Here is a 144179-nt window from a genome sequence, read left to right on the forward strand (position 1 = left end):
ATTATCTAGGATTAACTAAATATACTATTATATCTGTAAAGAGTGCCTACTCTAATTCTTTCTATTGCTTTTTCTTTCTTTTTTTTTATGGCTAGAGCCAACATTTAAACTACAATACTGCATAGTTGTGGTGATAATGGGCATCCTTTTTTCACCCTGATTTTGCTTCTTCCTATTACATATAATATTTGCTGATGATTTTAGATATTGCCTCTCAATTTAAGGAAAATTCTATTTATTCCTATGTTTTCTAATGATCCAATATTTTCTTAAAATTGACCCAAACATTGTAAATCTAAATGTGACTGTCAAGCATGGCTGAATGGCCTTGTGTTTTTCATTGTGCATAGAGGTAGGATGCTCTAGCAAAAAACATCTCAAGATCAAATTGAAATGTCTACATTGAAACATGTGAGGAAGAGTGACCTGATTCATATTGGATGCCATCTGAAAACCTATAAAGTATGTTCTATGCTTAACCCAAGTTTATAAAGCATTACTTTTGAACCTACTACTCTATAAAACATCCAGAAGTAATCAACAGATTTTTGCATAAAATGTTTCTAGATTGCCAACGACCCAACTTTTAGGTCTCCAATTAGAGACCTAATTTTAATAAAATGTTTTGCTCATGTCCCCAAAGTACAAAATTTCCATTTTTTATGTTTGTGCTGACTTTGCAGTGTAATAGAATAGCAAAATGACAAATATTTGTTTCATTTGTATGCATTTATCTACCATCATCATATATTCATAATCTTGTCTATATTTAAAATATGCATAGTTAGGATGTCTATAAAAGCGTGGAAGAGGGAAAAAGAGGTCAGAGATAATGGGAAGGAAAAGAGGACAAATAGAATAGAAATATATTGTTTTAAACCATTTAGAGTAATATATTAGATGCTTCATCAAAATCACTAAGTAGTTTGTGTTAAAATAAAATTATGTATGTTTATGTTTTTATATAACTTTACATTTTTAAATTTGGAGTGTTGAGTTGAACAATCACAGGATACTGTAAAGTGGGAATGTGCCCAGAGGATGATGATAGGAATGGAAACTAAGTCATTTGAAGACTAATTGAAGAAACTGAGAATATTAAGCCTAAAGAAGAGATAATTTACCATGCTATAAATATTCAAATAATTGAAAGATTGTCATAAAAGAGATTAAATTTGTTATACCTTTCCCAAGAGGAGAAAACTAGAATCAGTTAATGGAAGTTGCAAAGGGATTTCAGTTTGACAATAATAAATTACCTAAAAATCAAAATTATACAAAAGTGGAAGGAGCTGCCCTGACTACAGACATATCAAGTACCCATCACTGAAAGCTTTCTAATGTGGGTTTCGAAGAGGATTTTAAGATTAGGGTTGGAATTCATGGCCTCTAAAGTCTTTTCCAAATCTGAAGCTTTATGATTTGATTCTTTCATTCAGCCATTCACTCCACCATCTATTGAGTATTTAGAGAAAAGGTCCTGTCCTCAATGCTGCAGGAACTACAGTAATGAAAAAGAGATATTTTCTGCCCTTAGGATGCTTATGCTTTCTAAGAGAATTTTTACATTTTGCATTGAAGAGAATGTTATAGGCCTATACTGCCTATTATGAGTTAATTCTAGCAGGTCCCTTACAAAATTGGTTATTTTATTCCCAAACAATTCTACCGTGTTGTACTCATACAATTGGCCTGTGAATGTGCCTGATATATCAAGCATAAATTTGAGTTTAAAAGTCTCACATGGTTGAGTTTTACAGGTGTCCATATTGTTCCATCTCTAATAAAAGGTGACATTCGTGTCATTGTGGATGAGCTTGGGCTGTAATTTAGAAGTTCTCACAATTTCCCTTTGTTCCAATTCATGACTGGTTTATTTTCACCTTTGAATCCACAACCTTACATTTGGCATCTCAGCCAGCACAATAGAGTATATTACAGGCTGAGCTTCCAATGGATGAATTTCACATAAAATTTTTTAATCTTGCCTAGCTTTTCTTAGCACCAGAATGTCCAGCTTAGTTTTCTGTGAATTTTATGAATCAGATGAGAAATTATTATTAAAAAGTCAAATGGGGACTTTAACATTATACAAGGCATTATATTAGCCATTAGGAAAACAAAGTTTTAAAAAGGCTGTTCCTTCCCTGAAGGAGCTTACATTCTACTGGGGAAAGTGAATGTGTATGTATACATAATTATATGTCTGTGTATATACATTTGTATATACATGCATGTTTGTAAAGTTTGTGTATAAATACTATTTATATGCACATATAGATATGAATGCATCTACATTTGAGAAGAGAGAGAGAGAGAGAGAGAGAGAGAGAGAGAGAGAGAGAAAGAGAGAGAGAGAGAGAGAGAAATTTATGTTGAAGAAGAAATGGAAGGATCCAGCCAAAATACTGAAGAAAATTATCAAGACAGAAAGCAAGTTTTCAGTTAGAGCCAGAGGTGAAGATGGGAGTTGTTTCATGGAGAAGCCAGCACCTGAGTTTTTATTGGTCTCTTAAGAAATTCAGGCAGCATGTAGTCTAATGGGAGAATCAAGAGAAATGTATATGGTAAGGAGCTGTTCCAATATATTACAAGCTAGTGGTTGTATCAATATCAAAAGTCTCTTCAACTACCTAAGATGTAACATATTTGTGGCCCAGAGAAATTAAGCAGCTTGCTTATTGTCGCACAGCTAAAGGGTTTCAATGGAAGAACATTGACCCAAAATTTGGGGATATCTGTTGTCCCTATTAAATTTGATTGTGATCTGCAACCATAAAAGAGAAATTTGTGGACTAATCATGGAGCTACCATTTTAAGTAACCTATCCACTATACCTCATGAATATAGAATAAATGATGAATGCATTGCAATGCATATATTATCCTGATTTAAAGATTATATATACATATATATAAAGATAGGAATAAGATCATTTTAAGAGTTCATAAAGGAGGGAGATGAGTTAGTAATATTTCAGCTGGATTTAAGAATGTTTGACTTTATCTGAGAAAAAAATCATTTAAAGTTGAATATAATTTGACTTGCTACTCCATGGCACCATAGAATAATGGGAATATAATGGGGATCATCAATATTTACTGTATTTATTACTATTAACTAATCATCACAAATAATATAATCATAGACAAAGGTAGTTATCAGCCCAGGGTGATATACAAAATCTATTTAGCTACAAAGGGTCCCCTGAGTTCATTGTAGATTTACTATCTGTCTGTGGTAAAAGTAAATAGTTAAAAAAAAAAAAAAGTAAAAGTAAAAGTAAATAGTAAAGCTATTATACATTTCCTTCAAATAAATACACTACAACAATAATATGGTAATCATCAGATCTAGCACCAATGAAGAGAAGCATTTCTAGGCCATGCTATATAAACTATTACCAGGATTATTTAGTATTGCTCTCTAATTTTTTTATATTATAAAATTGTAGCATTGGATGGGATTTGGAGATCATCTCATTTAATTTATGGTCAAAGGTCCATACTACACTCCATATCTGACCAGATGCTACAACACCTCCAATGAGTGAGTGTTTTTGCTTTAACTCCTCCAGAGACAGTATTGACTGAGCACCAACCATAAGGAGGTTTTTTCTTTATACCAAGTTCAAATCGGCTTCATTTCAACTCCTAAACATTGTGCCTCATTCTACCTTCTGGGACTGAGTTTCTTCTCCTTATGACAGCTCTTCTATTATTCAAATTGGTCAATTAGTAAGCATTGTTAAGTAACTCACGTTCATATTTATATTTTTAAGTCCTTTACACAATGCTGGTCACACATGTTGATTCAATCATAGATTTTTGAACCTGGATGTCTAGAATAATGGTCATATATACAAAAGAAATAAGATAATTAAGAAATCAACAAACAGGTATATACAACCAGCAGTCAGTGATTAGAACTCAAATATATATATATATATATATAAACATTAGCTGATACAGGCACTGTAGTAAGGTCTTCATAATTATTACCTCATTCAATTCTTTCAACATTCCTGAAAGGTAAGTACTATTATTATCCTATTTTTACAGAAGAGGAAACTGAGGCAAATGAGTTTCAGTGACGTTTCCATGGTAGTACTGCTAGTAAAAATAATAAATTTATTTGTTTAATAAGTTCAGAATTAGATTCAGGTTCTTGACCCCAAACCTGACATTCTAATGGGGTCATAGCCTTGCTTGATATGTCTACTACTTCTGTTAATGGGGCCTAATTTTAATCTGCTTTTCTGATTCCTTTCTTTAGTATAAGTCAAATGTTGGAGACTTCATAGTAGACTACATCGTAGATCCGAACCAAGAGGTGCCAACAGTGAAAGGAGTTCATGGCACAGAGAGACAAATGAGTGCTCATGTTACCCAAGAAGCAATTGTTGAATAATTTTCCTCTTGCCAGAGAAGAGAGATTTCTTAGAAAATGCTAATCTTGGAAACTATATCATAGGTAATCCCAAGGACCAGAATTTGAAGATCAGACCTTTAAGTCAGAGAACAGATTTGTTTACAAAGACCCTGAACTTGGAAGAGAATGCCTTTAAAGGCATTTAGAAGAAATATTGTCAGACCAATTTTTAAGTTATAGAACTGGCCTTAACATAAGCATAGGAGTTTGGGAGACTAGAAGGAAATCAAGAAAATTAATTCTTGCTTGACCTACCATCAGAGCCCAAAGCCTCAATCTAATTTATAAGCATATCACACTTACCAGGACGTAGGCTCTTCTGACAATAAAATTACTACTACTCAGGTCCATTTATAGTAATAAGGCATCAATTATGACATAGAGCTGACATATATGTCCAATTGAAATTCCTACAGAAACATCAGGAATAACTAGGTGGTGAACACATGGGCAGAATAGAAGATCCAAAAGATTCTAGACTATAAGAGGAAGAAGCAGAAGTATAATTACTGTCACTGAATGAAAGGGATATTGAAATTAAATATGGGAATGAACTGATAATGTCTTTCTCTCTGATCAACTCCATCAAAAATAAAAAGAGAGGCCTTATCAGTCTATAGAAAGAGACAGAATCAGTATTCCTAACAGGAGGATAACTATTAGTATTACAAAAGGAAGAATATTAATAAAACTCCAGGACTTTATGGATACAGGAAGAAATCATGAATAGCAATGACTCTAGAAAGTATAACTGGCAATCATATTCCTGCAACACAATAATTTATCCCAAGGAGATTAAAGATGGACTTGCGGGCCACTAAGAAATCTGTGTTATCAGGGTCAATTTCATTTTTTTTAGTAACAAAGTAGAGTATTGTTCAAACATAAAGGAGACTTGGGAGGACTCTCCAAAGCAGATGAATCAATGCAGCCACAATAGGCCTTGGGAGCTCTCAGTCCCATCCTTTGTGGGATTCATGCCTGAACTTGAGAGGATACTCATGGGGCCACACCATGCTGTGTATGTATTCCAAGGGGAGTGGCTGTGGAAGTACCATTTTTCTTTTCTTTCTGGGGCTGTGGAGGCAAGCAGCATGGAAATCAGGGCATGGAGACACAATGGGAATTGGCCAATGATAAGATGAGTCCCCTCAGATTCACCTGAATGCAACATGCCCATCACTCCCAGCAGAGGCCTCTCTCTTCACCCTGAGGACATGCTGGCAGTGAAAAGTTACCAGTGGGTGGTATGTCAAAGCTCTGAGCCCATTTCATCAAAACTCAGCACCTTAATAATGTCAGAGCTACCAAGCATGTGGGTGGGGAAATGGATGAGAAAGCGGTTGTGTCATCAGTCCATCTTCTTTAGTGATCATGGATTGCTGTATCTTTAGTTTACAAAAGTTCAAGTGGTTAAATAAATGGCTAGTTAAATGGGCATTTAGGTTCAGCAATGGCAAGAACTAAATTTAAAGTTTCTTAGATTTCCACACTTGTTTTATATCCTGATGATAGTCATTTTAAAAGAATCACTAAAATTAAGCAAAATGACAAAAACATATGACTCTGCCCTGGAGGCAGTAGGGCTGAGGACTCAGAGATTAAACTTTGAACCAGGGCAAATCAAGAAGAGAAGGAAAGTGTCAGGTGTTACCAAATTTTTTTTTAGGTGTGAACAAGTGTTGATAATCAACAGCCACATTCTTTTCATTGCTGGTGATTCAATGAACAAAAATTTGTTATTTATATTTTATTACATACTTACTAATATATTGTGATGATAAATCCTTCGTATTAGTGATCAGCTGAAATTGTAGATTTCTCCTCTTTCTAACTCAACTTTAACATGTTTCCACATTACTTTGTCAATTTGACAAATATCACTGTGTTTCTGACTTGCTTCCTGCTTACTATCCCATGATCCTAGACTCAGTGTCTCTGAAAGAGGCCTGGTGATCTGATGCTACCTCATGGCTGCACTCTTTGGTTCTATAGCGTGCTATTCTTGACCCTAGACTGTACCTTTTCATTGATTGAGGGCTCAGAGTCCTTGCCTAGGCAGGAAAAGATCTGAAGGGATACACATTGTAGGTACACATGCATAAACACATACACTCTTCCCATTCATGAGGTTGATTGATGTATGCAACAGAACTCACTTAAAGGAAGTGATAATATGTTTATTTAATCAATCAATTACAGGCTTTAGAATAAATATGCAAAAGCTCTTCAGACTTTCTAATGACTTTGCCCTCAGTTCCTATTCTAGATAAACCTGGTCAGAGAGTATCTATCCATACCAAGCTATAGGCCTATGGTAATTCAAGAGATTAGAACAAGATAGGCCTTCTAGTAATCCCCCAAAAAAACTATCGGGGAAGGAGAGGGGCAGAAAGGCCTTTTTGGCCTTGCTCAGGCTTTGCCCTTCTTGTCAGAAAGGAAGCTTTGGAACTTGAAAGGTCTGAGCCCTGTTATTATCTTTCTTGAGAAGCAAGGGTGGCTGCAATAAATTTCATCATGCTTGAGAAGGACTTCTTGAGCTCCTCATGGAAGAGAAAAATAGACATCTAGCGATCAGGAACTATAAATTATCCCTTTTCATTACGTGTTCTCTTAGCTTATAAGACTTTACCCTTGATTCTGTAGGTCCTTGTAAGAAAATAAGTTGTAGACTCTGGGGAAGAGAAAGTAATATTTTATAACAACTATTTTTACTGTATTGTTAGTAATAGCTCTTTCTAAAAACTATTCTAGGTTGAATGACTAGAGGATTTTCAACTGATAATCTTTAGGGATATATACTGGAGGGTATTATTTCAATGATATTAGAGAATCACTCTTGACTCCAGAAGAACACTCCAGAATTCTGAGAGGGATATTTATCCAAATTCTAAGGGCCTTATCATTAGTGGGAATTTGGATAAAGATCCTCAAAGCCTATATATCCTATGTAGCCAGGCAGGTTAGGAATAAGGCAAAGATGAGGAAGGAGAGTCCAAGCATGGAGAGAAAAAATATGTGTATATATGTGTGTACATAAATATATATATATATATATATATATATATATGTGTGTGTGTGTGTGTGTGCACATATGCACATGTATCTCTAAATATATATATTAAATGCACATATACACATGCATATATGTGTTATACACATATATAATATATGATTGTAAATACTTATGTGTATTTGTCTATATATATATCTGATAAGTAATGCAAGTATTATTATATTCATTTTCACATGAGGAAATTGAAGGTCTTAAGAGATTATCATTTACCCAAATTCACAGAAAATTTAGCCTTGTCGGAAAATCTTACAAAAAGCATTAAAATTTAGTGATTATAATTAAAAATTAATTTTTAAAGATGAATGTGGATAATTATGAAAATTTTCACTTCATTCGGGGGAGGAAAATTTAATTTTAAAAAAGCTTGATGAGATCTAACTAAGCAAATTATCAAAAGAATTTTAGATGTAAATAGAATGACAACAAAAAGAAGAAAAATGGAGAAGATCTGCAGAATAAGTATATATAAGAGAATAACAAATTGGGTTTTCCCCCTTGTTATCTTTTCCCCATCAAAGAAAATGTATTCCACCAGATTTGAATTCAATTTCTAATCACAGGTGTGCTTATTGTATTGGACCAACTGTATACAGAGATTTGTTGAAGAGAAGAGATGATATCAGGAGACTGAAGGGATGGAAAAGCAAAATACATGAAGTTAGAAAAGACAAGGAAAAAAACAAAAACTTAGACCTTCTTGATTTAGGGGAAAATGGACCAAAAGAGCACTGACAACTACTGACCTATATCATCTACACAAAAATGTTATGAGAGTTACATGAATGCACAACATATCTTTTGGGAAGGGAAGAAACAAACTTTTATAAGCAATATTTACTGGTGGATTACATCTTTGCAATTTCACAGTGGACTGAAAAATGTAAATATGAGACTTGTGTTTATTATTTGCTGATTATGAAAAAGCATTTGATTTAGTAGTGCAAAACTACCTCAAGGATTCATTTCCAATAACATGCATTCTGTGTGTATGTTAAAAATCATTCAAAGTTTTTTGAATGATATGAAATAAAAATAGCCTCATTCAATGACCCTTTGATCATAAATATCAGGCAAACTATGAAAGAGAGAAAAATATTTGCTAAGTGTTTACCACTCCAAATACCAAAATTTGTTGATGACACTATGCTGATATTTAACCATGCAATAATGAAGAGTGTTGGATCTCCTAGAAGAGATCCATAATCACTCAAAAAACTTTCAAGTTTTACCATTCACATGGACAAAAAATGTTCCCCAGATGATGACTTGAATTTGTATGGACAATCTACAGAGCTTATTTTTTGTTTTCTTAGTGTGCGTGTGTGTGTGTGTGTGTGTGTGTGTGTGTAATATATATCAACATAGGATATGCATCTTGATATTCTGACCTTAAAAAATACTTATGTGTGCATATATACATGTATATATTACCTAGTACTTCTAACATTATGTCCACTCATTGGTCTATGGACAACTATCACATATGTAATGATATACATGTGTATATATATATATATATATATATATATATATACATATATGTATGTACATATATGTATATACACATACATGTGACATACATATACATATTTAATGATATTCATATGATATACATGCGTGTGTGTATATATATATATATATATCATATATCATAGACAACACAGATGGAAAATGAGAATAGGAGGAAAAGAATGGACTGAATAATTTTGGGAAATAACAATTTTTGTAATGATTTCAAACTTCTTCCTCCTACAAAAAAAGAGGTAATTTTTTTTCATATATTCTGCCATCATTCTTATATGGCAGTGAGAAATAGAATGACAGTCTCCAAAGAATTAAAAGTGAATCTCACATGGAGGACAATAGAGAACCACATAGTGTATATGAATAGTCTTCAATGAGGAAGAGCAGGAACAAAAGATGCTATTAGGTGTGGTGTTCTTCTTTTTCTCAAATATATGATTGTTTTCTGTGAGCAGGTTTCTTGGGGAGGTTTTCTGGAGGCAGTCTTAGTTTCAGTTCAGAGTAATAATCACCCCAAAATGCAGCCAGCTGATAAAATCCAAACGTTTATTTTCTCCTTCTAAGTCTTTCTCTTTCCTTGGGCCTGGTTAGCTTTCTTAGAGGCCTCTCTCCCTCCTTGGTTCCAAGAGCTCTTGCAGCTTGTCTTTTGGCTCTTCCAGCTTCTGCCTCTAGCTCAACTCCGAATCAATCTCCTCCACTGACTGACTGACTGACTGATTGAAGCTCTAAGAGCTTCTTATATATGATCTATTAAAGGTATGAACCCTAAGGTTGAGAATGGGATTATGGGAGGTGTGAATTCACAAAGTTACAAAGTTTTCAATTCCATTGAGTTAACACTAGGATTCTAACAATTAGGGAAATAGATGATATGGAGAGAGAAGATGGATTCATCATGTAAAAATAGTAAGGGGTTCAAACTAGTCATCTGGAGTACTTTTTTGATGTTCCTTTGATCTCAGGAAAAAACAGGGAGGGCATCCAGCATGTTGAGTGGATCTCTTCTGGTAGACTTATAAGAGTATATGGACAAAAGTTGCACAAGATAGATGAGCATAGTTGGATAACAATACACATCGTTAAATGTAATATCCAAATCAATGAGATGTTAAATTCATTTGAATATGACAGACTCTGAAGATTCAAAGTCAAAATAAAAATAGTCCCTGGACTAAAGCATCTTACGGTCTAGTGATTATGACATCCTGTGATGTCATATTATGTGTGACATAATGTGGCATTATGACATCTAGTGATATGACATTATGATGATTAAGAAAAACATATCCATGAAAAGGAAAAGGAGCAGAACCAAGAGAACATTGTATATAGTAAAAGCAATATTGTTTTCAAATCAACTAAATTAAAACTAAAGTCACTTGAGTGACTATCATTTTGACTATCATAAGTACCCAAACTCACTGCAAAGGACAGTTAAAGAAAGATGCGGGGGGCGGAGCCAAGATGGCGGAGAAGTCACACGCGACTTTCTAAGCTCTTCTCTTACCCTCTTTATCAATATTATATCGAGCCTCAAAAATAGTCTTGACTGCTACAATTGGTAAAGATAAGAAGTATAACAACTCACGAGCAGAAGAAAATCTTCAGTCTCGCCAAAAGGTTGGTTCGGGGCCAGGGGAGATCGGCGCAGACGGGAGAGAAATTAGGTTCCGAGGAGAGTCTCAAACCGAGGGTGAAGGCACAGATCTCAGCACAAGTGCCAAGCCCCAACCCGCAGTCACGGGCTTGTCCTTGGGGCAGTTGTGATCCTGCACAGCAGGAGGATGCAGCCCGGTTAGCCTCCAATCTGTGCAGTGGGGAGCTCGGCTTGGGGCCATAGAGCTTTTCCAGGGCCGATTTGCAACAGGCAGAGCGCTAGGCAGAGTTTGTGGCGGTTCATGCTTCTGCAGTCAGCTGCTAATACTCACAGTCCCAAAAGAGGCTCCGGCCTGGGCGGTGACACTTTCACCACTTAGTCTCTAGCCAAGGGCAATCGATAATCCACTCAGCCCTACTAAGCAGTTTAATAGCTCGGCCAGTGCTGAATCCACTTCCTGTTGGGGGAAGGGAAAACTCTCACTCAGAGCACTCCCATACCTCGGAGCCAGAAATCGGTTTACATCTTTCCCTGCTCTGCAGAGGAAGCTGGTAACCCCCTTGCCTAGGAGACCTACCCTAAAGGCTTTAAAACATGAATAAAAAGATGAAAAGAACAATCGACAGCTTCTATGCAGAAAAAGAGCAGGTCAGCAAACCTGAAGAGACCTCAAACAGCAAAAATGCATCAGACTGTCCTCCTTTACATAATGCTCTCATAGAAGAGACCATTAAAAGTCTCAAAAGAGAGTTAGAAGATAAATGGGGAAAGGAAAGAGAAGCCTTACAAGAGAGCAACAACTTCCTGAAATACGAATTGGAAAAGTTAAAAAATTCCCAGGAAGTGCAGGGAAACAAAATTGGTGAATTGGAAAAAATAAAAAAATCTCAGGAAAGTAAGAATTGTGAATTGGAAAAAATAAAGAATTCACTAGAAAGTAGGATTTGTGAATTGGAAAAGACAAAGAACTCGCAAGAAAGTAGGATCCGTGAATTGGAAAAGACAAAGAACACGCAAGAAAGTAGGATCTGTGAATTGGAAAAAGAAAATAATTCACTAAAAAAAAAATTAGTGAAATGGAAAAAAATTCCACAGACCAAAACAATACATTCAAAAACTCAATTGGACATATACAGAAAGAAGTAAAAAAAGCTAATGAAGAAAATAATTCTTTAAAAATTAGAACTGAACAAATTGAAACTAATGATTCATTGAGACAGCAAGAATCAGTCAAGCAAAAACAAAAAAATGACAAACTGGAAAAAACCATGAATTATCTACTTGCAAAAACGACAGACTTGGAAAATAGATCTAGGAGAGATAATCTGAGGATTATTGGACTTTCTGAAAACTATGATGAAAAAAAGAGCCTAGATACTATTTTACAAGAAATCATCAAAGAGAACTGCCCAGATGTAATAGAATCAGAAGGTAAAATAGGCATTGAAAGAATTCATCGAACACCTTCTGAAAGAAACCCTAAAATAAAAACCCCAAGGAATATTGTGGCAAAATTTCAGAACTATCAGATTAAGGAAAAAATTTTACAAGCAGCCAAAAAAAAACCATTTAAATACCGAGGTGCCACAATAAGGATCACCCAAGATCTGGCTGCCTCTACATTAAAGGAAAGAAGGGCCTGGAATATGATATTCCGAAAGGCACAAGAACTTGAGATGCAGCCAAGAATAAACTACCCAGCTAAGCTGAGCATTTTCTTCCAGGAAGAAGATGGACATTTAATGAAACAAATGAATTCCATTTGTTTCTGAAGAAAAAACAAGAACTAAACAAAAATTTGATCTCAAGAATAGAACTCAAGAGATGCAGAAAAGGTAAAAATAACTCTTGAGAATTGTATTTCTGTTGTGGATATACAAAATAATACATGTATAATTTGATTGTACTGATATAACATAAAAAGGGAAGTAGATATGGAAAAGGGATGATGGCAGAATAAGGTGGGAAGGAGGGATAAAAGAGGAAACCACATCCCACAAAGAGGCTAAGGAAACTTATCATATCTGAGGGAATTTAGAGGGGGAGGAACATTGTGTGAATCTTACTCTCATCAGAGTTGGCTCAAAGAAAAAATAATTGACATTTGTTTTAGAAAAATTCTCTCTCGCCTCATTAAAACGGGGAGAGGAAAAGGGAAAAGAAAAAGAGTAATAAGGGAAGGAAGGGGAAAGACTCAAAGGGGAGGAGGGATTATAAAGAGGATAAGTATCGTTATACAAGAGGGGTATATAAGTTTAAAAGGGGAAAGAGGGTTGGGGAGGGAAGAATAAGTAAAGCACAATCTGGGGTTATTAGGATGGCAGGAAATACAGATTTAGTAATTCTAACTGTAAATGTAAATGGGATGAACTCCCCATAAAGAGGAGGCAGATAGCAGACTGGATCAAAAGTCAGAACCCTACAATATGTTGTTTACAAGAAACACATCTAAAGCAGGGGATGCATATAGAGTAAAAGTAAAAGGCTGGAGCAAAATCTATTATGCTTCAGGTGAAGTCAAAAAGAGGGTAGCCATCCTTATCTCAGATCAAGCAAAAAGTAAAAATTGATCTAATTAAAAGAGATAAGGAAGGAAACTCACATCCTGCTAAAGGGTACATAAACAACGAAGCAATATCAATATTAAACATATATGCACCAAGTGGTATGGCACTCAACTTCCTAAAGGAGAAGTTAAGAGAGTTGCAAGAAGAAATAGACAACAAAACTGTAATAGTAGGAGATCTCAACCTTGCACTCTCAGAATTAGACAAATCAAACCAGAAAACAAATAAGAAAGAAATTAAAGAAGTAAATAGAATATTAGAAAATTTAGGTATATTGGACCTTTGAGAAAATTGAATGGAGATAGAAGGGAATATACTTTCTTCTCAGCAGTTCATGGAACCTATTCAAAATTGACCATATATTAGGACATAAAGACCTCAAATTAAATGCAAGAAAGCAGAAATAGTAAATGCTTTCTTTTCAGATCATGATGCAATAAAAACTACATTCAACAAAAAGTTAGGGGAAATAGACCAAAAAGTAATTGGAAACTAAACAATCTCATCTTAAAAAAATGATTGGGTGAAGCAGCAAATTATAGATACAATTAATAATTTCACTCAAGATAATGACAATGATGAGACATCATACCAAAATTTGTGGGATGCAGCCAAAGCGGTAATAAGAGGGAATTTTATATCCTTAGAGGCTTACTTGAATAAAACAGAGAAAGAAAAGATTAATGAATTGGGCTTGCAACTAAAAAACTAAAAAGACCAAATTAAAACCCCCAATCAAATACTAAATTGGAAATTCTAAAATTAAAAGGAGAAATTAAAAATATTGAAAGTAAAAAAACTATTGAACTAATTAATAAAACTAAGAGTTGGTTCTATGAAAAAGCCAATAAAATAGATAAGCCTTTGGTAAATCTGATTAGAAAAAGGAGGGAGGAAATGAAATTAGTAGTCTTAAAAATGAAAAGGAGAACTTTCCACCAATGAAGAGGAAATTAGAGAAATAATAAGAGTTATTTTGCTCAACTTTATGCCAATAAATTTGATAACCTAAGTGAAATGGATGACTACCTCCAAAAATACAGACTTCCCAGACTAACAGAGGAAGAAGTAAATTGCTTGAATAGTCCCATTTCAGAAAAAGAAATAGAACAGGCAATTAAACAACTCCCTAAGAAAAATCCCCAGGACCAGATGGATTTACATGTGAATTTTACCAAACATTTAAAGAACAATTGGCCCCAATGCTATATAAATTATTTGATAAAATAGGGAATGAAGGAGTCCTACCAAATTCCTTCTATGACACAGACATGGTACTTGATACCTAAACCAGGTAGGCTGAAAAACGAGAAAGAAAATTATAGACCAATCTCCCTAATGAATATTGATGCTAAAATCTTAAATAAGATATTAGCAAAAAAGACTACAGAAAATCATCTCCAAGATAATCACACTATGATCAAGTAGGATTTATACCAGGAATGCAGGGCTGGTTCAATATTAGGAAAACTATCAATATAATTGGACCATGTTAATAACCAAATTAACAAAACCATATGATCATCTCAATAGATGCAGAAAAAGCATTTGATAAAATCCAACATCCATTCCTATTAAAAACACTTGAGAGTATAGGAATAAATGGACTTTTCACTTAAAATAATCAGCAGCATCTATTTAAAACCATCAGTAAGCATCATATGTAATGGAGACAAACTGCAACCATTCCCAATAAGATCTGGGTGAAACAAAGGTTCTTACATCACCATTACTATTTAATATGTATTAGAAACGCTAGCTATAGCAATAAGAGCTGAGAAAGAGGATTAAAGGAATAAGAATAGGCAATGAGGAAGCCAAATTATCACTCTTTGCCGATGATCATGATGGATATTAGAGAACCCCAGAGATTCTAGCTAAAAAGTTATTAGAAATAATCCACAACTTTAGCAAAGTTGCTGGTTATATAAATAAATCCAATAAGTCATCAGCATTCTTATATATCAGTAATCAAAATCCAACAGTCAGAGTTACAAAGAGAAATCCATTTAAAGTAACTACTGATATATATAAAATATTTAGGAATCTATCTGCCAAGGGAAATTCAGAACTTTTATGAGCAAAATTACAGACCACTTTTCACACAAATTAAGTCTGATCTAACCAATTGGAAAAATATTAAATGCTTTGGATAGGGCGAGCAAAATAATAAAGATGACAATATTACCTAAACTAATCTATTTATTTAGCTATACCAATCAGACTCCAAAAACTATTTTAATGACCTAGAAAAAATAACAACAAAGTTCATATGGAAAACAAAAGGTCAAGAATTTCAAGGGAATTAATGAAAAAAAATCAAATGATGGTGGTTAGCTGTACCAGATCTAAAATTATATTATAGAGAGCAGTTACCAAAACTATTTGGTATTGGCTAAGGAATAGATTAGTTGATCAGTGGAATAGATTAGGTTCAAGGGATAAAACAGTCAACAAATATAGCAACCTAGTCTTTGAAACAAACCCAAAGATCCCAGCTTTTGGGATAAGAACTTACTGTTTGATAAAAATTGCTGGGAAAATTGGAAACTAATATGGCAGAAACTAGGCATTGATCCATACTTAACACCGTACACCAAGATAAGGTCAAAATGGGTCCATGACCTAGGCATAAAGAATGAAATTATTAATAAATTAGAGGAACATAGGATAGTTTACCTCTCAGACCTGTGGAAGGGGAAGGTCTTTATGACCAAAGCAGAACTAGAGATCATTACTGATCACAAAATAGAAAATTTGATTATACCAAACTGAAAAGTTTTTGTACAAACAAAACTAATGCAGACAAGATTAGAAGGAAGCAATAAACTGGGAAAATATTTTTACAGTCAAAGGTTCTGATAAAGGCCTCATTTCCAAAATATATAGAGAATTAACTCTAATTTATAAAAATCAAGCTCATTCTCCAATTGAAAAATGGTCAAAGGATATGAACAGACAATTCTCAGATGAAGAAATTGAAACTATTTCTAGTCATATGAAAAGATGCTCAAAGTCATTATTAATCAGAGAAAATGCAAATTAAGACAACTCTAAGATATCACTCACACACCTGTCAGATTGGCTAAGATGACAGGAAAAATAATGATGATTGTTGGAGGGGATGTGGGAAAACTGGGACATTGATTCATTGTTGGTGGAGTTGTGAACGAATCCAACCATTTTGGAGAGTAGTTTGGATCTATGCTCAAAAAGTTATCAAACTGTGCATACCCTTTGGTCCAGCAGTGTTACTACTGGGATTATATCCCAAAGAGATTGTGAAGAGGGGAAGGGGACCTGTGTGTGCGCGAATGTTTGTGGCAGCCCTTTTTGTGGTGGCTGGAAACTGGAAGCTGGGTGGATGTCCATCAGTTGGAGAATGGCTGAATAAATTGTGGTATATGGAAATTATGGAATATTGCTGTTCTGTAGGAAATGACCGGCAGGATGATTTCAGAAAGGCCTGGAGAGACTTACACGAACTGATGCTGAGTGAAATGGGCAGGACCAGGAGATCATTATATACTTCTACAACAATACTAGATGATGACCAGTTCTGATGGATCAGGCCATCCTCATGCTGATAGATCAACCAAATCATTTCTAATGGAGCAGTGATGAACTGAATTAGCTATACCCAGAAAAAGAACTCTGGGAGATGACTAAAAACCATTACATTGAATTCCCAATCCCTATAGTTATGCACACCTGCATTTTTGATTTCCTTCACGGGCTAATTGTGCAATAATTCAGAGTCTGATTCTTTTTGTACAGCAAAGTAATGTTTTGGTCATGTATACTTGTTGTGTATCTAGGTTATATTTTAATATATTTTAACATCTACTGGTCATCCTGACATTTGGGGGAGGGGGGGGGGGGTAGGAGGTGAAGAATTGGAGCAAGAGGTTTGGCAATTGTTGATGCTGTGAGGTTACCTATGTATATGTCCTGTGGATAAAAGGCTATTAAATAAAAAAAAAAAAAAAAAGAAAGATGCTATCAACATCCAGAGAAATAACTGACAAATATAAATATGTATAGGATGATTTTACATATATGAGTGTATATACTACATATATGAGTGTATACATATTTGTGTCTAATGGGAGCTACCTCTAGAGGTAGAGGGGATAAGGAAGAAAAAAACTGGAAAAAGTTACTTCATAACACTATTACATATTTAAAAGTAATGGTAAATTGTACATTATAGATTTGCAGTTTTATATACAATCATCTTTTCTTTATTCTACTATATTATAGAAAATGACTTTGTTATCTTATAAATTAAAAATGTTATTTTAAAAATCCTAAAATAAATATATTGATTTTCAAAAAATAAAAAAGCATATAATAAAAGGGAGTTTTAGTCAAACTATATGTATAATACTATATCCAGTTTATGACAGGACATTTCAAAGAGAGGCAGTGAGACAATGAAGTATATTGACAGGTATGTGACCAGGAGGGTAAAATGTCTAGAACTCATGCAATACCAGAAATATTTATCCCAGAGAATATATCTGGGGGAGGAAGAAGGGAAGAAGGGAGAGAGACAGATAGAGAGAAACAGATAGACAAAGAGACAGAGTTAGAGACAGACTAAAATACAGAAACAAAGAGAGAGAGAGATTATAACTGCTGCATTTATTTGTTACACAAATTAAGTCAGCATGGCCCAATACTTTGCTGCACTCTATACCTAAGATCTCAAACAGCTTATAGTACAGTCTAATTTTCACAAATGCCTAAGAGACACATAAAACACACATTGAAGATGAACACACAGGGAAAGCCACTCAACTAACCAGATTGCTCAGATCTGTATTGATCTGTGACAACAAAACCTAGGTAGTGCAGTGTAGGGTAGAGCACTAGGATCAAAACCAGAAAGACTCATCTTCTTGAGTTATAATCAGGGCTCAGACACTTAGTATCTGTGTGATCCTGGGCAAGTCACCTAACCCTGTTTGCCTCAGTTCCTCATTTGTAAAATGAGTTGGAGAAGGAAATGGCAAATCATCTTTATCAAGAAAATGCCAAAGTGAGTCATGAAGAGTTGGACATACTAATCAAAAACAATGACAAAAACTCTAATAGTAAGAAGGACTTGAGGTTTAGGATTACATTACACATATTTTGGGATTAAAACTTGATTATAATAATAAGCTGCTAAAAACAAAATAAGATAAAATGAGTAAGCAAAGGAAAAGAACCTGACCATAGACAGCTTCTAAGATGAAAAAGAAGATCTGGGTTTATATTCAGAGGAAAACAGTGAGGTAAAAAAAATCCACTCCTACCCAAAGATTAATGCCATATTATATACTTCTTCCCACTTTCAACATAATCAGCTTATGAGCTGATATGAATCAATAAGCCACTTTGGTTAATGCCAGTTCAGAGATCTAAGCTTTCTCTGATTTTATATGCTACCTAGGAGCCACAAATTTAGGGACAGGCTGGTGCCTTATAAGAGTTATTGACAACATCTGATATCTTCTTGTCTCCTTGACTGTGGTAACACACTAATACTGACCCACTACTGTATCATCAACATGGTCAGTTACTCTTTAAGTGCATTTAGAAGGAAAAGAGCATAAGGACACCCTGTTCCTAAGAGACTCAAAAAACCAGGCAGGTGCGGACTGTACCTAACCTATTCATATGGTTGATAGCATTTGAACTCCTTCAGTGATTATGCAGTAGGTATCAGCAGGAACATGTTTTTCAATTTTCCTTTTCCAAAGCAAAACTGACTTTTACTCCCTTTCTCCATGATCTTCCTCTCTCCTCACAAGCTATTGGTGTGCCTTCTTCCCTCATATGCAACTACTTCCAAAAATTTAAATGGAGAAAAATGCTGATTAAGAAGCAGGCTGCATCTAACCCTTTTCCCAGGTGTCTCTAGGGCAGCACAGATGAAGCTGGCAACTGGATACCATCCAGTATCAATGATGAAACAAACACTGTATACATTCCTCTATATTCTGAGAGACTTCTCAGGCACCACTGAGGAGACGTGAGAAGAAGCTGAACTTGCCCTTCATCTGTCAGCAAGAATATGTATACCTGTTTTCTTAGAGTGAAATAAACAATAGATGAAGAAAATGCCTAATAAGGAAAGCACCCTAGAAATAAAGGGTCATACTGTTCTGAAAGGGAGGAAAGTTGAAAAAAAGCATCTCTGTCTCTTTTCTCCTCTCTTTTTGCTCATCTCTTTTTATTGGTCTCTCTCCCTCCTTCTCCCCTCCTTTCTTCTTCCCTCCTTCTCCCACCCTCTCTCTTCCTTCCTGCCTCTTCCCCCCTCCCTCTCTCTCTCCCTCTCACTCTCCTTCTCTTTCCCTTTCCCTCTCCTCTCCCTCACCTTCTCTCCCCCTTCATCTCCCCCTTCTTCCCCTTCCTCTCCCTCTTCTTCTTCCCCACTCACTCTCCCTTTTCCTCATTCTCTCCCTATCCTCCCTCTCCCTCACTCCCTCCCTCTCCTCTTCTTTCTCCTTTCCCTCTCCCTTTCCCTTCCTCCCTCCTTCTCCTCTTCCTCTCTCTCTCCTCTCCCTCTCTCCATCTCTTTCTGTCTCTGTGTGTCTCTCTCTATTTTTATGTCTCTCTCTCTCTCTCTCTCTCTCTCTCTCTCTCTCTCTCTCTCTCTCTCTTTCTCTCTTTCTCTCTTCATTTCCCCTGTTTCTCTCCCTCTAGTCCTCCATCTTTCACCTTTGCTTTTTTTCTCCCTTTCCCCACACCCTCTCACCAAATATAAGGATAAGTTAATTCAAGTGTTAAGACTGTATGGACAGATAAAATGCAATATCTTGCATAGAAAGGTTGACACCCCATTGAACGGATCTCATTGCAAAACACATCAGATTTTGCTGAGCTTTATGGCTTTCAGGCCTGCAAAGTCAGTCCTACCCACCTTAAAAAGGAGGGGAAAAAAGAAAAAAATTTGATTTCTGTCCAACAAGTCCAGGAAGAGTGATATTTGTTCATGCTTATAGGTTATAAGCTCAATCATTTTTCCAGTTGGTCATACTGTAGGGAAATCATTTTTCTCAGGCTAAGATTGTGATTGGTAATTTTTTTTAAATTCAGCACCTAGAAAAATACTTCTCTCTACTGAAGAAACTGCATCACCTGAGCAACTAACAAAGTACATTTTAAAAACATTTTATCATAACTATGCATCATCTTAGATTTCCCAGGATTCTCAACTATTGTTTATCAAAAAGTTATTCTTATAATTGCATATGTATAACCTATATTGGATTACTTGCTATCTAGAGGAGGAGAGAGGTGAGAAAGGAGAAAAATTTGAAACATAAGGCTTTGCAAGGATGTTGAAAACTATCTTTACATGTATTTTGAAAAATAAAAAGCTATTATAATTTTAAAAAGTTATTTTTACTTCTACCCACTTTCAAAAGACCAGAAGACTTTAAATCTCCTGTTATTCTACACGGAACTATGTATTTCCATAGAAAGGGTACTTAACCTGGAAATCTCTTGCATGGGTGTGAGTGAGTTCCCTAACACTATCATTTGTAAAAGTTATGTGATGTTGCTAAACTCATTTTCCTCATCTATAAAATAGGTGCGAGAATGATTTTATTACCTAAGTCCAAGGCTTATTCTAAAGAAAGTTGTCTGTAAGGCTCAAAGTTCCATCTAAATGTGAACAATTATTACCAAATTATGTGTTCATTGCTGGTTCAACATAAAAAGCCTTTCCCACTCCAGACTAGAAACCAAAAAAAAAGAGGGAATGGTGGAAATTTTCAGGAGGACACTTAGGCTCAAGAGTCCTTCAATACTCATGAGTCCTAACATCTGTCTGTTCTCCCCTCCCACTTGTATTTCTCCTCCCCATTGCTCAGAAACAGTGACAAGCCCAATATGAAACAGTTGCTACAGTTCTCATAGTGATATTACCTTATGTTGCCATTACTGAACAGTTTAGGGCTTTGTGGCTAGCTACCATGACAATAGAGGCACAGCCTGGAACCAGTTTTAGTTAATTAGAGTCAATCAATCCAAACTTTGCTAACTTACTCATGTGAAACAATAGTATAATGAACTAAAGTCTGTGAGATGATGGGGAAACACAAATTATTGCACCCTGATAAATTAAATGTGACTATTACAAAGCCTGCCTATTAAATGAATACTCAGAGATGGGAGGTAAGGGTAAATAAGTGTAATTTAGAGAAGGGAGAAACTAAAAGAAGCTGTGAGGAACTCCATCTTGTTTTCATCATTGTTTCTTAAAGGAGGAAAAGAATCAGAGGATGTTTAATGCCAAATGCATGGGGGAAGAGGCAGTTTCAGTAACATTTTAAGTGTTTATTTTGTGGATAAGTATTTGAGTCTAATTTCTTTTTGGTTAACCTCCTCAAGAGTATAGGCCATAGAACACTGCTTTTGGAATGAAAACAGTGGAGAGCTAGAAAAATAGAAGCAAAAATCATCCAACACTTAAACACTGTATCTGGCACATGGTATGTACTTTATAAATGTTTATTATTGATTGATACATTTCTCTAGCACTTTCTTCATAACAGTTTCATGAGTTGAAGTAGGAAATTTAGGTTTATTTCTTTGCATGTAAGACAGATGGTTCTGGTCAATTGATTTACCATCTCTTTTCCTCTGTTCCCCTTCCAAATTATATAATCATAGAAAGCAAGTATCACATAAAGTTTTGTTGAACAACTTACAGAAATGTTCCTTTATTCAGTTAGCCCATTTCAAAGGATAGATAAGTTTTTATTGTTTAAACTGGAAAAGGCAACACTATTGTCCAGGAAATAGTTGGATATATCATTATGGTACCTAGGAAATTCAGAATTGTAGTAATTTTGTGGACTGTGGATCCCTGGGTCTCTAACACTTGGCAGTTGGGGTTAGGTTGAAAGGGTGGGAAGGAAAGGGAGTTAAGTTTCTCTCTCCCATCCACATACGGTGACACTAGTTATCTTCAAGTTGTTACTTCTGTCATATGTCAGATCCTATAACAGCAGGCTGTGCAGCCACTTCATTTTCCCTAGAAGAATTCCCTGGATGATTTATGATGATATCATATATCCATTTAATCTGAACTTCCCATTAGTCATTCATACAGAAATTCAGAGGTTAATTCACAGCACCAAATTGTGCCTTCTTATCTCTGATCCAATATCCAAAATTCTTCTGCTAGGAGAGCAAAGAGCTAAGAAAGATTTTGATTGGAAGATCCTGTTCCCTTCAAACATGTTAAAACATTAGTTGGTCAGTCAATCCGTCAACAAGCATTTATTAAACACTTACTATGTGCCTGGTATTATGATCTCTTTTAGGGGTAAAGAATTTTGTGTTTCTAGGTCATTCTCCCTGATTTTTTACAAAGGTACCTGACAAAATGATTCTTCTACAAAAGTTAAAATTAGAAATGCATTGAGTACATGGAGAGCAGATTCTGTCTTAGATTAGTTCATATCCCCCATAGCACTATTCCCCGATATAATTTATGCTCTATCAATATCTAAAGCTTTGAGGTCAGAAGCCCTCAAGTTCAAGTATTGCACTGACACCTATAGGTTGTATGACCCTGTATAAATCATTTTAACTTTTCAGACAACTTTTAATTTGCAGAACAAATGCTGGGTTACATTGTAAGAGGCATTTTCTACTTATATTGGGGAAGGAAGAGAGAGAAAAGTAAAAGGGGATAATTATGTTATTTCAATCATGGCATGCAGGGGTCCTCAAACTTTTTAAATAGGGGACCAGTTCACTGTCCCTCAGACTGTTGGAGAGCCAGACTATAGTAAAAACAAAAAGTTTGTTTTGTGGGCCTTTAACTAAAGAAACTTCATAACCTTGGATGAGGGGGATAATCGTCCTCAGCTGCTGCATCTGGCCCGCAGGCCGTAGTTTGAGGACCCCTGGAAGGGATATATCCCCATATACCACTGAAGCTGGAGATTCTTTTCTCTTTCCCTATCACTCTATACTAGTTTCATGAATAAATGAATGAGCAATGTGGAAACATCATTAATAATGGCTATCAAAAAATGATGCCTATCCTTAAGCATTTAATAGTAACTATTTTTTTAAATAGTCATGCTAAACATTAAGAAAAAATTACTCTCAATATAACTTTGATAATTTGAAAAGTTTAGATCAACAAGAATGGAGACCCTTTTCCATGGTGCAAATTATGACCCACTCATATTGACCCCATCTGGAAGAGCTTATTTACATTTGCCCATAAATTCAGCCAACATAATGGTGGTCTTCTCTCATTTTTGTGACATTTATTAGTAGATATCAATTACTCACATAACAGTCCTTTAGGTATCCTTTACCCTATCTATATGACTGATTCTTCCTTTTGATTTCTCAGTAATAGCCTCCCTCTGACTCACCTGTAATATGGATCCCAAATTATAGGAACCAAAGCAACATCAATAAAATGAAGAATTTTTAAATTTTAAAAATGTTTTAGTTTTCTTTTATTTTTGGTTAATGTAATCCTACTTTCCATAAGCAAGATTTAAATTTTCTTCTCCTCAAGAAGCAAATAGTGATTAGCTAGATGGTTCTCAAGTATGATTTGGATAGAATTAAAATCTAAAAGTCTCCTAAACCAACCATCTCTCCTCAGAAGACGCAAAAGTCACTTGTATTATACCGGTCCTGACACCAGCAATTGGCAATGAGGAATCTGCTTATACTCTTGACATTTTTGTATAAAACACCAGCTGCTATTTTCACTACTGGGGATTCTTATCCCCAGTGGAAGTAGATGGGTACCTTGCTGGCAATGTACCATAAGAACAGAAGATCTTTAGTAGTCTAGCTGACAGTTAAAATGAATGCAAATTCTGGGAGGAATTAAATTCTCTGATGAAAATGCTTTAGACCTGTTTCCCTTTGGGAATTGGATAAGGGGTCTCTATGACTCTATTTGTTTCCTACTGAGTTAAGTAAAGTGCTCACAATTATGTAGACTAGTCTGAAAAGCACAAATCTTATATTGAGATGCCATCCTAAAACTCAGAAGAAAATTCCTACATTATAGCATAATTATGATGATGATATCATTAATAACAATAATGAGAATAATAAAATAATATTTGTCATTTATATTCACTTTAAGGAATGCAAAGCACCTTTCAAATATCTCATTTGATCCTCACAACCATTCTGAGAGGGAGGTCTTATTTTTATCTCCAAATTAAAGATGAAGAAACTGAAGCACTAAGAGGCTGCGTGATTTGTCCAGGACCATACAGTTAGGGAGTATCTAAGGGAAGATTTGAACTCTAGTTCTGACTATCATTTCTATTTTTGGTGCCATCTAGTTGCAATATGTTATGAACAGAGGATTAAGCCAATAGTTGATCATGTAAATAAGGTCATAGATTTCAAATTGGAAGAGATTTTAGAGGTTATCAAGTCTTACATACAGGTGATTGTTATTTTTGTCCTTTATTCTCAAAGAGGACCATGATGTCAGGAAGGAAATGCCATGACATGCAAGTGAATTGAATTTAAGTGAGGGAGGGCTGTGCAGGTCATCTGCTTCACTTTTTTTTTTTTTTCAGAGCCATTTGAGTCCAGTGGCCAGATATAGATCAGGACAACTGGAGATGGCCCTGGATGAAATGGGAGACCTTGGCCTTTTTAAACTAAGGTCTTCAACAGGTCTCAGTCTGACTGAGGCTGCACACATTCAATGATTAAGACTAGGTAGCAATTCAGGCAAAGAACATACACATACATACACACACACACAAACACACACACACACACACACACACACAAACCATTGTATGGATGAGGAAACTAAAAGAGAAGTTCTGTTACTTACCTGAAGTTACATGTATATTAAATGGAACAATACAGAATTAAAACTTAATCCTTTTGACTCCAAATTCATTATCCTTTCCATTATATTATGCTGGTTGCTATCTTCTTCCTTCTCTCATCTTTACTAATATCCTGCTATCTTCTTTCTTTCCCTACCTTCCACATGTTTAACCTTTTTGTTCACATTTTCACTTCCCTCTCCCTCTTCCTATTGAGGAGTCTGCCAAGTGAGGCAGAGATGAGAGAACTTATATCATATATATATTCTCTTTCTCTAGTACATGGTAGAGATTTAAATTCTTTTTCTCTTTCTCCTCTTTCTTTCCTCTCTTCTTTCTCTTGTCCCCCCTCTTTTTCTATTTCCTTCCTTTTATATTTTTTCTTCATCTTTCTCCTTCCTCTTTCTCTCTTCTCTGCCTCTCTCTTGCTCTCTTTTTTCCTTTCTTTTTTTCTATTCTCATACCTTCACCTCAATTTTGAAACCCAATGTATATGAACTTCGTCCATTCTTTGTGTTGCCAATCCTTGAAGGCACCTGGAAAAATACTTGTGATGATCTTCTGGTAGATCCCAGACAATAAAAGGGAGAGGAAGGATCATGTTTATGTTCAAATTTGCTCCCAGAAGGAGGATGGGGCATGGACACTGGTGAGAAAATAGCAAAAGCATTTTGTAACTGATTGATAGACTGTATTCCCACCATCAGAAGCAACTTATTTACTAATGTTTTGGAGAAATAACTCCTTTTGGGGTTTCATATGGTAAGTAACTACTGCCAAAATTGATCTATCAAAGTGCAGAAATTATAGAGGTAAAAACCTAGGTTTTATTGTGTTTAAGTTATATAGTTTCAGGTCTCAAAAACAAATCTGAATGAAGATCAGAATTATAACAGGGACTGTGATAAATAAAATTACCTCAGTGTGTGACAGATAAATAATTATTTACATATTTCAATCTCATACATTCCTTTGGGGCCAGGAAAATTTAAAAAATACAGTTATAATTCTATGTTACCTTCAATGTCATAAAATTTATTTAGATAGTTTCCAAATGGTTGACTCGGAACTTATGGCAACAAAGATGGTGGAGTAAATAGTAAATTGCTGTAACTCTCCCATATTCACTTCCAAACAACCATAAAAATAGCCCCAAACAAATCATTGAAGAGCAGAACCAGCAAAAAACAGGAACAATCTTTTAGCCCAAGAAACTAGAAAGATTGGTAAGAACAGTCTGTCTCACTTGGGTAAAAGGGGAACACAGTCCAGGATGGAAAGTCTCCCAGCAATCCAATAGAAAACCCCACCTCGGCAAACCAGAAGAAAATTATAAGTCCTAGTGCAAAGAAGCAAACACCAACACTAGAACACCCTTCCACTCCCACCCTCTACATGCCTCACCATAGCCAGGAGAATGGGCAGACTCCATTTCTTAAGAATCACCATTGCTTCAGCATAGCCCTGGGCATACAGGTAAAGTTTAGCAGCCCAAACACCATGTGCTTCAAAATATAGCCCCAGGGAAATGGAGAAACACCCCACTGGTCTCAGCACACTCCAGACACCACCACTAAGACCCTTGCTCAGCACCTGGTAAGCTACCAGACCCCTAGAGCCTCCAGCAGTGTAAGCTACCCCCCACCCCACCTCCTCAGAGGAACACCAGATATAAGATCTCCAGTGAGCCTCAGGGCAACATTAGTGCAGCACTAGGTAAACAGACATGCAAGTGAGGGCCTACAGCCCCTGGCACAAAAAGCCTGAGATAATGCCTTTCCACCCTGGGAACAGAATTCAAATTTAAAAGAAAGGATAAAGGTCCAAAAACATGAGAAAAAAATAACAACAACAAAAAAGGAATCTGACCAAAGAAAGTTATTATTGGTGATAAGGAAGATTAACACAAACTCCGAAGAGGACAACAATGTCAAAACACCTGTGGGCAAAATCCCTCAGAAAAAATGAGAAGTGATCTCAAGCCTAGAAAGAACTAATGGAAGAACCCAAAAAGGAACTTAAAAACCATGTAAGAGAAATGGGGAAAATGGGGAAAGAAATGAGACTGATGCAAGAGAATTATATATTAAAAAGTCAAGAAAAAGTTCTGAAAAAGAAAACAACTGTTGGCATGGAAGAAAGAGGGCAAAGTGCAAGCAGACTGAGCACAGACTCCAGCTCAGACAGCACAAACTGGGGGCCATACAGATTCCACCATGTTGATACAGACTTTGCGTAGAAACTACAGGGAGGCATCTAAAGCTGTGTTGACTACTCTGCCCTGGTTGCAAGCTAATAGATCAGCAAAGAAGTTATAAAACATCCAACATAAACACAAAAGGTAAATAGTGAACCCCAAAATGCCAGTATCTCATGGGACCTGGCCATGGCCATCCTGCTTGGGGAGCACTAAACTCAGCACAGCCATTGGCACTTGTAGAGGAAGTCACTGCCACTTGTAGAAGAAACTTGGAAAACCTTCCCTGCCCTAAAAGTAGACCTTAACTTTTAAAAAAAAAAAAGAAATATGAGTACAAAAAGCAAAAAGAGCTCTGACCATAGATAGTTTTTGTGGTGAAAGAGAACAGATTTCAAAACCTGAGGAGACTAAAAGCAGATTGTCTCCTAATGAAGCCTCAAAAGATAATACAAGCTGGTTCCCATCAAACAAAAATTGTTTTAGAAAACAATAAGGATCTTAAAAGAGAGCTAGAAGAAAAACAAGGAAAGGAAATGAAAACTTTGCAAGAGAGTCTGGGAAAGGCATACAACTTTGGGAGTTGAAAACAACTCCCAGAAAAACAGAATTTGCAAAATGGAAAAAGAAAATAAGTCCTTAAAAAACAGAATTTGTGAAATGGAAAAAATTCCATAGAACAAAACAACTCATTTGAAAATTGAATTGGACAAATACAAAAAGACATAAAACAAGTAAATGAAGAAAATAATTCACTAAAATTCAGAACTGAACAAACAGAAATGAATGATTCAATAAAACAACAAGAATCAGTCAAGCAAAACCAAAAAAAAAGAAAAAAATGTAAAATACCTAACTGGGAAAAACAACTGACCTGGAAAATAGACCTAGAAGAAATAACCAAAAGATTCCCGGACTCCCTGAAAAGCATGATGAAAAAAAAGAGCCTAGACACTATTTTTTTTAGGAAACCATCAAAGACAACTGCCCAGATGTCATAGAATCACAAGGTAAAATAGCCATTGAAAGAATACACTGAAGACCTCCTGAAAATTTTAGACTCCAAAATTAAAACTCCAAAGAATATCGTGGCTAAATGTTGGAACTATTGGAACAAGGAAAAAATATTACAAGCAGCCAGAAAAAAACAAGTCAAATACTGAGGAGCCACAATAAGGATTGCCCAGGACCTATCAGCTTCCACCTTAAAGGATCAAAGGGAATCTGATATTCTGAAAGGCAAAGGAAGTTAGAATGGAGTGGAGAATAAATTACCCTGCTAAACTGAGCATTTTCTTTCAGGGAAGAAAACGGACAGTCAATGAAACAGGTGAATTCCATATATTTCTGGTGAAAAGACTAGAGCTAACCAAAAACCTCAAAATATAGAACTCAAGAGAAGAATAAAAAGGTAAAAAGAACTCTTGAGAATTGTATTTCTGTTATGGATATACATAAAGAGTGCATTATAATCTGATTTTACTATTATAATATAAAAAAAGAAACTAGAGGTGGAAAGGGGATTGTACTGGGAAAAGGGTAAAGTGGAGGTAAAATGAGGGAAATTACATCTCAGGAAGGGGCAAAGAAAACCTACTATAATTGACGGAAAGAAGGGAGTGGGGTCAACATTGTGTGAATCTTACTCTCATCAGATTTGGCTCAAAGAAAGAATATTAGTCATATTTGGTTTCACCAAGAAACTTCTCTCACCATATAGAAACTTCTCTCCCACATATAGAAAAGTGGGAGGGGAAAGAGGAAAAGGGAAGAGGTAGGATAAATAGAAGGGAAAACAGAAATAATAGGAGAAAGGTATAAGAAAGGGGGAGGATCTCTAAAGGGGGAGAACTGCTTGAGGCAAGTAGTGCTCATAAGTAAAATACTGGGGAGGAGGGAAATGGGAAAAGGAAAGAGAAAAGTATAATTTGGGATTAATGAGATGGCAGAAAAATACAGAATTAGTAGGGTTTTTTTCAAGCTTAAATTTTGGTTGTATTTAACAGTACCCAAAATTGTATAGAAGAGAATGATTTATTATAAAAGACTGTACACAAAATTTAGACAACAGGTTATATACAAATTAAGAAAATTTTACAATTGATAACAGCAAAATGAAAGTTATTTGAACACTAATGATACTAAAAATCATGTTTACAATAAACAAAGGAATGAAGCAGTCCACATTGACCTAGGATGGAATAAAAAGTATTCATCTAATTTTCAGAAACAAAACTTTTATACTGATCTTTTTCATTCACTGTGGCAAAACCTGCAACACCTGATACAACTGACTATATTTTGAAATCTAAACAAGTCCTCAATACACAGAAACCCACATTAGAGTGTTCTACTTTAGATATTCTAAGTAATATAGATTTGGACAAGATAAGTACAGAAGTTGCCACCTCTGAAGATCTGACCAAAGCCCACCTAAAATCAAGAGGAAACACACAAAGTGGACGTGACACTTTTAATAATGAGAAATGAAGTTTCCAGTTTGGGAATGGTCCCTATTTTCACTGATCAATATAACTATTGTCTTCCTTACTTGATCTTGTTTTGGATTGCCACAGCCAGATAATGGATTTAATAGAGCCAGTACAAGTCTGCATGCACTTTTACAAAAATTATTTGTAAATGGTACTCTAATTTCCTTATACTGAACCATCATTTGATCAATAGTACCTGAAAAAGGCAGCCATAAAATTCATGGAATGGTAATATGGCAATAAATTGGACCCCTAAATAGACAAGCTTGTCTAAATTTTAATTATAATGATTTGATCTCTTTAAGATCCCCATCTTAGCTTTGAAAGAAAATTTTAGAAAAGGAATTTATATTCTAAAAGTTCAAAATAAATCACTTTCTTCTAAGTCAGGGCAAGTTAATATAAGACTTACACCATTTTTTTTTGTCCTTGGAGAATGTGCTGAGAAAATAGAAGCATTACAGAATTAGTAGTTTTAACCATAAATGTGAATGGGGTGAACTCTCCCATAAAGCAGAGGTGGATAGCAGACTGGATTAATATAAAAATCCTACAATATGTTGTTTACAAGAAACACATTTAAAGCAGAGTAAGCACAGTATATTTTGATTAATATTAATTTTAATATTATTTTATATTATTTAACCATTTATTATTTATATTATTTTAATATTAATATTTAATTAATATTTATTTATATTATTTTAATATTAATAATTAATTAATATTAACACATTACCAAAATTTGTGGAATGCAGCCAAAGCAGTAATAAGGGAAAACTTTATATCTTTAGATGCTTACTTGCATAAAATAAAGAAAGAGAAGAGAACAAATTAAAAATCCCCAATCAAGTACCAAATCTGAAATTCTAAAAATAAAAGGAGAGATTAATAAAATTGAAATTAAAAGAAAAACTATTGAATTAATAAATAAAACTAAGAGTTGGTTTTATGAAAAAAGCCCCAACAAAATAGATAAACCTTTAGTTAATTTGATTAGAAAAAGGAAAGAAGAAAATCAAATCTTCAAAAATGAAAAATGAGAACTTTCCACTAATGAAGAGGAAATTAGAGCATTAATGAAGAGTAATTTTGCACAACTTTATGCCAATAAATTTGACAACCTAACCAAAATGGAGGAATATCTACAAAAATATAGATTGCTCAAATTAACAGAAGAGGAAATAAATTACTGAAATAGTCCCACTTTAGAAAAAGAAATAGAACAAGCTATTAATCGACTTCCTAAGAAAAAATTGCCAGGACTAGATGGATTAATATATAAATTCTACAAAACATTTAAGAAACAATTAACTCTAATACTATATAAACTATTTGAAAAAAATAGGTAATGGACTTCTACCTAATTCCTTTTATGACACTTTTATGATACTGATACCTAAGCCAGGTAGGATGAAAACAGAGAAAGAAAATTACAGACCAATCTCCCTAATGAATATTGATGCAAAATTCTTAAATAAAATATTAGCAAAGAGATAACAGAAAATCATCACCAGGATAATACACCATGACCAAGTAGGATTTATACCAGGAATTCAGAAGTGGTTCAATATTAGGAAAACTATTAGCATAATTGACTACATCAATAACCAATTTAATAAAAACCATATGGTTATCTCAATAGATGCAGAAAAAGCATTTGATAAAATCCAACACCCATTCATATTAAAAACACTAGAAAGTATAGGAATAAGTGGATTTTTTCTTTAAAATAGTCAGTAGCATTTATTTAAAACCATCAGCAAACATCATATGTAATGGGGAATGGGGAACCATTTACATCTCAGGAAGGGGCAAATACATATTTACATCTCAGGAAGGGGCAAAGAAAACCTATTATAATTGACAGAAAGAAGGGGGGGGTCAACATTGTGTGAATCTTACTCTCATCAGATTTGGCTCAAAGAAAGAATATTAGTCATATTTGGTTTCACCAAAAAACTTCTCTCACCATATAGAAAACTGGGAGGGGAAAGGGGAAAAGGGAAGAGGTAGGATAAATAGAAGGGAAAACAGGTAGGATAAACAGAAGGGAAAATAAGATCAGAGGTGATACCTAGTTGCCCACTATCACCATTACTATACAATATTGCATTATAAATGCTAGCTTTGGCAATAAGAGAAGAAAGAGAGATTAAAGGAATTAGAGTAGGTAATGAGGAAACCAAATTATCACTCTTTGCAGATGATATGATGGTATCATATCATATCACAGGGTTAGAGAACTCTAAAGAATTGAATAAAAAACTATTAGAAATAATTCACAACTTTAGTAAAGTTGAAGGATACAAAATAAATCCACATAAATCATCATAAAATATTTGGGAATCTGTCCACCAAGGGAAAGTCAAGAGCTATATGAACAAAACTACAAAACACTTTCCACACAAAGTCAGATCTAAACAATTGGAAAAATATCAATTGCTCTTGAATAGGTTGAGTGAATATAATAAAGATGACAATACTACCCAAACTAATCTACTTATTTAGTGCTATAACAATCAAAATCCCAAGAAACTATTTTACTAACCTAGAAATAATAACAACAAAATTCATCTGGAAGAACAAAAAGTCAAGAATTTCAAGAGAATTAATGAAAAAAAGCAAATGAAGGTGGCCTAGCTGTACCAGATTTAAAGCAGCTGTCATCAAAACCATTTGGTACTGGCTAAGAAATAGAGCAGATGATCAATGGAATAGGTTAGGTTCACAGAACAAAATAGTCAATGACAATAGCAATCTAGTGTTTGACAAACCCAAAGTCCCCATCTTTTGGGATAAGAATTCACTATTTGACAAAAACTGCTGGGAAAATTGGAAACTAGTATGGCAGAAACTAGGCATTGACCCACACATAACACAGTATACCAAGATAAGGTCAAAATGGGTTCATGATCTAGACATAATGATATTATAAACAAATTAGAAGAACATAGGATAGTTTACCTCTCATCTGTGGAGGAGGAAGGAATTTGTGACCAAAGAAGATCTAGGGATCATTATTGATCACAAAATAGATAATTTTGATAACATTAAGTTAAAAAGGTTTTATACAAACAAAACTAATGCAGACAAGATTAGAAGGGAAGCAATAAACTGGGAAAACATTTTTACATTCAAAGATTCTGATAAAGACCTCATTTCTAAAATATATAGAGAATTAATTCAAATTTATAAGAATTCAAGCCATTCTCAAATTGATAAATGGTCAAAGGCTATGAACATACAATTTTCAGATGAAGAAATTGAAAGTATTTGTAGTCATATGAAAAAGTGCTCCAAATCACTGTTGATCAGAGAAATGCAAATTAAGATAACTCTGAGATACCACCACACACCTCTCCAATTTGCTAAGATGACAGGAAAAGATCATGATGAATGTTAGAGAAGATGTGGGAAAACTGGGACACCAATACATTGTTGGTGGTACTGTGAACGGATTCAATCATTCTAGAGAGCAATTTGGAACTATGCTCAAAAAATTATCAAACTGTGCATACCCTTTGATCCAGCAGTGTTACTACTGGGCTTATATCCCAAAGAGATCTTAAAGGAGGGAAAGGGACCCACATGTGCAAAAATATTTGTGGCAGCCCTTTTTATAGTGGCTAGAAACTGGAAACTGAGTGCATGCCCATCAGTTGGAGAATGGCTAAACAAATTATGGTATATGAAGGTTATGGAATATTATTATTCTGTAAGACATGACCAGCAGGATGATTTCAGAGAGACCTGAAGAGACTTATATGAATTGATGTTAAGTGAAATGAGAGGAACCAGGAAATCATTATACATGGCAACAGCAAGATTAAACAATGATCAATTCTGATGGATGTGGCTCTCTTCAACAATGAGACAATTCAAACAAATTCCAATTGTTCAGTGATGAAGAGAGTCATCTACATCCAGAGAGAGGACTGTGGGAGTTGAATGTGGACCACAATAAAGCATTCTCACTCTTTCTGTTGTTGTTTGCTTGCATTTTGTTTTCTTTCCCAGTTTTTTTTCTTGATCTGATTTTTTCTTGTTCAGTAAGATAACTGTATAAATATGTATTTAAATATTGGAACACACACACACACATACATATATATATATATATATATATATATATATATATATATATATATATATATATTGACTGGGGCAATTGGGGTTAAGTGACTTGCCCAGGATCACAGAGTGAGGAGGTGTTAAGTGTCTGAGGCCAGATTTGAATTCAGGTCCTTCTGACTTCAGGGCTGGTGCTCTATCCATTCTATCTAACTAGGTGTGCCATCTGGCTGCCCTGGATTTAGCTTATATTTTAACATATTTAAAATGTATTGATCTACCTGTCATCTAGGGGAGGAGGGGAGGGGAAAGAGGGGATGATTTGGAACAAAAGGCTTTGCAAGGGTCAATGTTGAAAAATTACCTATGCATATATTTTGTAAATAAAAAGCTTTAATTGTTTTTTTTAATTGTACTACTAATAGTATAATAGAAGATAGACATAGGATACTGGTAAATTTGAGGGAATGACAAAAATAATTAAGTGACAAGAAAAAGAGGTACACTGGGTGCAAAAGGAAGGAAGAGATAGAATAAGGTAAATTATTTCACATAAAGAAGTGAGAAAAATTTAGTACCTTGAAGGGAAAGATAGGAGAATGGGTGATGAGCATCACTTGGAACCTTTCTCTCATCAGTATTGGTTTAATGAGAGAATAATGTACACAATCAATTGAATGTAGAAATCTATCTTACCCAAAAGCAAAAGCGAAGGACATTAAATAAATATAAATAATAAAAATAAGGGTGGGACTGGCAGGAGAGAGGGCAGATTGGGGGAGGTGGTAAACAGAAGCAAAACGGTATCAAGGATTGAAACAGTGAAAGGAAAGAGAGAACAAATGGGAGGAAAAAACAGGATGGAGGGAAATAGATAAAAATCATAATGTGAATGAGATAATGTCTTCCATAAAACAGAAGCAGAAAGCAGAGGGTATCAAAAACCAGAATCATAAAATATATTATTTACAAGAAACCCACTTGAAGCAGAGAGATACACACAGAGTAAAGGTAAAGGGCTGGAACAGAATCTACTATGCTTTAGCTGAAATAATAAAACAAAAACAAAAACAGAGGTAGCAATCCTAATCTCAGCCAAAACAAAAGCTATTAAAAGAATAAGGAAGAAAACTACATCTTGCTAAAAGATACCATATTCAATGAAGCAATATTAATACTAAATATATATGCACTAAGTGATACAGCATCCAAATTCTTAAAGGAGAAGTTAAGTGACTTAGAAGTTCATGACCAAATAAGGCAGTTTTCAGATAAAGAAATCAAAGGTATTGATAGGCATATGGAAAAGTGCTCTAAATCAGTTTTGATTAAAGAAATGCAAATAGAAAAAACTCTGAGGTATAACCTTATACCCACAAAATTGACTAATATGACAAAAAAGGAAAATGATAAATATTGGAGAGTATGTGGGAAAAATGAGATGCTAATGCTTTGTTAATAGAATTATGAAGTGATCCATTCATTCTGGAAAGCAATTTCAAACTATGCCCAAAGGACAAACAAATTGTGTATATCATTTGATCCAGTATGTAATACCATTAATAGGTCTGGATCCCAAAGAGATCACTAAAAAGGTAGAAGGACCTACATGGGCAAATATATTTATAACTGCTTTATGGTGGCAAAATATTGCAAATTGAGGGGCTGCCCATCAATTGGAAAATGACTGAACATGCTCTAATTTATAAATATAACAGAATGCTATTGTGCCATGAGAAATGATCAACAAGCAGTTTTCAGAAAAACCTGGAAAGATTTGTATGAACTAATGTAAAGGGGAAATGAGTAGAACCAAGAAAATGTTGTATACAATATTAGCAATACTGTGTGATGATCAATTATGAATGACTCAGTTTATTTTTACCAACACACTTATCCAAGACAAGTATAAAGGAAAATGCTGTCCACAATCAGATAAATAACTGATGCACTCTGAATGCATTTCAAAGCATACTTTTTCATTGGCTTTATTCTTTTTCATGGTTTTTTTTTTTTGTTGTTTATTTTTGTTTATTTTTTTTTGGTTTGGGTTTGCCTTTTGGTCTGTTTCTTCTTTCACAAGTGTGACCAATATAGATATTGAATGAGACCAGATGAAGTTTTCTCAAAAAATCTCTGAGATGGAGTAGCTCAAACCTTAGGTCTAAGTCACATGATCCCTATTCCCAAAGCAGATCAGGCTTTCAGGCCCAGATTATAGGAAGTCCAGTTCTTTAGGGCTAGAAAGGTCAGAACCTAGGTCTAAGCTTCAGGAACTGACAAGAAATGAAGTGACCACAGGAAGTAGACAACACTGGTGACTATCGGTCAATAATGGCTATTTCCTTTCTAGTCCATCCAATGAAAAGATATGGGTCTTTTGCTATTTAGCCAACTTGACTATTTCTGGCTTGCCAAGTCAAGCACATGTTGGGAATGTGAAATGTCTCCCCAGTGTGTTTGGGCCTCTCTCTGCAGGGACTAAATAAATGCTTTCTCTTTGTATCTAAAGATGTCTCTGATTAATTAATTTGAATAAGGGTTCTAGCACACAATATGCTTTTCACAATAGCACACGTATAACATATCAAATTGCCTACCATTTTAGGAAGAAGGGAGCAGAGGAAAGGAAGAACAATTTTGAACTCAAAATCTTGTAAAAAATAAATGATAAAATTTATCTTGACATATAGTTCAAAAAAATTAAAACTATTAAAAAAAAAAGAAAAACAGAAATAGGCTGATTAAGGTTTGAAAAGAGATTTATATATTGCCAAGGAATCAAGGATAGTTAAGATTCTTTCTCTGTTTTCTTATCTAAAGAATTTTTTTTTGAGAGCTTTAGTTTGAGAGCTTAAGTAAATTTCACTTCCCATGAGATAGGGCCCAATCAGCTGAAATAGCCATGACTTCTTTAAATAATAAAAATTGATGAAAGTTAATGAAGAATCAAAAATTCCTATAATACTGACAAAATACAACCTACTGGCACCTTTAGAAGCACCAATCTTACCAGTATAGGAGCCATGATTTATTTCAATCAAGAACCAATCCATCATAGAACTTAGACAAGCAATAGAATTTGCTATTGACAGAGCTGGTGGAGTTAGTGATGGATTCCCGATCTTGTTTTTCTTCTGTCTTTTTGCTCCTAATTAAGAGAATGGACACTTTAAAAAAAAAAGCTAAAAGCTAGTAAGAGAAATGATGTTAGGTTAATCTTGCAAAATCAGGGAATTCTGTGGAATGATTAATAAAATACTTTTAAGTTACTTTGCTGATTTTTTTAATATCATTAAAATTGTGACAGAAAATTAAATCCACACTTCCTTCTTCCCTTGTGATTCCTTTTTCTGTCTGTTCAGCTCTTCCTGGAACCTCCATTTTAGAGAAAGTGCCCAGGCCAGCTATGTCTACCTTATTCTTTTCTGAGCTTCATTTCAGATATCTCCATATCTGCTTAGCATAGAACCTGGCACAAAGTAGGGACTATGTAAATTTTTCTTCTCTAAGCCTCTAAAACTTCTTCCTCCAATAAGCCCTTCCTTAGATAACTTTCCTCACCTTGCTTAGTTCCCTTTAGTGTCTTCTTTTTTCCCTTTAGAATGCAAGCTCCTTCAGGGCAGGGGCTGTCTTTTTTATTGCTCATGTTTCTCTTAGCACAGTTTCTGGTGTATAAAATACACTTACTAAATAGCTGTTGACTTTATTTTATGTGACATATAGTATTTTTAATCAAGTTGTAATATCAATTTGAATTATTATTTCCTACCGTGTTTATAGGAGAAACAAGACATGGTCATAATTAATTGTAAATGGAAATGGAAAGTGGTGGATACCTCACACTATCTAATTAATGTCATCACAGTAGTAATATGTTAATAAAGTTTTAAGATGTAGATAAGCCTTTCACATCTTTTTTAAAATATGAAGAAGTTCTCTGATTGAATTGAACATTTGTTGGGAAAAGTTGATCATACTCTTAAAAAAAAAAAAAAAAAAGCTAGCTGACCGGCACTTTGACCAGTCAAGAAAAAAAAAAAATTAGCTTTCAAATAAATATATAGCAGTGTATGAATGAATGAAACTAAAAGAATGGGTACTTTGATGGAGGCAGGGACCCTAAGAAGCAAACTTCCTATCTCCAAAAAGCAAGTCTGTGAGGACTTGCATGAGGAGTCAGTATAGATATTGTGTCTCTAAACAAACCCTGCACTATCAGCCTGCATTCTCCAAGATGTAGTTTGGTATTTCTTTTCTTCCTTTTGGCCTGTCACAGAGGCCTGGAACCATTTTTCTAAATATGGGCAAATATGAGGGTTTTTTCAGTTTGTTTCTCTTTTCTTTGTTTTAAATGTTTGCATTGTCTCTTAAACCAGCAATTATAACAAATGGTGTTAATCACAGATACTGATATAGTTATCAGAGATATAGTTTAAAGTAGGCATTTGAGGGAAGGATACTCAGAGAGGAGGGAAAAAAGAGATTTTAAAACTTGTCTTTTGCCAGAGTATTTTCTCCAGCTTGGAACTCAAAAAAAAAATTTAAATCAAGTCTTTTTTCTTTTTTACAGCTTTTCAAAACAGAGAAAATTTATTTTATCTGGAAACTCATGTTCACAACACATCAATAGTAAGGTAGAAGCAAATAAGAGTAGCTAGACAGTTCTGCTCACCAACCTACCATTAACTGATATATTCCCCAAGGTACCATAGAATCTCAGAGTAGGAAGGAACTTTAATGATCTGCTAGTTTAACTCATACCTAAATAAGAATCCCTTCTATATATGTTACAAGGTATCATTCAACTTTTGTCTGAAGAGATCAAATAAGGAGAAACTTTTACTTCCTGAGGTAGTCCCATGTTCTTGTTTTTATTTAGTATATGAGTTGCATCCAACTCTTTGTGACCCCATTTGGGGTTTTCTTGGCAAAAATACTGAAGTGGATTACCATTTCCTTTTCCAACCCATTTTATAGATGAGGAAACAAAAGCAAACAAGATTAAGTGATAGCTAGTTCATGTCTAAGACTGAATTTGAATTCAGGTCCTCCTGACTTCAAAGCCAGCACTCTATCCACACCTAATTACCCTGTCTGGTCCAAATAAGCATCTAATAAATGTTTGTTGACTAAATAATTGCCAAATCAAAAAAAAAATGAAGATTTTTGAACATGTGGATGACAGTTACTTTTGGGAGCAGGGTAGAACCAGTAGTGTTTAGTCTAGACTACAAGGAAGACAAAGAGGAGTCACAAATATCTGTTGGTGCTAGTAGCCTCAGTTGCTCTGTAATTACAATTTGGCCTCATATTAATGATATGTATGAAAAGTTGTCCACAAGAATGATGATGAGGGTCTGAATGAAGGTAATGGCAATGAAGAGCAGAGGAGGAAAAAATATTAAGGTTATTGTACAGGCATAAGTGATCAGGCTTAGAGACTAAGTTTAATGAATTCTATAGGGAAACAAGTGGTTCACTTTCACTGAAGGTGATTAGGAAGATGCTAGATGAGCCCTTATTGAGGATATTGTAGAATAATAACATTTCAAGTTTTATAGAACTTTTTCTATACATTATCTCAGTTGATCCTTATGTCAGACTTTGAGTTAGATGGTATAATTAGTATCTTCATTTTATAGATAAGGGAACTGAAGCCCTCTGGGTATTAATAAGCCCACGAGCAGACAAAGAGCTAATAAGTGGAAAAAGCAGGGTTTAATCCCAAGTCTTCTGACATTAAATTCAGTACTCTCTACATAACCAATATGTTGTACAACATGAAGCAAGGGGAGGGAAATCTTATCTATGTTCATTTTTACCAATAGTTTCTGTCTTTTCAGACTCCCTTACCCCTCAGGAAGAAATGACTATATTTTGATTATGCCATAGTCTTGCATCCTAAGGGAAGCAAATTAAATCTTTTGCTTTGGACATAAATTGGTTGCTTAATAATTTCAAAAAGGGATTCCTCTCTCAGATATATTACCACACAAAAGCACGTGGGAAGGTGTGTACTTTCTTCTAGGATACCAAGCAGCTTCTAAATATGAAACCTCAGTGATCACCAGTCTATCTAGACCAATCAAATCTTAAATCCCTATTTCTATACTCACCCTAGAGGCCTAATGCCATGTAAATCCTCATGAATTACAACTGTCTTCCTACTCTCTGTTAATGAACAGAGCTGCCTCTTTTATCAGACAGATCCACACACTCAGTTTTAGCCCAGTTCTTCTGAAGTGTAATGTCACTTTCATTTGTTCTTTACCTAGTTGATCTGAAGGGAATTCAGAGTTAATAGTAGGCCTCTGTTTCTGGACAGTTATCAATATGTACAACTTCCTAACAGCCAAGAAATATGAAGGACCCCCATTCTCTGGAGTTGAGCTTTAATGATTCATCAGTGGCTGTACTATAACTCATTCATAAAATCCCAAAGCATTAAAAGCTCCATCTTCATTATTACCAGATGTCTTACAGGCACCTAAGTCAACACTTCAAAATGATTCCCTGCAAGATTGCAAGAATAAGTGTATCTTCAAGGACATCCAGGGATAAATTGGCAACAAGGATTCTTCTGGGAGCCAGTTATCTCTGATATGAAAATGCTTTGGAATCCCAGGGACCCTCCCTGCACTGACCACATTTAGTGACACCTTCTCACTGTTTTTATCATTGCTTAAGAATTTTCAAACTACTGTAAATATAACCTGAGAGTCAGATCCTTAGATTCCAACACTGGATATAAGATTCCAACACTGGATATAAGATTCCATGGCCAAATAGGAGAATTAACAATAACTAATCTCCTTCCATGGAAGACAAATCAGCTGTAGGAATGCCAAGGTCTTTCTTTTTTAAGGGGGACATTCAATGGATAGGAAAATGTGACTTTCAAGCCTTCACAGGTTTAGGGATTCACTCAAGAAGCTCAAATTTCCAGTGTTGTATATAATGTAGAGAAATTTAGAAGAAAAAAGAGCAAAAATGTTCCCCTTAATAGAATGTAAATTCCTTTGAGACAGGAACTTTTTTTTTTAATTTTGTCTTTTTATCCCCAGCACAGTTCCTTGAATACAACTGGCACTTTAAAAAGATTTGTTGGATTACATTCCCATAGCTTCTGCTATGAAATGAAAGCACTTCAAACTGGGAGAATAGCATTTTCAGAACTTCTAGTGGCACTGAAACAGAGATTCTTAATTTGTTTTTTGGTAATCTGATACAATCTCGCAATTCTGGCACTCTGATGAAGCCTATAAATCCCTTCTAAGATGGGGGATTTAAAAAAAAAATCATAATTGAAGAAAATACTAAATTTTAGTTAGAAATTAATTAAAATAAAAATATATACATGTATTTTTATATATGTATGTATTTTTTCTCATCCAAATTCAGAGAATCCTTGAAATTTACCCTTGATTTCCACATAGTAAGATATCTTTTTGTGTGAAGTCCGGATTGGCTCCCTGGAGGCCTCAGAATCAGCTGGCGTCAGGATAAGCAAAAGTCCTTGGTCTTTAGGAGGAGAAGTGAAGGGGATCAACAAAACTGCCACATGCTCTCTACCAACCTACTGCCCTTCTCCTCCTCCTCCAAAGTGACTCTGGCTTGTCTTACTCTACCCCTAATGCCTCCTACGATTATCTGTATACACCAAAAGATTGAGCCAGCACAGAATAGTGGGAAGGGCCATTTTTCTAAGCATATGCTAATAGAGTTATTGTCCAATAGGTAATTAGCCTTAAGTGCTCAGTTGTCTGATTCTAGTGCACCTATTCAGAATTTCAGCCCTTTACATTTCTGAATGAAGATATATACATATGAAAGCAGAGGTGAGGAAGTAAAGGGAAAAGAGGTGTTCACAGCCACATTTTAAGAGCCCTTTTACTAAAAGCTGGTAGCACTTATAGATGCTTGTTATTCCTTCACTACCAAATCATGAAAGGCAGTCTAGACGGAAATGTCTCCTGATGTCCAGCTTCACTGGGAGCCTCAACATATCTATCCTTCTCATTTATTCTTCAATTATCTCCATTTCATTTCACCTAGTAATAATTTGTTCTTCTATAATCACTTAAAATGACATTTCCAAGTCTGTTGTAGTCATCCTTTTCTAAAAGGGCCTGGTGAAAAGTAAAAATGAAGAGCAAACTCTTTGGAAGACGAACAAGTTCTCTGCAGCTTGAGTGTACAACCCACATTCAGCATTAACTGCAGATCAGAAAATCCTTGACTCACAAAGAGGCCCCAAACTAGCACAACCCAAAATGATGTCCCATATTTATACACTGAAACACGAATTTCATTCTTTTCCTTATTTGAAACCATGCCAGGCTTGAGTTTTTTAGCTGAAGCATGGTATACCTTTAAAGCATTGTATTAGTAAACAGTTTATTTTTTTCATCAACTATAATCAGTTTTCAAATTCTGAAGTGTTTTTTTTGTTGTTGTTGTTGTTGTGTGTGTGTGTTTTTGTTTTTTTATCCAAGTATGGTTCTCATGGTGTAGTAAATGACATTAGGCTTTTGTAAATTCTTGCAGAATATAACAGATCATTGGTTTTATAACACAGTCGCTGCTTTTGCATTCTGATGAGATTATTAGTAGCAGCCTAGAATACAACGTCCCTGCATACTGTTAGTTAAAAAAAAATAAAAGTTTGCTAAATGGTCTCTTGTCAACTGTATCTGAAAATCATTATAGTTCCTCTGTTTCCTTTCCATGAAGGGGTTCTTCAGCAGGCTGGTGGGTTATATCAACATGAGGTTACAAAATTATCACAGCAACCCTATTTATTACACTAAAGCTAGGGTTATATATTCCCATTCATCTTAGAAGTCTTGAGGGGGAAAGCATCTGTCAGTCAGATACTAAGCATCCCCAAGTTTCAAAGCTGGACATTCCATAGCCATTTTGCCAGGGGTTCCTTGTGTTAGGATCAAGTATAGAGGGAAAATTTCTTAGGGCTTTTCTCTGAATCTAATTTACAATAAAAATCTCTTAGATGCTTTCTCTATTGTATGATCTCTTCCCCTTGCCTCTCTTCCACCTCAGAGATTGACCATTTGAGATATTTCCTGGCCTCCTATACCAAAATTCAAAGTCACCAGAATGGAAAGAATTAAACCTTGCTTATCCCACTTTACGTCCATAGTCCTTAATGGAAAATTAACACATTTGGCATTTAAGGGGCTTTTCTGCAATGCTGCCACTGCACCACAGACCTATTCAAAGTAAAGAAAGGAAGACAAGCAGGGAAGGCACAGGAAGAGCTGAAGAGCAGATTTGAGTACCAAACATTTCCCAAAGATCATGCATTATCTTTGAGGGCTGAGATGATGACATTTGAAAACTGTCTACTGCGTGAGTGACTTCCCTCTGTCTCTTTAACATTCCTGAAATGCCTATCTGAATTAAGATCATGACATTCTGGGCTCCAAATTGATACAGTGCCAAATAAAGAGATATACTGTGAGCCATAATGGTTCTCCAGGACTCCTGGCATTCAGCAGAATCAATAATATACATTTTTAAATGTATAAATGCATATTTAAGTGAGAGATCTGATCTGCTCCAACAGTTCTGGTATATCAGCAACATAATATGCATTTTTAAAGAGTGCTTGCATTTAGTTTACATTTTTACCTGAAAGATTTAATAATGAGAATTAATAATAAATATGATAAAGCCTTCCATGACTGATTTTGGATTTAATCATGCCCCTCTCTTAAAAAATATAATCCGCTTCTTACCCTTCTCCTGTTATTTTATGCCCATGTATTCGTTACTAAAATATGAAGAACATCATGTTGCATTACTCTGGTTTTGGTTTGTTATTGTTTTTGTTTTGTTTTTCTTTGAACAGCTTTCACTTTAATGAGTTGAAGGTGACTTTCATGATAATAATAGCTTACATTTATATTTATATTGCATTGTAAATTTTTCTTAACCTTTTTTCATAGCTTATCAGCTTCTATAGAAAGCTTTTCCCAACCTCTCAATTCTAGTGCCTTTCTTCTCTTAATTATTTCCTATTTATCCTGTATGAACCTTACTTATATATATTGTCATCTCCTTTTCCATTAGATTATGAGTTTCTTGACGGAAGGGACTGTTTTTACTGTTTTTTTAATCCCCAAGATTTAGTACAATGCCTAGAATATAGTACATGCTTAATAAATACTTATTGACTAACTGAATGACCTTACAAAGTAAATACTCCAGGTATTGTTTCTCCCATTTCAAATAAGAAACTATAGCTTATATAGGTTAAATGATTTGCCCAGGATCATATAGCTAGCCTCAGAGGTGAGACTTGATCATGTCTTTCTGTTTTCAAGACTACCATTCTATCCACTGATATGTTATAATATGGTAAGCATTCAACATATGTTGAATGAGTAGATTTTTTTCATGTAAAGTATAGAAATAGGTAGTGATTATCTTATGTCTTCAAAAAATTAGATGGGTCAAATTGCAAATATCATGGGTTATTCCTGTTTTTTAATCAGGATGCTGTGTATTTGAAAGATTGTATATAGGCAGAGTTAAAGTGCTTCCATTAGGAAAGGTGAAGAGGTGATTATGTCAACAAGTTCTTTGGTCAGAAGAATTAATGCTTTCATAATCACTTTTCAATAACAATAATGTGTTAAGGAACATATATTCTTATTTTTGGTACAGGAACTTCTAGGTGAGGAAGCTTCCTTTACCACTACAGAGGGGTACTCTTTCTTTCAATTTTAGCATTAAAGTTGCCTAGAAAATTGAGAATTTACATGATTTGCCAACAGTCATACAGTCAATTTATATTAGAGGCTAGATTCAAATCCATTTCATCTTGACTTCAATACTATTGAACTAGACTGCCTTTTTACCTATCTATCTGTCTGTCTGTCTATCTATCTATCTACCCACTTACCTATCTCTATCAATCTATCTTATCTTTTTGTCTACATTTATCTATCTATAAGGAACAAAATCACTTTACTTTTTTCAAACTTTTAAAAATGTCTTTAAATAAATCAATTCTAACATTTCTTGGTTTTTCATAACATTGGTCTTATTTTACTTCAATTGAAAAGAGGAAAAAGGTAAAAAAAAAATTTATAAATGATTAGCTTTCTTTTCTTCTCCCTCTCCCTCCCTTCTACCTTTTCTTCTTTTTTTCTCCTCCTTTTCTCTTTCAATATTCATCTGATAGTTTTGTGTAATAATTTATTATTGTCAAGAATATTTTAAAATTGAGTGGTAGAAAATTAAACAGGAAAGTCCCTTAATCAACTTGATTACAGGATGGAAAGACTGTCAATTTGTCTGCAGATGGAGATTTTATCTATGATCATTGACAAGCTCATTGAGAGGATTGGGGAACATAATTTTATTGGATGAGGTTAGTTGACAAGTCATTTCTTTCTGCAATTCTGCAAAAAAAGGATTCTTCATTGTGAACTCAATTTTTTTTCTCTTTTCAGTGGCACGAACCAGAATTTAACAGAACTAAAGAACAGAACTGAACCCGGAGAAAGGACCCAACCCATCTACTAGTAGTGTTTCCCTTGGGGTAAAGATTCATGAGAGTTTCATTTGTTCTCACCCACAAGGCCTCCCAAAAGTACTTCTAGGCCCTGGTCCCAGTCTTCAAGAAGCAGTGGCTTATTATCTCAGCCTGAGAATCAGAGCATCCTTGGAGAGGAGAATCACAACATCAAAGTACTGAGAGATCTTGAGCTCTAGCTTTCTGAATAGAAAAAGTAAGGTTTTCTGAAATCCAATTGTAGGAAAAGAAGGGGATTTCCTGGTCAGCAGCAACTTTGGGGACATAGTGATATTAACCCCAAGTTCAAGAATTGTAGAATCTATGTTCCCTCCCCGAGGGAGACAGAGGATTAATGGGCCATGCAATCTTGTAATTCAGAATTTTAGGGAGAGTTGGAGAATTCCTGGGCAATGCCTGCCTCATGTCTCTATAGCAATCTCAAGTTCAACTTCAGGGATTCAGTCTTCTGGAAAAAAGTGAGTTCCTGACTAACCTCCCAGAGAGAGATTAATATTTCTTATGTGGCCCCCAAGGTCAGAGGAGCAACAGAGAAAAACCTAAGCCATTCTACTACAAAGTGGAAAACCCTGAATTTTGACTTCCACTCTTATGTTTTGTTATTCAATCACTGCAAGTTGGAGAAAAAGTGCTTTGTTTGTTTAGCAATTCTATTTATATCTCACTCCCAGAAGAGATAAGGCCTCATGGAAGAACCATTAGACTGCTTGTCTTACAAGTTTTTTGGATAAAGTAGGATTCAGTGGGAAGTTAGGGACAATATGAGCAAAAGAGTAGATTATTTGTCTATGTTGTTCTCAGGATTATATTTTGTAACCGGGTTATAGGTTACATAATACTTCTAATTTTTTTCTAATACTGTCTTCTGAAGCTTCATTGATAGATGGAGATAATCATGGGTTCTTGAAGTCTGCTGTAACAGAGCTCAAGCTCAATATAGTCCTACTGAGCTAGATAAACTTTGAGCATGGATGGTCTCAGTGATAGACTACCATATGATGAAAATCCTAAAATAAATAAATAAATAAATGAAAAATTGGAAAGCCTTGTCACCAGTTTGATTGTATGTGATGAATTTTTCAACTATTAGTGACACTAAAGAGAAAAATCTATTGAGTCATAGAAGAGTCGCAATCTGCATCTGTGGAGGGCATATGTAGAGCCATACAACAGCAGTCAAATCGTATGTCCTTGAAATATTGAACTATTATGTATTGGTTTTTGTTCATGGCTTTAAATATGCTTTTTATATTTTTTAGAAGTAGTTTTTAACAGTTAAAAAGCAATTTCTGCCCAGTCTTTTTTTTTAAATATGATCTAATAGGTACATACATTTCATGTAACTCAATTATTTCATATCATGGATTAATAGCTAACATTTATACAGTACTTTAAGGTTTACAAAACACTTGTGAATATTATCTCATTGGAATTGAACAACAATCCTGGGAAGTAAAAGTTGTTACAATCCCCATTTTACAGATAAAGAAATTTAAATACTTAAGAGGAACTTCAGTTATTTAAATCACTTAAGTGACTTGTCCATTTCTGAAGTTGGATTTCAACCTAAGACTTCCTGACTCCAAGTCCAGCACTCCAGCCATTGCAATATCTAACTGCTGAGTAACTGAGTAAAAGACTCAACTATTCTCTACTAAAGCAACTTGCAGAAACAAAAATTTCAGGCACTGACTCTATAGCTGTACACATAGTTGCACACACATAAATGATTCATCTTTATGACTGCTCATTGGTCAGAGTACCTATTATGCCATTAGATACTTATCCATCTAATTGGGATGACTGAGCCTGCTGACAAGGAATGAATTTCATCCGAGACCTCTGTGCTGGGGTCCACATAGTTCTGTAGTGAGATCATAACCAGGATGGTAACTGCTTTTGTAGTTGGGAGATGTGCTTCCCCATCCCCTTTGACCTATTGTCCCCACAGAATTTTCCTGTGACTCTAGCCTGCCAAAGCCACCCTACTATATGCCTGACACTTACATATTCTTGAGTGACCCAGCCTGGTAAGCTTATTTCTTTTGCCAGGGGATAGAGGGGAGCATCAGGCTTCCTGCCCCATTGTCTTTTGGATTTAGGAAAAAGAGACACAGCTTATGATCACAGAGAATTGTTGGAATCAAAACAAATAATACTGCAAGGATTTATGTCACTTGCAATATTATCTACCAGGTCCCTTTTGTCATGATTCAGGACATGAAAAAAAACTCATGTGAATCCTAGTCAGAAAGTGGCTATTTTTTTTTTAACCTTGAAGATTGATCTCAGAAAGTGACTATTTCTGTTAACCCTGAAGATTGATCTAAATGGCCCCCAAAAGTTGTATATGAAATAGTAAACCAAAAAGAGTCATCATATTTTACAGTGGAAGAGGGGAGGATTCCTATAACCTTTCAATAAAACAAATCAAAAGTAACCCAAATGTACAAAAGGGCAGGTATAATTCTTTGAGTTATATCTATGGATTTACTAATCATTCTATCTGTAAACCTCTTCCCTAAACTCTACATATGGAGAAGGGACCCAATGCCCCCAGACTATGCAATGAACAGGGGCTCAAGGTCCAAGTAGCTACATAGAAATGTGTGCCTATGTGAATACACAAAACTATGTATTTCTAAGTTGTCCCCCTTATTATACTTGGTGTGGCCCCAGCTAAGTCATATTATTATGTTTCTGTGATCTGTGTACTATCTTGGCCTGGGGCTGTGATTCTTGCTCATACTTTATTCCTTTGAATGAGTACGTTCTGCCTATTTCCTTGGCGCCAATGGCTGCTTGATTTGTCCTCTGTAAGCTGCCAAGGTTCAGAAGATAAGCATTCCAGTAGGAGCAGTGACCCAGTCTCCTCTTCTCACACATCTGCTACTGCAATCCTTCTCAGGGGCTTTAACTTTTTTGAGTTCTCAATCTAAGCAAAAATCTATATTGTCTAGTATAGAAAAGGTGGTGATACCTTTCTAGTCAGGATACCTGGGTTCCATCTCAATCATTTGCTATGTGACCTCGGAAAAATCATTTGACTTTTGCTACCTCAGTTTCCTCATCTGTCAAATGAGGGTATCAGACTAGCTATCCTCTGAGGAACTTTCTAGTACTAAACTTAAAATCCACCTAGAGATCCCTCTCTAGCTTTAGCTCCCTCCTCTCTCCTTGCTCCAGTTTCCTTCTTTTAGTTGTTTTAAATCTTTCAGAAGCTTCATCATTTATAAGTTTTTCTGTACGAAAACACAAGTCCATGCATTTGCATGCATGCACACACACACACACACACACACTCACATACATACACACACATTGTATCCTCTTTCTCAAAATTCTCATTAAGCCACGAGCCAATACAAAACTTCATTTAATTCTTCATTGGCACAACAACGACCATGATGACAAATTTGTAAAAACAACTGTTAGTGTACAGATCCAGAATTCAACATTGATCCATTAATCAGGAGTCCAGGGTTTGCTATCTGTAGCAAATTGGTGGTGTCTTTGATACAACAAGTCATCATAAGGCATTAGTTCTACATATAATCATCTTTAATGCAGGGGAAGTTAGTTATAATAGCTCTTCACAATAAAGTTGATTTGGTATACAAAAGGTCTGCCATCACCTTGTCCTAAGGTAGTTTAATATATAAAAGTCTAATATATAAAAAGGTTATCTTCTGAACCTTGGCAGCTCACAGAGGAACAAATCAAGCAGCCATTGATGCCAAGGAAATAGGCAGAACATATTCATTCAAAGGAATAAATATAAGTGTATAGGTCACTGGATTTGAAGTCAAGAAGAGCTGAGTTCAAATTCTGAATCATTTTATAAGCTTCTTGGTATGGACTATAAAGACAGGGATCCAATCTCCCCAAAACTATATACCCCATGAAGGCAGTTATATTTTATTTTTCTCTATATCCTCCACAACACTTACAACAACAAAAATAACAAGAAACATTTATTAAACATTTATTTTAGGTACTGAAAACAATAGGACAAATACAAATCAGTCTTTTATTGAGACACATTCTGCTGTGAAGATAACTGTACACAGATAAATATAAAGTATATACAAAATAATCATAAGGTGACTATTTTAAACCATCTCAAAGGTTTTTTAATTTTTGAAAATTTTAATAGTTTTATTTTTCCCAAAAACATGCAAATACAGTGTTCAACGTTTACCTTTACAAAATCTTGTGTTCCAAATTTTTAATCCCTCTCCTATCTCTTCCCTCTACCCCAAGACAGCAAGCAAACTAAGTCAGTTTGACTGGGACCTTGAGTGCTTGAGGAGGATTAATATGAAATATCTAGGCAAGATTAGGATTGGAGTTTAACAGATATTTGTTGATTATAAATGAGTAGATATAACAAAGTCATCTTTGTAGTTGGCTCTTATGACATGTAGAATACATTCATAATTTCATTGAGCTCAGTTTCTGGAGGTGGCATATAGACATTTTCCAAGGAACATAGAAAGGAGTAATTAGTTTCCTTTACCTCAATGTTATCTAAAAAAATTTTCTGGGTGAGCAAAAACTAGGAATAGAAAGAGGATGTTTTTAACTAGTCATGATTTAGATTGTCATAGGAGAAGTGCATCAAAATATACAAACATTGTTGAAGAAAATTGTATGAAATGATTTAGAATAATTTCTGTCAAATGAGTATAAGATGCTAATAGGTAATGTATGTAGTCTCAGAGATGCTTGTCATGCAAAGAGTGAGTGAAGTACGACAAAGCATTTGTATAGACCATCTGGAGGTATACACTATACTCCTGCATTTATGAGAAAGAGGCATTAAGTATAAATTTTAGAAACCAAGACCTAAATATGCATCAATCTCTGTTTTGATTCTCACAGATTTTTGTGTTATTTTCCAGGTGAAAAGCCTAAGGATATCCCTCCCCTTCACATCCCACACTACCCCCCCCCCAAAAAAAAAACCCCACCTACAATCTAGAAATTGCTGCTGCCTGACAAGGGGCATCCATATCACTGGGCATAAGGATTGTAGTTTGTGAGACCCTAACCCTCTGGATACCTGCCAGATGACTGACCATGCAGATCATGTTTCCCAAATCCTTTACTTTAGAAATTTAGGATTTGCTGACAGCTTCCTTCCCAAACTTGAGATTTTTGTTTCCTATTTTATTGAAACCTATCAAAAGGTGTTCTTTTGTTTGTATTTTTGGTCCTATAATGTTTTCTCTGCCTAGTCATTGACCCACAGACAGACACAGACACACACACACAAACACATACAGGTACATACTCACAAACATCTGATCCAGAGCTCATCCAAACTAATATAATTATTAAAAAACCAAATATGTTAAACAAGACCATTTTCTCCACTTCCATTCTATTAGTATTTGAGGAAGGATTGGGAGGGGGAGAAAGAATCAATGTTTAGCAAATAGAAACATTTTTAAAATACATTATCATTTATTTAAGCATTCAAAGGGTCAGAGGACTTCAGGAATAACTAAAACTTAAAATGTAAGTTTAAGGAAATACTCAATTCTATACAAATGTCATCTGCTCCTATACAGAATCTTAGATGTGAGACACACCTATTGTTTTTGTTTTTGTTTTTATGTAAATACAATGTAAGAAACCAGGTCTGTTTAGTACATGTAGCACAATAGCCTGCCCCTAGAAGGGACCTATGCTAATATTTGACAATGAATTTTTAAATGATTTATCTCAGCATCCAGTGAAGAATAGCTGGGCAAATTATGGAAGCAGAATTTCCCAAGACTTCCTGTTGTAATCAGGCACAAGAGAGTCGGAGTAGGAAGCTGGTACACATGTACTTAAAAATGCATTTAATCCTTGAAAATTCTTGCTTTATTCAAGTACATTGAAATCCTTGTTTTTGTTCTGAAGGAAAGCTCAGAAATGTTCCTCACCCAGAACTGGTTAAAAGAAGAGTGAAACATAAATGAATACCTGCAAAATTGCTTCTCTAAGTTCAATCTACCTCTTCTTGAGCACATTTTGTTTGTTTGCCTATGTCTGAGCATTAGCCCTTAGGCAAGAATTGGGTCTCTTTAACATCCTGAGTAGCACAAAGAATTGGAAAAGCTGAAACAATATTAATAATCATAATCATAATAATGTCACTCAAAAGGAAATGCTAATTCAATAGGAGAGGATTGCATGAGGGAAGAGGAGGAAGCAGTTTGACCATGATGTCTAAAGAGTTGTTACTCAGAAAGAGTTATGGAACTAGATTCATAAAACTCCTATCACCACAACCTTAATTATTTTTGTTATTCTCCCCTTATTGTTTAATGCTTATTTCCATCTTGATCCAGTAAAAAAGTATGTGGGAAAAGTCTTATGATATACTATATGATAAAATGAGTGAGCACTGAATGGGTTAAGAAAAGCCGCAAGTAGGGATAATGTTTTTTAAAATGCATTCATTAAAACCATTGCCCCGGAGACCATCATGAAATGTACTCATTTGAAATGGATGGTCTATTCATAAGAACACATCTTCATGGGTCACCTCTTTGCAAAGAAATGGCAGGGCTGGCTCTTCATGTACGTTAGGATGTGGCTGATAAGATAGCATGACTTGAGGAGACCCAAAAGACCCACCTGCAGAAAGATGTCTATCAGACTGCCTGTCCTAAATCCTATGGAATCCACCTTTTCAGTTAAGGAGCAGTGGATTCTCAAGGTTCCTTTACTGTATACAAGCTGGCCACTAAAGCATGTCAGATGACAGGGAGTCTATGATCTTCAAACTATTTGGGCTTTGTTATTTTTCTTCCAAAACTTTTATGAAAGAATGCATACTGAAATCTTAGAAATAGGTTTTCAATTACTAAAGGAATACAGTGAATACAATAATATAAATAAAAACAATACAAAAAGACAACTGAATTCTAAATAAATACAATAATCACTATTATATCCAAAAGGCTAGTGATTATAGATGCTGAAATGGCAGTCACAGATGAACACTGTTGTTCTGTTGGTTAGTTTTATCTGACTTTTCTCCTTTGTTAAAGGTATTTGTGACTGGGGGGGGTGGGGAGGGGAGGGTATGTCAGGAAATAATTATGATGTAAACAACTTAGAGATTTTTGCTTTTTTTTTTAAGGGGGAAGCACTCATTTCTGGGACATACAGAATGAATCTGACTAAAATCATTCCTGAGAGGGCTCATATTAGCATAATACTCATTAGCACTCACCAACATATTAGCATCAATTTGCCTAATCAGATTAGTTAGCTCTTACTTCACAATAAATTTTTATAGAGAGGGGAGTATGGAACAGGAGTAGAACCTAACAATATTAATTGCCCACATTTAAATAGTTCTTCATGGCTTACAAAATGTTTTCCTAATGACAATTCTGTGACGTAAATAGTACCAATATTAGTATCCCTATTTTACAGATGAAAATACTGAAAATTGGTATGATAGGTGCTAGAACTACTAATTGAACTTGGGTCTTCTGAACCTAAGTTTAAAATTCTTTTCATTTTAGCATTGCATTAGAAAAGCAGAATGACATGGGGCCTCAGTGAACATGGGGCATCTATGGAATAGGTACAGAAAGGAGGAAAGATAAAAACACAAGGTTTATCTACTTAAAAGTAAACAATCGTTTAGGCTTAAGAAGTTTTTGTTTTGTTTTTGGAAAGGGGTACATAAAATATGTTATACAAATAAGGTAATTAATAAAAATATAAAGTACTGAAAGTGAATGCCATAAACTTAGCTAATTCTCTAAGATCTCATGTCCAAATGGAATGAAACTTAATTTGTCAAGAAACAAAGATTCTCCCTAACTGAAGCAAGATGAATGTTCTTTGATAGAAGAATAGATAAGGAAATTGGAGTATGTGAATAAAATATAATGGGATATCATTGTGCCCTAGTAAATGATGAGTATAAAGAATGTATAGAAGCGCACGCGCGCACACACACGCACACACACACACACACACACAAACTTGAATAAACTGATACAGATCAAAAAAATGGAAGAGAAAAAGATTTACTTAAGAAAAATAATATAAATGAAAACAGCATGAAAAGGCAACTGAATTCAACCAATTACAATGAATACTTGGTTTTAGGAAAAGGAAGATGAAACAGATCTTTCTTTTCCATAGTAATAATGGGAACTATTATCAGTTGTAGTTGTTCTTTTAATTGCTTGCTTAACTTTCATTTTCAAAAAAGGGGGAGCAGAACAAGAGAGAGAGAGAGAGAGAGAGAGAGAGAGAGAGACAGAGAGACAGAGAGACAGAGACAGAGACAGAGACAGAGACAGAAGGCTAGAATAGGAAATAAATTTGATACCAAACAGGGCAAAAAATATCTCAAAACTGTTTTGTTTTGGTTTTGTAAATAAAAAGGGAGCTAATGATCCTTTATAGTTCAAAATCCAAGAGAAATAAGAAAGATATGACTCAGGGGCAGAGCAAAGATGAGTAGAGACAACCATTGAGCTCTTTCTGATTTCCCTCAGAATCAAGACTAGATCAAGCATCTGAAGAGATTTAGGAGCAACAGAACCCCAAAACATTCAGAACATAATAATTTTACAATAGAGAGCTACTATAAAGACAAGGAAGACCAAAACACTAACTCAGAAGATGACAGAAAATGCAAAACGCTTGCAGATGAAGCCTCAAGGAGGGATATGAACTGGTCTCCAATTCAAAAGGCTCTCTTGGAAGAATTCAAAAAGTATCTAAAAAGAGAGAAGAAAGATAGGGGAGAGAAATGAGAGAAAATTGCAGGAGAGCTATGAAAGCTTTGGGGGGAAGGGAATCAACACCTTGGAAAAGGAAATACAGAAATTTAAGAAAACAAATACTTATAAAGTAAGTTTGATGAAGTGGGAGAAAATATACTGAAGAAAACAATTTATTAAAAATAGAATTGGCAAAATAGAAAAAAAAACTCATTGAACAAAACAACTCCTTTAAAAGTACAATTGGCCGAATGCAAAAGGAAGTAAAAAAGCTAATTGAAGAAAGTAATTCATTAAAAATGAGAATTGGACAAATGGAGGTGAATGACTTATTGAGAAAGCAAGAATCAGTCAAAATAAAAAAATAAAAAAAAAAGAAAACAAAATAGAAGAGAATGTAAAATACCCTAATGGAAAACAACTGACCTGGAAAACAGATCTGGAAAAAAAATCTAAGAATTATTGGACTACCTGAAAGCCATGGTGGAAAAAAAAAATCCTTAGACAACATCTTTCAAGAAATAATCAAGGACAACTGCCTCGATATCCTAGAATCAGAGGGTAAAATAATCATTGAAAGAATTCACCAATTGCCACCTGAAAGAAACCCCAAGATGAAAATTCCACAAGAATATTGCAGCTAAATTCCAGAATTATCAGATCATGCAAGCAGCTGGAAAGAAACAATTCAAATATTGAGGAACCGCAATCAGGATTGCCCAAGACTTAGCATTAAAGGATCAAAGAGTCTAGAATATGATATTCCAGAATGCAAAGGAGTTTGGACTATAATCAAGAATCAACTACCCAGAAAAATTAAACATTATCTTTCAGGGGAAAAATTGATATTCAATGAAATAGGGGATTTTCAATCATTTATGATAAAAAGATCAGGGCTGAACAAATTGATTTACAAATACAAAACTCAAGAGGAGCATAGAAAAGAAGAAAACTGTGTATTTTAAAGGTTAAAATGCTTATATCCCTATTTGGGAAGAAGATACATGTAACTTTTGAGAATTGTATCTTTGTCAGGATAATTAGAAGAAGTATATTTATATACTTTGTAGTTATAGTTTGATTGATATAATGTTATAAAAAAAGAAATTAGGGGTGGAAATGGACTTTACTAAGAGAAGAGAGGAAAGGAAGGTAAAATTGGTTAAGTTACAGTACATGATGAGATACAAGGGAGAGAGATGAGCATTGTTTGAACCTTAATCTCAACCGATTTGGCTCAAAGAAGGAATGATACACTTACTTAGTTTAGTATGGAAATTTGTCTTATCCTCTAGAGAAGTAGGAGAGGAAAGGGGAAAAGAACAGAGGGGATAAGAAAAAAGGGAGGACAGATTGATGGAGGTGGTAATCATTAGCGATACACTGGTGATGAGGGAAAGGGTGAAAGGAGAGAAAAAAGTATAGTTTTGTAGAAATATATAACTATGTTACTGGAAAATTTTTAAAATTTGAGCTTAGTCACTAACAGAGTAGCCTCATTTCTCATTAAGGAGATGGTACATTCCAATGGGGCCTTACGTATAGCTAAAAAAGACCTTCTTATAGAGTTCCACCAAAGATAGAGTCTTTGGCAGCACAACTACAGAAAAGAAAGATCCTCCCAGGGAGAGCTTCATTTATTTGACTATTGGATCAGTAAGTACACTGACCAAGAGTTATAATGATATTATAAACCCCCACCCACCTGCTTCCCCCCTCCAAAAAAAAAACCCCCAAATGATTGTTGTAACAATCGTTTCCTCTGTCTTCTCCCCCATAAAGAAGCAGGATCAGACAACGGAATTGAATGTGAGAAATTCCCCTATGTGAACAGTCTTAGAATGACATTGCTTTCTAGAATAAAACCCAGAATATTCTATACAATTGTCAAGACTTAAAAGCTGGCCCTCGTCTCTTCTCTTCTCTCTCTGTTTTTAGGAGGAGCTTGTAAGTTTTTTTTCCTAGTTCACTGGGGAAAAGGAAGCTTGATATACTGTCTATAATTACTGCCCATCCCTATCTTCATCACTTAAATCAAAATCACTAAGGAGTTCTGCTTGTTCTGTCAATAACACTCTTGAGATTTAGAATTTGTAGGAAAGATGGGTTTTAGCAAATCTTTTAGATTCAAACTGGTGTTTTAGTAGCTCTGAATCAGTGTCTCATAGAACCTGATGGATTCATTAGTTTACAGATAGAATGTAAATACAATTATGTGTAATTATAACCCTCTAAGCTTGAATGTTGCATCTCTCATGACAATTTCAACCATAGTAACTTCCTCATATCTCTTCCCTTGGAGAGTTTTTAATTTAATTTCTTTTGAAATGAGGGAACTAACTTAGAACTATTTGTCTGCTTTATCAATATTATTTGATGGAGATATATTCTTAAATGCTTCTGGACTCAAGGTAGGAGATATGATGGCCAGTCAGCTCTAGTTAAAAAGTATATTTGGAATTAGAAGACTTTGTTTTGAATATCAACACTACTATTTTAAATCTGCATGATCTTGTCAAGTCAATGAATAGTTTTGAGTTTCCTTGGATAAGATGATCTCTTAGGTCATACATCCAGGTCTGTGTCTTATGACCCAATAATCTCAACTCATTGTTATTAGGAGGATTGGGATAGGGATATGATGACTCTGACTGTAATGAAAAAGATGCAGTTTCATTTCTTCCCTCCCCCCAATTACATGAAATGAGTGGTAAAAGGACTCTTTGGATGTATATTAGTTGATCCACTGGTGATGAGGAAAAGGGTGAAAGGAAAGAGAAAAGTATAGTTTTGGGAAAAATGGAAAACAAAAAATAGAGGAAAAAAAAAAAAAAACAATGCTACATAGGCAGACAAAAGAGATATAGAGGGGGACACCAACCTGAAGGAACAAATCTCATTCACTCCAATGAGAGTCCTGTCCATGGCAGTCTTATAAATAAGCCTCTGACAAGGAAGAGAATTCTCTCTGACCAGAGTGAGGGATTATCATTATATTCTATGAACTTTGCTACAAGTTCCATCTGTTTTCTATTTCCTTGTAATACAGATCATGTTTGGCCTTGTGAGTCTATGTGCTTATAAGGAAAACTAGTGACCACTCCCTTGTTATCTCTCAAAAACTAAAATTCTAAGATCACTGGTTGAGAAACACAAGGGAAGGAAGTGGCAAATATTTCAAAGTGTATTCAGGTCTTTAGTATCAGAAAGGAGAAAAACTGATTTGTCTTCCTATAAGGGAAAAGGAAGGGAAAGGAAAGAGAAAGAGAAGGGAAAGAGAAAGGAAATGGTAATGGCAAAGAACAAGTTTACAGAGGCTTTGGTGATTACAAACTAAGTTATGTGCTCTCAGATTTTGGCAAATATTTCAAAGTGTATTCAGGTCTTTAGTATCAGAAAGGAGAAAAACTGATTTGTCTTCCTATAAGGGAAAAGGAAGGGAAAGGAAAGAGAAAGAGAAGGGAAAGAGAAAGGAAATGGTAATGGCAAAGAACAAGTTTACAGAGGCTTTGGTGATTACAAACTAAGTTATGTGCTCTCAGATTTTTAAAGATGAAATGTGAAGGACAATAACATGATGGAAGATGAAAATTTTCTGCAGAGATTTTTAAAATTTTATTGAAAATCATATAAAGTGGGACAACTTCACCTGATTTTAACATGACAGTCTACAATGATTCTGTAGAAGAATTGTAATTGTAGAGGAATGAAAAATATGAAGGATGAAAAAAGCTGAATTAGTTCAATCATATTCAGAAATTTTTAGTGCTTAAAAGTAGGTCCTTTTTATGATTTCAAGAAATTTATTCAAAAATTATTTGAAAGAGAGAAAAGCAACAGTTATGGGGGAAAAAATCTCAGCCCTTGTCTCTCTTTCTTACACACACACACACACACACACACACACATACACACACACACACAGTGTTTCTATAGAAACATGGAAAGCATGTTTGATGAAAGTATGAAAAAAATACAGAGAAACTTTTGTAGATGATATTCCGTAAAGTCATATGTGAACATCATGCAGTTCAAAAAGAATACAATATTCCATTGTGCTCACTGCTTGTTCACTCTTTTATGTTTTGTTTTCTTTACTAAATGTTTTATTTTTCTGGATATACATATACATATAAACATTTCTTAATCACGTTGGGAAATAAAAGAGCAAATGGGAAAACCATGGGAAAGAAAAAAACAGCAGAAAAAAGAAGTGAACGTAGGATGTGTTGATTTATATTCAATCATCATAGTTCTTTTTCTGGATACAGATGGTATTTTCTATCAAAAGTTTATTGGGATTATCTGGGATCACAGAACCACTGAGAAAAACCAAGTCTTTCATAGTTGATCACACAATCTTGTCATTACTATGTGCTATGTATTCCTGCTTCTGCTTGTTTCACTCAGTTTCAGTTCATGTAAATCTTTCCAGGCCTTTCTAAAATCACCTTATTCATCATTTTTTATAGAACCATAATATTCCATTACCTTCATATATCCCAAATTATTCAGCCTCTCCTCAAATAATGGGCATCTACTCATTTTCCAATTTTTTTGTAACCACAAAAAAAAAAAAAAAGAGCTGCAACAAACATTTTTATACATGTGGGTCTTTTCCCCTCCTTTATGATTTTCTTGGGACAGAGACCCAGTAGTGGCATTGCTGGATCAAAGGATATGCATATTTTGATAGCCCTTTGAGCATAATTCCAAATTGCTCTCCAGAATGGTTGGATCCATTCACAACTCCACTAACAATGCATCAGTGTCCCAGTTTTCCCACACCCCCTCCAACCTTTGTCATTACCTTTTTTCTGTCATCTTAGTCAAACTGAGAGGTATAAGGTAATATAATATCTGGGCTAGCTCTCTGGAGGACCTCAGGATCAGTTAGAGTCAGGATCAGTCAAAGTCCTTGGCCTTTAGGAGGAGAAGTAAAGGAGGTAGGCAAGCTGCCATGTGGCTCTTCAAAGATGGATCCTGGACTCTGGAGGTCTGAAGTCTTTCCTGTTGAGCATGCTGTAGTAGAGAGACTCTGAATCTCTCCCTCATCCCAAACCTTCCCTACTAATATCTCACAACACATTCAGCAGGTATCAATCTTGAGGAGCCAACACAGCACCATATCATCTAAGAATGTTTATAGAACCATTATATCACATTGAACAGGTACTTGGCCTTAAGTACTCTGCTGTTCTGGATTCAAGTACATCTTTTCAGAGTTCCAGCCCTCTACAAGGTAATATCTCAGATTTGTATTAATTTGCATTTCTCTAATCAACAGTAATTTATAGCATTTTTCATATGACTATAAATGGCTTTAATTTCAATATCTGAAAATTGTCTGTTCATATTATTTGCCTATCAATTGGAGAATCACTTTTAGTCTTATAAATTTGACACAGTTCTTTATATATTTTAAAAATGAGACCTTTATCAGAAGTAAAAAATTTTCCCAGATTTGTACTTTCCTTTTAATCTTATTTGTACTGGTTTTGTTTGGGCAAAAAACTTTTTAATTTATTTCAAAGTTGTTCATTTTGCATTTCATAAGTTCTCTAGTTCTTCTTTAGTCATAAATTTCTCCATTCTTCAAAGATCTGACAGTTACTTAATTTGCTTGTGGAATCACCCTTTATACCCAAATCATGTACTTATTTTGACTGTATTTTGGTAAATAGTGTGAAATATAGTTCTATGCCAAGCTTCTGACAAACATATTATTTTCCAGTTTTCCCAATGATTTTTGTGAAATAGTGAGTTCTTACCCAGAACCTGGAGTTGGGGGTTTATCAAATATCAGATTACTATAGTCATTCATTATTGTGTCATGCATATCTCATCTATTCCACTGATCCACCACTTGTTTCTTATCCAGTACCAAATTGTTTTGATGACTGCTACTTTAGAATATTGTTTTATATCTGGTACTGCTAGGCAACCATCCTTTGTATTTTTTTTTTCATTAATTTCCTTGATATTCTTAATCTTTTGTTCTTCCAGATGAATTTTGTTATTATTTTTTCTAGCTATATAAAATAAGTTTTGGCTGTTTGATTGGCATGACACTGAACATTTTTTTTACATATCATTTAGGCAGAATGTCATTTCTATTATATTAGCTTGGCCTACCCATGAGCAATTGATTTTTCCAATTGTTTAGATCTGAGTTTATTTATGTGAGGAGTGTTTTGTAATTGTATTCATATAGTTTCTGGGTTTGTCTTGGCACATAGATACCCAAATATTTTATTCTGTCTACAATTATTTTAAATGAAATTTTTTTTCTATCTCTTGCTTGTCTTTGTCAATAATATATAGAAATTCTGATGATTTGTATGAGTTTATTTTATATCCTGCAACTTTGCTAAAGCTGTTAATTATTTCAAGTAGGGTTTTGGATGATTTTCTAGGATTCTTAAGTACATCATATCATCTACAAAGAGTGATAATTTTATCTCCTCATTGCCTATTCTAATTCCTTTAATTTTTTTTTCTTTTCTTATTGCTAAAGCCAACATTTCTAGGACAATATTGAATAATAGTGGTGATAATGGAAGTTCTTGTATCACCCCTAATCTTATTGGGAATGCAAATAGGGCATTATATGCTTTTACCATTCCTTCTTGCAATGATCTCATTTCATTTCCCCATTTTTCTTCTAACTCTCTTTTAAGATCCTTTATGCAATCTTCAAAGAAAGCCTTATGAAATGGGGACCAGCTCAAGTCTGTCTTTGGGACTTCAGAATTGTTTTGCCTTTAGGAACTTCAGGATTTGAGGTTTGTTCTTCTCTCTCTCCATAAAAAGCTGTCTATGATGAGAGTTCTTTTTGGTTTTTTATTCATTTTTTTAAGGCTTCAGATCTGTTCAATGCAAAGGAGCCACAGCTGCTTTAATTTGCCCCGGAGCAGTTCTGCTGATTGATTTGTTAGTACTGGGCTAGGTCCAGTGTTCTTCTGGGGCTCAGTGCTTTACAATTTGCCTTTTACAAAATGCAAATCTGCCAAACCATCTGCTTGCAACCAGAACAAAGTGGCCTAAGAGACTCACAGAACATTCCCAGGTGCGTGAAAGTTACAACACTCTGACTCCTAGCCCCAGCTTCTTGCCTTGGTCAGCAGACTGTCCCCCTGCCCATTTGAAACAGGCCTGTTCTGAAGTCCTTCCAAGGTAACTTCTTCTAGAAATGTGTTGTACTCCAAATATTTGTGGATTCTTTGACTTCTAAACAATTTAGAGGCTTAATCTGCTGCTGATTTTAAACAGAGAGTTATGTCTGCTCTCTGCCATCTTGGTTCCATCCCCCTCTCCATTACAAATAACGTACCTGTTCACTCTTTTTTAAAAATGTGTTTTATTTGATGGAACAAAATGGATATCTTAAGGATATCCCACAAAATCTCTCCCATTCGTTTTTTCTTGCTATTTTTTTTTTCTGGAGGCAATCTGGATTAAATGACTTGTCCAGAATCACATAACTAATAAGTGTCTGAGGCAAAATTTGAACTCAGGTCCTCCTAACTTCAAAGCCAATGCTTTATGCAATTGCACTATCTAGCTGCCCCCAATTCATCATTCAAAAAGCAAAACAAATTCTTTGAAAAATGAACAAAGAGATAATTTTGTTTTTCAAACATCTAAGGCCCAGGCATATCAACTAATAGCATTTTGCTTAGATACTTGAAAACTCAAAAAATCTTAGTTACTTCCATTTCATACTTCCTAACCTTTTCTCTACCTTTGCTATCAATGCTCCTTAGAATTGTAAAGACTTTCAAAATGACAAAAGAAATTAAATATATGGTTCTGAGTATAAACACCAGATGTGTCAAATGATTCAACTTGGTTCTTCAAAGTATTTTTAAATTCTTATTCTTTTTAAATAAAACATAAAATGGAGAAACATATGCTTGCTAAAGATGTTTGAGGAGGTCTAGCACAGAATCTACATTGAAAAGGTAAGATTCTCCATATATTTTCATTTGCTCATAGAATCAAACTGATTGTATCAAACCCCTATCATGTCTGAACTTTCCAAATGAAATCCATTAACTACTTAAAAGTTTTCAGTCTAGCTATCCACTTAGGAAATGCCACACAAATGGGGATGCCTAATATCCAGATTATGAAATGCAGTTCAATGAATATATTCCATTGACTTGGACCATCAGTACATGAATCTCAAGCAAATATTGCAAATGTATAAACTGGGTACAAAATTGAATAAGAGGAAAAGACTGAACCAAATTGCCTCTGGGAGATTACTTTTTTTTATTGACTCCAAGCTCCTTCCTGAAACAAATATCTTACTTTTTAATATCAATATTCCTCCAGTGATAATGCATAGTTTCATTATGAAATACTACATTCTCTGAAGAATTGAAGTTAAGAATCACCTAAAGAACAATGGAGAAGTAAATCAGGGATGTGCAGATTGTGACACATTATATTTGAGGAATTATTCAAGGGAAACAGGGTAAATTATGTTCTCACTAATGTTGGGGAAGTGGGAGAGGGAAGACAAGATGATTACTTTATGAAGGGGAAAGATTACTGATAAATAGAGCAAGTGCTCTATTGACAAATACAGTATTAGAAAACTCAGGGAAATCCAATCACATTTTGGGGGTATCCTTATGGTGGATTTGTGGAAAGACATGGATAAGTCCATACTAGGCTACCTCCCTATTCCTTATCTGTTTTTCTAGCTTTATTATATGTATTACATTCATTATAATATAAGCTCCTTGGGAAAGGGACCCACATATGCAAAAATATTTGTGGCAACCCTTTTTGTAGTGGAAGAACCTGGAAATTGAATGGATGCCCATCAATTGGAGAATGGCTGAACAAGTTATGGTATATGAATGTTATGGAATATTATTGTTCTATAAGAAAAAATCAGCAGGATGATTTCAGAAAGGCCTAAAGAGACTTACATAAACTGATGCTAAGTGAAATGAACAGAGCCAGGAGATCATTGTATATGGCAACAACAAGATTGTATGATGATCAATTCTGATAGACGTGGTTCTCTTCAACAATGAGATGATTTAGACCAGTTTCAATAATCTTGTGATGAAGAGAGGCATCTATACCCAGAGAGAGGATTGTGGGAACTGAGAGTAGTTCACAACACGCATTTTCACTCTTTTTGTTCTTGTTTATTTGCATTTTATTTTCTTTCTCATTTTTTCCTATTTGGTTTGATTTTTTCTTGTGCAGCAAGATTATTGTATAAATATGTATGTATAAATTGGATTTAACATATATTTCTCCCATGTTTATCACATGTTGGATCGGGGGGGAGGGGTAAGAAGAGGAAAATTAAAGTTTGCAAGGGTTAATGTTGAAAAATTATCCATGCATATGTTTTGAAAATAAAAATCCTTAATTTAAAAAAAAGAATATAAGCTCCTTGAAAATAAACATTATTATACTTATTTGTATTTGTATTCCTACTACTTAATACAGTGCCTAGCCTATAGTAAGTAGTTAATGAAGGCTTTATTTCCCTAATATATATCAATCTGTTTATCTATCAGCTGGTTATACAAGCATAAACTACAATCTGCCTTATTGGAGGGAATTTCCATACCACCATTTACTACATTGTAGTAAAAATAATCAAAAATAAAATAATGCAAGTATATTCTATTTGTATGTCGCTTTTTATTTTGCCAAAATCCTTTAACATAGAGTATTCTATTTTTATCCTTATAATGTATATGTGAGGTAATAGGGCATTTTTATTGTTACTCCACATATAGAGGTCAGGAAACTAGACTCTAAAAAAGATCAAATGATTTGCCCAAATGTCACATGAAATTAGTGCCAGAAAAACTAAAACCCAAGATCTCCAAATGTAGAGGACAAGAAAATGATACAAATAGTTACCTGTGATGGGAAGTTACAGAGGACATAAGGTCATAGATTTAGAATTGGAAGAGATCTTCAAGATCTAGTCTTATGCCTCCACAATTTATAGATGAGAAAATTGATGCTCAGAAATGAAAAATGGCTTGAAAAGTAGTTGTCATTAAATATCATAAACATCTATTTTTCCAGATGTCATAGTGGATGGAAGCCATTTAGCTAAATATATAATTTTATTATCCAGGGAGCTGTTATATATTTTTGCATATACATGCATGTTTATAGAGAAGCAGTATAATATGATACCCAAGCTTACTACCCTATATGATCAAGTCACTTAAACTCCCTGAAACTCAATTACTTCATGTGTACATTGAAGAAAATCTCATAAGATTGCTATGAGGAAAAGCATTTTGCAAACTTTAAAGTACTATACAAATATGAATTCTTATCCTGTGCACATATTTAGAAAAGATTCCATACATTCTAATAAATTTGCAGGATATTTCAAAATTCTTACTGAAAATTTAAGCTAATTTGAGCTTTCATAGCTTATTTGTTTAATTTACTTAAGCTTTATTTAGTTTACTTATAAATTTATTAATTTAAACTTCAAGAGCTTGAAATTGCACTAAGACTTTTGGAACACCTTGCATTCCTACACATATTCTGATTAACTGAAAGTTTTTTTTTTATGATTTTATACTTCAAGGACCTATGATTTCATCAGTGTGGGTATTCCCTCCACTGGTTCATGTTGAAACCCCTCTGAACCTTAGAGAATCTTAATGAGTTGTTATGGTTGAAAAAAAATTCATTACCTGGTGGCCAACCCTCTACTGATGAGTTTCTCAAACTTAACTAGGTAGGTCCTCAGACAAGAGATACAGGAACTATTACCAAGCCTGGACTCAAAGCTTTTCCAGTTTAGTAGTCAGACAATAAAAATAAAATGTCTACTATGTGTTAAGTACTATGCTAAATTCTGGGAATACCAATGTGAAAAGAAAAAAAGATGATCTCTAACCTTAAGGAGTTTACAATCTATAGAAAAAGACAATATGAAAAAGGAAGATGGAAAGAGGAGGAGAAGGAAGGGTCTATTGTGGACACATAGGGGCCATGATGGAGAAATCCAAAGGAGCACAGCTGGATAGCACAGGATCTACAGGAACTTGTGACCCACTGACATAGCTTTGGGAAATCACTGTGACTTCTATACTATGAGGGGGTCTTGAAGGACAACTTTAATTGTGGAGATGATTTAGTTGCATGTGTATAAACTGCATATATAAGATTATAAATAAATAATGTATATAATAAAAATCTTAAATAATCATACATAAGAATTACATTTATATACATATATATGTATATATACATACACAGAAACCTATACATATACATATATATCAGTTTACCAGAATATACAATGTATACACTTATGTGTGTTATATAAGATCATCCATGTAGTACCAGAAGAAATTTCATCTAATAGACCACTCATTTTATAGATGAGGAAACTGAGGTCCAGAGAACTGAATGGTTTGTCCAAGGTCAGTTTGAATCAGAAGTAGAATATATATACACCAAACATAGACATTATATTTTATCAGGTCTGTTATTTCATTGATTTAAGGAACTCCCAGCAAGTTCCCATTCTTTTCCCATTGCAGATTGGTATTTCTTCCTTTGCAATTTATTGTGCTAGAGAATTCCCTGAAACCCTGAGAGATTAAATGACACGCCTGAAGACATGCCTGAAGTCATACTTCTGCCTCACAAAATTACTAGCTTCCTTTAAAGTTCAGCTCAAGTGCTATCTCCTATGCAAGATTTTTCTTTATTACCCTAGCTGTGATGCCTTGCCCCTACCATTCTCAATTACTTCCAATTTACTTTGAATATATTTTGTATATATTTAAATGTGTGGATGTTACCTCCCTCAGTAGAATATAATCTCTTTGAGGGCCAGGACTATTTCATTCTTGTTGTTATTTCAAATTACACCCTGATATCACCTTGTTTTTTGTCTTCTTTATAATAATAATTTGTTTCCTTATAGTAAAATAATCAGAAATGTTTTGAAGGAAATTAGATATTCTGGATGTCAGGAAGGAGTGTCATTCAGGCATGAAAAGTAGCCCATGAAAGGGCCATGAATGGAAAAAAACAATTTATATTGGCAAATTAGGTTAAGTTTTTGGGGTGTGTGGGGGGAGGGATAATTATGCATTTTCAGTGATTATTATGTAGAAAAACATGATTGTGAAATTGTAATCATCAGTATAATATCAGTGTTCTTTCTTCCATTTCCTATTTTTTAAATGTCAATAACTTATTTTAGGAGGTAAACTTGTAACTGTTTTAATTGCCTATCATATCTTTTTTTCCTCTTATATTTATCCCTCCTTGCTACTTAGCAATTATTTTGATTTTTTTTCTCCTAAAAAGACAGTGGTCTGGTTGTAGTGATTTGACAATAATTTCCAAAATAAGACATTTATGTAATCCCAGTACCCAAGGTTATTAATGTAGGATTCTTTCCTCATTGGCAGAAATTAACACCTTGACCTGTATGAGAAGAGGGACAAATTTGGTGAGAGCATAAGAGAAGAAAGTTCAATTCTCAAACTACATTCTCTTTAGTCTTCACTGAGTTTCCTTTAAATCGCTGAGTCTCTTTTAACTTCAAACTCTGCCAATCCCACTTCAAATTGCTAAAGAAAAAGATTCTGAGAAGATATGAGAGGAGAGAGTGCCCTATCAATAGATTTGGGGTTGAGATTGCTTATAGAAATATTTTCATTTTGTGTGTTCTCACTTGGTGCTCACCATGTGCAGATACTTTTTTCAAGCAAAGCCCTGTTCTCCACAAAGTTCTGTCTCCCATGCCACATTGAGAAATACAGGTCATTCTGAGTTATAGAGTATTATGTCATCAGGGTACCAGCATAAGAATCTCTACCAATATGAAAAAAAAACTTTGAGTATGATTCTAGGAAAAGATCATGTCTGTTTTCTGAGAATCTGCCTACCTATATATGAAGAGGCTCCTTACCAGTAGAAGAATCTCTTGTTGATAAATTCTTTAGCTATGATATCCCCTAAAATAATAATAAATAAAAAGCAAAATTCACAATGGCTTACAATACTCCCACTCTTCTTTTATTTCTTCAATCAAGTAACAAAGTGAAGAAAGGGGGATCAGAGGATAAGGGTTACACAGTTTTAAACCACTCAAATGTTAATTTAGAAGTTGGTTAGCCATACTTGTGATACTAGTCCAATGAGCAATGAGTGGAACACTAGAGGTACTGAATTATATCCATTTTGACATTCTTGATACAAACAAAACCAGAAGGCAAAAATTAAGTTTCAGTTAAATGATTAGAAGGCATATAAATTCTTCTCTAAGAAGCAAATGAAGGAATTGGTAAAATTGTTTTTATTACCATTTCATGGGAAATTTGGTCATCTCATTCACAGAATTCATGCTAAGTATTTGCAAAAAGTTCATCTTTGAAAATCATTGTAGCTTTATGTGCCAGCATCTGCTTAGAGGATGAAGAGACTGAGAAATTCTACAAAGAACTTATCAAGATTCTCTAAATTAAATCAATATCTACTTTGTGACTCTGGGATTCTTTCAGTGAAAAGGTGGGGAATAAGTTTGAATGATGAAGATTATGCTAGAAAAAATAGTTTAGGATTATGAAACAAAGGGGGCCAAAGGCTTGTAGCCTCATATCTAGGAATACTACAACATATTATTACTGTTTGATGAAGGTAACAACAACAAATTTACCAAAAACAAATGAGAAAATTCTTATTTTACTGCCTTAAGTAAAAACTTCAGTGAAAATATATTGCCTGTTAGACACGATATAAATGCCTTAACCTGAATTTTAAGAAATTATACAATGTGGCTTGAGCATATCTTTCCAAAGTACTTTTATTGTACTTCCCTTCAGGTACTCTGGTTGTAGGCAAATTGGACTACTAGTTTTCTCCCAGTTTCATTCTCTCTTCTACCATTTCCTTACAATCATGAAAATCTTTTTTCCATAATTAGAACATACTTCTTCCTCATCTCTGTTTGTTATAATTCTTCTCTGTCTTCCCTTGTAATAAAAGTTCCCCTAAACTTAAAGTGATTTCTCCCCCTTCAAATTTCCCTAGAAAACTTTGTTTCTCTCTTTTCCTGTTATTACATTCTACCCTATATCGTTTTTATTTGCATATTTGTAATCACTACAACTCTAAGTTCCTTGAGGACACAAACTGTATCATTTTTCTTCTTTGTAGCTAGCACTTAGTCAAGGGTAGGCATTTGAGAAATGTCAAATTGTATTAAACTAAATTAAATTGATTTAATAAAAAATGAAATATGAAAACCTATAAAATCATTAGTGAAGAAGGAATCAATCATATTCTTTGAGTATCTCTCATCTTTTCAGTCCTTCAGCACAATTTCTATTTTCCCCACAATCTCAAATTTTGGGTAACATCATAATAATTAGAGCAATATAAAAGTGGAATGAACTGCCCTTAAGATAGATGTTTCCCTGCAACAAATCCTTTTCTTTGCACCCTAAGATCTTTAAGCAAAGGACCACTTTAGGAATATGTGGGAGGAGGCAGGGATGATCTTATTCATATACAAGTTAAAATAGATGATTTCTGAGGGTTTCTCCAACACTTAGATTCTGTGATTCAGCTTTTACATTAACCCATAGGACATCAACCACCCTGTGCCTCCTCCTTTTCCCCCTTCCCTATCTATCTGTATTGTTTCCTTGTATCTGCCTCTTAGCATTCATCTATACCTCCTCTAGCCAGATCCCTATCCACTCCCTCTCTTGTAGTTACTAGTTCCTTCACTTCAGAAATTATTTTCTATAGATTTTGTCTTTAATTATCCATGTAATTTCCCCCCAATAGGATGTAAACTACCTAAGGGTAGAGATTGTTTCATTTGTGTCTTTGTCCCCAGCCTCTAATACAATGTCTGGTATGTAGTAGACATAAATATATGTGTGTTGCATGTGAATGGATTAATTCCTCCACTCCTAAAAATCAGGATATACAATACATTAGCTTATTAGCATGAAATATGCAAAAGTTTGTTCTTTATTTGAAGTGCAACATTTATTACTATTAATCCAGTGTACAAATTGGCAACTTTCAGGATCTACCTTCATGTTTGTGTTTGATTAAGATGCTGTTATATATTTAAAAGCTGGCAAGAGTGTTGTGTCAGACTGTGATTGCTGTGGTAATTACCCATTTTAACGCATATTAGTGTAAACAGCTGTGCAAAATCCATATAAATGGTAGAACATAAGTAATATAGTTTAATTAAAAAATTACAAGGTTGATTTCTGAAGGTGGCTAAATATGGGTTGATAATTTTTCTGACAGAATCTTTTTTCCATGGTGGCCTATAATAGTGAAGGTATGAGTCTGTAAACACTGAAGGCTAAAGGAGAAGTTGACAACTTGGGGCTCTGCATTGGATTTCCAATTACTGTGATGTTCTTTGCAATATGGAAATAAGCTTAACTCGTATATCTAGGTCCTTCCATGTATATTTTTGGGACATTATCCTTACCCTTCTATCAAAGTTGAAAACTCTCTATATTTAAAGAAAAAAATTCCCATGATAGCAAACCATAAACAAAATGTCCAAGTAAGTGGAACAATATTACCCCTGTCTTCTGCTCTATATAATAGCAGTAGTAGTATTTTAATTTCTCTTTGATATAAACAAAGCATTTTATTTTCCCTTAACATGTCTCAAATGCAAGTACTTATATAGATCATAATGAGCTAGAAGGGATCATAGAAGCTATTTAATTCAGTCTCATTTTATAGATTAAAAAAATTGATGTTCAGAAAAATTAGGTGATTTACCCAAGATCACACAAATGGTGACAGAGTTAGGATTTGAACTTCAATCCTAGACTCCAGAGCCAAGGTTCTTTCCATAGTGTCAGTATTATTATTCCCAAATTGAAAATGCAGAAATTGAGATCTAGAGAAGCTATATGATTTGATCAGAGTGACACAGTTAAGTGTCAGAACCAGGAGTTAAATTTATATTTCAAATCTCTTTTTGGCTATATTGTAATCAGGATTCCTTTAGCATGTGTACTGAATTAGATGAAGGTTACTGAAGTTCTTTATAATTCTCAAATTCTAGTCAAGACTCTTTCCACTTAACACTTTTCCTCTATACTATGTGACCTCAAGATGATGATAATGAGGATGAGGATGATCATTGATCAAGAAAACTATGTGCATTATTACCCTGGCAAGTTAGGGGTAGTAGTGGGGAGGAGGCCCATAATCTGAACCCAAACTCTTCATAGTACTATTCATATTTTTCTTTTTTTATTATTATAGCTTTTTATTTACAAGATATATGCATAGGTAATTTTTCAGCATTGAAACTTGCAAATCCTTTTGTTCCAACTTTTTCCCTCCTTCTCCCCATCCTTTCCCCCAGATGGCAGATTGACCAATACATGTTAAATATGTTAAAGAATAAGTTAAATGCAATATATGTATACATGTCCAAATGGCTAATTTGCTGTATAAAATGAGTCAGACTTTGAAATAATGTACAATTAGCCTGTGAAGGAAATCAAAAATGCAGGCAGACAAAAATAAAGGGATTGGGAATTTTATGTAGGGATTCATAGTCATCTCCCAGAGTTCTTTCCCTGGGTGTAGCTGGTTCAGTTCATTATTGCTCTATTGGAACTGATTTGGTTCATCTTATTGTTGAAGATGGCCAGGTCCATCAGAATTGATCCTCGTATAGTATTATTGTTGAAGTATATAATGATCTCCTGGTCCTGCTCATTTCACTCAGCATCAGTTCACGTAAGTCTCTCCAGGCCTTTCTGAAATCATCCTGCTGGTCATTTCTTACAGAACAATAATATTCCATAATATTCATGGACCACAATTTATTTAGCCATTCTCTAAATTGATGGACATCTGCTTAATTTCCAGTTTCTGGCCACTACAAAGAGGGCTTCCACAAACATTCTTGCACATGCAGGTCCCTTTCCCTTCTTTAAAATTCTTTGGGATATAAGCCCAGTAGTAACATTACTGGATGAAAAGGTATGCACAGTTTGTTAACTTTTTGAGCATAGATCCAAATTGCTCTCCAGAGTGGCTGGATGTATTCACAATTCCACCAACAATGTATCAGTGTCCTAGTTTTCCCACATCCTCTCCAGCATTCAGCATTATCTTTCCCTTCATTCTAGCCAATCTGACAGGTGTGTAGTGGTATCTCAGAGTTGTCTTAATTTGCATTTCTCTGATTAATAATAACTTGGAACATCTTTTCAGATGGCTAGAAATAGTTTCAATTTCACTACTCATATTTTTCAACAGAGGTAGTCTTCCAATCCTGGAACCTTTCAGGGTCAGTCATATTTATTATGTTTCTTTCAAAAATTTCTACTCAAAGAAATCACATATATAGATTTCTCCTTGATAAGAAAGATTTTTCAAAAACATTTTTCTCTCTTTCATCACTGCCATGTTCCTGAATACTTATCTGGCATATGAATTACATCTCAAGTCTCCTTTAGATGAATAAGATCTGCTGTCCTAGAATAAAAAAGATATCTTTTCATAAAGGCTGGAGAAAAAATATGCTTTCTAGATCTCACACCTTCTTTGTACTGCTATTATGTATTTAGGGGCTCTAACAAACTTTCTCATTTCTTTTGTTGCCTTCTTTTATGGCAGGGGAAAGGAAGAATGAGGAAAGGAATGGACTATTTGAAGTGTCATCTGGCTCTGATATACTTCATATGACACTTGTCTTTTGAAATGTGTGTAATTGTGGTGTCTTCACAATTTCTCTGGCATCCCTGATAGTCACAAGCTGAGTGTGCCAGTGGTTGAATTACAGACAATAGACTGGTTTCATCTGAAGTTTATTCCATAGAGAATGGATTTCTGGGCATCTTTTTTGGATACTAAACAGTTGTATTACCTCTTTTACAAAGTCTTTTCCCCCAGAAACAGAAGAAATGACCAAAGGGGGCATGTAATACTGCTATATATTGTATAGCAATATTCTATACTTATGTCACTTATGAGATAGCTGAAGAGAGGTCTGAAGCTTATAGTACATGCAGATGTGGCTATCTGTCCCCATATTCAGAATGAGATTGTTGCGGAAGGACAAATAGCTCATAGCAAAAAGGAAGAAAAAGGTACGCTGGGCAGTTTCTTCAAAGAGTGGAGAGCTAGGTATCCAAGTGTGAACCACCATCTCCATTGACAATGCCCATCTGAATGGGAAGCCTCCTTCTTTGCCCATGATAAATACACTGGAACAACTGGAGAAATGTGTGTATGTATGGGGCTGGGGGTAGGGGTGGGGAAGTGTATGTTTATCAATGCAAGACTGAAATATACTTTGTGTGTTTTACTCTGGGGAAATTTTAGCTCAAAACCAAATATGCCAATAACTTCTTTGCAGGGTGTATTTAGCACTAATACAGAAACTAAAAATCCATTTGCAAGCCAAGCATACAACAAAAGAGACTAAATTGAATTATTTTTTTTTTTCCAGAGCTCTGACTCATGGTCCAAAAAAACAGCTTCAACCAGCTAAGAAGCCAAAGAGAGTCTGAGGAGAGGAAGAAGACCACACCTTTACATGCCACTTTTAATCATATCTCTTTGTCACTGCTGTTTCAGCAGCCCTAGTTAATGAAATATCCTTCACATCTTCACTATCTTGCAACACCACTATAGGAAAATGAGAGCAAAACATGCCTATGGCTCTGCAGCCGGGACACAGGAATAACCTTTAGTTTCCTCCTTTCTTTTTATGTCCCCACTATTAGTCCTAGGTCAAGAAGAAGTTATACTCACTATCTCTCTTTTTATCTTGTGCCAGGTCCATGGTTTACATAAGATCGTGTTAGGGTGGGAGAGAGAAAAAGTCAACTGGAACCAGAGCACTGTGCAGACAGTTCTCTACAATGCATTCATACTGCCTTACTACCCCCACCTTTTATCATTACACTTTTAAGTTCCTTCACATCATTTCCCAATAAGCATCTGATACACAGCAAGGTCATTCAGGCTGGATACATGTATAGATATCATGCTATTGATACTATTCTTCTAAAAAATCAGGAACGGTCTGGACAATTCTCAAACTAGCATAAGAAATGGGTGGCTTCAAAGGGCACATTGATCAGAATGCAAAAAAAGTCAGTGGTTTAATCAGTATGGCTTGGGAATCTCTCCACTGAAACAAGTAAATCCTAGGGTGTATTTAAGATACATAAATAAATAAATTTAAATGTTACCTCTAGTTATACAAATCACAACCCATGCTGGTTGGTCCTGTGTAATTATTATTTATGCTCTACAGAAATTTATCACAGGTTGTTCATCTCCAACTTCATGGAAGTTCTTTTAATACCAGCTTTTGTTTTGGAAGAAAAGGAGCTCTACAATCTGATCCATTTTTTTTTCCTTTTGTTCAACTATGGACCCATTCCACCACTCATTTTTATTCCCTATCCCCGATAGATAAGTTCTATAGTTCCCCACTTGACTGTATGTCATAATTGGGAGAAAGGATATTACTGATTCATGAATTCTGTCCAATAAGGATAATCAGATTTGGGGAGAAAGAAGGAATTTGTGGCTAAAGATGAACTGGAATTCATTATTGAATACAAAATAAATAATTTTGATTATGTTAAATTAACAAGATTTTGTACAAACAAAACTAACGCAGACAAAATTAGAAGGGAAGCAATAAACTGGAAAACATTTTTACATTCAAAGGTTCTGATAAAAGCCTCATTTCTAAAATATATAGAATATTGATTCAAATTTATAAGAATTCAAGTCATTCTCCAACTGATAATGGTCAAAGGATATGAACAGACAATTTTTAATGAAAAATTAAAATAATTTCTAGTCATATGAAAAGATGCTCTAGATCACTACTGATCAGAGAAATGCAAATTAAGACAACTCTGAGGTACCACTATACACCTCTCAGATTGGCTAAGATGATATGAGGGAATGTGGGAAAACTGGGACACATGTGGAGTTGTGAAGTGATCCAGCCATTCTGGAGAGCAATTTGGAACTATGCCCAAAGGGCCATCAAAATATGCATACCCTTTGACCCAGTAGTGTTTCTACTGGGCTTATATCCCAAAGAGATCTTATAGGAGGGAAAGGGACCCACATGTGCAAGAATGTTTGTGGCAGTCCTTTTTGTAGTGACAAGAAACTGGATACTAAGTGCATGCCCATCAGTTGGAGAATGGCTGAATAAGTTATGATATATGAATGTTATAGAATATTATTGTTCTGTAAGAAAAGATCAGCAAGATGATTTCAGAGAGGCCTGGAGACTTACATGAACTGATTCTAAGTGAAATGAGCAGAACCAGGAGATCATTGTACACAGCAACAAGATTATACTATGATCAATTCTGATAGACATGGCTCTTTTCAACAATGAGATAATTCAGGTTAGTTCCAATGATCTTTTGATGAAGAGAGTCAACTAAACCCAAAGAGGAATGTGGGAACTGAGTGTGGATCATAGCATAACACTTTCTCTCATTTTTTTTCCTTTTTGATGTGATTTTTCTTGTGCAACAAGATAATTGTATCAATGTGTATATATATGTTAGATTTAACATATTTTTTACCATGTTCAGTATATATTGGATTACTTGCCATTCAGGTGAGGAGGTAGGGGGAGGCGGTAAAAAATTAGAAAACAAGGTTTTGCAAGGGTTAATGTTGAAGAATTATCCATGCATGTTTTGAGCATTAAAAAACTTTAATAATAAAAGGATAATCTGATCAAATTCCTTTGAGTGGTTATAAATCTCTTCAAGAAGCCTCTACAATATTCCAAAGCATCCACAAACAAGAAAACTTCACCATTCATAGAAAATCTCTCATTTTCACTTGGACTTTGAGTTAGATCTCCTTCATTAAAGTGGAGAACACTTTTGGAAAGCATATATTCCCATTTTATACCTTTCTAAAGATGGGGGAAAGAGGGTGTCGGTCATTAAAAGGGGTTCATTTGGCATATTTTAAGAAATTCTGAATAATTTTTATGAATGGGTAGAAGGCCTTAAAGTATTATTCTGTTCTACCATACCACTCATATTTTTCATAAGCTAAAAAAGCAATAATCTCACTGGGAGTTTATATTTTGTAAATCTTTCAATCACTTGCAACATGGTCAAGTTGTGATGCATTGCTATATATCACTTGTGAAAATTTCCTTGATTTATGGTGGCCTTGATTTGCATATTGATTAATCTCATAATTTTTTGTGTGTTTGGGGAAATGGACATAAAAATTGGTGGTTATTAATGACCTTTCATTTTGGGGGATATCAATAAGGTATGAGGTTTTTTCCCTATGCCTTTACTATCTTCCTTCCTTCTATATTTATCCTTTAATATATTAACAACCATCTTATGTAAAGAGATATCCTCTATATATGCTTTCAAACTATTTCTTTTGTCTATTTTTTTAAACGCCATCTCTTCTTCCCCTATAAACAGATTGAAGGCAGTGATGTCCAACTATGGTGGCTTTACTAGCCTTCCTAATTAAAATGGTTTACTACAATATTCTTTGTAGATTATATCCATTTTTCTTGACCTGAGGATGATATTATTTATTTGATTGCCTTGCCAAGCTTGGTTTAAGTTGGTGTTGTCCTTTCCTGTTTCTCCTTGTTTTATAAAATAAAAGTGCTAATCATCAACATTTTCTATTAGGCTTTACAGGAAAATTTATAGTCTAAATTCAAATTATCTTTGACCATCATCTCTACCCACTGAGCAAGTCAGTCAATTGTTTTCTGATTGAGGTGAATTTTTTGCTTCCTATTGTCACAATTGACTTACATCTGTTAAATTTCTGTATAAAATGATTGTAATCAATGTTGATGTCATCTCTTTTGTCGATTTCCCATTTTCATAATCAGTTCCTTACTTAAATATCTCATAATGGAATGGTTTAAATTGTATGCCATCTGTTTTTCATGATCATTTTTTTTAATTTTGATTTTTTTGCTCTGCCAAGCTAGTAGTCCGATTACACACACACACACACACACACACACACACACACGCCCACTGCAGTGTGTATTGTATATAAACCATTGAGACCTGCTGCTTATATCTTATATACACTTAAAGGCTCAGCAGGATTATTGGTGTAAGCCATCATTTTCATACTTTTCATCTGCTGATACCAAGCACAGCATTTGGATCAGAAGCAGTACCTCATAGAGGGTACAATTCTACCTTGGCTAGAGAATGTACTTGGTGATTTGCCTTCTGGGGGAAGAAGGGTGAGAGTAGTGAAGAAAAAGCAGAGGTGACTATAGATGATAGAAGCCTAACCTTAGCGAACCTATCAGACATACTATACTAAGTTTTAAGCTTCTCCTCAGAAATATTTATTTCAGAAGGTATGATCCCAAATATAGAAACTTATTCCCCAAACACATGGGAGACATAATCCTCTTCTCCACCCTATACCACCTCAGTTTCTGGGGAAGGGAAGAAAACTGGGTTCACAATTTAACTGAGTTCTGCTTAGAATACAGTCATAGGTCCTAGTCCAAAACCCTACTTGAACTTGAGTCTCAAGTATCTGGTTTCTCAGGGCTTCCATGCTAGACTGACTGGAAGTACTATGTCCTGCTGCAATCCTGGTTCTAAGGTCTCCATGGCACAGACTCCTAGTCTCCTAGGGACTATGCTTTTCTTTCCTTCCTTCCTTCCTGCCTGCCTGCCTGCCTGCCTGCCTGCCTTCCTCCCCCTCTCCTTCCCTCCTTTCCTCTCTCCCTCCCTTCCTCCTTTCCTCCCTTTTTCCTTCTCTTCCTCCCTTTCTCCCTTCCTCCCTCCCTCCTTCCCTCTTTCCTTCCTTCCATCACAATGAAAGAAAATATTTTATTTTTAAAGCTTTTTATTTTCAATATATATACAAAGATAATTTTCAAAATTCACCCTTGCAAAACCTTGTATTCCAGATTTTTTTTCTCCTTCCCTTCCCTCTACCCCTCCCTTAGATGGCAAGTAATACATGTTAAACATGCAATTCTTTTATACATATATCTATAATTATTATAATTATCATGCTGCACAAGAAAAATTCAAACTATGGTACTTCTAAGGAGATCTGATGTTTTACCCAGTTTTTCATTTTTTTGTGTGTTTCTGATTATCTTCCAAATTACTTCCTGTTTCTTTTTGTTTTCTTTTTTCACCCCCCCAATGACTTGAAGTCTATGTTTTCTGCCAACAGAAGGCAAGCTCCTTAAGGGTAAGAATTGTCCATTCTTTGTAACTCAGAACATAACATGGTACTTAATCTAATAAGCACTTAATAAAGGCTGTTTGGTTAATTGGTAATAAGCATTTAATAAATGAGTGTGGGTTTGAATCAACTTTTTCTAAATGACCAAACTCTAGGTCAGTGTTACTCATGGTGGAAATATTAATTCCACTGTGAAAATTTTGGTTAAGTTATTATACTTTTTGCAAAAGTACATTGCAGAACAGTAGAAGCAGAGGTCATGGAACTGCATTCCTTCTATATTATTCAGCTTTTATCCTATCTCATTTCCATCCCTTAGCATCAGTATGATTATTCCAACAGCTAGCTGTACTTCTCTGGGGGCACATTCAATAGATTTTTGATGGTAAATCATATGAAAAAAAGAATAACTCGAATATGCATCACTCTAAATAAAGGACTCCCTACAGGGTATGTAGCATGTGTTGCTTATGTGGCTGGCCTCTGATCAGTCGCACAATACTTATCAAAAATTAAACCCATGTCTTCGGTAGCAATTGCTTCAATAGTACAAAAATTTACCTTGTATGAATATATTAGTGACTAGTATACTAAGCTACAGACAAAATATGCCCTCAGTTGTGCATAAAATCAAATAGTCCTGGACCCCAAAAGGTAGTCCCCAGCTCTAAATCTCTAAATTTATAATCCCATGAACTTTAGAGAGCATTTAATCTCATTCACTGACTCTTAGAGACTAGGCTGCTTCTGTAATTTAAAATAGATAATTACCTAGCTTGATCTCAGAAATCTCCACGAATAATAGAATGTTGCTACACAGTCTCCTTTGGGCAACCTGCCTCAATTGTAAGTTCTTTTTAATGTCAAACCATAATATTCTTCAATATAATTTAAATCTGTAATCTTTAATCTTGAGCTCATTGGGAATTGAAAAATGGGTGGTCAGCAGCTTTCCAATTATAAGATTTCAAGAAGAATTATAGAATTTAGAGTTATAAAGGGCACAAAAGATTATCTGGTCTAATTTTAAAAATGAAGAATTTGAGATAAGTTGAATGACCTGCCCACTGTCATGTGAATAGATATTAACAGATGCAACATTCTGAATCAAAGTGTGATACACAAATTAGAATTGTAGCAAGGGTGTTTATTATGTATATGTATAAATGTAAATGTAATTCCAAGTATACACATATGTGTGTATATTTTGTGTATACATATGTAATAAGGGAATAAATGAAGTTTTTTAAAAAAGTGTTATATAACATCTCAGCAGAGAAAAGGAATTAGTGGCTGAGGACCAGGGAAAGCTCCACTAAAAAGGTAGTTTCTGAATTGAACTTTAAAGTATAAACAAAGTAGTAAGTATAGAAGAAGAAGGACATTACAGGTAAGCAGATAGTTGGGAAAGAGTGGGAGCAGAGACAGGCAGATAGAGAAAGATAGGGTCTTTATAGGAAATTTTTGAAGAGTTGGGTTTGAAGATGCATAGAGTACACAAAAAGGAAAATTATGAGGCTCCAGCCTGAAAAAGGTAGGACACTTCTATTAATGCATCCTAAGATTGTACTTAGAGAAGTAGCTTGGTGTAATAGATATAAACATGTTCTTGGAGTTCATTCAAGTCAAATCAATGAACATTTATTAAGTACTTCCTACACACCAAGCATTATGCTAAGCATTGAAAATAAAAAGAAAGGCAAAAACAGTCCTACCCTCAAGGAGTTCATAATCTAGTACAAATCTATTTATAATGATTGATAAATAAGACAGTTACAACATAAATTGGCAATTATCTCAGACAGAAGGAACTAACATTAAGGATGATAAAGAAATGCTTCTTCTGGAAGATAAAGTTTTAACTAGGACTTGAGAGAAGACAGAGAACCTAGGATACAAAAAATTCCAGATATAAGGAACAGCCAAGGAAAACGAACAATCTTCAAAATGGAGCATCACATGCAAAGAGCAGCAAGGACACAAATCACAGCATCAGAGTACATGAAAGGGAGTAAAGCGTAATTAGACTGAAAAGGTAATAAGGGTTTAGTGATGAAGGACTCTAAAAGCAAATAGGATTCTAGATTTGATCCTAGAAAGAATAAGGAATCAGGAGAGGTTATTGAATTGGAGGAAAGGGAAAACATAGAATATACTTCAGGAATATCATGTTGATATCTGAGTGGAGGATATCTGAGTCTACTAGAGAAGACTTAGAAGTAGGGAGATCAACCAGAAAGCCATGACAATTGTCTAAGCATGAAGAGATGAGGACCCAAATCAAAGTGTTGACAGTATCAGAGTAGAAAGGGAATTGTGGAAGAATATTCCAGAGGAAGTGGGTTACAAGGATGGTAGACTATTATAAGGGAAAAAACAAAACAAAACAAAAAATAAGGTGCTAATGGAAATGCCAGGATGAGCCAGTAATAGAATGGGCATGTTTTGGAAATGCAGAAGGTTAAGAACAGGATCAAAGGGGAAGATTAAAAATATTTTTGTTATCTACATCATCTTCTAAGTTAATATCCATAAATGTTGAAGAGCATAGATCAAAGTGAAATCTTTAGGGCTTATGCTGTAATGGAGACAAGGTAAGTTCTAATACAATCGCAGTTGACAGGTTTTTAAAAATATGTTTGAAAAGAAGAGATTTGAGAGAGCTCCCATACCTTGATTACAAGAAAGATTATGAGCATACTGTCCTTGTATTCACTGTAAATACATATTCTGAGCACTTACTGTGGAAATATATTCTACTTGACTCAAGGATACAGAAAACCAAATTTGCATTATGCCCTTTGGTCTCCTTCTTTCTCTCTAGACAAATTCTACTTAAGCAATTCCACTTGCTTATCTGGTTTCCACTCCCACCTCCACACAGATGATTCCTTAATCGATAACTCCAATCTTGGCTTCTCTTTTGAACTCCAAACTCTCATCTCTCTCTTTCTATAGGAGAATTCTACGTGGCTATTTAACCAACAACTCGTACTGAACATATGCAGAAATAAGCTCATTATTCATTCCTTCAAATCTGCTCCCTTTTCCACTTTTGATATTTCTATTTGATATTTGGTACCACCATTCATCAGTCTCCCCATTTGGATTTATCTTGGCATTATATTGGGGTTAACCTTAATTTTTCTTTATCCCTCACTTCTCATAGGCAATTAGTTACCCAGCCCTGTTAATTGCATCTCTACATTTGCTTTCTTCTCTCCAATTAACTGCCATTCTACTACAATTTCCATAGTCTTCTTTTTTTATCTCTACTCTTTTCCCCTTTCCAATCTAACCTTCCTATCACTATCACAGTCATTTTTGTAATGACTAGCTATGAAAAGTATGACTAGTATGAAAGATCTAGCTATTTTATACCCCTAGTTTAAAAAAAATACAAAATACAAAAACAAAAACAGCAACAAAACCAAAATTTTTTTAAAAAGTTGTTCCTTATCACATACTAAGTAAACTTTTGTTTGATATTCAGGGTTCTTCAAATCTGGTGCCTGATTAATTTTCCGGTTTTATTTCATAATAAACTTCTCTGTGCATTGTATGTGACAGCCAAATTTGACTCCTTTTTCTATCCAATATGTATTCTAATTTTTCTCCTCTCTCCTTTGATTGGTACCTGAAATGTTCTGTTTTCCTCTTCACCTCTTTAATTTCTATCCTTCTCTATGAAGCTTCCCTGGTGCCTCCCTATGGGTAACAACCTGCCTCCTCACATAAACTCTTTTGTTTTGAAAACAAACCAGACAATTAAAGACCATGTCCAGAAAGAGCTAAACCACTCAGTTATGATCAAACTAACACTATGCTTCTTCACCTTATACATTTTCTGCCCTGTTGCCACAGACATACCCCAAAGTCTCTTTCTACCACTTTACTCTGAGAATTGTAATATAGTCAAGTCCAATCAAGTCAACAAGCATTTATTTAGTATCCACTATCTATTAGGCACTTTGCTAAATTATTCAAATAAAAAGAAATAAAGTCTGCCTCTTTATAAGGCACATCAGTTGTTTGTCCTATTATGTCATTCACTATGTTTGTGACTTTCCAAAGCAAAAAACTCATCCTAGTCCACGAAGCAATTACATAAATATTTTTGCCTCGTTTAAAATTAAAGTTCCCTGAGGACAGGAATTTTTTTTTTGCTATTGTATTTGTATCTCTAGCAAAATACCCTGTGTAGCACATAGCAAGTCCATAATAAATGCTTTTTAATTCATTTATTTTACAAAACTTTAATCCACATGGTATGTAATGATATAGATAAATGCAAGATTTCGTTTCCTACAAGCCTTTGCTAACATTAGGTGATATTCCTCAAATGAAAGTTCTGGCTGAATAAAAGTATTTGCACCAAGCCTGGTAAGATGCCAGACATGATTTCTCTCTCTCTCAAAAAAAAAAAAAGAACATAAGAAAATTCAAATGAGAGAAATGGAGGGGGGGGGGAGTAAGGAGAAGAGAGTGGCAGCTATCCTTTGACCTCCACATTCTGTTTAGACCTTGATTATGATGATGAGAAGCTGCCCTTAGTGACTTTTTAATAGCTACTATATTAAGAAGTCAAGCTCTCTAAACTGCCACCATACTCAGAAGCTAATATTCCCTAGGCACCTTCTGCTTCTGTTGCTACTACTGATGAGAGAAGCTAGTTTACTCCCACAATTCTTTTTGCTGTGCAGAGGTAGAGATAGAGAGAGATGACTAAGCAAAGATACTACTTAAAATGCTGATTTTTAAATACTTGGCAATTAATGAATTGTTACATGTAATTTCTGCTACATAATGGGCAAGGATACTTTGGGAAATGGTAGACAAGATTATCTTCTATTTTTTTATTCTTTTTGATTTTCCTTGCATTCCATTTTAAGCAAATGCCCTTTTTTGTTACTATGGTATGTCTATAATCTCTGGATAGTAGGGATTCAGATGGGAAAATGGGGGCTCGTGAGCAATAGAACATAGAGCTAATCAAATTTTAAATGCCTGGTAATATTCCTAAATGTTACCTATTTTTTTTGGGGGGGGGGGAGCTAATTCCCCTTACAATGTTATAAATCTTTATATAAGGTTGGCTTTATCTTATCTAATCTCTTCCCTAGCCCTGAACATAGTGTTGTAAATATAATAGGCACTTATATATTTGTCAAATTAAGGTACCTTTACCTCCTAGGAGATTATTTCATTCTAACACTGTGAAAGATCCTTAAGAAGTGTAATAGTACTAATTTTGTCCCATAAAGCTCAAAGGACTTTAATATTTTTTTTTCTCCCATGATCTCTGGAGATATAAAGGGCAGGCACTGTCAATCATGTTTAACAGGCAAGGATACAGAGAAACATTGATATTGAATGACCTGTCCAAAGTCACAACTTGGTGGAAAAACCCAAGTCTCCTGACCAGTGTGTAGCAACTGAATATCAGGGTTTCTTGTCTCCAGACTTTCAATGAAACCATGGAAATTAGATAGTAAAGTCTAACATGCTGGTTAGAAGATCACCTTAGTATACAGGGTCTCTTCCCACCAAGACATTTTCCACTGCACTACAAATGCACATTATTACCCCTAATAAACTCACTACTACTTGCCAACTTTTATGAAGTGATAAAGCCTTTATCTGAAACACCTCTCTTGCTTTTTAGTTAGGAGCAAAAGAGAACATACTTAGTCTGGTAAACATATCTCCTGTAACTTGGCAAGTGAAAAATTGTCCCCTTTTCCCCTCCCCCCATCCATTTTCCCATACAGCTTTTAGAGAACTCTGTCCAAGAATATTACTATAAAAAAAAACAACACCATCATCTAAAAATTATTAAAATCTCTGTGGGAATTCATGATTAATTTTAAGGCCTGGCAGATTAAAATACATTATTATGTACACTCTAGTGCATCCTTTCAGATATTTTCAGAATCTGATTTTGCTCTCTTGATACACACCAATGATTCTACATGTATCTAGTAGATTGCAAGGAATAGATTAGCATTAAAGAGGCAGTATTGTGTTGTTAGGTTGTTATGTGTAACTTGTGCTCATACATTAAGAAAAATGTACCTGGCATTCCCTTGGACATGACCAGGCCCCTTCAAAAAAGAGAATTGTTAATACTTGGTAATAATACAATTGTGGAAACATTTCTGAAATCCTGACCTTTAGTGTGTTAGCTGATGTTTTTATCCAGTTGCCTGACAAACCCCAGCAGTCTGCTAGCAAATGGAATATAGGCATTTATTTCCAGAAGCTGTCAAACTTCCAACTTCCTAATCATAAAAGAATTGTCCTTTTAGCATTTTCCAAGGAGGCTACCACTGCAGCTCCAGGGAGATGTATATAGTTACCTACATCCTCTATTTGTTAAGGGCAGGCAGTCAAATAAAATCAAAGAAAGAAAGAAAAACATGCACCTATCAGGTTTTGCTCCTGGGTCATGCCAAATACACCAGAATGAAAATGTCATAGGGAGCCATGGTGCTAACTTGTAGCTTCATTGAGGGTTAGCTTCTTCTTCCTTCAGTGACCTTGGACAGGATATATAAAGGGTCATGGCTCAAATCTCTCTTGAACAAAGATCACATTGCTTACCTTTGCCATTCACAATAGTGGGATTTCAATGATTCAAAAATGCACTATGCTAATATCAAATTTATACATATATGTGTATATATATACATATATATATAATTTTTATCAGATTCCTATTCTTTGTCTTGCCCATTATAAATGGTAAAATACTTGTTAAGATTTTCTTTAATAGTATTTTTTATAACAATGAGAGGGCAGGTAATAGTAAGGAGATCAAGAAAGGTGTGCATATAGGGACATATTGGATGTAATTCATTGACAGAGCTTACATTGCTACACTAGCTGGTGGAAGAGATAATTCAACACAATAAGATTGTAAATATATATTCATTTTAAAAAATAATTCTATTTTTACCCATTCCTATTAAAAATGCTAGAAAGTATAGGAATAAATGGAGTTTTCCTTAAAATGATCAGTAGTATCTCTTTAAAATCATCAACAATCATCATATATAATGGGAATAAATTAGAACTATTCCCAGCAAGACCAAGGTGAAACAAGGTTGCCTACTATCACCATTACTATTCAATATTGTATTAGAAATATTAGCTTTAACAATAAGATTAAAAAAAGAAATTAAAGGAATTAGAGTAGGTATGAGGAAACCAAATTATCACTCTTTGATAATAACCAACATTGCACTCTTTGCAATTTTGATGGTATACTTAGAATCCTAGAGAATTGACTAAAAAACTACTAGAAACAATTCACAACTTTATCAAAGTTGTAAGAGACAAAATAAATTCACAGAAATCACCAGCATTTGTTTATACTATCAATAAATCCAATAGCCAGAGATACAAAAAGAAATTCTATTTAAAATTATGGTAGATAATATAAAATATTTGGGAACCTACCTGCCAAGACAAAGTTAGGAGCCATATGAAAACAATGACAAAACACTTTCCACACAAATAAAGTCAGATCTAATGAACTGAAAGAATATCAAGTGCTCATGGGTAAGCTGAGCTAATATAATAAAAATGACAATTCTACTTAAATTAATCTACTTATGCAGTGCCATTCAAATCAAACTCCCAAGAAATTATTTTACAGAGCTAAAAAAAAAAAATAATAAAGTTCATCTGAAAGAACAAAAGGTCAAGAATTTCAAGAAAATTAATGAAAAAATACAAATAAAGGTGGCCTAACTGTACCAGACGTAAAACTATATTATAAAGCAATGATCATCAAAACCATTTGGTATTGGCTAAGAAATAGAGTAGTCAATCAGTGGAATAGGTTAGGTTCACAAGACACAATAGTCAATGACTGTAGTAATCTAATGTTTGATAAACCCAAAGACCTCAGATTCTGGGATAAGAGCTCACTATTTGACTAGTTTCCCAATTTTGGGAAAATTGGAAACTAGTATGGCAGAAACTAGGCACTTACTCACACCTAAATGTAAAGGGCTGAAACTTTGAATAGGTGCACTTAAATCAGACAACCAAGCACTTAAGGCTAATTACCTATTCAAAATAAGACAATGACTCTAATAACATATGTGTGGATAAATGACTCTTCTCACCATTGATGCTGGCTCAATATTTGATGTAAAGATATAATTGTAGACAAGGATTAGAGGGTAGGGTGACAGAGGCTAGAGCTCACTTGGCTGCAGGACAAGGAAGAGAAAAGTGGAGGTCTATATTCTAGAATCGAGGAGAGATCTTAGACAAAACTCCAGGCAGTTTTATCTGTCTCCTTCACCTGACTTCTGGCTGATTGTGAGGCCTCAAGGGAGCTGACTTTACACCTAACACCCTATACCAAGATAAGATCAAAGTAGGTTCATGATATAGACATAAAGAGTGATATTATAAGCAAATTATAAGAAAAAAGGATAGTTTACCTCTTATAATTGTGGAGAAATAAGGAATTTGTATCCAAGGAAGAACTAGAGCACATTATGAAAATGCAAAATGAATAATTTTGATCATATTAAGTTAAAAAGTTTTTGTACAAACAAAACCAATGCAGACAAGATTAGAAGGGAAGTCAATTGGGAAAAAAAAAATTTACATCCAAGCATTCTGATAAAGGCCTCATTTCTAAAATAGGTAGAGAATTGGCTCAAATGTATAAAAATACAAGTGATTCTCCCATTGATAAGAAGTCAAAGAATATGAACAGACAATTTTTAGATGAAGAAATCAAAGCCATTTCTAGCCATATGAAAAAATGCTCTAAATCACTAGTGATCAGAGAAATGCAAATTAAGACAACTCTGAGGTATCACTACATGCTCCTCAGATTGACTAAGATGACAGAAAAAGATACTGATGAATGTTGGAAGGGATGTGGGAAAACTGGGTCATTAATACATTGCTAGTGGAATTGTAAACTGATTCAACCATTCTGGAGAACAATATGGAAATATGCCCAAAGGGCTATCAGATTGTGCAAACCCTTTGATCCAACAGTGTCTCTATTGGGTCTGTATCCTAAAGAGATCATTAAAAAAAGGGAAAAGAACCCACATATTAAAAAAAATGTTATGGTAGCATTCCTTTCTATAGTGGCAAGGAACTAAAAACTGAATTGGATGCCCATCAGTTGTAAAGTGGCTGAATAAGGTATGAATGTTATAGAATATTATTGTTCTATAAGAAATGATCAGCAGGATGGTTTCTTTATACAGCAACAGCAAGATTATACAATAATCAATTCTGATGAATGTGATTTTCTTTCTTTCTTTCTTTTTTGCTGAGGCAGTTGGGGTTAAGTGACTTGCCCAGGGTCACACAGGTAGTAAGTGTTAAGTGTCTGAGGCCAGATTTGAATTTGGGATGGTGCTCTAACACTGCACCACCTAGCTGCCCCGATCTGGCTCTTTTCAACTGTGAGGTAATTAAAATCAGTTCCAATGGTCTTATAATGAAGAGAAGAGAAAGAGAAGAGAATTGTGGAGACTGAGTGTGGATCACAACACAATATTCTCATTTTTGTTTTTGTTGTTGTTTGCTTGCATTTTGTTTTGTTTCTCATTTTTTCCTTTTTGATCTGATTTTTCTTGTGCAGCATAATTGTGGAAATATGTATAGAAGAACTTTACAAGTGTAACATAAAAAAATAAAGTTGCTTACAGTTGTAGTTTTTCTTTCTACCAATAACTTCTCAATGTAATATATCATTCATATTTCTAAAATGTCCTATAGCTTGAATTACTTTTGTATAGTGCTAATTTCAAGATGTTTTTTTAAGAAAAGGGTAAATTCCAATTTGGGACAGTGTAATAATTTCACATTTACTTAGAATGCTTTTTTTATGGAATGAGTTTTCTAGAATAATAAATATTTTCTCTTTTTACTTTGAAATTGAAAACATTATTGTCTTAAAAGCTAGTATTTGGACACAAAGCATTTCTGTAGGTATAAAGAAATAAAGTATTCTTAATTTGGATAAAAAAGAAAAGAAAAAAATTGATTCAGTCTTTCTTACAAAATAGTAAATGTTGATGTTTGGTAGAGCATCCCCCTCACTCTAATACATGTATTTTCCAGATCTCCTTATCATAACCTACTTTCTCATTGCTGATTTTTTTTTGAAAAGCAATATTTGACTTTTCTAGTCTCCTCTCTTTCTAACCCTACCTTTTTTTCTTGATGACTTTCTTCTGTCCTCCAATAGTGTTTGCTGAGATTGAGAAGAGGGAAGGGAAACAGGAAGGTGAAAGAAGCAGCAGCAAAGTATGTGGGAGAATAAGTGATATGAAATATAGTTGTCTTTATTTTTTATTCCATTTGTACTATTCATTAAATCCTCTAAATGAACTTCTTTAGTACAGGAGATATAAGAAAAGCTCTCGTTCTTGTAAGGAAGTTATATATATATATATATATATATATATATATATATACATATATATATGTATATATATATACATACACATATATACATGAATTATAAAATACAGCATTATATATGTGTATATATACTCATACATGTATATGTATATATACATGTCTGATCAGGTCTTCATGATTTTTCCATTATATTGCCTAGAAAATAGTCTTTCTTTATATTCCTGGTGATCAGACAATGTCAGAAACATATTAAGTACTTAATAAATTAATGGTTTTAATTATTCTGGTCAGAAATAAAACCCTATTTTTTTGCTTTTTTGAGTATTTATTTTGTATATAATATTGAAAGAATAACAAAAGAAACATGGTATAATGTAAAGAGTCCTGGATTAGGAGTCAAAAAGACTTGGATTTGAAAATGAGTTCTATTACATTCTAACTGGTGTAAAAAATGCTGATATAATGCTGCATGACTGTGTCATGGGGGCAGAGTTGGTATAAGTGTTTTGGAGAAGAACAACATTCTTAACTCCTTTGAGAAAGAAGACACTCATAATTCCAGACTCACTTTGAGACCAATACCAGGGAATAAAAAGAGAAAGCCTCTCTTGCAAACATGTCAAGCAGCTCCTTAACATGTCCCTTTATTTTTAGTTTGCCTCCCTAGAGACTTGAGGTTATGTCCCATTAGGTGAGATCAGAGCTTCTCCTTTGGTTGGATGAACATTGTATTTTCTGGAATATTTTAATCTATATAATATCTTCAGTGTCTGTTATCGGTTTGGATAGATGGGTTCATTTATTATTTACTATTGGCAACATTCTTTTGTATAAACAGCATTTGATGGGAAGAAGCTAACCCAGTTGGTATTAGCTTGAGGTACTTTCCCCATTTAATGGATAGTGATCAAAAAAGCTAGTGACTTTTTATTCTAAATTCATCATTTTCCTAGACCAACAATATTTCAGGGGACAAATACATAATTCTGGTCAAATACCTCTTCTCTCAAAGGAGAACAGAGTCCCTAGGCTTCCTTTCCCTTATCCTGCTCTCCCTCAAGGCAGGAATAACAGTACATCTTGAAGAGGATTGGGCACAAATCCACTTCCCTTAAGCTACATGTATATATGTTTAAATATTCCAGGAAGACATACGTACAGAACCTATCTTGGCAACTATGTTACAATGATTATTGGATTTTAAAGATAAGAGAAGACCTACTTTTACATGCAGAAGAATTTAGAAAAATAATCCTTACTCACCAGGACTGAGTAGAAATTAAAAAGATGGAAGAATGAGACACCGGTCTTGACCCAAGGGATTGTAGCAGCAAAGACTTCTCTTGCTAAAGATAAAACCAAGAGGAAAATGGAAGGGTGTCTTCACATGCAGTTCTCACCGTACTTCCTTTTTATTTAAATTAAATTGTATTTATCCAACTAACAAGTATTTATTTTCTCTCCCCCCATGTGGTTAAGGAAAACAAAGCTCCACATTGTCCATGTCAATGTTGTACATCTCATTCTGCAAAATTTAATCCAGAATCTCTATTTGAAACTCTACCCCCCAAAATCACTAAACTAATCATATATTTTGAGTCAGCAACCATAGGCCTATAATCCAAATTTATCAAAGAAAAAAAGGACATGATTGATTATTAAATTAATAATAATTGGATAACAGAAAAGATATTTATACTTCTAAAATGGAAAAAACATAATTTTCTTATGTTACCACATGTTCCATCTCATCAGTAGATTTCACTTTGAACAAATGGCAGCATGATGCAACAAAAAATGATGAACTTAGAAGCACAGGATATGAGTTCAGATCCTAATTGACATTTCTTACCTAGATGACCTTGAGCAAGTAACTTAATCTTTGTACTCAGTTCCTCATCAATAAGTTTGACTTACATGACCGCTATAATCTGACTATGGTCCTGTGCTTCTAAGAAGCCTTTATATAGAGGTATATTCACATATTTTGAAAAAGCTAATATTTGCTTCCCCATGAAATGCTTTGTCTACAAAAGGAAAACTGTTGTCCTAACATTGAAGGGGCAGTGTTTAATTTCATCACGATCTCTGGTCTCTAAGGTGGTAAGAAACTTCTAATACATATCATTTCATTTTTTTTAAGTGAGTACTCTTGAATTCACAACTGCAACTCATGGTTTCATTAGTCTTTTGTGTCTTCCTCCGCTAATTTGAGCATGTTGTGCTTTGGTTTCAGCAGGTGCTACTCTTATCAATGCCTAAGGGGATTTGTACTGGTGGGGAAAACTACCGAGTGCTCTCATCTGTGTCCAGTAGCCACCCACCTTCATGGCCTTTAGAAAGGGTTTTATCATATGAACCAATGACATTATGGAGAGACATTAATACCAAAACTTGGTCTATTTTGTGCTAGGGGGTCCTTTAAATAAGTTAGTATTGGCTCAATGACTCTTCTATGCTACTTTTCTATCCAAATCTCTGTATCTTTTTAGTTTCATTTCTTGATACTGTTGTTTCCTTCTTAATTCAGTTCCTTCTTTTTCTTAGGAAGGACAATTTCTCCCTTCTTCTAGCAATCGAAAAAAAAATCCAAAAAAAGATTACCTCATGTTCAACCTCACTTTTTCAACTCTTTCATATGATGATGATGGTGGTGGTGATGATGGTAATTAGATGATAATTAGCATTTTTATATGGTAGTTTAAGGTTTTAAAAGCACATCACAAAATATTATCTCCTTTTATCCTCACAAAATAATCATGGGAGATAGATGCCATTATTATCCTCAATTTACAAGTAGGCAAATTGAGATGGAAAGTTAAGTGTTTGAGGATGGATTTGAACTCAGGTCTGCCTGACTCCACCATGCTGATACCTACAGTTTTGGTTTTTCTGAGAATAACCTCTCAGAGTAGGGCTATTACTGGAGCACATGTGGAAACAATTGCAGTAGAGAGAGTTTACGGGAAATCCACTCAGAAGGAATCAGATGCAACATCTATGAGACAGCCTAATCTTAGTATTTTCAGCATTTTGAGACTTGTAATGTCCTATTACTCTAAAATTCACAATTTCCTTCCCCTTTGTATAAATGGTTAGGTTGCCCCCTAAAAAGGCACTGTTTTTTTCTTGTTTTTAATCTTTCCCAAGTTGCTCTTTTGACCTCTTATATTATTCCTAAGAAGATGCTTTTCAGATGAATCTCACCATATACAGAAAACAAAGATTCCAATTTCCCAACAGTCAAGGCTCCTATTTTTGCAATGTGGACCTAAAATGGGTTTGATTTCTTGCCCTGACATGGGGAGTGGAGAGTTCTTCATGGCAAAGTTTAGTATCCACGATATGGATTACAAGCCCATTGCCCCATCTTGATGAAAGGCACCATAGTTTGCCCACTCTCAGAGGTGATAAACCCAAGGGCAAAAGAGAACAAGTAATAAGGTGTTCTTGTCATGCAGCTCAAGATTTTTAAAACACATTAACTGTAATTTTTAGATAGTCAGAATTTAGTGAACCACTAAAAGTGACCCAGTTCACTGAACCAAACTGAACTGAACAGATGGAATTCCACCCTCCCTATGCTTGAGTGAATCCATGAACAATACAGTCTTCTTTTTAAATTCCCTCCTCTGGGCTGCTTACCTCACTTATGCAAACATGTGGGAAATCTATAGTTACTCTTGTATAGAGCTATTCTGGTTTTGTAACTAGAAGCTTAGAAGCTTAAATCCATGCTTTGTGGTGGTTCACACGATGTCATATGTGTGCAATTTACCATTTATTTTTCTGTCATTGACTGTAACCAATTGTATTATTAGATTGGAGGCCAGTCCACTTCTACTTTGACTCCATGTCAAACTACTATTCACTGTATGAATCTCTTGCCTTCTTATCATTCTCTCTCTTCATATAGTGATAAAAATATTTACTTTAGATGATTCTTCCTTACCTCCACCCCCTTCCTCTATTCTTCTTTTTCCTTTCCTGTTCTCACACCTGCCTGGTACATTCAATTAAAGATATATGGACAATATACCACTTCTGTTCCCTATCCATTCTGGTTAAATGCTGAATGTTTTCAATAAATCAGGGAAAAGTCTTCTTCCATGTTAGAGTACTGATCGTATAGAAATATGGTGGTGTGTCTTAGGTTTTTAGAAATCCTAAATACTGTGTGAAGAGCAAGAAGAAACAATAGCAAAATATGAAAATGCAGTGACTTCCCTCAGCCTCTAGGCACTGAGAATACAGAGAGAATATCTCACAGAAAGAGATGCATAAAAGGTTAAAAATGTGGCAAAATGAGAATAAAACCCAGAGACCAAAACAGAGCCATCTGTATCTACACAGACTTTAGAAAAATAGAGATTAGAGAGGTTTCATTATGCTGGCTGTCATGTGACTAGGGAAGCTGTAAAACAAACTGTGTTACGGTCTCGGGATGAGGTCTTAGAAGTGGAACCACAATGGGTGCATTTGTTTATTTTAGTCTGTATCAGCTTTAAGTGTTAATTAACAGAGTGCACAGTATTATTGCTGTGTCTAGTGAGCAGAGGAGGACCAAAAATATCATATCACCTCCCCCCTACATCTTATGGGGCACTACCCTGTATGGTACTCAGGACTCAGTACAAGCCCCGAAATGCAAACTTTATTGTCTAACTGGGACATGGCCCTGGATTTGGAATGACCAGTCAATTAACCTCTGTATGTCTCAGCTCACTCATCTGCAGGATGGGAATGCTAATACTATTCATAATAACCCCAAGGTAGATCAGTACTCAGCATATACTACAAACTAGGTCACCAACAGCCCAAGTGAAAGTGCTCATTCAAGCTTTCTTCTCATCTTCCCTTTCTTCCTACCCTCAGCCAATTCCAGGCTCTTAAAGCTTTCTCAACTTTCCTCATACGCCTTCCATGCAAAAAGGTGGTCTAGCAACAGGGTAAAAAAATAGAATGGCATATTCTAACTTGTTACTACCACAGGATTATGACCCTGTTGAAAGCTAAGTCCTTCTCAAACCTCATGGGATAAATCTTATCAGCAAATACCACTCTTATTGATAGCTGTTGCCTGACCATTGGAAACATTCAGCTGGTAGTAACTTAGTTCTAATACAGGGAAGAACAAAAAAGGGAGGGGAAACCTCATTAGTTATGTTTTTCAAACTTCATTTTAATTATTTAATAACAAGAAAATATTTGAAAACTATAATATTCCCTGCAAGGCCTATATGTGATGTTTTCCCCCTTTCAAGACAAAAACAAGTTTGGAAAGAAGATGTGTTTTTAGTACCCCTGCTTTTCAATGTATCAAGGTATAATCTGATAATATAGATGCTTTCAAATCTGTTTTTTCTTTGGGGGTTTTTCAGTATACCCATTTATTCATCCTCCTAGCCCCCCCTTGAAAGTATGTAATGAAGCACACAGAGTCAGGTGGGTACTCAACAAATGAGAATGAGAGAGAGAGAGAGAGAGAGAAACGATACTAACTAACCTCGTTTTCATAATTTCTCTGATCTTACCACTTTTGAATGATTATGATTGCAGCATCTCAAATATCATCTGGAATTTCTTCATCATTCTCTAGCTTCAAGATGAGAGACTGGAGCCATAGTGTGAATTCCTCTCCACCCGACTTGAAGATTTCAGCAGGGATTCCATTGACTCCAGATGCCTTGTTGTTTTTCATCTGCTTGATGGCTTTCCTCACCTCGTAAAAGAGTTGGAGGGATTCCGAGCTTGCCTCTATTGAGTTTTAGGATGGAGTTGAGAACATAATCTCTGATAAAAGAGACACCATTGTCACTAAGGTCTTTGGAATGTTTCTTCCAGTATGTATGTTGACATTTACTCTGTTTCTATTCTTTTCTTTCTTTATGTTTCTGTCTCTCTCGAGCAATATCCTGAAACCCTCAGCTGCTAGAATTACTGTGGCAGCTTTGAGAAGACTTTGATGGCCCTAAAACAATCTATGTGGATTGTGGGTATTTAGGTTTACTTTACATTGACATTTTACCATATGGACTTCATACAGGAGGTCCTCAGCAAAAGTTCTTTCTTGCCATACAGATGCTTCCATTTACATCACCTGGTTGATGTCATTTCCCCAAATCCTAGAAGCTAAAGAGCACTGGAATGCCATAAAGACATGGACAAGATTTCTGTCAAGCCCCTGCATTATGTCATTAGCAGGATGTAATAGAGTCAGGATCCACTGGGTAATAAAGAAGTATGCCATTTCCAGGATGATTGGATGCCAAGAGTCAGAAGGTGTTTATTAATTCAAAAAGAAATTCCCCGATGTAGCTTACTAGTTTGTTCTTTAAAGCAAAACTAGTTTCATGATACCAATGATCTGCTATCTATTGTTCCAGAAGATGGTTCTGAAAAATATGTCATTTTGTTTCTTGGAAAGCCCCAATCCAACTAACAGTCCCATTTTTAGCAATGACTGTGAATTCTTTATTCTTTTAACCATTTATTAAGGGCCTACCATGTGCCACATACTGAGATAGGTATTGGGATATAAAGGGAAAAAAATGAAACCATTTCTATTCATGAGGAGCTTATGTTCTACTACAGAAAATAATGTGTATGTAGATAAATATATAGAAAAATACATGATATTTTCAGAAGAGAAAATGAAGGAACCTCTGATAAATAACTTAGTTTGAGATATGTTGAATTTTACATGTCCAAAGAATATCTAGGTAGAGATGACGGGCAGACAGCTGTATGTTTCTGAAGATCATTGAAATTATAGGAGTAGATGGAAATCACTGAGAGAAAAAGTTGCAAAAGAAAAAAAGCAAATGGGGGGAGGGAAACTAGGACAGACTTTTAATAGACCATCCATAAGAGAAGGAACCAGCAAAAGAAATTGAGGAGTAGTCAGACAAGAAGAAAGAAAACCAAGAGTGAACAGTGCTATGGAAAGCAACAAAGGACAGCATATCCCAGGAAAAAATATTAACAAAGCCCAGAAATACCAAAAGGACAAAAAGAATAGAGGCTGAGGTCTGCTGATAATCTGTGAGAGGAGAGCATAGTTTGTTGTAGGGATCTTGATACAGGAAAAAGGTTTCAAACAACTGTTATAAGGAGCATGATAGAGAATCAAAGATGAATATTAGAATTGCTACATGGCATCGACCACCTGTTTAGGTTAGATAACATTAATTTGTAGTAAGCATAGTCACTATGGTTTTATCATTTCTAAAAATAACAATTTAGGAATGGGAGCAGAGAAGGCAGGTGATGGGAGCCAAAAAGGCTGATGATTAACATGGATTTGTTCCATACAGAAGAACAAAATAGCAAGAAATTCTAAGATAAAGCATAGTGCTTTATTAAATTAGTCAAATACAGTGTTAATACTGTAAGGGAAAAAAAGTAAGACCAGATGTGAAGAGTATGATATATATTTATTTCTTCCATATTGTGACTTTCCCCATTGCAGTTTTGATATAACACATGTTGGCATAAGAAATTAAATAAGAATTTTTTGGTAATTTTGTAGAAGTTGTAGACAACATATGAAGATCAAAAGATAATATCAAAAATGTTTATCAGAAATTAAGAAATTCATAAAATATATCCATGTTAATGTATACTATCAATATGTTTTACCTTTTAATACCATAACAAATCAGACTTCTAATCTAATACAAGAGATCTAAAAACTTTACACAGATTTTCCAGACTTTGGAGATACCACACACTTAAATTTTGCATTGTAGAAGGGATAACTGTACTGGAAAACTGGGATGTGTTTCCTGTCTTCCTCCTCTAAGCTTTGCAACTTTATACTGAGTTTGAGTCTGAGCAACACAATTATGGGTTTGCCCTTAGTTGAAGGTACAGTAGACTGTGACTGGGCACAACTACCATTACTTATCTGGAACATTTCATAGGTTGAGCCACAAAATCGTAAACACTCCTTTGGTATAAGCTCCTTGACCTTAAAATTCTACTGTTATGTTTCCCTCTGATCTGGGAAGGGCAAGATTTGAGATGTTCTTCTCCCACATCAGAATTACAAAACTGCTGTTCTCTGGCTGACTGTCTAATATATGGCCTCCAAACACAAAAGCAACTTGTGTTGAATAGCCATCTCTCTGTGAAGGCTCCCTCCTTGATCTGCACTGTGACCTTGTTCTGGAGTATGAATAATAAAGTTATCGTTTAGCATGTATTCCTGCTCTCGGAACTACAGGTCACTCAGTACTGGATCAGGATGTCATTTTGTCCTACCATATAATCACAAATTCATTTCAGTCCTCACACATTGAAAAACTCAGTGCAGTGCTATTCTGCTATACCTCTTCCCCAGGGTCTAAATATCTTAGTCTGTCACCCTAGTCTGATCTTGGGTGGGTGTAAAAAAAAATAGTTGTGATGGCTGTTTATTGTCATTAAATTCCCTTATCTGGTTCATTTCTAAGATATAATGGAGTAGTAATATGGAGAAGCTGCTCCTTCCTACTCCGCCATCTTGATTGATATGTGTATTCATTTCATTTTTTTCAAGAATTAGTCTTTATAGAGAGTTCTTGTGATTACACTTAAAATCTGGGATTAATATAAAGTCCGAGCTACAGATGGAGGTGTAGCATCACCATGTTAATCAAGTGCAATTCTTAATATAAACCAGGTTGGCTTAACAACAGCTGAGTCGATAGAAGCATCTCCCATAGAGCCAGATGTTGTTTTTAGTTACACCTCTTGAGGATTTAGTAGAACCTCAAAGATAAAATTATATTAGTTGTCATGGCAGAAGCTGAAGGTGAGATATCTAGTATTTCACCCTCTGTTACAACTCAAGGACAGTCTCAAAAAAAAATTTTTTTTTTAAAAAGGCTGTCCTTAGGTACTGCATGATTAGTTGCTGAGCCTGTGTGTGTGTGTGTGTGTGTGTGTGTGTGTGTGTGTGTGCATGTGCGGGCGCACGTTTAATTCCTTTGGAGTGCCTGCTAGTGTTTTGATACTTTTTAGCTACCATATCTATATGCTACAGTAACTTCCAGAGCAGAATTATGGCAGAGTATTTGTGCAGCAATAAAATACCATCATCCTGAAGACTTGCTTTTTCCTTATCTGTTTTGCTAATACCAGCCTAACATCCTCAGCGTTGAATCATGACTAAGAAGCAACCTCTGCCCCTTTCTACATTAGATGGCAGACTAGTCCTTCCTTTACTTTAGGTTACAGAACAGTTGACTCCATACCACCAATAACAAACAACAATAATAGCCAATATTTTATATAACACTATAAAGCATAAAAGCAATTTAAGTTTATATCTTCATTTGAGACTTACAACGTTTCTATGAAGTAAGGGGATTAAATGACTTGCCCAAGATCACACAGCTAGTGAGTGATTTAGGCAGAACTTGGGCTTTGACCTTCCTGACTCTATGTCCAGCACTCTGTCCACTATGACTCCTAAACTGTAACCCAGAACTACTGCTGAAACAATTATTCAAATATTCAGGGAAAGGGAGAACTGGAGAGAGAAAGAGAAGGTGAAATTTAAAAAGGGAAGGAATTTAGAACTGAAGGAACCTTAGCTACCACCTATTCCAACCCCTACATTCTTCAACAATGAGGGAAGTAAAGTGTAAAAAGAAAAAATGGCTTTCTTAAAGTAACAAAGTTAAAGCCATAGAGGATTCCATCTCAAGTTACCCAGCTCACTTTCCACTACATTACATTCCTCACCACTACCACTTCAATCCCACTGTCCTGGCCTGAAAAAGATAGGTAAGAGCGATAAAATGAAGAGCATATAACAGTTGGAGAAATGATGCTAGACCCACCATTCAGTCAATAAGTGTTTGTTGAGTATTTACCACTTGCCAAGCACAGTGCTAAGTGCTGGGGATACAAAGAAAAGTAAGAGACAGTTCCTGCTCTCAAGAAATTCAATATAATGGGAGAGGAAAAGGCATCAGACAGAAGAAATTTATCTTCTATTGTTGTGAGTTTCTTTGTACTCATTCAAAACTAAACTGGTTTATTTAGCAAAAGTCTATAAATCAGTTATTTGGAGCTTGGAACATTTTTTCCTCATAGAAATAATGTTGTAAATTCCCAAGATTAATTCACAAAAAAATTATTTAGCCTATAATATAGCCAAACTACAATAGTAAGAGTATTCTACAATCTTACCACCATTTTATAATATTATTTTTCTTTGAAAATTCATTCTGGGAGTGTTTAGAGCACCATCCCTGAAGTCGGGAGGACCTGACTTCAAATCTAGCCTCAGACACTTAACATTTTCTGGCTGTGTGACCCTGGGCAAGTTACTTAATCCCAATTGCTTGAACAAAAAAAAAATCATTCTGGATTACAAATCAAGGTACTAATAACACATTTTTTAATGTATTTCCAGAAGTGGGAAATGAGGCTTCCCTTCCCTAGATACCTCTTACCCCTTTCCTAACTGGGCCAAAACAATGGAAGTTGGATTACCAAAATTCTAGCAACAATAGAGAGATAGAGAAGCCAAAAGCCTTGGCAATCTCAGCCTGAATCTCAATGTCCCTAGCAAGAATGGGAAGAGAAGGAAAGATGCTTTCATAGAAGTCATGGGAAGAAACTTAAGTTGCATGTTGGATTGACTTTTTTAAAAATAATAAATGTCAGATTGCCTTTGTATAAAGTATAGCATATATGAATATAGATGTTAGAAATTTTATGTCCCCTTCTGGGTAGGCTGCATACTAGACTGTAAGTCCCTGAAGGTAAAGAACATATCTCAGTTATGTTTCTCTTTTATTGCACAATACAGCATAATATCTTGCACATATTGTCATAAGATCATAGAATCATAGGATTTGAGCTAAAGGCTCTTAAAACCTTTTTATCTTATAAAGGAAACTCTTAACAAATGTTTATTAAATTGCATTGAATCTCAACAAGAGCATTCAACAAGTATTGTTAAGTGTCTACTACATGCCAAGCATAGTAGTCAGGCACTGGGGATACAAAGAAGAAAAAAAATCACTTCTGCCATCAGTGAACTTGTGCTCCATTGAAGAGATATAATATTTACCTGAAATATTAAATAAAAAGATACAAAACGAGAAATTATATGTGTACAAATATATATTGTGCACATAGAGGCTTGGGACTGAGAGACAGGTAGGAAAAAAAGTAGAGGTCCACAGAGAAAGGATTAATGTCAACAGAAAATCATAGGGAAATAGATTTCCAAGCTGGAATGGATATTAGAGACCATCTAATCAAACCCTTTGCCCCTTATTTTAGAGATGATAAAATCAGGTCCTGGGGAGTTTAAATAATTAACCTAAAATCACACAGCTAAATAGGAATGGATGATTCAATACTAGAATTTGTGACTGCCAATTCTTAGGACAATGCTCTTTCTTCTAGATCACAAGGAAGCCAATTCTTCGGTCTTCTTCTTTCTTCATCTCTAGGAGGTTTAGAAGATGAAAGTAACTTACCCCTAGATAGTAATGCTGTCAGAAAATATAAGAGACAGGGCTCTTGACTCTCCAAACATTATTTTGACTAATCTAGTGTTTTGCTTGTCTGCCCTCATTTCTTATCCAACTACACCTGGTATCCCCTTTATATTATTGTTAATGCCAGTCCATCAAAGGCATTACAGCATGAAACTAGAAAAATACATTCTTAGCCCCTTATCCCCCAGAGGTGGCCTCTCCAGGCCAAGAACAAAATAGAGCAAGGGGCCAGAGTTGAAAACTATGCACCATAATGGCTGTTCTGAGTAAATAGAAGACACCAGGGGCTGTCAGAAATGTTTCCTTCACCTGAGCTAAATTGGGCTCTAACAATTGTTTTCCAAGTACACCTGATGGTCGTTAACTGGGAGACTGACACACATATCTTCCAGAACAAATACCGTGTTGGTACAAGTGTAAGCTTATGGGATAAATCATGGTGGTAAAACGGCTTGCTGTTGTTGACAAGAACCAAAAATGTTTCACTGCCACAGCTTTCCTCAAACAACAATCAGTAAACAATAACAGCCAGTCTTGAGGCCCATCACTGTCAGAAGATGTGTAACCTGGATGTAGAAAATCTCTTTCTCTAGAGTAGGCCGCACTGAAAGAGGAAAGAAGGAGACCTTACTCCTTGTCAGGAAAAGCTAGGCAGGCAAGAACATGAGTAATGACCCTGGTTCACTGTACACATATTGAAGAAATCAAATCAAAGTGACAATCATTCCTTGAATACCTGTTCTGTTGTATGAAGGAAGCAAAATATACAACAGGAAGCTTCTGGGCCTCTGGGAGGTCACTCTCTAGTTGGGGCAGAAAAATAGCAATGATAGCAATGAAAAATTTAGATTTATCTCCTCCAAAATCCCTTTCAACTCTTAATCAATGATCCTAGAAGTCATTTGAACCAGGCAGGTTCTAGAGAGGTGGAAGAGGGAAGATATGGGGAATTTCAGGATCAAAAGAACATCATACATATTGGTTAATAGACCTGCTTTCTCCATTTGCTCTGAACCTTCTCAAAGAAGCTCAGTTTAGCTATCCCAGAAGCATCCTCCTATTTACCCTGTTCCTCTTCTCTTTCATCCACATTCAAGGGATTGCTTCCGATATTATCTTCCCACTATTTTTACCCTCTTCTCAGTCTTATTTTTATTTGGGTGCCGTGTTTCACCTTCTACAGCTTCTAGAAAAAGGCCTGGGCATCTTTTGCCCTCAACGAGGGCATTTGAGGCACTATCCCTTTTGCAGTCCCCCTTCTCTCTGGCACATCTCTGACTGTGTCGTGCTCATGCCTTTTGTCCCCTTGAACACTGCTTTGGCATAAAAGATTTCTGTCCCTTTGTGATGTCTCAGAGTTCCCAGTACATTCAGCAGCAGCCTGCTGCTTCCCTAAACGGTGATCCATCCCTTGAATTTGTAATCCCTCTGTATTTTATCACTGATTGTGAAGTGTTTTGTGATGCAAAAGACACCATTGAAATGATTTGGGGATGAATTTGGCTTATGTGCTCACAAGAGGGTTTCCTTTCCTTTTCTATCTTAGGCAAAAGAGAAACTGAGACTCCTCTACCCCCGCCAAGAAGCACCTCACCCTTTCAGGTCTATTTTCATATGAACTCCGGACCCAGCAAAAAGGAAACACACCTCTGGGGTGTGACCAAATACAGCAAACTACTTTCTCCTAGGTTCCGGGTGTGACAAAAACCCAAAGTAGGTTTTGCAAAGCCAAGCACTTTTCTCCTCGTCTTCAACAACCATGTGCACAGCAAGGGGATTTTGGTCCATTATGTTTCTGATTCATTTGCACTTAACTCATCAAGATGTTGTTTTGTATGAGCTGTTTGATGTCCGAAGCACCTTATGAGCCTTTTTATAACCCTTTTATCTCAGAAGCTGCGAATCCTGCTTAGCCAAGAATAAACAGAACTGGAAGGTTCGATCTCAGTTCAAAGCTGGAGCCCCTCGGGTTGGAATTGGCCAAATGGGCTGTCTTTTCTTAGCTGGTGTTACTTTTAATTGAGGAGAAAGGCAAGGAAAACAAACTCGGTGCATCCGAGGAAAGCAGGACAGAGGAGGGGATAAAAAACTATTCCTGATTCATTAAAGCTTCATGTAGGGCCTGATAAATGTAATGAGATGACATCAATTAGTCCTGGAAAAAGACTGTCACCTTTTCTATCAAGCTTGTTTATGAAAGGTACAAGGATAGCAGATTGGGGCTGGGGGTGAGAGAGGGATACAGGGTGAGGGGAGAAAAAGATCAACCTTCTCTTTTTTTTTTTTTTTTTTTTTTTTTTTTTTTTACTGGGAGGGGGCTACTCCTCAGATGAATAAACTCATATGTACTAGGTAACTTTGCTGTAGTTTAGGAGTTGTATTTAAAACAGATTTTATCCTACAGTGATATTAATTTGATAGGATCCCTGATCTGTAAACCATTGGTTATCTTGGTCTCTCCTGATAAGAAAAAAAAAAAGTGGCGAGGATTTCCAGTTGGTGAGCACATTTGGGCAGAATCTTTCACACGTCACAAATTGCAGATGGGAGGCAGTGATCTCGAACATGCAGTCACATTGCGTGACCATCTGACACCTTCCATTTAGAAAAATAATACTTTCCTCCCAGCATACGCTCCCTGCTGCAACCAGCACCAAAAATTATGCCTGGGAGAACTGTTCCTCCTAGACCAGGGTCTTAAATATTTCTTAGGCTGCTTTTAAAAGATTCATACTGCAGCAGCACCTAGCCTGCCACCCGACTCGCCCATAGAAAACCCTGAAACCGCCGCCCAGTCTTCCTCCAAGATACGGCTGATAACAAAAACAGCCACAAAGAACAAAAGGGGCTGGGGGTGGGAGCAGCAAAGAGAGAGGAAAATTAAACCCTGTACGTAGGCTAGGTGATTTATCCCCGTCCTCCGTACGATGCGAGAATATCTATGTTCTATGCAATGGACTTTTTTTTTTTTTCTGGGTGTGTGTCTAACCTGTATCCCAGGGGTGCAGAGAATTTCTCAGACCCCCCCCCCCGGGACTGGGTCCCCCGGATTGTACAGCGTGCTCACTCCCCTGCTCGCGTTCTCTACGTCACACACACACACACACACACACACACACACACACACACAATTTACTCATTTCCTAACGTGTTGGGGAGGAAGGAGGGGAGGGAGATGGAGAGTGCCTAGATTCCCTGGCTATTCATTTAATGACCCCTCTCAATAGGCATGAGAACGGATTCCCATAGCCACGTGCAAACAGATTTCTAACCAGCATCTCTGAAGCTCTTTCCCAAAGATTTCAATAAATCTCACCTCGAAATAGCATCCCCTCCATCCTTCACATAGCCTATTCCTCAGCAACATTCCCCAACACACATACACGCATACACGACTTTCTTCCCGATTCCTAAGGTGTGCCAGAACCAGCAAGTGTTCTCTTTTGGAAGGAAACAAACTGGGCTGCTTACACCAGTTGGAAGAACACCAGGGCTGGAGTTAAGCAGCTGCTGCCCCATGGGAGCCGCCCGAAAACAGCTTTCTTAAAGATTGGGGCGGAGGGCGGGGGGGAGGTTGATTTCCTCAGTGAGAGCAGAACAAAGGTGTCCTGGGGGCCAGAGCAGCGAAGAGCCACCTGCTTGGCAACAAAAAAGAAAAGAACAGAACTTGTAACTTCTTCCAGTTTCACACTACCCAAGGTTTGTGGGGATTTCCGCGAAGTATCAGATGAGTGACTGAAGATTGTAAACATCAGGATCTCCTCAAAATGTGCCGAATTCAATCCTTATGGCTATTCAAATCCAAATATAACACCTATGTGGGCAATTCCTTTTTCCTCTCCCTCCCCACCATTGAATTGCCCTTGGGGCTAATCATTAAGGACTAGGAACAAAAAAACAAAAATTGTTGAGGCCGGCTATCAATCATAACACCTGTCTTTCCCTGAGGTGGAGGATGGTCACTGACCAGGTGAGCAGAAGTAGTCATCCTCAGGATGATCCTAGTGCCAGTTTCACGGTGACATGAATTACCGTTTCCCTGGGCCCTTTAAGGAGATGAAATTTTAGAATTTTCAAGCTGGAAGGTACTTTACAAGTCATCTGGTTCAATGTCTTCATTTTACAGGTGAGGAAAATGAGGTCTAGAGAGGTGAATTCACTTGTGAAGGCTAAGATAATACACTTGATCTGAGCCTCAAGTATTTAAAGCATCAAATACCTTCTTTAAATGAAAAGAACAAAAGGAGGAGGTATCTTCTATTCTTCCTACAGTATACCTACAGGAACATTTTTACCTATAATGAAATATTTATAAATTTGGCATTTTTCCTCCTCATAACCTCTCCCCCTCTCCTCTCTTCTCTCTCTCTCTCTCTCTCTCTCTCTCTCTCTCTCTCTCTCTCTCTCTCTCTCTCTCTCTGTCTCTCTCTCTGTCTGTCTCTGTCTCTCTCTCTCTGTCTCTCTCTCCCTCTCTCCTCCTCCCTCTGAGTCCCCCTTCAAAGCTCAGCCCCGAGCTACTTTGTATGTAATCCCTCCCTGCTCCCTGCTTGTTCTTCCCCCTATTATCTTTTACTTATTTTCTAAATATCATATATATATATATATACATATATATATATTGTTTTCTCAATAGACTGTAAGCTTTTTTGTCTTTGTGGTACCAGTTACTGGTAAATGGAAGGTAATAAATGTAAGAAATACTTGTTGATTGACTGACATTGTTTGTTGAGATCTAATATAGGAGGAAAGATTAGCATAATGACTATTTCTATAGGTTCCCTAGAACCTAGGTTCTATATTCTTTCCAATGAAAATCATACAGAAAAGATGGAACATCTTACATTTGTCTGAACCTATAGTTTGATTTCATCACACAGTAGCAAATAACTTAGAGGACAATTTTCTTTTTTCATCTTCCATGAAATCAAACACCCTTATTTTACAGAAGTGGAAAGAAAGGAAGTGTTAAGTACCTATCACAATGCATTCCAAAAATAATAGAATAAGATGGGAAAGCCAGAAGTTGAATTCAATTCAACAGTCCTTGCTATGTACAAGGCATCTTTCTTGGTACTAGAGATACAAAGACAAAAACATGAATACTACTTGACTTCAAAAAGTTTGCTTTCATTGAAAAGTATGTGCAAGAAAGAACATAGTGAAAAATAATTGCATCTGGAGCCAAAGATTCTGAATTCATATCTTGGACCCACTTTTCACTTTCACATGTACTTGAACAAATCACATTATTGAACCTCAGTCTTCTCATTTGTAAAATGAGGTGTTTGGAGCAGATAACCAGTAAGTGCTTCTTATCTAGCTCTTTGTGTCAAATACTGCTGGAAACCGTTGATAGTCTGAAGTTAGAGATGGGGCCTGACTTGGGGGGAGAGAGGGAGAGAGGGAAGGAAGGATAGCTGATACTTCCATTTCAGGACTGGAATAGGAATTGGTCCTAGAATTTTATTGCTATAGATAGTTTCGATGTAAGGAAAATCCCCTTACCAATCAATGTCAGTCAATATTTTCTCTGTGATAGAAAGATAGATGATAGATGGATATTAATATAGATCTATTTTATATAGCTTTAAAGATATAAATATGTTTATATACATATATTTGTATAGATATTCTAATATCTAGGGATACACATAAAAATATATACTATAATATATAAATGCCAAATAAAATATATCATAAATGTTAAATGAAAGATGTTAATATAAATATAAAAGCAATATATTTAAATATATCTCTGCATTTAGCTTTATGTATTATTATACATAATAAATATATGTTCAAGATAAATAAATGTAACTATAAATACAATACAATAGAATGAAATACAAAATTAAAATAAGCTTACAGTTTGTGAATATAGTAAATAAAATAAATTCTCTTAAAGAATTTTCTAGGGGCAGCTCGGTGGCGCAGTAGATAGAGCATCAGCCCTGAAGTCAGGAGGACCTTAGTTCAAATCTTACCTCAGACACTTAACACTTCCTAGCTGTGTGATCCTGAGCAAGTCACTTAACCCCAATTGCCTCAGAGGGACAAAAAAAGAATTTTCTAAAAATCTAAGACAATAATGAGTTTATGCTGGGTCACACAACCAGAACACATCAGGTAATTGTTAAGCTGCTTCACATATAACAATTATAAAAGGAGGTTTGTTTACCCATAGCATGGAAAGAGTATGTATTTAGTGAAACTTTTGTACTTTTCATTATATCTCTGTATAGATGTGTTTCTGGTGATCAGGATATGTTAGGTGTGGTAACTAGCATGACAGTAGACCATCTGCCAAAACCAAAAGATACTGACTTCCAGTGAGCTGATCTTTTATGTCCTAAGGTAGCAATGCCAATGGCTAGAACCTTATCTTCCTGAAGTAATCAAGTCTTCAGGTCAACTTTTCTACTTTTCAGGGAAAACAAAACAAACAAAAACAAGCATACCTACCTATATGGAAGAAATTACTCTTTTTTTATTATAGCTTTTTATTGACAAAACATATGCATGCGTAATTTGTCAACATTGACCCTTGAAAAAACTTTCATTCCAACTTCTCCCCTTCTTCCCTCCACCCCCTCCCTAGATGGCAGGTAGTCCCATACATATTAAATATGTTAAAGTATATGTCAAATACAATATATGTATACATATTTATACAGTTATCTTGCTGCACAGGAAAAATCAGATTTAGAAAGAAGGCAAAAATAACCTGAGGAAAAAACAAAAATGCAAGCAAACAATAACAGAAAGAGTAGAAATGTTATGTTGTATTATGTGTTATGAGTGTCCCACACTCATTTTCCAGTGTTCTTTCATTAGCTGGTTCTGTTCATTACTGATCAGTTGGAACTGATTTGGTTCCTCTCATTGCTGAAGAGAGCCATGTCCATCAGAATTGACCCTCATATAGTATTGTTATTGAATTGTATAATGATCTCCTGCTTCTGCTCATTTCACTTAGCATCAGTTCATGTAAGTCCAAGCCTCTCTGTATTCATCCTGCTGGTTATTTCTTATAGAACAATAATATTCCATAACATTCATATACCACAATTTATTCAGCCATTCTCCAATTGATGGGCATCCATTCAATTTCCAGCTTCTGGCCACTACAAAGAGGGCTGCCACAAACATTTTTGCACATTTGGATCCCTTTCCCTCCTCTAAGATCTCTTTGAGATATAAGCCCAGTAGAAACACTGCTGGATCAAAGGGTATGCACAGTTTGATAACTTTTTGAGCATAGTTTCAAATAGCTCTCCTGAATGGTTAGATGGAAATACTGAGTTCTTAACCAGATTCCACCAACCAATTCCAACTTAACCAATTCCACCAACAATGTATCAGTGTCCCAGTTTTCCCATATCCCCTCCAACATTTGTCATTATCTTTTCCTGTGTAGTGGTATCTAAGAGTTGTCTTAATTTGCATTTCTCTGATAAATAATGATTTGGAACACCTTTTCATATGACTAGAAATAATTTCAATTTCTTCATCTGAATACTGTCTGTTTATATCCATTGACCATTTATTAAGTGGAGAATGGCTTTATTGAAGAAATTACTTTTACCATAGAATCAATAGGCATATTTTAAAGTGGAATATTAGAGAGAGACAGAAAAAAATACAAAGGAAGACAGAGAGAGATAGAGGCAAAGAAAGAAAGAAAGAGAGACAAGGAAAGTAAGGCGGGGGGGGGGCAAGAAAAAGAGAGAGAGTTCTATTTCTGAAAATCTTGCAAAACATTGGCCAAACAAATCCAAACATATTAGTCCTAACCTCTGTTTTTTTTAATTAATTAATTTATGGAATAAAACAAGCATTTCCATAACATAATATAATAAAAAAAGGATTACACATGAAACTAAAAATCTATTATGTACAATTTGCTATTATATATATACATTACATAATACACACATACAGCTTACATTCTAATGAGGAAAGAAAAACACAGCAGTCTTACTCTAGATTTAGCATCTTAATAGTGTGTAAACATACACAAACATATATTGCATATGTATGTATATATATGTAATATATACACATTCAAAAATATATTACATCTATTCCTTAACATATATAACGTGTGTATGTGACTGAAAAAAGGAAGAGTGGAAGTATACCTCTTGGGAGCAATTCAGCAAGTAAAGAGATGAACCTAGAAACAGTTGAAAAGCAAATGAAATTATATATGTCTAGGATGCTTCCAAAACTGGTGGTCTTATAGTTATCAATGAGGAGAGGAAGTCCCTGGAGCAAAAGTTTTCTCAGAAAGCAATTCAGCCAATGAGAAGGAAGTGGAATCTAGAGAGGGTTGAGGTGAATTGAAATATTGACAAATTTGCAGTCTTTTCTAAAAGTAAATTATATCCAGACTAACCCTTCATCAATTTTATTTGTTGTATAAAAGAATAGTCATTTTGCAGGAGTTTTATTGGTATAGACTTCCAGAAACAGCCATTGATTACGGAGCCCAGCTTAGAATTATGAATTCAGTCCTTTCTTCAAGATCTTCAAAGGAAACTAAACACAAAATTATTCAGAAAAATATTAAAGAAATGTGATGATTCACTCCATCATGATCTCTCTCTCTCTTTCTCTCTCTCCGAGAACTAGTATAGAGGAAAAAGCAAAGGAGCCATCATTTTTGTAAGATTTGTATGATAATAAATACATCTGTTTAAAATAGACCAATTGAAGCCTTCCCTAACCCTACCCCCCCAAAAGTTTGTTTCTGCCACTGTTTGGTTATCAAAGATTGGTTCCTCAAAAACGAATCACTCAGTTCAACAACAAAAAATTATCATCATTTAACGTCACTATTTCCAGGAACCCAGACAAACAAACAAACAAACAAACAAATAAAAAACAGATTTTTTTCCCCCAATGCCCAGATACACTTAGAACATATAGGTGTATTGTAAAAAAGATTTTAAATTTCTACTATGAAGTACTATCATATCTGCATGGTGAATACTCTTCATATCCTATGTGGCACTTAAGCGAGGATATGAACCGAGTCACATAGGACAGGCAAGCATTGATGGATTGCAATCTTCATCACTGAGAGGAATATGAAAGTTGATGAAGTCATAGATCCATTGCAATATTGGAGTCATGAAATTATGGTTTAGAGCTGGAAGGAATCTTTGAGGTCATCTATTCCAACTCCCTTCATTTTAAATATAAGGAAACTGAAGCCTAGAGTGGGTAAGCAACTTGCTAAAGAGTGAACCAGCAGAATCCTTTCTTGAGCCCAGATCCCCTAAATGCTCAGGCTGCTTCCCACAGTTGTATGTTGTAGAGCTTTCCAGGGAAAGAAAGAGACAGAGAAAGAGAATGACAGATAGACAGACAGAGACAGAGTCAGAGGAAGAGAAACATAGAAGGAGACAGACACAGAGACAGAAACAGAGATAGAGACAGAGAAAGAGAAATAGAGAGAGACAGAGACAGAAACACAGAGAAAGACAGAGACTGAGACATAAAGACACACAGAGACAAAGACAGAGAGAGACAAAAAGAGAGAGAGAGGCAGACAGAGACAGAGAGACAAAGACAGAGATGTGCTTTTAGGGCCTATTCCTTATTTTGTTGGATTGAATAGTGCTATGACAACGGAGATAACTAGTTGGGTAGACTTTCTAAATTCATGCATAAATGTGTCTTTAGTTTCAACCTTAACTTCTCCCCATTGAAAATTCTCTATATTCAATTGACAGATATCTGTTTTAGAATTAGGGTTGGTAAGTGGTACCTTGATGGTAGAAAACATGTAATTGCCCATACCCTTATGCAAGCACTGTTTCAAATGCTTTAGAATCCATCTACACAATGACCAAAACTGTTTTGAGAAAGAACTTATCTTTGTGAGGCACTAGAAGAACTGAAGTTACTAATCCTTGTCAAGTTCTAAGTAAGTTATAAGAGCTGGGGAAACAGCCAAGTTTCAAAGCAGATCTTGCTATCACTCACAAGAGTTCTATTTCTATGTCCAAAATTCCTTATTCTGATCATAATGCTTTATTATTCTATATTTCTCACAAATTCTTATAGTCTGCTACATTACTCTTCATTATTTCTGTGACCTCTAGTTCATCTCACCTTCATTTATTTCCTAGGTTTTTACACCTGCATTGTCTACAATTCTTCCTTTTATATTTCAATCACTTGATGAATCCTCTACTATTTAGTCCCTTGTCTTCTTGTCTTATTACAAACCACATCTTGCCAAACCCCAACTCTGGATTACTCTCAAAATCTATCTCCATCATGTTCAGGCTGGCACATTGCAGTCCTAGAGTAAGCACTGAGGGCATGAGATGGTCAGTCCTACAGCTAATGTATTAACAGAGGCCAGTGTACATGAATCGTTCTGGTTCAGACAATTTCTCTATTAATTATACTATGCTGACACTGAAGTAAAATTAAAAAAAAAAAAAAAGGATGCTTAGCAATTTGAAGAAAGAAATGCCGTGGAAGTTGGAGAAAAAAATGAAAAGATTTAATGGAAAAGTTAATACATGAGGTTCTAAGAGGCAGGGCTGAAGAGTGAGTGGGTTTTTTTGGCCATGGAGAACTGTCAAGTGCAAAGGCATGGAGGTGATATGTTGTATTGAAGATGAACTGCAGCAAGAAGGCCTGTAAGAACTGTAACATGCATGAAAAGGAACAATGTTTAATAGAAATAAAAAGATCATTTGGGGTCAGGTTTTGGAAGAAAAAAAACTTTGAATGCCAAATAAAAGAGTTTTTATTTGATCCTAAGAATGATTTTTAAAACATTGGGGAACTGTTATGTAGACAGAGAGTTTTAATAAAAGTGGAATAATATGGATTTTATTGCAGGGTGTCAAAATTCAGAGCAGTTTGCTTCACTCTCAGAGTTTCTCTGTCTACTTGCCAGTAATGTCCCCTTTCCCCACATCTGTGATATAAACACTGCTACACTCTTTACCCAGGATGGACTGAAATTGATAACTGCAGCCTCACCTTCTCCCATACTGGCACACTTCCTTTCCCACTTTCTCCCAAGGAAGAACACAGATAGCAATCAGTTTTCTAGATCCTCTTTCCAAGATCCCCATATTTTTCAGTCCCTCTCCAGTTGAGGGAAAAAGTAGAAGTAGAATATATTACTAATTAGGATTCTATAAGGTATAGCATTGTGTCACAGTCGATAGTGTCAGGCATAGAGTCAGGGAGACCTGAGTTCAAATCCCTAGCCTCAGACACTTACTAGCTGTGTGACCCTAGACAAGTCACTTAACACTATTTGCCTCAGTTTTCTCATCTGTAAACTTATCTGGAGTAGGAAATGGCAAACCACTCAAATATCTTTGCCAAGATAATCCCAAATGCGGTCACAGAGAGCTGAACATGACTGAAAATGACTAAACACAAATAAACAGCCTTTCATTTTGGTCTGTGTATCATCAAGCACCAGGATATCAATATGGACATGCTTATCAGATATATTCCTTGCAGTATGATAATAGTATGATACTGCTGCAGAAGATGATGACATAGAGAAGAAGGATCATGGATCCAGCTGTCTAATTTGGCACAGTTTTGCATTCTATTGCTCCCAACATGACTTTTCCTCATTGATGCCAAAAAAGATTCTAATGCTTCCTAGAGCAGCCTCCCCCATCGACCTTTCTCAGACTGCAAGTACTTTTGACTCATAGCTAATTCACAGGTACATGTGTTGCTGCTGGGCATGTCATTTTATAACATTTTGCATTTGTATATCACTTTATTTTTGTGATTCTCTCCATAATCATCAAGAGGTAGAATGTTTTCACTGTATTTTGTGTCATCGCCTTCCCTAAAGCATTGGGGATCATGAGCATTGGGCCTGGAAAGGACTCATTTCATTATGATCATTTTGCTGCTAAATAAGGTGATGGGCTTTGCTCTTAGCCCTTGGCCCATAGCTTGGAAAGGGCAGTGTTTATTTGTGGGCTGTATTTAAATGAAAGCCTCACTGTCGGAATAAGAGAAATTCTCCTTTCTAGCTGTTATTTTCTTTATCTATTGCTGCCTTATTTTGTAAACTATGGGTTTTTTTAATTGGGAGTTTTTTTATTTGTTTGGTTTTTGATTTTAGCGAAAACCATCATGTCATACCATTAATTTTGAGGTCATTCTCTCCTTTCAATTTGCTAACTCCATCAGCCAAAGAAAGAAAGTAATTATTCCAACAAGTATGAGAATGTTAGGTGTTCTTTCCTATTTAACGAATACACAATAAAGTTTTGGGCATTCCTAAATACCTATGCCAACTGACCTCTCAGTGTCAATATATAACAAAGATTTTTATGTTTGACTACAAACAATGTAAGCCAACCCCACTTTTGTATTTATTTCATGTTTTGTTTTGCTTTCAAATTTAGATACAAATGATATCTCACTTTCTTACTTGAAGTTTCTTATGTGAACTCTAGAAAGTCATTTACTGTCTTACATATACTAGGTGCTTAACAAATATTAAGAAGTAAGAGGAGAGGGGAGAGAAGAAGAGAAAAGGCAAAAAGGAAGAAAAAGAGAAAAGGAGAGGAGAGGACAAGGGAGGGGTGGGGAGGAGAAAAGAAACTTAAGGGGAAGGAAGACAAGAAAGGGAAAGAAAGGGAATGTGATGTGAAGGGAAGAAAGGAGAAAGAAAAGAAAGAGTGGAAGGAATTCTCTCTGAAGACTCGTTTTTATAGGATTTCAATCAGGCTGGGATGCCATGGTGAAATCTGAGGCAAAGAGGATCATTTTTCCTTTCTCACTGGTTGGGCATAAAACTTTCTATCAGTGGTCTCCAAACATTTTAATCAACCACCCCATCAATTTAAAAAATAAGCATTTACCCTCAATCTATGTACATATAATTATTTGTAAATTATATGTATCATTAGTTAAAAATAAAACTAAGCATATATCTTCCATATGTGAATATGTGTTTACAAATTGTATATATATATATATATATATATATATATATATATAATATTGTATTAATATCTCTATTCTAAGATATATTAAATGAATTTAAAATAAGATAAAGATTAAATTAATATCTCAAAATATTTTCAAATTGTATTTATTAATGATACAAAAAAAATTTTGACCTAAGCCAGGAGTTTTAGGGAGTGTGCTTTTTTGCTATAATGGGGGCAGGAAGAAAAATGACATGGTGAAAGGACAGTGGTGGGATATAGGGCTTGGCAATAAGTAACTACTTGCTTGCCTGTTTGCTTGCCTCTGTCACATTGGTGTTAGAAAAAGGGAAGACTGGGGTGGGAAATGGATGTCTATCTTCTTGCCTGCCTTTTAACCTGCCTCCCTGGGGAACAACATGTACAAAGGAAAATGTCAGTTTCAGGCAGTGCCTAAAAGCATGCTGTATAGTTCTGCTGCTCTCCTTGTTTCTAATATTTCCTTTACATACCCAAAAGGATCAAGTTGCACACTATCTAGTCTGGGTACACTCCATGTTGGAGATCACTGCTTTACACATGATGAATCTCAAAGTCCCCCTGGGGATCATTATCATGGCATCCCCAGAATGGATAGCACCATGAACAATTTGCCTCAATAGGTTTCAGTTGCTAGGTCATTAGGAATTAGGGTCATTCTAGTCCAATTCAAAGTGGTTTCCAATGCCTTGTTAATCTCTGGATGCTGTTTCAGAACCCAATAGGTGGCCACTGAACTAGAGGGAGTAGAAAGAAACCCATAGGGATAGGAAGTATGGAAGAAAGGGAAATTTAATATTTCAAACTTTAGATTGTGTCAGGCCCAAATAGGTCAAAGTGACTTTTGACTTTCTAATTATTCTAAGATTGAACATGATGTGAGGAAAGTATATAATATCCCAAAAAACTTTTTTGTAAAAACTGGCTTTCAAAATATTTTCCATCCTGCCTTGGGATTTAGTTTGAATTGTTAGGGAAAAAAAAATAACTCCTCAAATAACTCTATTAAGATACTGCTATCTACACTGTACCATGCTAGGTCATGGGAATTATTGCTTTCCTTTAATGCCTTCAAGGGACATTGAAAAATATAACAAATTTCCCCAACTAGATTCTAGGTATTCAAGTTCAGCACTTCTTTTTGGCTACCACTCAACTTATATTTAGAAAGTTGACAGGTTGAGTCCTCAAGAAAGTAACTATTTCATGGTTCTGAGGGTACTCTCTGGGCCTAAACTCCCAAAACTATAGTTCTTGAGTCCCTATTAATAAGTTAACCTTTAATAGTTAGTCATTAAATACAGTTTGCTCAAGATGGAACCATTTATTGAATTCCCACCTTTCTTCAATCTACAAGAGACTGTCTTTTTGTTGCCAGGGTTTGTGGTCCTTAGTTACTTCATGTCTTGAATGCTTCCTCTTTGTTTCTTCTAAGAGAATGTGTCCATCTTTTGGATACAGTAATTTATAGTGGGCATCTAGCTCTGTTGTAAGATACCATGGCTCTTGGCAGCAAAGGAGAGAACAGAGAAATCTTTTCACAATCTGGTAGAGTTTGTGTTACTTACACTCCACAAAGTCACTCCCTGCTTCAAAATATTCTAGGGATCACAGGCTTAGTTTATTAAATGCCCCCAGGGGTGTGGCCAATTTGCAGCTAGACAATACTAATTTCTCTTTCCAATTCAATCAGAGAAAAATTTTCACATTTCTACTAGATTAACAAGGAATCTTGTTAATTCAATGATTTTGTTTAGTATATTTTGAATTTGTTTAATATATTAATACCCAATTAATTCTATTATCTGCTCCCTTACTTTCAGAAATTATATAAACTGAACTAAAGAAGAGAAGGTAACCAAATCCCCTCCCCCACTGAAGAAATTATTCCAGATTTGCTTATCATAAATTTGCCTCTGGCAAGAGTGGAATTCACATCTTCTCCTCTTAAGATCTCTTCATTCATCCTGGGGGCTTTGACCTTGGATCATCTATTACTGTGACAGGAAACTGCTGAGTTACAACAAATTGCTGGTACTCATATGGTTCTCTGATGTTCTGTGACCAAGATCTATTTGGGTCACCTCACTTAATAGTCACATCTAGAATAAAGGGGATGTAAAAAACTTGAGAGCGTGGCATCATATCTTAATATTATTGTGAAACTTTCCCCTACATTTCCTTTTCTGAACCCTTCTAAACTTTTCAATATTTAAGATAACTTTCTCCCACTTTGTAGAAAGTGTTCAGAAAAGCTGATTACCAAACTGAAAATATCTTTGGAAAGGCTCACATAGCAAGAATTTTCCTTTGCGCTGCTAAAACTCCAACTTAGAACAGAAACCAGAGAACTAAACCCCCTTCCTTCTTTCTTTCCTCAATTTCCATTTTATAAAATCATATATACATATATGTACATATATGTGTGTATATACACACATATGTGTACATGTTGTTTGTCCTTTGTCTTCTAAGAGGATTGATGACATCATGGGGTGATGACTTGCACATGAATTGGATTTAAGTGAGGCAGAATTTCACAGTCATCAGTTTTACCCTCTCTTCTTCCAAGTCATAGAAGTCCAATGGCAAGATAAAATTTAAGATGAATAGTGATGGCCAGGATGCAGTGAATGATCCTGGCATTTTAAATGTAAGGCCAAGTTCTAAGTGCTCCACAGTGCCTGCTTCAGGCCCCTTTTGGCTATTGGAACAAATTGTTCTTATCTGTGCATTCTGCAGATGGAAGTCTTTAAATATTTGGGGTAGACGTCCCCCTAACTCACCAACAGGTATGAGACTGTCACCCTCAACATGGTTAAGCCCATCTGCTAAGATGGTTTATTGGGGTGTAGTTACTGTGCATGGTACAGCTTCTTAGCTTAAACAATAACAATATGGTGAAGGCAAACAACTTTAAAAGAATTAGGAACTCTTAAAATCATAATGACCAACCATGATTCCAAAAGGCTAACAATGATACATGCTACTCACTTCCTAATAGAGAGGGCAAAAATGCAAAGTAAGAAATATTCTTCTGAACATGGCCAATATGGAAATTTATTTTGACTATAAACCATGTGAAAAATTATTTTCTTTAGTTCTCAAGTGGGGGGGGGAATTGGGGTAAGAATGAGAAGGCGGATTCTTAATGATTGAAAAAAGTTTATATATGTGTGTGTATACACATTTACATATATACATACACACATTTTCAAAAAAGAAATAATCACATCATGTGTATAATTTAATGGTTTTTGAAAGTAAGTTTTTAATGAAAGTTTTTTGTATATAGTTTGTGATACACGTATGTTGTGTATATATATATGTATAATTATATTTGTATCAGACTTTGATTTCAGGAGTATAAGGAGCTCTTTATAAGCAGCTTCTTGTACCAATGCAGATTGGCACTGATTACACTTTTAGAGAGTTCCCTAGAGATGCTGAGATGTTAAGTAACTTATTTAGGGTCACATAGTAAGTATATGTTAGAGGTTAGTCTTGAACATGGTTCTTCTGCACACTGAGTCTAACTCTCTATCCATCTTTCAAAATTGCCTCTCAACCTTCTTTCTGATGAATGGCCTGATTTCCAACCAATGTCAAATAAAATGCCTCAAAATGAATTTAATATCTAGGAGCACAGGTGCTGGTGGAGCTTGTTCCCCATTCTATATCTAAATTTAAGAGGCTTCCTGAGGAAGTTTCATTGATCAGCTTTGTTCCAATACCCAATATTCTAGAAATACAGAGACAGAGAGAATGAAACAGAGAGATGACAGACAGAAAGAGAGAAATAGAGACAGAGAAAGATAGAGACAGAGACAGAAAGACAAAGAGACAGAGACTCAGAGAGACAGAGACAGAGACAGACAGATAGACAGAGAGAAAGAGAGAGGAGAAAAACAGAGAGACAGAGACAGACAGAGACAGAAAGTCAAAGAGACAGAGAGATAAGAGACAGAAACAGAGAGAGAGAGGAAAGAGACAGAGAGAGATAGAGACAGAGAGAGACAGACAGACAGAGATAGACAGACACAGAGACACAGAGAGAGAGACAGAGAGAGAGAGAGCTGTTTCATCTATGAGACGGGAGGTAAGATCCCAAGCTACATAGCATTGAATTGAATTCCTGGGATAATTTTACCTTTGCTTTTTCATCAAACAACCCTGTGTGAGTTATACCAGTCAGACCCAGAGCCTCTCCCCTACTGCCCATCTTTAGCACTGCATGGCTCTGCATTGCTTAAGGATAAACAGACTGGAGATGCATATGGTTAACATTTCTTGTTTGAACTGGTGCAGGGAGAAGTTGTTTAGCATCTGCAGGTCTCACATGGTGTCCCGGGCAGTAAAGGAAGAGTGAGGTTGCTTCAGACAGCATGGAGTCGACAATTCTTAGATTTGCCTAAGAAATCATAGATAATTAAATTAACATGGATTTAATGGAAAACATTAGGAGAGAGGCATTAGAATAGGATCCCCATCCCAACCCAGGATCAGCAAATTTACCTTTATTATAGGAGGCAGTAAAAGTCAGAGGAGGAAGAATAATCATATTAACAACAACAAAGCACAAAAAATAACTTATATTTATATACTTCTTTTCCACCAATGGGATTCCAAAGAACAAAAGAGCCTACTTATGGGAAAACCTGTTTGCAAAAGAAACAATGTCTTATGATCAGTCAATATATAATTTAAGATTATGAGGTAGCCAAAAATACTCAGAATAAAGTAAATTGGGACAGTGCTAAGGTGGACATCCTGCTTCAAGTTTTCCAGTTCTCCCTCTGTACTTTTATACTTAAAAATCAGAAGGACTAGCTTCAAACACATTCATTGTAATTTCCACGTAGCCATAACAGAGGCAAACTATTAAAAGAGAACTGACTTGTTGAACTAAATCAACTTGGCAAGGTAGAATCCAGTCCCTTGCACACTTAAACAACTTGAGCAATACATACCTTCTTTTCCTTTCCATCCCTGGGGCTGCCCAGTGCCCTGGGTTAATTCATTTTATTCAGTACACCACTATATGCTCTCATTGGGTAACATTTCATATAAATGAACTCAGATTCAAACTGTAGTTATGAGATTAAACTTGTTTTGTTCTAACTGTGAAGGATTTTTAGTGCACTCCACTGTTGCCTCCAGCTGTTTTTGTCAGTAATCTACAGGCAAAAAGGGTCCTAAGTGGGTGGTGTCCTTACTTGACGGCATCACAGTATGTTCTGCTAAGACTCAAGCACAGATAATCCTAAATTTAAAAATGACTGATGAATAAGAATTTTCTTGGAGTAGGGGAGAGAGAAGAGATTTTATTCTTTAAAGAATAGACAATCATAAAATTGTAAGTATCATAGAATAAAATTTGAGGCACAGGAAAGTTTAAATTTGTTATTGTCCATTTGCAATTTAAGCTTTCAAATAGTGTTAAAAGAATTCTATGGCAATTTGCCGAATTCTAAACTAGACCACTAACTTCAACCTTTTAAATGAGTTGTTAGGTTTCCCAATGTTAATGGAGAACTTTAAGTTCACTTTTGACTCTACCATTCTATGATGCCATGATGCTTCTAGATTCTTTCTAGATTTTACTTTATCTTATATCTTATAACTTTGCTGAATCCATTTGATGAAATACAGTCTTGCTGAGTCTCACTTGTATTAAGAGTTAAAACCTTGTCTATCATTACCACCATTACATGTGTCTGGGGTATATAAGAAGGAAAAACAAAATATCAGTGTTCAACTTAAGGAAGAGAGAGAGCAGCATAAAAAAGCATGAGAATAGCATCCTGGATGTGAAAAAAAACTTTGTATTAAAATAATTTACAACTGTACTGACTGGACACAAAGTATATTTATGTTACTTCATCTCAAATCAGTCTTCACTATTATACGGCAATCCTTTTATTCTTTTCAAACTCATTATCTCATTCTCCACAGTGGCTACTGCAAACTTTCTTTCTCCTCCTCAAACATCCTCATACTTTCATTTCAGCAGAAGCTCTCATTCTTACTTTACCACAAAAAGAGAAGTCATTTTTGCTAAGTTCTTTCTTCGCCTATGTTCCATATCTCAAAACCACTAGACATCATTCTCTATATTTCTTCTTAGCCCCAGTCCTTGGCCTAGACAACAATATCCCTGATATATCTATCCTCTCTTACATTTTGTAGAAATTTATCTCTTTGATCACTCCTACCCCATTTTCATATTGATATTTCCATTCTCTCATGACCTTTTTGCCAGTTCTCTACTATTGACATATATGCCTGCCCAAGTCTCCTCCACCTTTACACTATGGTGATTTAAATCTCAATTTTTTTTTATTTAATCTTATTATTCCCTCAAACTATTGTCGTATATTACAAACATCCTTTGACAGCCAAGTGCCTACAAAAAAATCCCTCTATGCTTGTTGTTTCACTTTCCTTCCTATTTACTTTTCAACCCCTTGAAGTCTTCTTTGGCTCTTATCAACATCAATCTTAATCACTTTAGACAAATCTTCAGCATTAGATATTGCTGACCACCTAATCCACCTAGAAACTTTCTCCTCTTTGAGGTTTTGTGATATTCTTCCCTAGTACTACCTAAGTCATCTCATGGTCCTTTGCTGATTTGTGACACACCATAGATATCCTCCAGGTCTTTGATCTGGCATCTCTGCTCTCCTCTACATTATCTTCTCTCTCACTTTGTGAACTCATCAAATCATAGTTATTCAAAGTTAATATCCATGGTTGATGTCTTCAGTCCAATACTATCAACCTCATATTATAATGAGGTCCAATCCCAAAGCATCAATTAGCTATTGTATCTTATAGGCATCTTCAACTCAATGTATTAAAAAAATAACTCATCATCTTTTCTTTTCCCCTTTATATATGGAACCTCTAGGTGAAAAAAAATTGCCATTCCAATTCAGACTGGTAATTGTTCACAAATTATAGTTTTAGAGAATTTCCTAGAAGCAATAAACTGGGAAAACATTTTTCCATTCAAAGGTTCTGATAAAGACCTCATTTCCAAAATATATAGAGAATTGACTCAGATTTATACGAAATCAAGCCATTCTCCAATTGATAAATGGTCAAAGGATATGAACAATTTTAAGATGAAGAAATTGAAACTATTTCTAGTCACATGAAAAGGTGCTCCAAATCATTATTGATCAGAGAAATGCAAATTAAGACAACTCTGAGATACCACTACACAACTCTCAGATTGGCTAAAATGACAGGAAAAGATAATGATGAATGTTGGAAGGGATGTAGGAAAATGGGACACTGATACATTGTTGGTGGAATTTTGAATGCATACAACCATTCTGGAGAGCAATTTGGAACTATGCTCAAAAGGTTATCAAAGTATGTATACCCTTTAATCTATCAGTGTTACTATTGGGCTTATATCCCAAAGAGATCTTAAAGAAGGGAAAGAGTCCCATTTGTGCAAAAATGTTTGTGGCAGCCATTTTGTAGTGGCTAGAACTGGAAATTGAATGGATGCCCATCAATTGGAGAAAGACTGAATAAATTGTGGCATATGAATGTTATGGAATATTATTCTTCTGTAAGAAATGACCAGCAGGATGAGTTCAGGGAGCCTGGAGAGACTTACTGGATGAACTGATGCTGAGTGAAATGAGCAGAACCAGGAGATCATTATACACGGAAACAATAAGATTATACAATCATCAACTCTAATGGATGTGGCTCTCTTCAACGAGATGATTCAAACCAATTCAATTGTTCAGTAGAGAAGAGAATAAACTACACCTATAGAGAGAACTATGAGAAACGAGTGTGGACCACAAGATAGCATTTTCACTCTTTCTGTTATTCTTTGTTTGCATTTTTGTTTTCCTTCTCAGTTTTTTTTCCTTTCTTTCTAGATCCAATTTTCCTTATGCAGCAAGATAACTGTATAAATATGTGTACACATATTGGATTTAACATATACTTAACATGTATTGGATTACCTGCCGTCTAGGAGAGGAGTTGAGGAGAAAAGGGGGCAAAGTTGGAACAGAAGGTTTGGCAAGGATCAATGTTGAAAAATTACACATGCATATGTTTTGTAAATAAAAAGCTATAATAAAAAAAGAGAGCTTCCTAGAACACTGAAAAAATTAAGTGATATTACTAGGATCTCCCATGGAAGGTGAGCCTAAAACCAAATCTCCCTGCCTACTTCTCAAGCCTCTATGCTAGGTATAATCCTTATCTCACTTTTCCTCCTAAATCTATCCATCCAAGTCACTCTAAAGGAGAGACAGGTGGGGGTATTTGCCAGATAATTCAAATTGCTCCTACCAGCTGAGTTATTATCTCCCTTTAAATATTTAGGGAAATAGTTCAGGACCCTGGATTCAGGAAAACTCAGAATGGCTACAACCCTCAGGACAATGGTCTTGCTTTTCTACTCTGGCTTCCACAGCCAGCATTGAGGGAAACAATCCCTTTGGATAATAGACTCACTTTCCTAGCTATTACTGATACCAATCACTGGCTAACTGCTACTAATGGGATAAGTAATCTTGGGAGCCCTGGGAATGACAGTACTCCCCCAGATCACTGGTTCTGTTTTTATCCCATCTTCCTACTTCCTCCTAGCCTTTTTCCTAAAAGGTGAGACCTAGGAAAGGATTCTATAGGTAGTTAAGTAATTGATTCCTCAAAACCACAACTACTGAAGACCCCAAAAAAGACATACCAAAGTCATTGTCAAATACTTCAACATCATAATGAGTATGATCAGTGGAAACGCTATTAAAGAAAATGAATTGTTAAGGATCATGGGGCCACTCCATCAGACTTGTACCTGAAACTTCCTGTATATGTACTCTCCTTCAATAGAATATGAGGTCCTTGGGAGCATACATTGTCATACCTTTTGTATTTATATTCTTAGTACTTTGTACTGGATACTCAGTACTTTGTACAGTACTTTATACATAGGAAGCACCAAATATATGTCTTTTTCAATCATTCATTTATTTTCCAGATTTTTCATTGCTGTTGAGACCTCCATCCTTCTAGTTACCAAGGTTTACTACCTCAGTTCTACCTAACTTTTCACATATAATCAATCAAGTTTTACTTATTTTATCTCAACAACTGTATATTTCATATCTGTCCCCATTTCTTCAGTTCTTTAAGTCCAATTCTTATCACCTTGAGTATCAGATCCACATGGGCTTCAACTGTAAAAAAAATTAGGCTAAAGGGCTTCTGAGGTCCTTTCCAGTTCTAAATCTAGGATTTATAGCTATGGCCTTTCACTTGGTCTATTTCAATGCCCTCTTAATTGGATTTCTGGTTTATAGAATCTATCTTCTCCAATATATCTTCCACACAGCAAGAAAAGTAAATTTCCTAAACTATGTCCACATTCAAGAGCTCAATGGTCCCCGTTTGTTTTAAGGATAAAATATAAACTCTTCTTTTTATTATTTAAATCCCTTCATCATTTAGTTTCAGCCCATTTCTAACTTCCCTCCAAATTCTCTTGCTCACATACTCAATTCCATTCAAATCACTCTCCTTGCTGTTCCCTGTACTATATTCTACCTAGTGCTTTCCTTATCCTTCTTAATACTCAACCCTTTCCTTTTTAAATTATCTCCACTTTATACTATATCTTATTTGTACATAATTATTTTCATATTGTCTACATTAGACTGTGAACCCATTGAGATTAGGGTTTGACTTTTTTGTCCTTGCTTTGTTTTCTTGATGTTTAACCTGGTGTCTGGTACATAGTAAGTTCTGCAAAAATAATTGCCAACCTGACATGACATTCAATTGTTAGTGTTCTCCCTTTAAAATAACTAAATATAGACTTAATTGCTTACATGGTCTCACTTATCAAGTGTTGCTCTTTTTCTGCAATCTCTTATCTCATCTTTCTCTGTTTTTTCATATCACAAACACCCTAATTCAGGTCTCTAACACCTCATGCCTAGAATATCACAATAATCCCCAAACTGGTATCCACACTTCCAATTTCTCCTCTCTCCAAATCATCTTGCACAGATCTATCAAAAAGATGTTCCTAAGGCATATTGATGATTATGTTGCTACTCTGAGAATCAATAAACTCTACTGGCTTTTTTGCTTCAAGGATGACTACACAAACTCTCTAGTATAACACTTAAAGCCCTTCAGAATCTCCCTTTCCAAGATGAATTCTAGACTTCTCTATCTCTGTGTTCTCTATGTTCTTTGTGTTCTAGCCAAATTGGACAACCAGACATTTCATACTTAAAATTACCACATCTTTTTACATTCTGAATTGTTTTCTCTCCTTGCCTTTGATTCATGGAAAACTCAATTCCCTTCAAAGTTTATTCTAAGCATCAGCTCCCACAAGATATCTTTTTTTTTATTCCCTCAGTTTTTAATGCTTCCTTCATGAAATTATCAAGGCTAAACTTTGTATTCATTTGTTTGTTAGTATGTTGAGTACCAATAAGATGAAAACTCTTTGAAGACAGGAACTGTTTCATAATTGTTTTTGTATCCCAAGTGTAAGTTGAAAGAAAGTGATGGTAACTTGATGTAGTAAAAAGTGAAAAGGAGATACTTTTCTAGCAAAACCTGAGCTTGTTTTAGGCAGATGGGAAAGAGCCAGTGGTGAGGGAGAGATTGATGATGCATGAGAGAAAGGTAATGACTTTTGGAGCAGGTAGGAGGGAATGTGATCAAGGACACTGGTAGAGGAATTAACTTTAAAGAGAAATAATGAGAACTCACATTTATATTGTACTTGAAGCTTTATAAAATGCTTTTTCATATTTAATCTATTTGATAGGTATTTTGACTATTACCTTCCATTTTGCAGATGAGGAACCAAAGAAACAGAAAGGAAGGAGGCAAACATTTATTAAAAACCTACTATGTGCCTATGAGAGAGAGGATAATGATACTAATACTAAGAGAGAGAATAATGTTACTAAGAAGGTTTCAGAAATGCAAGAGGGGAATGAAAGGAGTTCATGCTGGTGGTTCCAATTTTCTGGTTATAACAGGTAGAAGCCTACTCTACATCTGTAAGTATGGAGCAAATTGGCTTTAAGGGAGAAAAGAAAAGGTTTGGAACAGTGACTATGAAAAATAATATTAGCAGTTTTTAAAATCAGAGAATTATCAAGTTGCCTCAAGAGCTAAGAAAGATTATGTACCTTGGATTTATAGTGAGTGAAATCAGCTCTATATCTATATATTCCTCCCAGCAGCAGCATCCCTAAAGATGGAATGGAATAAAGGCATGCAGCGCTCACTCAGGGATAAGAATTTGCAAGCAGGGACATCCAAGGCTAAAGAGAACAAGGAATAGGTGGAATGAGATAATCCAGGGTGGTAGTTGTTGAGACATTCATATGACAAATTACTAGAGCAGGGCTAGGGGTAGAATTACAAATCAGGACATGTAGACTAGAACATTAGGAATAATTCAAGGATTAAAGGTTGAGAGAGGAGTAAAGAATAGGTTTGCCATGAGGCCCCCCCTGGGAAAGGCTGACTTTGCCCAAATCATGCACAGATCCCAATACCTTTAATGTGGTGATATTTCAGACCTCCAACAATTTCATGTCCTATGAGCCAGCTGACACAGACACAGAAGATCAAGTCATGACATCCTTCAAGATCCTGCTGGAGAACATAAACTATTTCACCTTGGATGAAATACATAGGAAGTTCCCATCTAATCAATAAGACTATAGCATTGATCCAATGACCACCTACAGTGTCCCTCCTGCTGGGTCTAGTAGTTTGAACTACTTATCCTTTTCTATAGTCCTCTGGTGAAAGTGACCTTTAAAAGTGGCCAGCCCCCTGCCCCATGCAGGGCAGATGGAAAAATAGGATTTTGTGCTCAGTAGAATGTCAAAATTCTTGATTTAGTTCTCAGAGTTAGTATAATTCTGAGGGATGACATGGTCTGGAGAATAATAACTTAAGTGTATGATGAAAATGGGAATTGAAAAGGAGGTTTCTAGAGCTGAGGAATTTAAAGAATTGAGAAGTCAGATTTCTAGATTAATCAATATGAATATTATAGTTTCCAAAGATGATATCAGGGGATGGATTAAAGAGAAATACTACCACTTAAATAATAAACTCATTGAAAATGCTGAGAGAATGCCCTGGAGATGAATGATAGCAGGCTTTCTTTGTGTGTGTGTATGTGTGTGCATTTTAGATTCCCTTTGGAAGTCTGGAGAAAATTACCAAACTTTTCTCAAAATGATGTTTTTAAATTTATAAGGCAATCTTTACATTAAAATTTACATTAAAATATGGTTATCAAAATACTTTGTAAAACAAGTTAACATATTATAAATTAAAAATCTTTGGATGAGGATTAAAAAAAATCGGGCCAAGATTTTACAAAAAGAATGAATAGACCTTGAAAGAAAAAAACTCATAGAGGGAAGATGGTAGAAAAAATGTTCTAGTAGTAAGAATGGGAAATAAGGAGTATGTTTACTATTCATCTTTGCTCTGTGAGTCAGGGCAAATGGGAAAAAATGGTCTCCAATGGAGAGCAATACAAGGGATGTAGCGCTCCCCCATACCCTCCGAATGAATTTTGGTGCAAAATCTCAATGTTGTAAGGGAATTCTACCATCTCTAGAGTAGACATTCCAAAAGACATAGTAGAACATACTAAGTCATGGGTTAAACAGTCAAATATTTATTAAACAGTTAATATCTGCCATGTATTGTGCCAAGTTGTGATAATGGGGAGGAATATGGATAACTAGGTAAAGGTTTAAGAGGAAGTTATATGAGCATAATATTTGCACCTTAAATAGTGACACTGAAAACTGGAATTGAAGGAATTCAATAGGATGTAGTTAGGTGGAGAATGCTGCTAAGTGGACAAAACTAAAGGTATAGAGAAATGGCAACATTCATCCTCCCAAACAAATTTAGAATTTAAAGGGAAATAGAATGAGGTAGAATTTAAAAATCTGGAGCTTTGTGGTCTGCTTCCCTAAAAAAAATCTCCTTCTCAGGTAGCTCAGGGAAGGCAAAGAAAAAAAAAAAAACAGTACCAGTAATCTCCAATCTTCCAAGCTCGATGCAGAGAAGGGTTGAAGTTTCTCAAGTATTGTCAAGGTTTCAGTAGTCCTCTAGATACTGCAGTGGATAGAAAGAAGTTCAAATTTGACCTCAGATACTTGATGTGTGACTCTGGGCAAGTCATTTAATTTTGTTAGCCTCAGGGTTAACTGTAAAAAAAAAAAAAAAAAAAATGAACTGGAGAAGGAAATGGCAAACTATTGCAGTATTTTTGCCAAGAAAATCCCAAATGAGATTATGGAGTCAGACAGCAGAAACAACTAACAGACCAAATAAGGCTTCTTCTCAAGGTGAGTTTTGTTATGAGTTGATGAGCAGAGTCTCAGATCACTACCTACTAGGCTTCAAATCTTCAGATTGGAGTAAAGAAAAAGACAGCTAAATGTTCAGCTTCCTCTAGATTTCTCAACCATTTTGCATCATAACCGTGAAAATATTCCAAGCTTTACAGATGTACCCATGTCTTTAACAAATAATTCTATTTCATCAACCTTAAAAAAAAATCATCATAGTTAATTTTTGCCACCACTATAACCTTAGGTGGAATAGAAAGGATATTATATAAAACATCATGAAATACAGCAGGAGTTAATATACAATCAACCCTTTTTTGTACACTCCTCATATTGTATTCTTTAATTGTATTCTTTAGTTGCTCTCTAACTGCTTTATGGGTGAAAATGTAGTCATCCCAACACACAAGTGCCTGATTTGTAGGAATGATAATTATAATAACAATTTCGTTGTTCTTGTTCAGTTGTTTCAACTCTTCATGATCCCATTTGGGACACTAGAGTTATTTGCCATTTCCTTTGCCAAATCATCTTACAGATGAGGAAACTGAGATAAAGTTAAGTGACTCGCCAGGGTCACTAGCGAGCTAGTAAGTTTCTGAGCCCAGAAATCTATCCATTGTGCTATGTGACTGCACTTCAAATTATAGCATGATTTCTTTTTATAATGTATAGTAATGATGTTATATTCTTCCATAGAGCCTCATGCAAGGCTGGGCTTACATGTTTATAAATGAATTCAATCAAATTATCAGTAGGGGGATAAAAATGTTCTTATGTAACCCTAACTCTCCTCTCTCCAGCCTACCCCTTACCTCCTTATTTCATTCTTTGATGGTTAAGGCAGAACTTTTTACCTTTTTTGCTACATCAGACATGTATAAAGTAAATTTTGTTTGTCTCATTGTGCCAATTGGAATGTTCTATTTGTCAATCAGAGAAAAAGAATAAGTGAATTAATTCAATTTTAATAATGTAATTTATTCTGAAAGTGTCCTCATATAATTACCTAACAGATATCAGAGATTAATGAACAAAAAGCATGATGACAAAATTTAAAAATACATAATACTTTCAAATCCTTTTCTTTACTAGAAATGTTACCCCTCAATACTAATATAATTATCTATTAATAATGGATAATAATTATTATCATCTATTTTATTGGCAAGCAGATTTTTTCCATGCTTTTAAAAGAAAGCACTGCCATTGTTCCATAAATCTATATCTAAAATCAGACAAAACAAAGTCATATATCTTTATATAGATGCATATATATTTGTTATATATATTATATATATTTTTATGTATGTATATAATATATAATATGTATGTTATAGATTATATACATACATAAAAAATATTTCATTTGGGAAGTATCTAGCATCATCTCATGCATCAGGCCAAAGAAAGAAAAGCTATCTCAAATTTGAGGTACTCTATGGGTTAATACCCATCCAGAACTATAGCTTATGAGCCCCTACCAATATATTTACTTTTGCCAACTATTAGGACACATTGCCTCGAAGCAAAAGATATTCAATAAAATAGCATATGAAATAAAATGACAAATAAAATTATTTCTACCCTTATCCCTCTATGCACCTAAGATGTTCTATTCTACGGGGTATAACTAGGAGGAAGAAAGCACACATTTACAGAGAAGATGCAGGAAGACTTGTGTGTAATTTGTATCTTAAACTTACATAATTTCTATCTTTCTTTTATGATATTATCATGCTACTTTTTACTAGAAATTGTGCCATTCTGCTCTATAACATCATCTCTGCCAGTCTTCTCCATTGAATTTCATCTTTACTGAGCTTATTTAGCTTTTTAGGATCATCTGCTACTTTTTGCTTCCATGAGGCAGTGTAGTGGATAAAAAGCCTCTCCTTGGAAGGGAGAACTTTGGCTCATTCAATGCATTGCCTAAAGCTATGAGCCACCACATTCAGCCAGGGATCCTAATAAAGGAGTATGTTCTATACTAAGATCATCTATTCTTTTGACTTCATTTTTTTATGATATTTACTCCAAGTTTTGGTTCCAGACAATCATAGGACATGAAAATTTTTAAAACCCTATTTAAGTATCTGATTGTGAATCATTGTTCCTTCAAACCCATTTCATATAAACTTTCCTCTCCCCAGGTCCCCCAAAATCTCACCTCATAGAAACTAAATAGAATTCAGGGCAACAAGTTTCCCCAAATCTCTGATTGGCATATAAATAAAACTCAGGAGAAACAGAAAAATCTAGGTGACCCAGGCAGGGCCATTAGTTTCTACTGTGGTTTCACAGTTTCGCATTCTTGCTTTCATTATTCATATCTACTACCAGCAACAAAAATCACTGATCTTTTATGCAGCATTCTATTTCACGCAAACCTCCTTGGTCTGCCCACATACATTTATTGAGCACATGCCATGCATATAGCAGTTGAATATGGGCAATACAAAAAAAAAAAAAAAAAGCCCTTTGGGGAAGTGAGACCAAATATGGATGAAAATAACATAATATAAGAAATTGCTACAAAACTTAAGAAAGTGCATGATAATGTTGTCAAATATGTACATGTACTAGCTGAAAAAAAAACAAAACGAGGAAGGAATGATGACAAGGTGTATTGAGCCAGAGAAGCAATAAAATAAGGAGAAAATGCAAAGTGTACAAGTGAGGAGAATTACTTTTATTTCAGAAGAAATGGGTTCTGAAGCTAAGGGAGGGGTTTGGCTTGGAAGATTTTTTAACTATGAAGAAATCTACACATATAACCTCAATACAAGAATAAAAAGGAAATTAAATTATGTCTGAAGTTCAAATCAGCTGCAGAAGAAGTGGCATAAGGATAAGGGAAGAAAAAGATCATTACAGAATCTAAGAGATGAAAAGGATATCAGGGAACATTTTCTTGACCAAGTATATCATTTATAAAATACTCAACAAGTCAATCAGTAATTCAACTAATGTTTATTAAATACCCATAATGTGCTAAGTACTGAAGATATAAAAAAAAAAAGGCAGAAAGAAAGAAAAGCAGAAAGAGAAAGAAAGAAAGCAGCAGCTGAGGACGATTATCCCCCTTACCCAGGGCTATGAAGTTTCTTTATTTAAAGGCCCACAAAACAAAGTTTTTGTTTTTACTATAGTCCAGCCCTCCAACAGTCTGAGGGACAGTAAACTGGCCCCCTATTTAAAAAGTTTGAGGACCCCTGATTCCAGGCTCTGCTAAAAGACTTCTAGTGAATGTGGCCAGACATTAGCTCCTGAAAAAATTCATTCTACTTTTAGGTAGCACTAATTGTTTAAACATTTTCCCATATGTATATCAACTCAAGAACTTCTTCATTGTAGTTTGTATCCATTGCTTCTAGTTCTGCCCTCTGAGAATTAGTATCTCAAATATAATTCTTCCCAGACAAGACAGGGTCTCAAATGTTTGATAAACTCGATGATGGCACCACTGTTTCCTTAGTCACCATCACATCATTTCCTCTTTAGACTAAACATCTCCAGTTTCTTTCTTCAAATAAAGAGCCTTCACAAACATCCTCATTGCCCTCTTCTGGACATTCTTCACCTCATTGGTATCCTGAAAATATGGCTCCAGGAACTGAACACAATATTCCAGAAGTGATCTAACCAGTCCAAAGCTCAGAGCAGATGATCCCTTCTCTACTTATGAATACTTCACTTTTTAGAGTTGCTTTAAAAGTGAAGGTGCCTGAACTCATCTGATAAAGTGTTCTTTTGGATATTAAGCTGACCCAAAATGCTACAAATTATTCCTCTGTCATTCAAAAAAAAAAAAAAAAATGATTTGGAGTACTTTCATTGAGTGAATGTGATAATGGCCAAATTACTCCTTCCAAAAGGCAATCACCTTAAAAAGCAGCCAATAGAGCACTAGAAGCAGTTAATTGATCTCCAGCATGACTGGGATTTTCAGGCTGGTGTTAAGATTAACAATCTTGAAAGGTGTTTTGGAGTTCAAATGCAAAATAAGTCCCTCCCTCAGAGGGAATTCTGTGAATTAGTCAGAGGCAAAGGCAGTTACAACTCACAGGTTTCCTCATTTGCTGGAGGGTATCGTTATCTTTATGGTTCTATATACAAAGAAAAAGGCAAGTGGCCCAGGTCATGCCTCTTCCCAAAAAGAACTGAGCATGGATGGGAGGGGGGGGGGGGTAAAAATTAAGCCCACTAGACAAGAATGTGACAACACATACACATATGCACACACATACACTCAAAAACACAGTCCATTTAGAAAACAGGAGACCTTGTCCCTAACACTGAAAACTAATTTATTAGAGGGGAATAAATGTTCCTTTTGAGGGCAATACATCTACACAAAGTATACCTTGTAAAGTTGTTACAGCTTCCCTTCATGAAGAAGGGAGTGGGAAAGAGAGAGAGACAGAGAAATCTGAGTTTCAAGACCATTGATTGATAAGGGACTCTTCTTATTGGTGGAGTTCATTGTCCTGTAACAATATGGGAGAAAGAAAAATCTTTTCAATCTCTTTACTCGTTCTCTTTAGACTCTTCTGGCTTCCACTTTCAAGAGAGAATATAGATGATACCAAATTTCACATTGCTGAATGAGATTCTGAGAAGCCAACATGAGAAGAGCTGGTAGTCATCATGTTCCAGTCCCCAGCTTGCTACATTAGACACTTCAGGGAATTTCTCATTTAGGGAAAATTTTTGGGATTCTCTCTGTGGTTAAGTTGAGTTTCCTTGCTACCACTTGGAGAGCTCCTTCACCCAGTATTGTCGGGCATATATTTTCATATAAATAGTTTTTCTCATTCACGTTTTTTTTTGCTCTCAACTTGGATAAATGAGTTTCTTTGTGATTTGCTATTTGTTTTCATTGTAGAATTGGTATCTGGTAGAAAAGCAGTCAAGTCTGAAGCATAAAGGTTGGGGGCCTCTTTTTTCCATTAAGAAATAATAATCAGGAATTAAGCTTGAACTTGAACCTTGAAAAATGAAAACTACATCTCCTAATCTAATAATATTTAAGGGAGCAGATATTATTCTAGCTTGGTAGCCCACCTCTCTGAGGAGAACAGAGTAGCCTCTGGCCCCAACTTCCTGCTTCCCTTTCTGGGAGGAACAAAAGTGTCCCTTGGAGAAAAATAAAAATAGGAAATGTTGGAGATCAATCTACTTTTACATCCTTTTGAGCCAAACAGAAACAGCTTCATTGAGTAGCTATCCCCATATCTATGTCAATAGGCATAGATATGCTTATATCAATCTGTCTAATTACTAAAGAAAATCTGATGAGATATTTCTTCATTCCTATAAACATCATTGGACTTAGCCAAAAATGACTCAGGTAATCAGAATTCAAATAATTTTATTATTATTGTATTAAAATCATAATTTTAAAGCTGGAAATTTAAAATTGAGATAATACCTACTCCAGCTTTCAAATCCAGAGAGGTGAAAGTAATATACTAAAATTGCATATTTAGTTAACACCAGACCTACAACTACACATGCAGTCTTCTGTCTTATGGTCAATCTCTCACATTGCCTCTCTTTAGACAATAGTTTCCTGGTTTTAATATTCAGCTTTTCATTCAAAAACCCAAATCATTTCACAATAATGTTAGTCCTTGATAAAATGATTTTTTATGACTTCAAAATTCCAGATTATAATTTATGTCATGCCAGAGGAATCATAAAATTCCAGAATTTGAAAGTTGGAGGACACTTCAATGAGTATTCAGTCCAATCCAGACCTCAAAAGAATCCCCACTAGAACATATATGACAAATGTTTGTCCTGCCTCTGCTTAAAGACCTATAATGAGGAAGCATCTGTCACTTCTCTTGAAGTAGTTAATCTCACTTTTGGATAGTTCTGTTAGGAAGATTTTCCTGAAAATAATCTAAACAAGTTTCTTTGAAATTTCTACCTGTTTCTGGTTCTTCCCTCTGGCACCAAAGAGAATGTCTAATCCCTTTTCAGTCAATCAATAAACATTTATTAAGTGCCTACTATATTCCAGGTAATGTGCTAAATGCAATGTTTCATAACATTTGTTAAACTACTAGAGTCATAGTTTGGATACCACATCTGAGCAACATTCCTCTGAGTTTTAAGGTATTTAGGCTCTCCTATGAACAGAATTTTTGCTATGCAATAAGAATGTATAAGTAATTATCTAAAACAAGGCCATCTAATTATAGCAAAGGGGTTCCAATAACAGCACAAACCATGAAAGTGGAACTTAAGTGCTTTATTATCAGAATCATAAAACAGATATATAGTCTTTTATTGTATTACTGAAAATTCTTTATTTTGATAGTACAAATTCAAGTGTGCTTCTCAGATTGTCATTTTTATGCTTGAACATATGCCTACCCCTTTCTCATATTAATATTAACATTATTACATGATGTCATGCCAATTTTTTTGATGGACATTTTCATAAAATCTCCTATAATTTACACACAAAGGGCAGTGATGAGGTTCCTGTGTAATATTAATTGATCCATGTTGTACATTAAGAAAATGAATTTCATGTTTTACAAATACATATGAGGCTAGAGGCAAATATTTCATACTCCGTGCTTAGTGATCACCTCATAAAATGTTTTCCCACCATTGAAGAGCACGGACGCACACATATGTGTAACTTTGAAATAGATTGCCAGTAGAATGCCTCTGAAAAAAAAAATCCCACTGCAGCTGAAGTATCATCAATTGCTGCAGTTTTTTTTTCTACTGTATACTTTATGAATTGCCTCATCATAATTAACTCCAACCACTGGAATTAATTACTCCAGATGATTTGGAAATTGGTCTTCTCAATTCCTCTGGTATTGGTTGAGATCATCCCTCAGGGTGGGGGAAGTGGTTGGAATTCAGCAAAAACTATCACTGAAAAAACAACATTTTTTTTTTATAAGTGGGGATGCTGAAAGGTAATTTAGGCAAATTTTATTCCATTTATAAATTATAGAATGTTAGAGCCAGAAGGGAAATTTGCAGGTCACAGCCCTCTCATTTTTCAGGTGAGAAACTTGAAACGCAATGAAGTTAGGAAATATGCCTAAGATATATAATGGAAAAGCCTGACCTCTCTCAGTCCGATGATATCCCTTCCCTTCTCCCCACTAAGCTGTGTTGCTTCCTTGGAAAAGTTTCACTTAAAAACTTTAAAACCAAAATCCTAGAACTGGAATTCAATCATTGTTTGAGAAAATCTGCAAATTTTCTGAACTCATTTCAACCTTGTCCTAAATCTCTTCAGATTTAGCATTATGGTTCTTTCTCCTTAAAGCTACAAAATGACATGAAATTATTGGTTGTTCAACACAAAAACTCATAGAAAGTACATTGAATACTGACCCTTTCTATGTTAGAAACCCAATATAGACAACCAAGTTGGAACAATAAAATCCAGCAAAGTAATGTCTTTCCTCCATTTTAAGGGGTATATATTTGCTGGGGAAAGAAAAGTAAGGTTTTCATCTCTCTGACATTTTAGAATGCAAATTTTTTTTTAATTAAAGCATTTTATTTTTTCAAAACATATGCATGGATAATTCTTTGACATTAACCCCTGAAAAACCTTGTGTTCTCCCTCTTAGACTGGCTAGAATGACAGGGAAAGATAAAGCAGAATGTTGGAGGGGATGTGGGAAAACGGGCATTAATACATTGTTGGTGAAATTGTGAATACATCCATCCATTCTGGAGAGCAATTTGGAATTATGCTCAAACTGTACATACCCTTTGATCCAGCAGTGTTACTACTGGGCTTATATCCCAAAGAGATCTTAAAGAAGGGAAAGGGATCTGTATGTGCAAGAATGTTATTGGCAGCCCTCTTTGTAGTGGCCAGAAACTGGAAATTGAGTGGATGCCCATCAATTGGAGAATGGCTGAATAAGTTATGGTATGTGACTGTAATTGAATATTATTGTTCTGTAAGAAATGACCAACAGGATGATTTCAGAAAGTCCTGGAGAGACTTAACACGAACTCATGCTGAGTGAAATGAGCAGGACCAGGAGATCATTATATACTTCAACAACAATACTATAGTGATCAATTCTGATGGATCTGGCCATCTTCAGCAATGAGATGAACCAAATCAGTTCCAATGGAGCAGTAATGAACTGAACCAGCTACACCCAGCGAAAGAACTCTGGGAGATGACTAAGAACCATTACATTGAATTCCCAATCCCTATATTTTTGCCTGCCTAAATTTTTTTTTATTTCCTTCACAAGCTAATTGTATAATATTTCAGAGTCCGATTCTTTTTGTACAGCAAAATAATGGTTTGGACATGTATACTTATTTTGTATTGAATTTATACTTTAATATATTAACATCCATTGATTATCCTGCCATCTAGGGGAGGGGGTGGAGGAAAGGAGGGGAAAAATTGGAACAAAAGATATGGCAATGGTCAATGCTGTAAAATTACACATGCATATAACTCGTAAATAAAAAGCTATTAAAAAAAAAAAAAGAAAGAAAAAGAAAAACCCTGTGTTCCAATTTCCCTCTCTTAGGAGGGAACGCCCTCCCCTAGATGGCAAGTAGTCCAATATATGCTAAACATGGTAGAAATACGTTAAATTTAACATATGCATACATACTTATACAATTATCTTGCTACACAAGAAAAATCAAATCAAATTGGAAAAAAAATAAGAAAGAAAATAAAATGCAGGCAAACAACAACAAAAAGAGGGAAAATGCTATGTTGTGAACCACATTCAGTTCCCACAGTCCTCTCTCTGGATGAAGATAGTTCTCTTCATCACAAGATCATTAGAACTTGTCTGAATCATCTGATTATTGATGAAAGCCATGTCCATCAGAATTGACCATCATATAATCTTGTTGTTGCCATGTATAATAATCTCCTGGTTCTGCTCATTTCACTTAGCATTAGTTCACGTAAGTCTCTCCAGGCCTCTTTGAAATCATCTGGCTTATTGTTTCTTACAGAACAATAATATTCATAACATTTATGTACCATAACTTATTCAGGCACAGAATGGAAATTCTTAACCTTTTTTGTGATGGGAATCCTTTTAATAATGTGATAGAGCCCATGCATCCCTTTTCAATGATGAATTTAAATAATTGAAGGAAAGATTCAATTTTAACTTGAGATTAGAGAAAATAAAGATGTAATTTTTGTTCTCATACAAGTTCAAATGCCCTCTAAAATATAATAATGCATCCCTTTTCCACAGACCCCAGTTTACAAACCCCAATTATAGAACTTTTTGATCACTAAGTTTTTCAGGCTCAAAGATTTGGTACTTTTTCTTGAAGACTATTTTGTATTTGAATTCTGATGTCTACTTATAAATGGGCATGTTGTCATTGCTGTTAAGCTTCTTGAAGTTTTTCTCTTTTTGTATCCCCACAGTCTAGTACATGGCTTGGTGAGAAGTAAGTGTCTATGCTTCTTAATTGACTGATTGATTTCATTATTGAAAGAAAAGCCTTATTATTAATTTTTCTGAGAAGTGTTCTCTCTTTTCTACGTTTTTCTCTCTAATTTCAAAAAGTCTATACACTGAGTGAAGTCAAGGGAGACCTAACTAACATGCTGTTGGAAAGCCAATATTGAGGATCAGATCTAAGGGCCCAAAATATAGCATGTGTTTGCAAGTACAAAAAAATTTCTATAAAATGAGAATAAAAATCAAAATACAATAATAATTTTCTTCCTCTTGCTTTCTGTTGTTTCCTGCTATAAGCCTAATAATGTGCTGAAGGGTGCCATACAAACTAATTACTTTTTCATGTCATTCCATTGTATAAAATCTAGAAAGTCTAGATAAGTTATTGCATCAGTACTATCTATTTCGTGATTGTAGTGAACAGAGATACTATTACAACACAACAAATGTTTTGTACCCAGAGGCCTTAATAAAGTAATTTTTTTATAATAGAGATTTAGATAACTTCCTAAAGGTCTCATGTCATCAAGTTCAAAAACCACCTTTGTGATTCTTTTTGATTGTGAAACCTCCCTATTTCAATATACACCTTACATTTGAAAAAAAAAATGTAATCAAAACAGTCATCTTTTGTTGTGGAGCACAGCTAATTCTGAAGAACCCACTCCTTATCCTGGAAATTTTATTTCCTCCCTTTTTGTACTTAGAACATTTTTTCAACCACATTCCTATCAGTCTCCTCTCCTGTCAGAACAGCAGCTCCATTTTTGGCCCTGGTGATTTGCTTTAATCAAATCACTCAGTGATAGAAAATACAAAGTAAAGAAAAATGAGTTTTGTCCATTCCCTCTGGAGGTTTCCCAAACTGCTTTATGGTTACTGGTGCCCTTCTTCATGCCACCTCTTGATAATATTTTGATAACTGATTGCTGATGATGATTTCATTCCCATTGCAACAGAAGAGTACTGGATTAAATAAGAAACTAGCATTGCTTTCATGTTCCTGCCTCCTAAGCATATAGCAGCAACTCATTTTGTTCAAGGCAAGGTTGACCAGTAGAACATCCAAATGTATGTTCTGCCTTATACTTAGCAAGAACCAAAATCAAAAATCCATCCAAAAAATGAACATTCTTTAACAATTCTAAGCAGTATAATTCTCATAAATGAATAAAATATCAAGTTATACCTCAGAACTACAAATTAAAATATGTGATAATCTCTCGTTTTTATAGAACTTTCTACACAACCTTCCTTTGAGGTTGGTAGACAAATTATTACTTTCATTTTGAAGAAAGACAAACAGAATCCAGTGTTCTTTCCATTAAACCCTTCAGTACAGAAATAAATATAAGTTGTTAAGATATCTTAAGGCCTTGCTGATTTGTCATAGATTTAATTGTCCAGAATTATTTAGAAATTGTTCAGAAATTTCTTCAATCTAAAATTCTCTAAATTCGTGATTTCATCTCTATTATGATACACAAATGTCCCTATGTCAATGCAAATTGTCTGTACATGCAGATTATAGGAAGTGTTCTTTTAAGAGCTATGATCAATGATAATTTGATTTGTTCTTTTATTGTTGCTGGTTTTAGTTATAAACCAGAAATTCATAATGGACATTTCCACATAAAAAAGAAAGGAAGGAAATGTATTTGAAACTGTATACCTATTGTATATTCTTTGTTTTTAAACATATTTGAAATTTAACTGGTAGGGAAAACATTATGTCTTACTGATTATTTTTTTTCTTTATTTTCTTTTTTTTCCCCATAACTGTAACTCCTTCTATTTTTCCTCCCAACTCTACTCCCCACCCCTCTCCTAATAAAAGACTTCTCTTGTAACACGTATAGCAAGCAGAATAAACTATTATTTTATTGGTCATGTCACTTTTTGTACCTGAAACCTGTCACCTCTCTACAAGAGGGAGAAACATGTAGCAACAGCAGCAGCAGCCTTCTAAAATTGTGATAGGACATTGTTTTGATAAGAGTTCTTAAATTTTTAAAAGTTGTTTTTCTTAAGAATGTTGTGGTCACTGTATAAATAGTTTACCTGATTCTATTCACTTTCGTCTGTATCAGTTCAAACAAATTTGCCCAGGTTTTTTTTAATCTGGGCCTTCCATCATTACTGATAGCTCAGCAATATTACATTATATTCATGTACATATTTTGTACATTGAGCTATTTGTTGGGTAAAAAGACAATTTTCTCTGGGAGTCATGGCTGAGGAGTTGTTTTCTCAGACCATGTACTCAAGGGAATTTTTCAAGTTTAGTACTTTTGTGAGACTTTACTGCCTCTTAGAAACAAGGGTCCCTCAAGCTACTGAGGTTCCTTCTAAATCTCAAATTTTGTAATTCTGTGGGTCACATTTGCCTATTCCAAAATGAAAGATTAATTTTACAAATTTTCTTCCCATATATTTGGCTGGCAGTGCTCATCAGAAGTGGGGCCTACTGATAGAACACATAGACTGCCTGAACAAAGAGATTTGGGCTGGCTTCACTCCTGAAGAGGAAGAGAATTCAGTATACTTTATTTCACAGACGTCAAGGGACTGAAATACTAAAATCCAAATTTCATGGGGAGCACTGAATTCTCCAAATAACCCAATAAGAGGGGATTTTTGCTGACAAAGCACTTTAAATACATTACTTCATTTGACACTCACTCGCCCTACTGAGATATTTGGTGATAGCAAGTCCTGTTATCTGAATTTAGCAGAAGATTCAGTAATTCAAAGTAACTAAAAGATTCCTACTATGTACAGGATATGCTCTTTCCACTAAACCATTCACTCACTATGGTTCTGAAACTCAGGTTGAGAGTGAATGAAATTAGAATTGGCTTCCTTCATTTGGATATTTTTTTCTTTCTTCCTTACTTAAAACTCCTTTCTCTGTCTCTGTCTCTCTCTGCCTCTCTTTCCTCTTCTCAATATCTCTTCCTCTCTCCCTCCTTCCCTCCTTCCCTCCTTCCCTCTATCTCTTTCCTCCTTCTCCTTCTTCTTTCTCTGCTCTCTATCTCCCTCCTCTCTTCTTCCCTCCTTCTCTTTCTCTATTTTTCTCTCTCTCTTTCTCTCTCTCCCTTCCTCTTTCTCTCTCCTCTCCCTCTTTCTCTTTTTTTTTTCTCTCTTTTTCTCTTTCTCTCTGGCTATGCTAGAGCATATTTTAGCTCTAATCCTTAATTGATTCTATGAAAACACAACTTTAATTGAAATGTTAGGGAGGGTTGGTTCCATAGGAACAATATTTAGGCACACACAATATGTGGTATAATGACAGGAAGCAGACTGCCACTCAGGGGGTTAACATCACCAGGGTTCAATTACTAACTCAGAACATTGTCAGCCATGCTATTTTTTTTCTTAGGCTGAATGGCATTGAAGGATTTTACTACATTGTGGTCACATTGTGTGATCATCTTTAGGAGGGGAAGTAAAATTATGCACTTTTTGAATGTGCTTGGTTCTCCAGCTCTGAGTCCCATCTACCTACCTGCCATGTCAGGCATAGGAGGAAGTCTCTGGTAATATGAATAACCTTATGGAATTGTTTCCTATAGGAACAAGAAGATCTTGTGTGAAGATAAGGAAAAGAGCATAAATGAGTCTATTACTCAGGGTGTGTGGGAGGGGGACAGGCTCTCTATCTAGCCTGAAGACCCCTTAGAAAATATTGATATAATAATACTGGGTAGTATCTGAATATTCTGGGTAGCACTAAAGTTTGCAAATACTTTGCATATATTATTTCAGAGTTCCTCACAACAATTCTTGCCAACAAAATCCTTCTTTTACAGAGGGAAAAACTGAGGCTGAATAATTTAAGGGATTTTCCCAACCTCACACAGTAAGTTTCCAAGATACTACAGGTTTTCCTGTCTCTCAATCCAATATTCTTTCTATTGTGACTTGACAAACAACGTACATGCTAGAGGAGAGAGGATGGAGGCATATATAGTTACCCCAACACAACCTGGTTGGAAAATGAAGATCAATTTAGAAGGTGGGAGGGAAAATGTGATCCTGACTATTGATCATGCTTTCCTAAAGCTAATTGTTAACAAAATCATAATACAAAGAAGAAAACTAGAGTAGCACTTCCCTTTCCTCTTGAATGGAACTTCATTTAACTGGTGCAAAGAGGACAAATGTAACTGTCTGAGGAAGGTCAAATATGAATGATTTTATTATTTCCTTTGAGCTATGGTGAACCTCACTGATTTTTTGTGATACTAGGTCATTCTTTGAACCTTGTAAACTGAAGCCATTATGTTAGCACTATGTAAAGAGAGATTAAGTGCCCTCTTGATGACAAGGGAAGTTGTTGGGGTTTTTCTACAATTTTTGATACTACAATGTATTGTAGATTGTAGGAGGAAGAGAAGGGGGAGAAACAAGAGAAGAAGAAAAATATTAAAGTTTGAATAAAGATAACACAAATATATTTTAATAGTATTTTATTTTTCCAAATATACACAAAGATAGTTTTCAATATTCACCTTTGCAAAAATTTTGTGTTCCAAATTTTTCTCCTTCCCTTCCTTCCCATCCTCCCAAGACAGCAAACAATCCAATATAAGTTAAACATGTGCAATTCTTCTAAACATATTTTCATAGTCATTAGGCTGTGGAAGAAAAATCATACCAAAAGGGTAAAAATGAGGAAAACGAGCAAGCAAACAACAACAAAAAATGAAAACACTATGTTTTCATCCACATTTAGTCTCCATAGTTCTTTCTCTGGATATGGCTGGCTCTTTCCATCATAAGTCTATTGGACTTGTCTTAAATCACCTCATTGTTGAAAAAAGCCAAGTCCATAAGAATTGATCATCACATAATCTTGTCATTACTATGTACAATGTTCTATTGGTTGTATTCTCTTAGCATCAATTCATGTAATTATCTCCAGGCCTTTCTGAAATCACCCTGTTGATCATTTCTTATAGAATAATAATATTTCATAACATTCATATACCATAATTTATTCAGTCATTCCCCAATTTATGGGCATCCACTCACTTTCCAGTTCTTTAACACAACAAAAATTTTTGTACATGTTGGTTCTTTCCTTCTTTTACAATCTCTTTGGGATACATACCCAGTAGAGACACTACTGGATCAATGGGTATGCACAATTTTACAATCCTTGGGACATAGTTCCAAATTGTTCCCCAGACCAACCGGTATCTGTATCATTTCACAACTTCACCAATAATATATTAATGTCCCAGTTTTCCCACATCTGCTCCAACATTTATATTATCTTTTCCTGTCATCTTAGCCAATCTGAGAGGTATGAAGTGGTACCTCAGTGTTGTCCTAATTTGCATTTCTCTAATCAAGAGTGATTTAGAGCATTTTTTCATATTATTAGAAATAGTTTTAATTTGCTTAACTGAAAATTGTCTGTTCATATTCTTTGACTATTTTCCAATTGGGGAATGTCTTGTATTCTTATAAATTTGAGCCAAATCTCTATAAATTTAAGAAATGAGGCCTTTATCAAAAACTCTGGCTGTAAACATTTTTCCCAGCTTTCTGCTTCCCTTCTAATCTTGATTGTGTTGGTTTTGTTTGCACAAAATCTTTTTAATTTAATGTAATCAAAATTATCCATTTTACATTTCATAATATTGTCTAGAGTTCTTCTTTGGCTATAAGTTCCTCCCTTTTCCACAAATCTGAGAGATTGTTCTACTAATTTGCTTATAGTATCACTTTTTATGTCTAAATCATGAACCCATTTTGACCTTATCTTGGGATAGGATGTTAGAGGTTGGTCAATGCCTAGTTTCTACCATCCTATTTTCCAGTTTTCCCAGAAATTTTTGTCAAATAGTGAGTTCTCATGCCAGAAGCCGGAGTCTTTGGGTTTCTCAAATATTAGATTACACAATGACTATTGTGTTTTGTGAACCTAACCTATTCTAATGATTGACTACTCTATTTCTTAGGCAGTACCAAAATAATTTGATGATCACTGCTTTACAATATAGTTTTAGGCCTGGTATGGCTAGGTCATCTTCCTTTGCTTTTTTTCCCATTAATTCCCTTGAAATGCTTCACCTTTTGTTTTTCCAGATAAATTTTGTTATTATTTTTTCTAGCTCTATAAAGTAATTTCTTGGCAATTGGTTGGTATGGCACTGATTAAGTACATTAATTTGGGTAGAATTGTGATTTTAATTATATTAACTTGGCCTACTCATGAATACTTGATATTCATCCATCCAATTTAGGATGAAAAAAGTATCCATGGACCCAATATGAATACTAAATTCTAAATATAGAAAAATATAACTATAATAGTAACTATCTCCAACTTAAGTTTCCTTGTAGTGATCTTACTCTCTCTCTCTCTCTCTCTCTCTCATATATATATATATATATATATATACATATATATATTAATAACTTCATGCTTCTGGCTAATTTATTAGGTCATTTACAAATATCAAGTCTCTCTAGGACTCCACTAGAGACTTTTTGAGTTGAGATTGACACATTAATAACAATTCTTTGTTTCTGCTTCTTCAACCAGTTCTAAATCCAATTAATTGTACTTAACTCATATCTGTCCATCATATTCACAATAATAGCATGAAAACTGTATATATATTTCTTACTATTTCTCATCAACTCAGATCCTAGATCAATTTATATATGCCCCTGAATGTGGCTGTTCCTGAAGACTAGGTCATAGAACTTCTTTTCTTTTCCTTATATTCTTCTCTTCAAGATTTCATCATCTTTCATGAGTTTGATCAATCATCCTCATGAAAATGCATCCCAAAACCACAACTTCAGCTGTAATCATTATCCCGAACTCTGGTCATATACCATCAACTCCACCTGCAATCCATAAAGATCTAAAACTCAACATGTTCAATGTAGAACTCATTATTTCACTCCAAAACACATGCCTGCTATTCCTCCACAGCTTTTTTTTTTTTTGATGGCACGTCACTCAGGTTTACAATCTCAGTCATATTTGTCTCTTCCCTCTTTCATGTGATCATTTGCCAAGTCTTGCCAATTCTCTCTCCACATTTCTTGCAATTTCCTCCTTCACACCCTTATCTGAAAGAAGAAGATCCTTAGAGTTTCTGGCCAGAACAGAAGCAATTGTTATTTATATATTTACTCTGAACTAATCAGAATCCAAAGACTAAGTGGGTATGTTCTAGGAATTATAGTTGGCCACTCTTCTTTCCCTTACCTGCAGATGCTTGGTCCAATGGAATGTAAATTTTGATTACTGAAACCTAGCAAGATATCTTAGGGTTAATAGGCTAGATTCTTCTCTTAGGGACTATGCCTTAAACCCAAATCACTGGCTCTCAAATGCTAATTATTGTTCTTATGAATATTAGTATTATTAAAGAATAAATAGAATAAGTTAGATGATTTCCCCCCCTAGGAACTTGACCAAAAAAGAAAAATGGGAGATAGGACAAGAGATGTAAGGATGAGATGAATGTTTTTTCTTTGTTTGTTTTGTTTTGTTTTTTATGAATAGGCAAGTTGCAGACATGTTTAAAGGCAGTAAAGAAGCCAATAGAAGGAAAGAAATTGAAAAAAATTGAAAAAGGAATGATTTTGAGGCATCACTAGAAAAAAATAAGAAAAGTCTCAAAGTAGAAAAACTGGGGAGTGAACAAAAGTCCTTTGACTCACCATGTTACAATACTTGTGACTATACTCTCCATGGGGTTTTCTTGGCAAAGATATCAGAATGGTTTGCCATTTTCTTCTCCAGTAGATTGAGGCAAACAAGGTTAAATGACTTGCCCCAGGATCATATAGCTTGTAAAGGTCTGAAGCTAAATTTGAACTCAGGTGTTCCTGGCTCCACACCCAATTCTCTGTTCACTAAATCATCTAGCCACCCCTTTCATACTGTACTTCTTACCATGTACTTTGTGATGTAGGGACTCGGCCCTTTTTTTTGGCTATCCTCCAAACAAGATATTGCATCTCCCACCTCTGGCCATTTTTACTGGATTATCTTCCATCCCTAGAATTATCTTTCTCATTTCTGTTTCCTGGCCTCCCTGACTTACTTCAAAACTAGATTAAAAAATCACTTTCTACAAAAAACCTCCTTCACACAAGTATTTTATCAGTCTTGGTTTTCTCTGATTCATGCTATATACACAACTGTTTTCGATTTGTTCGATTCTCACATTAAACCACCGAAGTCACAATTTCTATGAGAACAAAAGACTATCTTTTACCTTTCTTTGTATCTCTAGTGCTTAGCGCAGTGACTGGCAAATAGATGTTATTTAATAAATGTTAACTAGCTGTCAACCTTTCAGTGTCCCAGCAAACTCTCTAAAAAGATAAAATACAAAATAAATCAAAAAATAAATAAAAGATAATTTTTTTAAAAAATAAAATAAAAAAGATAAAATGCAGAGCAATTGCCAGTCTGCACTACTAGAGAAGTTTTCCTCCCTGAGGATTCTCTACACTAATGGTTTCCAAATTTTATGGTTTCAGGATTTTATGGTTTCAGGATTTTATGGTTTCAGGATATGGTTTCAGGAGACTTTTTGAGAAAACTTCACCTGGTCTTACTCATTTTGAAAATAGTTTTGACCACATGAATCCCCTGAGTCGATATCTGGAGCCTACTTTGAGAACCACTGCTGTACACACCTGAGATGTCAAACTCATGGCCCATAAAACTTTAGAATGGGGAAGAATTAGATTAAAATGTAATTGAGAAAAGATTAATAAAATAAATAAATATAATTATGTTAATTGTTTTTTTCCCCCTAAGTCAATTGTACTCACCCTAATTTCTGGTTCAAGAAGACTTTTCCACTGGAATCAGGATCTGAGGCTTTTCCACTGAGATCAGAGTCCTAACAGCCCCACATTGGGCGCCAAAATGTGGCATTCTCTTCTTTTTTATAATATGATCGTTCTCTCTGGGAGCAGGTTTCTTGGGGAGGTTTTCGGGAGGCAGCCTTAGTTTCAGTTCAGAGTAATAATCACTTCAAATGCAGC

This window comes from Sarcophilus harrisii, chromosome 1, assembly GCF_902635505.1.
Source record: "Sarcophilus harrisii chromosome 1, mSarHar1.11, whole genome shotgun sequence".
NCBI lineage: Eukaryota > Metazoa > Chordata > Mammalia > Dasyuromorphia > Dasyuridae > Sarcophilus > Sarcophilus harrisii.